Source organism: Fundulus heteroclitus, chromosome 2 (assembly GCF_011125445.2).
Source record: "Fundulus heteroclitus isolate FHET01 chromosome 2, MU-UCD_Fhet_4.1, whole genome shotgun sequence".
Lineage (NCBI taxonomy): Eukaryota > Metazoa > Chordata > Actinopteri > Cyprinodontiformes > Fundulidae > Fundulus > Fundulus heteroclitus.
The window spans coordinates 30,901,834-31,036,826 of NC_046362.1; the positions used below are offsets into that span (position 1 = coordinate 30,901,834).

The 134,993-nt window shown below is 40.4% G+C and overlaps 6 protein-coding genes across 8 annotated transcripts; 4 read left to right on the forward strand and 2 right to left on the reverse strand.

Annotated features, from left to right (window-relative positions):
* Positions 1 to 1,565: 1,565 nt before the first annotated feature.
* Positions 1,566 to 8,207, forward strand: LOC118565202 (aminopeptidase N-like). The gene is made up of 5 exons (XM_036145131.1): positions 1,566 to 1,600; positions 2,101 to 2,292; positions 2,405 to 2,545; positions 5,902 to 5,965; positions 7,229 to 8,207. The coding sequence occupies exons 1-5, from the start codon at positions 1,566 to 1,568 to the stop codon at positions 7,379 to 7,381; spliced, it is 585 nt and encodes a 194-aa protein (XP_036001024.1). The 3' UTR covers positions 7,382 to 8,207.
* A 2,673-nt stretch (positions 8,208 to 10,880) lies between these two features.
* On the reverse strand, positions 10,881 to 15,524 carry LOC118556195 (arpin-like). The gene is made up of 6 exons (XM_036124882.1): positions 15,370 to 15,524; positions 14,904 to 14,979; positions 13,743 to 13,875; positions 13,309 to 13,515; positions 12,165 to 12,328; positions 10,881 to 11,295 (listed from the first exon to the last, which is right to left on the reverse strand). The coding sequence occupies exons 1-6, from the start codon at positions 15,459 to 15,461 to the stop codon at positions 11,287 to 11,289; spliced, it is 681 nt and encodes a 226-aa protein (XP_035980775.1). The 5' UTR covers positions 15,462 to 15,524; the 3' UTR covers positions 10,881 to 11,286.
* Positions 15,525 to 16,552: 1,028 nt separating this feature from the next.
* Positions 16,553 to 25,345, reverse strand: fam169b (family with sequence similarity 169 member B). 3 transcript variants are annotated; one of them, XM_021318953.2, is made up of 8 exons: positions 25,098 to 25,260; positions 24,063 to 24,176; positions 21,514 to 21,616; positions 21,346 to 21,431; positions 20,424 to 20,589; positions 19,602 to 19,784; positions 17,550 to 17,695; positions 16,553 to 17,282 (listed from the first exon to the last, which is right to left on the reverse strand). In XM_021318953.2, the coding sequence occupies exons 2-8, from the start codon at positions 24,171 to 24,173 to the stop codon at positions 16,995 to 16,997; spliced, it is 1,083 nt and encodes a 360-aa protein (XP_021174628.2). In that variant the 5' UTR covers positions 24,174 to 24,176; positions 25,098 to 25,260; the 3' UTR covers positions 16,553 to 16,994. The 3 variants fall into 3 exon arrangements, with proteins under 3 accessions (XP_021174628.2, XP_012723045.2, XP_021174630.2); XM_012867591.3 differs by lacking the exon at positions 25,098 to 25,260 and adding an exon at positions 25,276 to 25,345 and having other exon boundaries at positions 16,554 to 17,282; XM_021318955.2 differs by lacking the exon at positions 25,098 to 25,260 and adding an exon at positions 25,276 to 25,345 and having other exon boundaries at positions 17,082 to 17,302.
* A 970-nt stretch (positions 25,346 to 26,315) lies between these two features.
* On the forward strand, positions 26,316 to 37,412 carry ldhd (lactate dehydrogenase D). Its single transcript, XM_012867584.3, has 11 exons — positions 26,316 to 26,481; positions 28,401 to 28,513; positions 28,639 to 28,780; positions 29,010 to 29,151; positions 30,512 to 30,671; positions 30,748 to 30,947; positions 31,100 to 31,228; positions 31,399 to 31,526; positions 32,296 to 32,386; positions 34,251 to 34,362; positions 36,778 to 37,412. Exons 1-11 carry the CDS (start codon positions 26,389 to 26,391, stop codon positions 36,956 to 36,958), a joined length of 1,491 nt encoding a protein of 496 aa, XP_012723038.2. The 5' UTR covers positions 26,316 to 26,388; the 3' UTR covers positions 36,959 to 37,412.
* Positions 37,413 to 44,118: 6,706 nt separating this feature from the next.
* znrf1 (zinc and ring finger 1) lies at positions 44,119 to 112,647 on the forward strand. Its single transcript, XM_036124921.1, has 5 exons — positions 44,119 to 45,402; positions 89,847 to 89,942; positions 108,077 to 108,182; positions 110,920 to 111,011; positions 111,909 to 112,647. The coding sequence occupies exons 1-4, from the start codon at positions 45,009 to 45,011 to the stop codon at positions 110,975 to 110,977; spliced, it is 654 nt and encodes a 217-aa protein (XP_035980814.1). The 5' UTR covers positions 44,119 to 45,008; the 3' UTR covers positions 110,978 to 111,011; positions 111,909 to 112,647.
* A 12,352-nt stretch (positions 112,648 to 124,999) lies between these two features.
* gins3 (GINS complex subunit 3) lies at positions 125,000 to 130,258 on the forward strand. Its single transcript, XM_012867494.3, has 3 exons — positions 125,000 to 125,288; positions 127,354 to 127,587; positions 129,930 to 130,258. The coding sequence occupies exons 1-3, from the start codon at positions 125,118 to 125,120 to the stop codon at positions 130,158 to 130,160; spliced, it is 636 nt and encodes a 211-aa protein (XP_012722948.2). The 5' UTR covers positions 125,000 to 125,117; the 3' UTR covers positions 130,161 to 130,258.
* Positions 130,259 to 134,993: the final 4,735 nt, after the last annotated feature.

The following is a 134,993-nucleotide window of genomic DNA, read 5'->3' on the forward strand; positions in this document are numbered from 1 at the left end:
ATTAGTCGTTAGGAAAGAGATAAAAACAATCAAAATTGGAATTTATATTGTCTTTACATTGGGGTCACCTGGAGCATCCCACTACCATGTTGGAGGGCGAACAAATTTAGCCTAGAGATGGTTTGACATGCAAGAATAGAGAAAAAAGTAAGATCAAAAGTGCGGCTGCAGCTTAAAAAACATCTGTTGTTTGATTTAAAAGTTCTCAAATTTTCTGACTGGTCAAATTTCTTGATAATTATCCAGCAAAAAAAAGAAAAATACATTTTATTGCAGTTTGGTTTTTTAACAGCAAAATTTAGCATTTGTCAATGCCAGACTTCTGCAGAACGTGTGGAAATTTTAAAGAGATAATTCATGTATTTATTTGATTCAGAACATCTGGTCCCCAGAGGATTGTAGACCTCTTTGGTTTGTTGAGTCCTCCTCCGTGGAAAACGTTTCATACAAAATTTAGCAATGTTCTGTTCTCTGAGAATTGTTTTGTGCAACTTCATTCAAATATTTCCTCATGCACTGATCAGACTAACGGGTTAGTTTCAAGCCAAACTTCTGCTTTCCTTCACGTTTTCCTCTCAAAGAAACTCTGAGGTACCAGTTTTCCTTCTAGCCACAACTTCTTTATGCTCCAGAAACTATAACAGGATGGGGCAGTTTTTAACGTTTTCTTTATGTCTGCATATACGTGTCTTGGCTCTGTACCTAGACCTCTATTGTATTCTGAAAATGTTTTTGACAGTCAGAAAATCTGTGAGATTTGCTAAATGCTGCCTCCGTTCTGCACATGCAAACACTGTAGCAACACAGACCAGAGCAGAGTTTGGATGCGTACGACTACTTTCATGAGATGCATACTTTCAGATTATGTGAACTTCTAATACATGCATCCCACTGTACTTTTATATAGAACAGGAAAATATACAACTTTAAATTACAAAAAAAACTCCAGTTTGCTTTCCTACACATTTATCACTTTTTTTTTTTTTTATTTCCTCTTGGGATAAATGAAGTATTTTTGAATTTGAATCGAATTTAAATTGAATTTGATTGCAGAATTTGATCAGCTAATAAGCCAGGCTCCCACAGGGTAGTCAGACATACTGCAAAATATTGTGGTACGAGCACAACAACTGTTGAGCAGTCATATAAACTGCTGCAGAATTTACAAAAGTGCTGTGCATGTGTCAGTGTAAGAACAAAATAATAAAAATGTGCTAATATCATGCCACACTTGTCAGACGCTCTGTTTGGGCTGAAGAAGATTTACTCACCTTCAAACGAAATATTCTTGTAGCTGAATTTGAGGACTCGCTGTGACTCTGAGCATCGGCGTTAAATAACCAGATGGTCAGTTGGTCCTTATATGTGGAAAAATTTTAAATGAGATGGTGATGTCACAGGAAACATGCAACAGGACTCCCACACTTACAGCCGTCATCCCAGTAAACAGGCTCTGTACAAAATGGAGGCGCATCAAATAGTGGTGCATGTACTTTAACGAGTTCATCAATTTAGAGCCATAGAAAACATTATATTTTTTTATATACATTGACAAATACGGCAAAATGGAGAGGAAAAAAAGCACCGTGTTTTCTGGATGGTGAGATTTTGTCACATGTCAGAAAATATATTAGTTTAAAAGAATAACTGGAATAGTGCTGTCAAGGATTTAATGGGCACTCTAAATTGTTCAAGAAATCCTGAAGTTTTTGCAGACGCAATTCCCATTTTAGACACAGACCTTGTCAGTAATTACACCGGTTGTATTGTTGCTTGTTTTAAGGTTAGTGTATTGTTATATTTATAACATTGCAGTCAAGAGTGGGCTTTTCTTAAGTTCTTCCTGTGTGGATGCTTGAAAACAGTAAAGAAATTTAAAGAAACGCAAGATTTGAACAAAATATGCCACTCTATAGTTCAATGTTACTTAATTTCTCTCGGTTGGCTCAGGGTTTAAGTGTTTGAAGGAATGGGAAAACATTCCTCCCAACAGTACCATTAGGAGAAAAGAAAACATGTCCTGGATGTCTGAATGAGTGAGGAATAGACCGAGTCGACGGTTCCCCGTGGACAATGGGCTTTTCAGTCCATGGACTGAAGCATTGTTCTGTGTTTGTCGTTTAGCATCCACCCCAACCTGCGGTCGGTAATCTACTGCCAAGCTGTGGCTGCTGGCGGGAAGAAAGAGTGGGAGTTTGCCTGGGAAAAGTTTCTGAGCTCCGCCGACACGTCCGAGAAAGAGCAGCTCAGAGAAGCTCTGTCCTGCTCCAAGAAGACCTGGCTCCTCAACAGGTGAGGTGGACGAAAGCTGCCCTCACAACAGACGCGCCCTCCATCCAGTCAGTCCCAGTCACGGCAGGTGTTGTGAAGCAAACAGTGAGTCAGGACCCGCTTTATCTTACAGATACCTGGAATACACTTTGGACCCTGACAAGATACGTCTGATGGACGTCACTTCTACCATCAACCTCGTGGCGGAAAACGCCGCGGGACAAGCGCTGGCCTGGAACTTCATGAGAGCCCACTGGGATTACGTCAGTCAGGGGTAGGTTGACGTTTGGGCCGCGAGCCTCTGCTGACTCTCAAACGTAATAGTTTCACAGAGGAAGTGATCGTTTTTTGAGTCCCGGACAACTATGCAAAACACAGGGCTGAACCTTGGCTGGTGGAAAAGGGCGAAGGAGGAGCGATGTTTTGAAACTGCATTTCATGGGGAGTGAGGATCCATTATTATTTTACTTCTAACATCAGTTGTTCCAAACCCCACACCAAAGATTCCAGCAGGTCGGTGTTGAGTAAACAAAGATGAGGCCAAAATGGAATGGGCTTTGTTTTTTGGTAAAACTAGATAATTTTAAAATATGTAAAGGCCAAAACTTTAAATGGGGGTGTGCTTTGTGTACACATCCGCCACGCAGCAACATATCAAGGAAAAACAAACTTTAGAGGTCCAGCTGTAGCTTAAAAAGGATTTATGTGTGAATAGAAACAGTTTACACGTCTATAATTTGCAAGTTGGCAAAAAATATAAAAAAAAAACTGATTTAAACGTAAAACCGTTTGGTGTAATTTCCAATATGTTCAGAACAAATTAGTGCTGGCTTGGTTGAGGATGTTAAAGGTATTCAAACATTAAGTGAACTGTATTATTATTAGTAAGGTTAAATAAGAATAATTAACAACATAAACACCAGAGAGCTCAAAGTTTGTTTTAAAGATATTGTTAGTTAATTTAATAGGTGCACAACGTGTTAGAAGATCAAGAAGAGCAAGCTAGATAAACACAGGTGTAGTCCTAAATTTCTTTCCCTAATGTAAAGATTATTATTTATTTTGTCTTTTTTTTTTCTTTAGAGATGAACGTTGCAACAAGACTAGTTAATTAGCTGTTTTTCTAACATCAGAACCTAGTCTGAAACAGGCCTGTATTTTATTTCTTATGGCTTGTTGCTGATGTGTTTTAATACAGTAATATATTTAACTAAACAAGTGATGCATGGCACGCCACTAGTATCCAAAACATGAAAAATGCCACGGAGGAGAGCAGGTCAGGAGCTTATGAGAACCTTTAAAGCGCAGACTGGTCACAATTTATTTGGCCCAGCTTGACTATATTAAGAGCAATGTACCTTCTCAGCACAGATGGTAGTTTATAGACCATGTTATTGATGCTAAATTACAAACAAATTGGGATCATAATTAAAAGAAAATACATTTTAAAAGAGAAATGCATCAAATATTTCTTTTGCTAAAGTACCAATACATGAACTTAAGCTAAATGATTGGATAACTGCCTTCTGAACACAAAGTATTAATCCTCTGAGTAATTATTGGAGTAATACGATCTGATGTCTGCAGGGAAGTTAGTCCGGCTGTCTGCTTGGGTAGCTAGCCTGCAGTCGACTATTAAGTGTTATCGTTATACAAATCATGGTTTTCAAACTGGGAATGCCAGGTTTTTTGTTTTGTTTTGTTTTTCTGAGTTGTGTGGAGTATTTTAAACGGTAAATTCATCATTCTTGTTAATAAGGGAAAAGTGCAGTCGCTTTTCATAAGCCTACTGATCATCAGTGTGCAGCAGGAGTTGAAGGAGGAGCAGCACTAAAGTCACTTTTTTCTGATAATTTCTTAAAAGGACTTTAAATGATAGGATGGAGCTATTTTGTGGTTTTAAGGCAAGGCAATTTTATTTATATAGCACCTTGTAGTAGCAAGACGATTCAAACTGCTGTATATGAACAGGAAAACATTACAGAGGAAAATATTCAATAAAAATGTTTTTACATAACGGCAATTCACAACATATATCATCTCAAGGCACTTTACAAAGTCAAATTAAATCAGATCCTCCAGACTGGTCAGAAAGTTTCTTCTCTAAGGAAACCCAGCAGGTTGCATCAAGTCTCTCCAAGCAGCATTCACTCCTCCTGAAAGAGCGTAGAGCCACAGGGACAGTCGTCTGCATTGTTGATGGCTTTGCAGCAATCCCTCATACTGAGCATGGATGAAGCGAAAGTGGAGAGGAAAACTCCCCTTTAACAGGGAGGAGAACCTCCAGCAGAACCAGAACCAGGCTCAGTGTGAAAGTCATCTACCTCGACCCACTGGGGGTTAGAGAAGACAGAGCAGAGACACAGAAATATTATTACATAGGAAAAGAAAACATTACATTAACAAAGGAATAAGCTGAGTAAATCCTTGACTAGGCTTCTTTAGTTTCACTGGAACAAGCTTCATCACTAACATTCAAAGTTTGTTTCTATTCATACATTAACAAACATACAGCACTTAGTTTTTTCTATTCATAAGAAATAAACTAAGTAAATCCTTGTCGGTTTCTGATCTACAGTAGTTTCTAAGAGCTACAACTAGAACAACTTTTTTTTTGTTTCACTGTAATAAGAATAATCTAAACGGCAACTTTAAAATCTAGAAAACAAATGGCAGAAAAAGGTGCTGTCTCTGGTACGGTTCAGGGATAGAAACCATATTAAAACCAAACTGGGAAAAGCAAGTACAGCAAAAGTACAAAATTCATCTCTAAAACCGTGTTAGTTCTCAATTCACCTCAGTTCACCAAATACTTCCACTATACTGAGGGCTATAGATGGATCCTGTATTTTGTCCGTGAATAATTGGTAATACTGCAAGAGGAATGTGGGATTTGTCAGCGGTGAGTTTGTTTTCTCAGTTTTGCTTTGATTTTCATTCTACATCTCGATATTATTAAATCACATCACATTGACCCAGAGGTGGTGTTGTGTTCAGTGTTGTGACAATGTGCTTTTGAAAAATATTAAAAAGGTGGACACTTAAACTTTGTCCTCCAGATAAAAAACACCCCATATAACTGCATATATATATATCATCTGCCGGGCGGTGGGCGTTTATCTGAGCTGCCGTAAACATAAAAGTTGGGCTTGGACCACCAACAAGCCGACCGGTCGCTCTCACAGGGTTCCTCCGCTGATGTTTACCTTGGGTCTCAGCTCCACCTCAGGTCAGGGTCTGAGCCGGGGGGAAGAGATCGGCGCCGTTACGGTTCCCTCAGCTCACCCAGCGAGGCGTTGTTTACAGAGCCTTCGTGACAACTTCATGACCCGTGTAAAAGAGGAGTCGTAAAGAAGCAGCGTTTACATACGGCGGCTTACAGTAATCTAGCTCTGAGCCATGGAGGACGAAGGTCCCGCAGTTTAATCAGTGCTTATCATTAGCTCCTCGCCATAAAGTCTCCACTGTTTATGCTGTTACCGGGAAGCCAACATGTCGGTATCAGCGTGTAAATATACACCAGATACAAGCCTTCTTTTCATAATCCAGCAATTGTTTTTATCTAAGGTAAATTAAAAAGCAAATGATTCACACTCCTTCCTCTTACATGCTGTTACTGATGTTTTACAGGAATGCAGCTGCACTGGTTGAGGGAGTGACCAGGAGGTTCTCCACAGAGTTTGAGCTGCAGGAGGTAATTTACTCGCATTTTATCCGGAAGCGATAAATAGTTTTAGGTTTTTGTGATTAATCTGAAGCAGATGAGTAACCTGAAACTCCCTGATACCTTATCAGACACGCACCTGTCCCGTCACAGCCTGTCCGCGTGACGAGGAAGAATGGCGTTCGTTTTTTTTCTCCTCACCTTTGATCCTTAATTAACTACGAGCAATTAAGTTTATTCATGTTTATCCAGATGCTTCCTCAACTTTTTCCCGATCAGCTTCATGTCTCAAAGGTCTGAGCTTTTACCACTTATCAACACTATAGGTTATATAAGCTAGCTGCCCGACTATAAAATGAGTCAACTGGTCAAAACGTGGCTGAAACTGAAAGTAGCTTTAGCTCCATGTTACATAAATCTGGTTTGACTTTCAGCTTTTTATTCTCCTCCTTTATGTCGCTCATAGTTTTTTTTAGCTAGAATCATATATTTTATATATTTTAATGTCATATAGTTGTAGCAAAGAAGTTAAATTTTCTAACGGTAGCAGGTCCCTTTAAAAAAGATACCCAGTGTTTGCTAATTTTTGGTTGACTTTTTTGTTCACTTTTTAACAGTTATATAGCACATCATGGTAAATATCCCATTCGTTTTCATTACTTATTTTTTTTAAATAAAATAGTATTTTAAAAAGAAATTAAGATACTTGCCCTTAACTCTTCTCTGTCTTTGCATTAGTTACCAATTTAGATTTTTTTTAGTCTAAAGGATTGGTCTCTATGTCCAAGGTTTAGGTGAAAATGTCTGAAGTGTATCTATAACATTAATTATTTCAACATTTACCTGCCAAGGAAATAAGATGTCTTTTTGAACTAAGTTTATATTTTAATCTTTCACCTCAGAATTTCATCTTTTAATTTTTTCCTTTGATGAGCCCATAAATCTTTGAATTTTTTTGTTTGTTTAATTATATCCTATATTGCTGATAATTGCGATTAGAATTCAGTTGACAACATCCATAAGTTGATCTAGTGACTTTTAGCTTTAAGATTTATTCATTATCTTCAACTGATACTTTAAATGCTAAACTGAGTGTGAAAAAGGGAATTTGGCCACATATCTAAGTACATATATCTGCAAATGGATTTATCTGTATTGCTCTTACACTTATCAGAAATCATTTGAAAGCTATCCCTGATGACTAGAAATGGTAGAATTGAAGATGGAGGGTGTGTATAGACGTGTGACACTGTCTCCCAGCGTTGGGTAACAATCGTCCGTCTGTGTCTCCAGCTGAGGCGCTTCAAGGAGGAAATGGGGAAGTACGGCCCCTCCAGAGCCGTAGAGCAGGCCATCGAGCAAACCGAAGTGAACATCCAGTGGGTCAAGGAGAACCGAGACGTCGTCCTGGAGTGGTTTGAAAAAGAGACGGCCCATCTAGACTAAGCAAAGCTTCAGATGTTCCATGGACGGTTTTCAGGCTACTGTAAAATCTGACGACGGATAAAAAGGAAGGATTTGACAGGCTTCAGTTAATCAGACAGCAGTGGCACGAGGCGTAGCACAGACGACAGGAGATGCGCCCCTGTTTGTGTAAATAGTAATGAACGTTATTTATAGTGTATTCAATGCAAACAGTAAAAACATGAGATTTTATTCCCTTTTCTGAATTCTGCATGTGCCGCTCGAACAAAAACCCGCAGTAAAGAAGTCTTTATATTGGATTTTGTGTCTATGTTTCTGCAGCCGATTTTTCTGAGATATAATAAATGTTTTGATTGACTGGTGGTTGGATAATCATTTTTACTGTCCTAATACAAGGCTTTCAGTAAAAAAATAAATAAATGTTTAAATTTTCCAGTCTTTTAATGCTGCTGGTTTTCAAACCCACAAACATCCGCATTACGTCTTAAAGTCTGTTTGTGCATCATAAATGTCCAAATCAAAGGCCCCCATCTCTGTTATTGTTTTCATTTGCCTGAAATTGTTGCTTTTAATTTAAAAAAGAAAAACATCAACACTGAGCCTTTTCATTTTGTCTGTGTTATTTTAGTTTTGACATGAGGGAAACGGGAAATGCCTCGTTACCCGAGTCTGAACCGAAATGGGATGTAATCAGACACAACTTGTTTTAATTGCCAGTTTGTTTTTCCTGAGGATGCTCTTACTGCACAACAAGCTCGTAACCATGTAAGATGATGTACTATTTAGGCTTTGACAAATAAAATTTACTGAATGTGCGGGGAAAAAAAAGGTGGAAATTAACTCTTCAGCATTTTTTAGCACTGATCTTTTTTAAGCCACTTAACTCTGGCCTATGAATCATTTAGGGACACAAAACAACACTGCCCAAACTCTAGAAATGACTCAGTGGTGCAAAACAACTTAGCAAAGACTTTTAAATAGGAACTTTTGACACATCACCATCCCACTTTCTCAAAGACACAAATTATTTCCACTCCGGTGGTTGAATCACTGCAGATGACCAAAATATGAGTTTAAAAGACTGAAAACCAGGAATGACACCTAGTGACATTCTTTTTTTCCCCTTGCATTTTGCTGAGGCAGTGTTTGATTGATCAGTAAATAGTGGTGAGGTGTTGCAAAGTGGAAGGAAAATGATGCATGGTTTGTTTCTTCACTAATAAAACAATCTGAGAAGTGTTTTGTACATTTGCATTTACTCACTTTTCCTCTAACATACCTAAATAAATAATAATTTAAAAAAAAAAAAACAGTGCGACCAACTGGCTTCGCAAGTCCTCTAATTAGCAAATGAAGTCCAGATGTGATTTGATCCCTGTATGAATGCAGCTGTTCAGTGGAAGCTCCGGAGGTCTCTTAATAGAACACTGGAGAACAAACCGCATCATGAAGACCAAAGAACACAGCAGGCAGGTCAGGTAGAAAGTTGCAGAGAAGTTTAAAGTACGGGCAGGTCGTGAAACAACAGCCAAAACTTTAAAGAACTCACAGAGCTCTGTTCATCATCTGGACATGGAAACAGGACGGCACAGCGGCAAACCTACCACACTGCAAAAGGGAACTAAAAGTAAGTAAAAAATTTTTTTTAATTAGTGTATTTTTCCTTGATTTGAGCAGCTAAATCAAACCATTTGCCAATGGAATAAGATTTTTGCACATAAAATAAGAACAATTCATCTCCATCATCTTATTTCAAGTGCAGGATATCTAATTATTTTATTTTAGGGGAAAAATACTCAGTCCGTTGGCGAACAGCCTTATTTAGCTGCTCAAATCAAGGAAAAATACACTAATTTCAAGAAGATTTTGCTTACCTTCAGTTCCCTTTTTGCAGTGCAGAGCTAAGAGACATATAGACACCTCAGGTGGAAGAATCTGTTGATAAGGCATCTATTATTCACGCACTCTACAAATCTGCCGTAAAGAATGGCAAACAGTAAGCCCTCGCTGATAGAAAGCAATTAGAAATCCTGTTTGCCACAAACCCTGTAGGAAACACGGCTTCCATCTGGAAGCAGGTGGTCTGGTCAGAGCCAGAAATGGATCTTTTTGGAAAATTGACCAAACACTGTGTGAAAGAAATCAACCCTGAACACACCAGCCGCACAGTAAAACATGGAGGTGGCAGCATCATGCTGAGGGGATGCTTCCCACGAGAATGGGAAGGAGGTTCATCCGCCAGCAGGAGAACAGCCCAAAACAGACGAGCAGAAACACAACTGAGCCGTTCAGGTCCCAGCGTACTCACGGGTTCGAGTGGTCCAGTCAAAGCCCGGAGCTAAACACATCGGGGAATCCCTGACATGAGTGGAAAGTGGTGTTGATAAACGCTCTCCATCTAATCTGGCTGAGACTGGCCAGTTTTTGCAGAGAGGCAGCAGATATTTCCCTCTCTGGACAAACACAGTCCAAAGGGACTTGGAGCTGTAACAGTGAGGAAAGCTGGTTCTGCAACGTACCGACTCAGAGAGGTGCTGATATCAAACGCACACCAGTTTTTATTTGGTTGAAATGTGAAAGTCAGTTTTTCTTCCATTTTATAATGATGTGTGACTTTGTGTTGGTCTGTCACATCAAGTCCCAATAAAACGCAATTAATGCTAGTATTATGAGAACGGTTAAATACTTTTCCAGAGGACCGTACAGTTGGGACGTCCCGTGGCAGTCGGTACAGACATTACTTTAAAATACTCTTTATTGTAGATACTTGCTGGCCGGAAACAAATTTGTTTCTCACCATTTGTTTTTTTAACATGATATGCAGTCATGGTTAAGAGACGTCATAGAAAATTAGCATAGAAGTAGTTAGATAACAAAGAAAAACTTGAATTCATACTCAGAAAAGGTTTCAAGCCAGACCTAAGACCTCTTTTGTCCCTTAAGAAGGGACAAAAGAGCTGAAGGTGGACCAGAAGTCAATCTGCTGCCGTAAGGTAACAGGCAACCCCAGAACGTCATCATCATCATCATCATCATCATCTTCATCCAAGGAGAGGAAGCTCATACGGCCGTTTTATCTCGTGCACGCAATGTCAGCCGTGCAGCGCCGGTTCTGTGTCCACGGCTCCGTTTGTGAAATATCACTCAACTGGGCTGGCTCGTGTCCTGATTAACAAACAGTCAGAGCCAAAATAAAAGGGGGATGTTGGTGATAGATTTCCCAGAATGTCCCCACTGTGGGACAATAAAGGAAGTTAGAATCGGAAAGGGGCGTTTGAGACATCTGCCAAGATTTCAAGAAAGTCTGGCAGCTGGAAAGGAGAATTTGAGCTTTCCCCCGATTACCAAACACGTTTGGAAAGAAAGTCTTTGTCCCATCTGCCTGACAGGTTATTTTCAGACAAGCGAGGGACAAGACAACAAGAAAAAAGCTTATAGAACTCTGTTCTTCTCGCCTCTCATCACATCAACCATAGTCCCCACCTGACCACCGCTACATCAGCGTTTTGCACATAGTAAATGTCTTGTGATGTATTCTTTATATTTTTCCGTTATTTTTGTACAGATTTCGTTGTAGCAAAACAATGAGAAATAAACATTCTTATGTCCTTATTAATGATGATGAAGTGAAACAAACTCTTTCTGCGGCACAACTTTAAAAATAAATGATCAGAAAATAAAAAACAGAAATGACTTTGTAACAGTGACTGGTGCCATTTTTCTAAATGAGGGCATTTGATCCAAGGAATAAAATAGAGGAAAATTATACATTTAATTTTTTGTTATCAGTCCAGTCCTGAACGTCAGAGGCGATCAAGGATTTTCTTCTTTAAGGCAAATAAACTGAAGCCTGTTTAGCAAGCCAGGATAACCCTGAAGACTGGATCAGGACCGAGGATGGATCCGGACGATGAGAGATGGTGTACTCAGTCATCCTGAAGAGAAACACAGATTAGATTCTGAAGAATAAATCCCTATAAGTTCAGAGCTCCCATAAAAAGAAATCTGATCCACCACTGCATCAAATTAGTACTTGAAAATGTTTTAAGTCATCTTTATGAGCTACCTTGCTAAGCTTATCGGTCCCAGAGGGGTTTATCAATCCCAGTTTTATTATTTAGCATTATTTCTAACTTTAAAAAAGTTGTTATTATTATAGAAATATGATTGATTTTTTTAAAATTTCAAATGTATTTAGCTACCAGAATTAAAAAAAATACATAACAAAAAATGTCAGTTTGATGGAATACAATAAAATGTCTAAATTTAATGAATTAGGATAATTGTTAGATGTATTATAGCTAAATAATAAAATTAAACCTGAATCATACTTAGAAACTAAAATAAAAAGTTATTATTATATTTTAATCAGTATGAATCATCTTAAAGGTGCATAGCCACGTTATTTGACTTTTTTATTTATTTATACGTCAGTAGCTCACTCTGGTTACATACAAAGTTTTTTATGAAATACTATCACACTTCTGCTAGCGTATTAGTAATTATTTTGGTGTTTTATGCGTTGTGTTTTTTCTAAATTTGTTAGTAAATAAAGCCTTTTGTGTTTATTTACAATTTTAACAGAAGTACGCACAGCTCATGTGCAGCAGGGGTTAAAACAAGGAAGGTCTGATATGAGGCCGGACACTACCATCCTGATAGTGTTTTGATGGTCCTTTTTATCATGATCAAACAGTTTTTGGTCTTTTTTTACGCATATAATGTGGCTATATACCTTTAATTATTCACCTGACCTAATAAATAAACGTAGGGAAAAGTAAATGGTGTTAGATGTGGCTCTGACCCATTCGTCCTCCTCTGCTCCCTCTCCTGCTCCTCCAGGCTTCTGGGAGCTGCTGCCGTCTGCCTTCTTGGACATTATCTTGTCCGTCCACGAGGCTCCGGCCTTTTCATCTCCAGCAAAGTTGCACTTGGTCACCGTCCCGCTGTCCACTTTGGCCAAAGAGACTGGGAGATAAGAAAGGAAGGAATGTTATGCATGCTGCTAATGACATACAGCAGAGCTCTAGGGTCCTAGAGCAACCAAACCATTTATTCTAAATCAGGATAATTGCTGCTTAGATTTTAAGATAAATATAAAACCAGTAAGGGGACCCGTAACCCCGGACTCCCAAAGGGGCGACCTGCTTTAGGGACCCCTTTGGGAGTCCGGGGTTACGGGTCCCCTGACGCCTGCCTCTGTGCTCGGGGAAGGTGGGTCTTTGGTTCTCCACAATCACTATCAAGCTATTTCTGGATAATCTTCACCTAAACTAGTGCACTTTCACATCTCCCACAGGTGCTGGGTCCCAGGTATTAAGTGTTCAATTATATACAGTAATCTTATAATTTATTTATTTATTTATTTATGTTGTGTCACTTTCTTTTTTCAAATATCACATTACACATGTCAGCTTACATAATAATATATATGATTTAGCAATGGCATCTAGGTGTTATTAGAGTGTATCTGTTGCTTTATGTCTGTTGGTTGTGCTGTTCTTTTTGTGTCTCTTTCCAGGTGATGGAGCAGACAGAGGACATTTTATCATTCTCTTCCTTTTATCTCCTCTTTCTTTCACCTCTACTCTTTTTTTTTTCTTTTCTTTCACTTTTTGTTCTTCCTTTACTCTCCCATTGTCATGTCCATATAATTTGAAATTCTCCTTGCAGGAATCATAATAAAGCTATTTACAAGCATAAATCAAGTGGAGCACTATGGCGAAAGCTGTTTGCTCCACTTGTAAAAGCAAAATCTGTCGAGCTCCATCTGGCATTGAGATATCAATTCCTATTGCCATAGTGCTAGACAGGACACTGGGGGAAAAAAAAAAAAAAAAAAAAAAAAAAAAAAACAGTAAGTTTGATGTTTTCATCCAACAGCACTGGATTTTTTTTTTTTTTGTTTATTGTGCAGATCAACAAAGTAGCAATGAATGCAAACTGACATATAAAGGGACTGTTTCCTTTGGTCTTCAGTCGGACTTCCTGTCCCGTTTCCAGCTCAGTTTTGTCCATCTCCGACTCTGGGTACCAGAAGGCCCAGGTGCCAGCAGGTCGGAGCTTGTCTGTGATTTTAACCAGCTCAGCTTTGTTGATCATCTGCGACAGCTGATCCTCAGTCAGACGGTCCGATTCTCCTTTGGCTTCCACCTCTGAGCAGACGGGGGGAAAAAAAATCCAATTTAAATCAACTGAATTTAAAAGGTGACGGAAAAGGAAACTAAAGGAGTGTTCAACAATTTGGAACAGGCACGATTTTCCTACAGAGTTAAGGTTTAGGGTTTCTGTTGGGATAAGAAGTTCCCACATCACGCAGGTTCACAGTCACCAAGAACTAAAACAAATGGGTTAACAGAGACGCTTATTGTTGTCTGCTCACTGTAGGAGGACATCAGGAAGCCGGTGTTGACTTTTTTGGTGTCGCTGAAGTTCGGCTCCACCTCCTTCCCACTGGCCTCAAACTTCCTCTGGTGGATCCGTCCGGGTTTGATGTACAGCACGTAGAAACGCACCTGTCGTTGTTGTTTTTTTTAGAAGACATGAGGAGAGAAGACTGATTGGTTTGATGTTTATCAGTATTCGGTTTGGTTTGGTCTGATGTGTTTGCTCTGGTATCTTCTAAGTTCTTCCTTTCATTCAGTGGATCAAGCTCTATATCTGTCAGAGGCACCCTCGCATGGTCCAACAGTAACTTACCACAGATCGATCTCACTTTAGCAAAGTTTGGCAAAGCAAAACCAAAATATAAAGTTTTTTAATTAAACTCATGTGTTAGCATAAAAAAAAAATACTTTGTAAGCTTCTGTTACAAATGCATACAAGTAAACTTCATGATATTGGTCATTCTTTGTTTACGGTTATTACATAGGCAATAACTCACTCCTATTGTTATTCAAGCCTTTAATTAGTTTAACAAACATTGTTCAGCGCTTAGCTTTAGTGTCATATTTATTGGTTTTATTCACAAGTGTATCTTTTTTGACAAAATAAACGCTGTGTTTCAACTAAACATTTGCTTGTTAATTAAAGTAAGCTAAATAATTTAATCAAACAGGACAAAAAATAAAGAGCTAAACAAAAATAATATATAGGAATAAAATTAAATTGAAACAGAAAAAAGCCACATAAGATAATCTATTATAAAAAAAAGAACCCCTCCCCCAAAAAACAAACAAAGTAGAATCAAGCAAAGCATAAAATAAAAAAAGAATAAAATACATTTAATTAATATGATTCAATAAAAAACAAAAACAAAGAATGAAAGAAAATGGAAAATGTATTATGAAGTAAATAGAAATTAAAAAAAACAACTCCAAAATGAACTAAAAATAATACATTCAACTACGTAATTAACCTATGAAAAAAAGGAATAAAATCAAAACAAAACATATCAAACCAAACTAGATCAAAGTAAAAAATAATACTAATTTAAATAAAACATTTAAAAAATAAAAAATAAAACAATACATAACCAATAATAAACAGAATAAAAACAAGTAAAGTGAAATAGAAAAAAACTAATAAATCAGGTCTAAGCTACCTTTTGATCGTTGGTGTCACTGATTGAATGTCTGGACATATCCAGCAGCTTCCCTTCCACAAGGACCCCAGGTCCACTGAGTGAAAGACAATGAGTGCAGTTAGTGTCAAATTCATCAGGTATTAACTTTTTTTTAATCTTAAAAATATTTGTATGCAAAATATCACATTGAAGGTTCAAGCATAGGTATTGCTGATACATTGTGGAAGTTATAAACCCTAATAAACTAAGTATTTGCTGAAGTTCCTTGTTGCTGCTGTTGTTGATGAGGAATCTCAGCATTATGTTTTTCGGTACTTTGCTGAGCAAAGCCGAATCTTTTATTCCTTGGAGATACATGTTTTAGAAGGTAAATAAATGCGATCTGCTCTATATTTGAAGAAAAATTGAAAAATTTGGATTTTTTCAATTGGGGTTTGGTGCAGCTGCGCCTCGGGGGACCTATCAGCTTGGTACAGTTTCCTACCTTTCATACGAAGAGGGACGCCACGCCCGGTCAAACCTCTCATTGTGCACCGGTTTGTTCTCTAAAGACGTGTTGTGATAAATTCTGCTCATTTTTTTCAACGTGATCTCCAACTTTCTTCCCTTCTCATAGATTTTTTCCTGTTTCCAAACTTCCTGTTCCTACATAGGGCTGTTAGAGCGAGGTGCGCTCGATTTTCACGCCCGCGGTGCCGCCAGTCACAAACAACAGAGATGAGCAACACAAATTACATTCTGGGAGCGAGAAAGATGAACAAAACATGAATAATTTCGCAAGGTAAGCTAAATAACAGACTTTTTTTTTTTTTGTCTTTACACGATGCAAACTTTTTTTCACATTTACTAGGGTAAGATTTTTACCTTTACCACATAAAAAAAAAAAAAAGAGCTACATGAGAAACGCAGAGAGATAAGATACTTGACTATTGTATGACTGCAGTGCTGAAGAAAATCTGCGAAAAGTTTCTAATTTAAAAAAAGATACCCAATCATTGCCTTTCCCTATTCATAAATCATTTAATCCCACTGTACCAGCAGTCAATACATGGTGGTGGTAGTATAACGGTCTGGAGGTGCTTTTTTTCTGTCCAGTCATCAATCTTTGACCATAAACTCCGGCACTTTTCTCTATCCTACAGCAGCCTAATCATCCAAAGCAAAGTCCTCCTCTGAATAAATATGGAAATTAAAGTTTGCAGTGGCCTAGCCAAAATTCGGACATAAATCCGATATAGATGCCGTGGCATGATCTTAAACAGGCCGGTCTTTATGAAATCTCAAGTCACTAACTGAAACAATCTCTCCTCTGAATGCAAGCAACAGTGAACAGGTACGCCTTCTGAAATTCACAGCTGATTGCCCGGTTCCGTATGAGCGACCTTTACCTGGAACATGGAGGAGACACAAAAACAGAGGCAAGAGTTCCCTTTTATGAACTGAGAGTGAAGACAGAAATTGGCAGCAGTAGTTCAAACCAAGACATGATGGGAAAGAAGAGTAGACAAAAATGCCAACTTTTCTATATCAGTGTGGAATGAAAGACTCAGATCAGAGCAACTTATTCTAACACAAATTGGAACTTTATTTTTTAAATGACGGGACAGGAATTAAAGCAATCTTTAGACGCACTTTTACAACAAAGTGACCAAAGAGCTTCAGAGGTCAAACAAACCAAACATCTGTGGACCTGAGGATTACAGATTTGGTTAATTCAGAAAGTGTTGAAGCAGAGGAGAACTTTCTTTCATCTGAAAAAGGGAAAAAGAAGAGATGGAAAGTATAATTCTACTATTTCTAAATGATTTCTCTTACTCCTGCAGATCTAAAAAGTACTAAATTCAAGTGCAAGCAGTGGGAACCCCGTTTAAGAGTGTCCTAAAAGTGTGACACTAAATGACTAAATTAAAACCTTACCTGTATAAAATCTGTATAAAGAAGCATAAAGTAACCCATGAGGAATAAAATCACCACAGGATGAACAGAAATTGGACCAGAGGAACTCCAAAGAAGCTAAAACCTTATAGCTGAATTGAGTGAAAGCGAAATGCAGAGAGCACATGAACAGCTCCTTCTGGAGTCTGATGTTGCACAACGACTTTGTGTTTTTTAGTCGTCTACAGATGTTCTCCTGGCTCTTTTGGACCTTTTTTGCATCTCTCCTGTGTTTTCTCTTCTGGGCTTCTTTGATCGAATTTTTCCCCCCACGTTTCGGGGCCTGTCGGGAAATTTAAAATCCAGAACATCGGCGTGGGCTGCAGAGCTACATCCTTTCCCGGAGGTACCGCTGCTCGGGGAGCTTCCTTCCTGGTTCATGTCACAGAGCCGAGAGGAGGCCGTCGCCAGGGGAGCGTTCGAGTTACAGGTGCTAACCGAGGCCAGGGCAGCTCCCCCCGTCTGCGGATGGACAGAGACGGCTTTAAAAAATAAAAAATAAAAACACGCCCGTTATTCATTATAATTCAATTTCCATTTTCTTGTTATCGCAAACCCCTCCCATCATTCTTCATAATCAGCTCATGTACAACACGCGTTTAGAAAGTGCTCCCAGGGTTCTTTATTCATTTGATTCCTGGAAGATCTTGTACAAAGCTAAATTAACCTCTTTGTGCCATTACTTTTACAATAATCGGGGTAAGATCAAAGTATTACTGTTTTACACACAATCCCTGGTGCCAGCTGCTCAGACGCGTAGAAACCGAGCTGAATGTTGAGCCAGATGTTTCTTCTCTGAGTCCAGCCTCCTGGCGCCTCTACCTCGTACAGACGCTCCCGATGCTCCTCGTGCTGCTGCAGAAACCTCCTGATCACTGAGCATCCACAAAAAAAGAAGGTAAAATCATGTTTAATGTTCAGCAGTAGGCTCTAAAAAATAGTCCGTTCATTTTTTTACTTGTTTTTTTCTTTTTCTCTAGAGTCGTTTTTGTGTTTCCGCTTCCCACACCTGGTAAAGAAAACGGCGTTGCTCTGGTGCGAACTCCGCAGTGAGCACGTCCAACAGAAATCTATGACCGCATTAATTGCCTCGTGACCTCCTGGCCCAGCAGAATTACACATTCATGCACGTTTGACTACAAAAATGAGGCAGGACTTTCTGGGAAGTGCTGCAAACGCATGCTGGATTAACCGGTGATGGGGTACAGCGCGGGTGTCAAGCTCCAGTCCTCGAGGTCCGGCAACTTTAAATGTGTCCCTGGTCCAACACACCTCAATCAAAAGGCTGAATTACCTTCTCGGTATGCAGTCAAGTTCTCCAGAGTCCGGCTAATGAGCTGATTATTGGACTCAGACGTGTTGAAGCAGAGACACATAAAAGTTGCAGGACACTAGCCCTCGAGGACTAGAGTTTGGCACCCCTGAATTACAGGAAGAGACGTCGGCCATTTTAAAACAACGCATGGCTGAATCCGTTTCACCGGCAGAGAGAAAGACCAACCAAGCAGAAGGTGAGCCTCTAGATCAGAAGACTGATGCCGTTGTACCTGATTGAGGTGATAAACATCCTCAAGACCTTCTACAGAAGCACCATAGAGAGCATTCTGACCAGCTGTCTCTCTGTGTGGTGTGGAGGCTGCAGTGCCTCCGACTGGAAGAATGTGAGGAGAGTGGCGAGGACAGCAGATGGGATCATCCGGGCTCCTCTTCTCTCCATCAAGGACCTTTCATCACAGCGCTGTGTGTCCCGAGCCCATAACATCATCAGGGACCCCTAACACCCCCACCATGGACTGTTCTCCCTGCTGCCTTCTGGGAAGAGGTTCCGCAGCTTCCGCTGTAGGACCACCAGGTTCTGCAAAAGCTTTTTCCCTGTGGCCATCAGACTGTTGAACTGCTAGTAATGCTGAAGCCATTTCAATTGTTTACACAAATCGCTGCTGCATCTTTATCCTGAAACTGCTGCAATGAACTGTGATTTTTTTTTCAAGCTGTATGCCAACGAAATTTGGTTCCGTACGCACTTTGTGCTAAAATGACAATAAAGTTGTCTAAGTCTAAGTGTCTGAGTCTTTAACAAAAAACTGTACTCTGGGGATGTCTCACCTGCCAGAACCCAACTGGAGGTAAAACTTGTGAACTCAGCTCCTCACATGTTCTGTGAGAGGCCTGGGCCAGTCGATATGAAGGTGCGTTCCCACTGAACGCGAACGCAGCACGCCGAGCGACAGATTTAGATGATACCTCTACGCGCAGGTGTGACTCGGGAGCAAAGTGACCCAAAGCGAGGCCACGGAGGAGTTGCTAGGGATGCAAAAGGCACGATTTTGGCAATTAAAGCGAAGCCATGTGAACGCCCCTTAATACAGAGAGACAGAGGCAAACCATAAACATGTCAGTCACAGCCTGACAACGACTGGGCATCACTTGTAAGAACATGATCAGACCAGTCATGAGAACAGGGGAGTCTCCAAAAAGTTAAAGCTCCTCTGTTTGGGTCACTGGTTTATGACATTGTTGTTACATACTGTGATGAAATCTGGGCCAGGAGTGAATGACAGACAATGGCAAATGATGCATTAATGAAGGGCAAATAAAATAATTACTTTGTATTTTTGTAGTCATACTCACATTAATAAAATACACTTGCAACTAACTTATAATCTAGTCAGTGCAACAGTAGAAGATTCAATGAAATAATACATTTTTCTGCCTAATGTGGCAAAAAAACCAACAGACTTTCTCCTCCAACAGATTAAGACCATAAATAAACCTGCCAACCTGCCGCCATGCTGGACGATAAGGGGGAGCTGACTCCGAGGAAGTCCTCTGAGGAGAACGAGGAGCAGAAGTCATGCAGGATCTGAAGGCCGAAGCCTCTCCTCCTGCAGCTTGGCCTCACCAGCACGGTGTCCAGGACGGGCAGCAGGTAGCAGCGGCTGCTCCAGCTGTCACAGAGTTTGCCTGAAACGGCAGGGGGGGAGGACGGCTTTACTCTGACCCGAACACAGGTCGTCTCATTTCAGTGGAACGTCTTTTCCAACAACAAGCTTAAATATATGCTTTAGGTCAACTCCAAAGACTTAGTTTAAATAGCAGCAAAAGTTAGCTTTACAAAGCATTGACTGATTGAGTGGGCCTGAATACAAATCCAGACCAAAGTTGTTGAAAACTGAAAACAATGACTCGTTTTCCTTCCAGTTCCCCAATTATGACCTACTTTGCACTGGTCTATCTGATAACGTAGAAATTTGATGTAACATTACAAAAGTCTAATAAGAATAGATGCATTTTTTCCCTCATTACAAGCCAGTTTGAGAGGAGCGCTTTTCAAAAGGCTCACTTTATCAGATCCACTTTAACAGATTAGACCTTCCACCTGGCTGCTTGAAAGTCTGATACTTGTGAAAAAAAAGAGGTGGTTAAAAACTTTAGCAGAGTACTGTATCTTTAAAGCTCAGATGACATATGTTCTTCCATTTTAGCATTTCAAATGTTTGTAAACTGACCAGCTGAACTCCCTGAAATGGAAATCCTCTTTTTAAGGTTGGCAGGAATAGCTTCATTAACGGTAACGGACCGGGCTTCTTCCGGCCGCCCCACCTTTGTGTTTGACGGAGTAGAAGCCGACCGCCTGTCCGTCCTCCCACAGCACTTTGCAGCTCTCTGTGCGTGGGTGCGGGGAGAACGACACCTCTCCGTGTGACTGAGGCCTCTCCACCACCCGGCTGAGCAGGAACACGATCAGACGCTCCGTAACTGACTGCACCTGTGGACGACGTGCCGACTCAACAAATCTGTTTCTCTAGTGAACCGAAGGACAATTAATACTATTTAAAAATGTATTTAAAAAAAATTATTATCAAATATGTTCAATTTGACTTTTTTTGCTAACTTTCCCAAAACCAGACTGGCCTTTAAGTGACTTTGTTATAATTTTTGCCTTGTGATAACCGGACTCCTTAATGCTTGAAATCCGCAAGTGGCTTGTTAACAGAACCAGAGTTTTCATTCCCCATTATTCATGACTCTGCCTGAATTGTATCAGAACACTTCACTCATGGAGCAGAAAGGGTATTTGTCAAAGAAAAAACTTTTCCCCAGTGGTCTGACAGCCATTCTTGCATTTCTTGCATAGTCTGTCTGTCTGTGATGTTTTTTTCTCTGATAACCGTCTTTGTCCAAACGCATCTACCTCAACCAGTTTGCAAATATGCTCACATCCATCTACTGCCAGTGTTTCCTTCTGTACAACTCTGTATGGCAAGTCCTCTGCAGAAGCCAGCATGTCCTGGAGCTTGCTGGACACCATAAAATATTCTCTTTTCCTGTAACTAAAACTCTGGTCTTGAAGTTCTTGACGATTTAGAATAACTGTCAATTATGCCACAAATCTAACACAGGGAAGGTAGAGGACACAGCCAAAAGGTGTGGAAGAAGGTGCTTTGGTCTGATGGGACCAAAGTTTACCTTTTGAATATTGTGCATCAGAGAGAAAGTTTAATATTTTTATGATTTCACTTACTGGCTGCAAGCCACTTCTGGATTTACTGGAGGTCCGTAGCACGTCGTCCAATCGCCACCACTTCTCATGCAGGTATAAAGCCAAGACTAGACGGTATCAAAACGTCAAGAGTTAGTCTCAGTCTCATATGGCAGTTTTAGTGAAAACTGTGTGTTTATACCTCCGTACCTTGTGTTGGATCATGAGGAGGATGAAGCGCCAACACAGTACAGTCGGGGTGGTCGTCCTCAAACAGGTGGAACTGGCTGACGTTGGCTGGTGTTATGGCGCTCTGAGCGAAGAACGAGATAACGACAAGGGAATTCAGGTTAAATATCACATTTTGTAACAGGAAGTAAAGGACAATTAGATGCGGCTCTGACTATAATTTGTCTTAGGAAGTTTTCGTTTTTCATTATTATTGTTATATTCCATTGCCTCTGGCTTTCCTGACAGTTTGATGTCTTTTTAGCCATTAGTCCAACATTCCTGGTGGCTCTGCTTCGTAGGATGGAGCCTGGGGATGCACCATTTAACCTTTCCACTTGAACTGAGATCCAGATTGTTTTCTAGTAATTTCATTGAGTTGAAATTGCCTTTCCTACAGAAAAGTGTCATGATTTGGGTTTGCTTATGGTTTTTGTTTGTTATTTGATCAATTACTTCACTCTGCTGCCTTAAGTTCAGTTTCTGTTTTAGGTTCTGTCTTAGTTTTTGAATAGGTTGGGTTTTATTGTGGTTTGATATTGTTTTATATTATTAGTTTATCTGGCCTGCTCCGACCATTTCTGTCACCAGTCTTAATTCAGTTCACCTGCCAGCATTCTTCCACCCTGTCACTCCCGTTCTCCAGTCACCATCGTATCAGCTTCAGTTTACCCCTAAGCACTTCCCTGTTCCTGATTAGCTCCACCCATGCCAGTAAGTAGTTTCACTCCATTCACCTGATCACTCCCTTACTTATACCTGCCTCTGCCCCCTGCAATCTGCCACATCATTGTTTGTTTTTACAATCCCTTATCGGTGAGTCTTGTCCAGCATTCCCTGTTCCACGTTTGTTTGCCTGTTTAACTGACCACTGCTTGAGTTTATTCTGCCCGCCTGTTTCCTGATCAGACCTATCTTTGGATTTTTGAGTTAGCCTGTCCTCTGTTTTGTAGATAGTTTCATCTGTGACTGCTTTTTGTTATTTTTGGTTATTGGACACATTCTTCCCCTTGTTGGCCTGATGCCGTTTTTGTTTTTGCATTTTTGTAAATAAATGTTCTTTCACCTAACCTCTGCTTGTCTGGTTGAATACTGGGTCCATCTGTCTCTGGTTCATGACAAAAAGTTGGAATCAGGCATGGACAGGCTATCTGGCATAGTGGGCAATGGGCCAACGGCCATTCACAGACCGGCCCGGGCTGTCATAATTTCATCAAAAAAGGATTTCAAAATAAATGTATTTACTGTCCCACGAGCAGGGAGGTCAGAAAAGCTACTAACAGTTTGGGAAGAAGTAGCCAAAAAGCAGGGCTAGCAGATGCAGGAGATTGAATTAAGAATCTATTATTATTATTATTATTATGAAGCTATGATCTCTCCATTTGTGTAAAGATTATTTAAACTATAAATTTACTGATCCCTGCTCTTTATTTTCTTTGTCTGCCTGTCGCTGCAGCTCTGTCGCTCTCTCTCTTTTTTTTTTTTCTCCAACATCCTCATTTTGTTTTTTCATACTTTCAGGCGCCACTTCGAGGAGCTTGTTATTCAACATGGATGTATGGTCTTACTCTTGGCCTAATTGTCTAATTTGTATAAACAACATATTTAAAAGTGGAAAGACATTACTAGCAGTGTTTTTTCTGAACTTTAGTTAAATTTTTTGAAACATAATGCGCAGCTACATCCTCTGCGTGCCTCTGCATATCGTATAACTATCAGGGTGGGCCAGCATGGCCAAAAAAATGCCGGGGTCATTCTTTGGTCCCAGTGCAGCCCTGGCTGGGAGGCACTTTGCTTGGTGTCCAGACGCATTATTCTCCCTAAAATTTACTTCGCCATCACAAACCCTACTTTTGGACTGTTGGAGAAGGACTCCACTTGTGCAATAGCATAGATAAAGGCCGCCATCTACAGCTTGACCTCATCATTAGCTGTGCAAATGTTCATGTTTTTGTTAGTTTAGCGTCTCAAGGTGTAGATCCCTTTCCCTTCAGTTGGATTGTACGAGGGCACTGACAGCGGTTCAAACCTCTTCTGACGGTTTGTCTTTAAGTTGTTCTGTGCCGTTTTCCCTGTTTTCAAAGATGCCCCATAATCCCCTTTTACAACCTGAACATTTTGTCTGTACTAGCTCTAAACTTTAGACCCGTGAACATCCTTTTTGCCACAGTCTGGGCAGTTTTTAAAGCAGTCTCCATTGTCTGTTTTGTTGCCAGGTGTCGCAGCAAGCGTTCCTGCCTAAAAGTAATGAAAATGATAAAACAATGTCATTGCCAGTCAATCTTTTTGCTTTTAAATTTAAAACTTTATAATCATCCATAGTTACATATATGTTTTCTGTTACTTTTTTGTTGATGCTGCTCTATCATTATTTATCTCGCTATATTTGAAGCTAACAGTCCCAATGTTATATAAAAGTTTGTAATTAATGTATTGTAAAGTGTGTACAGGAAAATAAAACAATTAATTAGAAGTAGAATAGATGACAATAAATTGCTATTAATGACAGGAATCAGAAGGCGTTATCCTACCTTTTCAGATGTCTCATTGCTGGGAGGCGTTGCGTTCAGGGACGCCAGGTAATTCTCAGATGCGGATGTCAGCTCAGTGTCGTCCACAGATGGCAGATCAACAGGATACATGGCCTTTACAGGGGGGAAATGTGTCAGGTGTCAAACATTCATCCTGACATTTGGGCGTTTTGGACACTTTTAAAGCTGAAATCTTTGATGAAGCTCAGACTTCAACAAGTTTTATTTGTACACTTAAGTTATATCAACACTGCAATACTAAAGGCTGATAACGTGATCTAAAAATTACATCAGAGATAGATCCTCAGAAATAATGCCAGGTTAATCATTCTCACATTTGGTTTTTAGCGTTATTTGGTTGCAGAGGTGGGTAGTAACTAGTTACATTTACTCAGTTACATTGACAGTAGTAACTTTTTGACCAAAATGTACTTTTAGGAGTAGTTTTACTGTGCTGTACTATTTACTTTTACTTGAGTCATATTATTACTCAAGTATCACTACTCTTACTTGAGTAAAATTTCTGGCTACTCTACTGACTGTGAGTAACTTCATGAATAAAGAACAGACTCATTTAAAAATGCACCAGAGACAAAAACCTAGAGTTTATGTTAAAGTGAGACTTCTTATTTGTACACAAGCTTTGTTTTTTTAATGTTATTTTCTATCTGCTGAGCTCATTGAACCATTTGGGGGTCAAATTAACTTACAGTAAACAGTAGATATTGTCAGTGGAAGTACTTTCCACTGTTCTAACATACTGCCTTTTGTCTTTAAAATACCATAATTTCCACATACCTTTATATTTTTTTCTGTCCATTACATAATTTTTAAATGTTAAATCATCAGCTGTTATGATTAGTTACTCAGTACTTGAATAGACTTCTTATTAAATACTTTTTTTTTTTTACTCTTGAGTCATTTCTTGGCTGACAACTTTTTACTTTAACGTAAAAATACGTTGTGCTATTCTTACTTGAGTCCAATGTTTGCTACTCTACCCACCTCTGCTTGGTAAGTTGTAGTGTTTCTCACATGAAGGTCGTGATTTCTAGGTGTGTTGTTGTTGTTCCCAGAAAACAGCCGTGCGTCTTAAAACAGCGATTGCAACGAAAACGACACGTCACCACGTCATGACAGATCGTCTCACCCAAAGATAGCAATAATACACATTCCATAAAAACATACTCTGACCCGAGAAGGTTTGTACTACCTGTTGGGTAAGTTGCCTAAACTTTGATCCCACCTTTGTGTCCGTATCCTTGACCTACAGCGCCATCTACAGACGAAAAACAACAGGGTTCTCAATTGATGACCGGAAGCTCAAACAGGGGTTTTCAAAATAAAATTAGATATTTTGCAGAAATCTTTTTTTTTTTTTTTTTTTTTTATCTCCTGGCTTTATTTGCCAAAAAAATAAGAAAAATTGAAAAGATAACATTTTAAATAAAATGAGCCCATACTATCCACTTGTTTTTAACCGGTTTCTATCTGAGATTTATTCCTGTTACAATGGAATATTTAGCTGCCTTTAGACCCAGACTGTTATTTACGGGACTTCTGAAGCCAAGTCCTTGCACTGAAATCTATTTCAGTATGAGGGATTGCTGCAAATCCATCAACAATGCAGACGACTGTCCACTGTGGCTCTACGCTCATTCAGGAGGAGTGAATGCTGTTTGTCAAGACTTGATGCAATCCACTGGGTTTCCTTAGATAGGAAACTTTTTGACCAATCTGTCTGTATGATTTGATTGAATTTGACTTTGTAAAGTGCCTTGAGATGACATGTGTTGTCACTAACTGAATTGAAAACACTGAATTTGGCTGTACTGTATTATAGCAAGAATATAATTGGATTGCATATTTTGATTGCTTATTTGTTCATATGACTGGTTATTTGAACTGCACCTGGATGTTTTGTAAAGTGCTTTAAGATAACATTTGTTGTTAATTGGAGTGGCACAAATACTGTTGAATCAGAACCCAATTACCAGATATTGAATAAGAAATGCAGCCAAATTCAAGAGGCAATTATTTGCATTCCATTTTAATCTTATACACAGGATCTGGCGCATTGGAAGCAGACTATAAAAACATGAATTAATAGTCTAAACGTGTGTCATCTTTAAACTTGTTGAATTTTTTAGCAGGGTTTAATGAGACAAAAATAAAAAAAAAAGTAATCAAGGTGGCGCGGAAGGTCTGACTGGTGCTTTATTTTATTTTGAAAACAGTTAGCGGAAGTGTTTCTGTGTGTTATTTATTATTTTGAACCAATCAAGCCAGGGGCCGTGCTCCACAGTTAGCACAACGCAGTTTAACGATGTTCTTCGTTATGACACCGAGCCGCAGGCTGCTGTCTCTCCGGCGGAGCCTCGTTCATTGTCGCGGCGTTAGCGTAGAAAACACCGGCAGGGTACGTTGTTACGTTTTGTTTTCCGCTCGGTTCAATGGAAGGTCGTGGGCAAAGTGAACACAGGGGGTTAGAGACACAGCTGGAGTTGGAGGCAGTATACATATCTAAACATGAAACGGAACATTAATTATTCAGCGTGGTTAATGCATTATTCTCTCCATTTGTGAACTATTTAGACAGCTTGCTCTAGTTTTGCCCCGACCTGATACTTTTAACAGCATCAATAATTTCCGGCAAGCGATCTCTCATCCTGAAAAAACATACTATTGTATCTGCTGCGCTTTTGCTCCTGCCGGCCACCGTAGGCTCAACAACGATTATGTTGGTGAGGCGCGGGTTCGAGTACCGACCATTGCACATTAGTTTTTGAAGCAGCAGAGTTACTGAAATTTTGATATCTAGACTTTATGTTTCATTTGGAAATTAAACTTATCCAGCAGCTGTAACCAGCCAATGTCAAAAAATTAAACCTGAACTAAAAGACAGTCAAGAATATAGTTTTCCCTGACTTCACTTCACTAGCGTCCATCCATCATAAAACATTGGTAACGCCATGTGCAATTCTTATTATTAAGTTAAATGTCAGGAATAGGTGCGAGGATTTGATTGAGGTAAGGATCGTAAATTACAAGGGATTATAAATGAAATGCAAAAACATTGTCATTCCATTTCTGCCAGAAGTTACTGAGCAATTCAGGAGAATTTTCTCCAAACGCAACATACCAGTAAATTTCAAACCTAATAACACTCTTAGACAAAAATTGGTTCATCCCAAAGACAGAACAGCCAAACCACAGCTGAGCGCCGTTGTGTCTGCGATCCAATGCACCAAGAACTGCTCAGACTCCTACATTAGAGAAACTAAACAACAGCTAAATAGATTCATGGAGCAGCACAGGAAGGCCAGCAGCTCGGGGCAGGATTCAGCAGTTCACCTGCACCTCAAGAACAAAGGACACTATTTTTACGACAATGATGTCCAGATTTTGGACAGGGAGAATAATAGGTTTGAATAGGGAGAAAAATGGTTTGAAATATGGTAAATGGCTTGTACGTATAGCGCTTTACATTACAGCCAGTCATTCTCACACACACATTCACTGACAGAAGCGACTGACAGAAGCGAGGCTGCCATACCTTAGTGAAAAGAGAAAAGCCATCACTAAACAGAGAGAGAGGATTGCGTTTCCAACTCCCCAGAGTGTACAACTCGGTCTTAAAATTCATTCCAAAGAGATTACTTCAGCAGTCTCATCATGATTCAGGTGACCAAGTACTCCACTCACACCAAGCAATCACTTCTAACGACCCAGGATAGTGATGGTGGGTCATTGATTTGCATCTGACTTAGAATGAGCCTAGGAGGATGGGCCTCCATGTCCTTAAAAACAGCAGCGCTACAACAGCAGGTTGCTCAAGTTCGAGACACCAGATCTGACAAATTACCTACTTGAGGAGTTTCAGCCAGGCTTCAGAGCTCATCATAACACTGAAACAGCTCTGGTGAAGGCCACTAATGATATTCTCATGGCCTCAGATAATTAACTTGTGTCTGTACTTGTCCTGTTAGATCTCAGTGTTGTATTTGATACAGTTGATCACAATATTCTCCTACAAAGACTTGAGCATACTGTAGGGACTAAGGGGAAAGCATTAGGCAGATTTAAATCTTATCTATTGGACAGATTTCAGTTTTTTCTTCAAACTTTAGGGTCACTTGTGGAGTACCACAGGATTCAGTCCTTGGACCAGTTCTCTTTATTATATATATATATATATATATATATATATATATATATATATATATATATATATATATATATAGAGAGAGAGAGAGATAGATATATATATATAGATATAATATCTTTTAAACACAGATATGAGATATGAAGATGTACTGTGTGTGTGTGTTTGTACAGAAGGCTGCTGTGGACAGGGTTCTCTCTGCATTCAGGTCTATCTGTGGTGAGGATGGCGTCTCTCTGGGTGAAGCCATCAGAGAGCAACATGGCAAAGATGAATCGGTACACAGGTGAGACGTTCTCTATTTACTAAACCAAATCGAATGTTACACGCAGCGGCTTAACAAAAATCACGTGTTCAATTCAGTGAAGGTTTGTGATCGGGTGATAAGAAACTTACGTCGCTTCTCTCTAGATGTCGGCCCCCAGACGTGGTGGTGTTCCCACACTGTGTGGAGGAGGTCAGCGCCCTAGCCAAAGTCTGCCATGACAACAACCTTCCCATCATCCCTTTTGGCACCGGGACCGGTTTGGAAGGAGGGGTCGGTGCTGTGAAGGTGAGAGAATGTCAGTCGATACTTGCACCATGAAGGAAAACCCTAAAAAAATTAAAAATAACAGCGGACAAGAAATTAAAGTTTCTGTTTTCAAGGGAACCTTCAGTTGTGTTTTGGTTTTAATAATTAAATGTACAACTACGTCTGAAAAAAACAAGCCAGAAAAATAAATCGAAACTGTACAATTTTAAGGCAAAAATGACCTTATCTGTGTAATTCCTTTCTTTAGGGTGGCGTCTGCTTCAGTTTGAGGAACATGGAACAGATCCTGGACCTTCACCCAGAGGACTTTGATGTGACCGTTGAGCCTGGTGTGACCCGGAAAGCCCTTAATTCCCACCTGCGAGACACAGGCCTCTGGTTCCCTGTAGGTCAGTCACACATTTTCCCAGTTTATACTGTTTTTCTTAAAAAGATGAGCCACATTTGAATAGTAGCCTGGTAATTACATTCTAACTTCTGCTTGGCTCTATGCTGTTATTGATGTTGGTAAAGCTCTTAGCAAGATTAAAGTTATCTTGAGCGTGTTGTTAAGGGCTGCACGTTGGTAGCACTGTTGTAAGAAGGTCCTGGCTTGGAATACCGTTCTGGGTTTTTTTCTGCATGGAGTTTGCACGTTCTCCCTGTGAATGAGTGGGTCCTGTCCGGTTCTCCGGCTTCTTCCACAGTCCAAAAACATGACTCTTTGGTTAATTTGTCTCTCCAAATTGCCCTTAGCTATGACTCTGTGTGTGCACAGTTGTTTGTCCCGTGCGTCTCTATGTTGCCCTGTAACATAGAGACCATCCGAACATCACAGCAGAAATCGAGACTTATCAGACCAGGCAACATTTTTCCAATCTTCTGTTGTTCAGTTTTGGTGAGCCTGTACGAATTGTAGCCTCCAGTTTGCTGTTCTTAGATGACCAGGTGTGGTCATCTGCTGCTGTAGCCCATCCGCTTTAAGGGTTGACGTGTTGTGCGTTGAGAGATGCATACCTGCATACCTTGGTTGTGACCAGTGGCTATTTGAGTTACTGTTGCCTTTCTATCAGCTTGAACCTGGCCATTCTTCTCTGACCTCTGACACCAATGAGGCATTTGTGCCCACAGAACTGCCGCTCACTGGATATTCTCTCTTTTTTGGACCATTCTCTGTAAACTCTAGAGATGGTTGTGTGTGATGGTTTCTTCCCCATTCTGAAGCTCCGTTTGAACAGCAGCAGATCGTCTGCAGGCCTGAATGCATTAAGTTGCTGCCATGTGATTGGCTGATTAGAAATTTGTGTTAACGAGCAGTTGTACAGGGGTATCTAATAAAGTGGCTGGTGAGTGTACGCAAAAGCCACTATGAGACTGATGTCACTGCAGAAATAACACACCCCGCCCTGACACAGTTAAACTCTGTGAATTCCACACCCTTCATCCCAATACGTATGCACAGTTCATGTCAGTCCATCAATAGCAACACATTTTAGGAAAAGTTTGACAGTGCATACCCATCAAGATGACAAAAAGTGTAACAGCAGCTTCAGGTTTTTGTTGCGTACTTAGATTTTGTCTGTTTAATTTTGGCTTGATCTTTGTTTGAATAATAACAACATGGTGGAATCTGTAATGTTTGGTATGCCTGCGGTTGGATTTAAACATTTTCAGAAGCTGGTAAATGCCCGATGAAATGCACGCGGAGGTCTAAATAATAAGCTGGTCACTGGCAGCCTAGCAGTCTTGCTCTTTGGTTCCTTGTTTCAGATCCTGGAGCCGACGCGTCCCTGTGTGGTATGGCCGCCACCAGTGCGTCAGGGACCAACGCCGTGCGTTACGGGACCATGAGAGAAAACGTCATGAACCTCGAGGTGGTTTTGTCCGATGGAACCGTCATACATACAGCCGGGAAAGGCAGGCGCCCCAGGTACGGCGTCAGGTGTCAGACACACGCCGGAGCTGTCGCTTGTTGTGCTCGCATTGTCTTAATATTTTGTTTTCAGGAAAACGTCTGCAGGGTACAACTTAACAAACCTGTTTGTGGGCTCAGAGGGCACGTTGGGGATTATTACCAAGACGACGTTACGGCTGTACGGCATCCCAGAGGCCATGGTGTCGGCCGTCTGCTCTTTTCCCTCAGTCCAGGCTGCCGTAGACAGCACTGTGCAGATCCTACAGGCTGGAATCCCCATCGCTCGTATCGGTGAGGACAGAACAAGGAAACCGCAAACTGTTTAAAAGTAATGTTTCATGGAAGTGTGAAACGTTGGTTCGTAACGTCGGCCAGTTAAAAGTCTACATCTACAACATATGGAACTGCTCAAATTATTGTGAGATGTGTTTATGTGCTTTCAGAGTTTCTGGATGATGTGATGATTGATGCGTGCAACAAGTTCAGCTCCCTGTCCTACCCCGTTGCCCCGACTCTGTTCCTGGAGTTCCACGGCTCAGAACGCAGCCTGGAAGAACAAGTCACCATGGCTGGTGTGTGAACGTAGTAAACGAGAACGTCTTCTCTGACATTTGCTGTTAGTGTCTAGGTTCTCACTGCTTCAAATGTCCCGTCTGTAGTGACTGAAAACTGGGGCTGCCCATGTGATGTGATTTAAACGATTAAAACAAAACACTAACGGCCTGCGTGTGTGTTTCTGCAGAGGAGATCACGCAGAGTAACGGAGGGTCAGACTTCCAGTGGGCCCGAGATACTGAAACTAGGAACCGGCTGTGGAAAGCGCGCCATGACGCCTGGTACGCCGCGCAGGCACTCAGGCCGGGCAGCAAGGTAAAACTAAAAGCGGGTTTGGTTTCGTGAAAAAGAAAATGTGATCATGGAAACTGAGCTACTTCAGCAGAATCTCCCCTTGAAAAACAGTTTTGTCTCCATCCCCCCGCCTGCATAGACATGGGTGGGTTCATTCGGAGAAAAGATGGACTCCCAGGGACACAAACCTTCCTAAAGTGTTTAAAAATTACTGGAACTTTTTTTATGACATCAATTAAATTAATTAAACAGGATGGATCCGCACTCCAACAAACAATTGGGTCTGCAGAGAGCATCACTGGAGCGGACCTTCCCTCCATCCAGGACGTGTACAGGTCCAGGGTCAGGAAAGGGGCTGCTAACATCTCTGCAGACCCCTCACATCCTGCGCACAAATTGTTCAGACGTTTACCTTCATGTCGACGCCACAGAGTGCTGTTTACTAAAAGCAGCCGCCACAGAGACGGTTTCTACCCCAGCGTGTCCATCTGATGAACAGTCAGAGTTCCCAGATCAGTACCATGCATGTTTGCACCAATCCAACCATGACTTCCTCTTTTTTTGAAAATGTTTATATTCATAACGACAAGAAAAGTATTTCCATTTGCTTTTGTTTTTATGTTTTTGGTGGCACTAGGGACCAAAGCTGCGGCAAACTGTTACCCCTTCGGGGAGCTTATGTGTCTCCCTTTATTCGTGGTTTGACTTTTTAAAATCACAACAGACAGCTGCTTCAAGCCAATCCAATACTGTGACCTTATCTTTCTTTTGTGTGTGTGTGTTTTTTAAGGCTTACTCCACAGATGTGTGTGTCCCTCTGTCACGACTTCCTCAGATTATCGTGGAGACGAAGAAGGACCTGCTGGAGAGCCGGCTGACTGGTGAGTGAGGGACATGGGGAAGAACCACTGGTGTTTTAGTGATTTTGGCAAAGCAAAGTGATGTTTATTCATATTTAGTTGTATTACTTACTCTATTCTATTTCACAATTGTCTATTGTTTCGACAACAAACTTTGATAGATTTTGTGTTAGACCAAAAAAAAAAGTTTCACATAGTGGGAGAAAGTGCTTTTCAAACTTTTTTCATTTTTACAACTGATTAGGGCTGGTTGATAATTTATTAAAACAATATATATCTCTCGATAGACGTATATCGATGATAGGAAAAAAGGGTCAATAAAAACTTCAATAGAATATCAATTTTCCTTCCTTTTGCATTCTATCCATGTAGGGTAATAATACAGTCAATACATCCTCCCAACCAATCACAAACGCAGACCCAGGATCATGCCGTCACCAAGCTCCGCCCCCTTCAAAGAGTTCAGAGAGAACGCGTCCTTTTTTCTTTTTTAAAAACTTGCAGATTTGGTAAAAAGTTGGTTGACTAAAAGGTTTAGTTTGTGTGTTCTGTATCTAAAAATAGATCGCTAAACCACAGCATAAAATGGTCAGGGCTGCACTTAAAATGCATGTTGTTAATTTGTTGATAATTATTGATATTGTTCAATATGATTTCTATTTTAACTATATGCTTTTTTGTCTATATCGTCCAGCCCTACAACTGATCTATGAAATATGTGGCATACATATGTTTTCAGCTTCTCTTTACCAATATGAAAACGTTTTGAAAATGTTTCTCGACTAAAAATCTTTAAAAGTGTGACATCAAAATGTAATAATCCTTGGAAATGGAAATAGTGAGGTATCCCTCTTATCAATAAACTGCTGGCAGCGCACAGCAACAGGCGGTGGAAGGGTGCTGCTTATTTATTTATTCTTCAAACAGTCAATGAAAACTCTGTTCACTCCAGCACTTCCTTGGGAAACTCATTAAAAAGTCTTATAACCATGAAAAAAGATCTAAAACAAAATGTTTTTCACATTTTTGAAGCCACAACTGTTTCTAAAATCTTGTTATACCTTGATACATGTAACAGGCCCACGAATAGTGGCGGCAGTATCATTTGGAGATCAGCAATCCTGGAAAAAAACCCGTTAGTCTGCAAAAAGCCTTTCAACAGCACAACATATGTTGAGATCAAAGCATATGCATGACTTTGAATGGTCTAGTCAAAGTCCAGGTCTAAATCTAACTGGAACAATGACGTTCACAGAAGCTTTGCATCCAGACGGACAGAGCTTGAGCTATTTTCCAAAGAATGGGCACTAAATGTCAGTCTTTCTGCAAATTTGTAAAAAATAAAATAAAAATAAACAAAAGATTAAAATCTTAACATTTCACATGTATTCAACTAATTATGTTAGACAAAAGAATCCCAAGAATCATTGAAGGTGACAATATGTGAAAAAGTGCACATGGTGTGAATACTTAAATACTTAAAGTAACCATACACTTTCATGGCTTATTAAGTTTTAGATTTCAGGCTTGGAAAATTCTTAATTGAACCAGTAAATTAAATCATAACAGTTTAACAGACCTTATCCCACCTTACCTCCCATTATATGCTAAAAGTTTGTTTCCAAAGAACCCCGGTTAAACTGTTTTATTCATCCTCTGATTAGATATCAAAGCTGCTGATAGGATTTATTATTCATTGAAAGCCTTTGGTGTGATTTTATCCCGAATTAATCACATTGTATTTTTTGTGCGTGTTAAACATGTCTCAGATAAATGACCATGATGAAATCAACAATAGCAAATCCATCTTACATAAATTGTGTCCAAAATAATAAATCCATCGTGCCTTTTTTCGCTTCGTGGAAATAAACATGCTCTGTTTCAGGTCCTATTGCAGGTCATGTCGGTGACGGCAACTTCCACTGTCTGATGGTTGTGGATCCAGACGATTTGGACGAGCAGCACCGGGTCCACCTGTTCGCAGAGAGGCTGGCCAGGTAATCTTTCTCTGAGGGCTCAACCAAACCCGCAGGCACGCCTACAAACACAGGTGGTCGGAAGTTTGAATTTATTGCAGATTTAACGTACAGATTCCCAAAAAATGATGTAAGCTCGACAAATTTAGATCTACGCAAGATGAAAATAAAGAAAACTGGTTGGTATCTGCAGAACCAACGGAGGAACCAAGCTTTAAGTCTGTGATGATCTAGAAGAAAATTGATCACGTTTGCCACAGTGAGCCCAGTTTTACGTCACCACGGACTGAGAGAAGCCCCTGCTCCAAGCTTCTTTGAGATTTGGACTGGCCAAACGCCTTATAGAGAAAAGTTTTACGGTCAGACATGACAAAATATTCAGGTGTTTCGCCATTATGACAAGAGTTATGTTGAAGAAGTCAAGTCAACCTAAGAACACTGACGGTGAAGCATGGTAGTGGCAAAATCAACCTGTGGGTCTGTTTTGCCACCAGTGGTGCTGTTGCATTGCAGAGTTTATGGACTAATCCATATAATCCATAAGGAGACCTACCTGCAAATTCTTCTGCTTAACCTCAAATGGCAAGGTAATCCCAAATTCATGACAGACTGGTTTTTGAAGTTGTTGAAGCAGGCTAACATCACGCTTCTTGAATGTCCTTCGCCCGATTTTAACCTCGACCCTTTTAAATATTTGTGAATCATGATTGAAAGCCGGATTTGTGTCAGAAAACCCTGGAAACTAATTCAATAAACTACAAATTGTACCAAGAGGAGTGGCCGAACATTTCATGTATTCAAAGGGTTAACCAATAGCAACTGACTCAAACTTAATTGAAATATAAACGCAGAATTATGCTAGCAGCTTGGTAGGGAACCACAATCTGAATATTAGCGCAGATGTCTGCATATATTTGAGTCTATGTGGACTAAAGACAATCCACAATAAACTTCAAGGTACTTGTGTACCAAATTCTTGTTTTTAAATGTCTTTGCTGTTGCACGTCGTTCAGTCATTCCTTGGTAAAAGAATTTTAAAATAAATCACGAGTCATTTTTGTAATGCTGTCCATAAACTTCTGACTGGACCGACATTTTATAATCAGAATCTGTTTATAAAATAATTCATTGTTCTTTATAACAAATAATTCATTGTTCTTTATAACAGTTCTTTAATCAAGATCCATATAAAGTGCATGTATCTGATGGCTAAATGCCAACACAATTAATGAGACTAATAAGAAGGCTTTGGGACTCAAATGACAGTGAGAGCCATTATCCACCAATGGAGACAGACAAATCTAACAGTAGTGAAGCTTCCCAGGAGTGGCTGGTCTACCAAAATTACTCCAACTCATCAAGGTGGTCACAATAGAGCCCAGAACAACCTACCCTGTGTCAGGTGCATCTGACGGGGCAAACATGGCGTCCCTGGAAGAGATCCTAGGTGAAAACCACTGCTGACCATAAAGAACACACAAAGCTCTCGCATTCTCCTCACATCTTGATGATCCAAAAGATGTTTGGAACATAAAAGTCGGGACCTTTTGGAAGGTGCTGCATCTAATAAAAACCAAGCGGAGCATTTCAGAAAGAGAGACTTATACCCCCAATCAAACATACCAATGGTAGAGTGATGGTCTTGAGCTTTCTTGTTTAGCTTTAAGACCTGGAGAACTTGCTTTTTATTTGATAGAACCGTGAATTCTGCTGTCTAACAGAATCTGCTGAAGGAGAATCTCCAACCACCATTTTATGACCTAAAATTGGGTTGTGGAGCTCGACTAACCTGGCCAACCAGACTGATGATGTGTAGCTCTCTACGTTCTGCACATTATCAGGCTGGGACTGCTCCCATTGAATCTGTTCAGTGAAAGAAGAGACATTCAGCAGAACTCTCCGAGCTGACTAGTGCCCGCCTACCAAAGGTTGGTTTTAGCAAATCACGGTATTGAATGAAGATGTCGTAAGCAGGAGGCTGCCGTGTTTATTTTGGTTCGGCTGTGGGCTCTGCAGCTGCGATGTGATTGGCCCGAACCGCTTGAGGCGGGAGCGGGACAAGATGGGATTCTCGTGTGTTTGTGAACCCTGCGAGAATTCAGCTTGCAGGCAAGATTATAGCAGGACAATGATTCAAAGGACACTAGAAAGTCCACCTAAAAATGGCTAAAAAGGGTTTTTATGAGCGGCCTAGTCAAAGTCTGGACTTGAATCTAATCGTGATGCTGCGGCATGAGCTGAAACAAAATTTTCATGCTAGAAACCCCTCCAATAGGGTTAAATTAAACCGTTTCATGAAAGAAGAGTGGGACTAAGCTTATAAGATGGACCATCTTGAAAAATAAAATATAAAAAGTGAATCTATGTTTCTTGTTTATATTATTGATAAGGCCTTAATATGTGTAAGTCTCTGAGTTTCTCTTTGTTGTTCCGCAGGCGGGCGCTGGCCCTGGACGGTACTTGTACAGGAGAGCATGGAGTCGGGTTAGGAAAGAGAGCGCTGCTTTGCGAAGAGGTGGGACCTCTGGCCATCCAGGTCATGCAGGGGCTCAAGGACAGCCTCGATCCAAAGAACCTGATGAATCCTGGGAAAATCCTCCTAAACGGAGGGTTCTAAACTGAACTCTTTTTACAGGGATTAGAGCTCGACACGAGATTGGAGTGAAAATCTAGTAGGTTGTGAGCGTAGCTGTGCATCAGAAATGCAATTAAAGGAATAAAACGCTATGATTTAGTGCCGCCATACTTTCTGTTTGATGCCATGGCGTCTGGAAGGACAAAAAGTATTGAAGCTATTTTTTTTTAACTTTGAATGCTTTAAATTATGGAAATGTGATGCAAAATTGTGTTTGAATTGATTGTATTAATGTTGCTGAGGACATCCAGGAAAAGCCTTACCAACGTTTGTAGTATGTTAGTACCTTTGTGAATTGTTCAGTTCACTTCTGAAACGGTTTTTAAAAATGTCACACCGGCTTCATATTTTGGTCCTGCTCACTGATGCTTGAAGTTTTCACAAAGTTTTGTTTCATTTGCCAAATAGATTAATTAAACACAGTGATGTTCTTCAAGCTGTTTTTTTCTGTTAATTTTGATGATTTTGTCTTGTAGCTGATGAAACCCCAGAAAATGTGAATATTAGACCAATAAAACAGATATTTAACACAACAACGTCTGCCTTCTCAAATATATTTCCATGTACTGTGTAGCATAAACTGTCAGGACTTGGGACTCTTTCTGCATGAGTTATTGCATCAATGCAGCATGGCATGGAGTTCATCTGTACCTCAGCTGTAGTGTTCAGGATGCAGAGGTTGCTTTAATAGAGGCCTTCAGGTCATCTCCGTTGTTTGCTCTGATATCTCTCATCTTCCTCTTGACAGTGACCCATAGACCATCACTGGACAATCAAGCACAGTTATAGGATCCTTTATTGAGATATTCCTACTTTTGGCAATTTCTGCAAGTCCCTGCTGAAGAATCAAATGGGCAAGTGGTGGTGGTCCAGCTCAGGATCGTCCATGCCTTCTGGAAGTCTGAATCCAAACCCAAGAGTGGAGTTTGCCTGCGCTGCAGTACTCTGCTCCACCACATGGTGTCAGCATCGCCTCCTGTGGGACAAATTCCGTCAGCCATGTGTCTCCCATCAGAAGATGCACATAATAAAATCTTATTCCTGCAGCACTGCTTCCTTGGATGTTGGTACGGCAGCTAAATGGACATTAGTAATGAGACAGTTGTTCTAAAAAACAAAACCAGTTTAAGGGCTTTTATATAATCTTTGTGGAATATTGAATTTGTCTCTCAGTTTATAGATAGTTTGTTTTTACGACTGATATTGATTTATAAACGCTCCCAGCAGCCGTGCATACAGACAGACATAGATCACTGAATGGACTATCTTGATGAAGTCCTAGGGTACAAATGTCTCCCTAAGAGACATAAAACGTCCTAAATTGAGCATTAAGTGGTACAAATGGACCCAAGAGGAATAAATCAGAATCAGCCACATAGATCAACTATAGACACATTAATGTCTCAAGCGACTTGTAAACTCAGAGATTAAATTGAATATTTGATTGGAATATGGACAATAGGGTTCCAAGAAGAAAGGAAAGTGGGAATTAAGCTGGCCAATATATATATATATATATATATATATATATATATATATATATATATATATATATATATATATATATATATATATAAAGGACCTTAAAGTTTTTAAAGATGCCATAATAGAAAAAGTTTGAAAAAGATCCACCGTTATCTACTGCAATCACAAAATCAAACCGAAAGATCAGAGACAGACAAAAAACAAGTTTTTTATTTTTATTTTCTATTCTTCCAATCAACCCTTTTCCCGAAACCAGATCCAATCAGTTCTGATATGTTTAAGCAACAGAGAAAATGCAGCAAAGTTCTGACAACTGACCTGAAAGATGCATCCTCCTTCAGCAACAGTATAGTTACAAAATGCAAAGTTTTTTCGTTCTGTAACTGAAGATCTACAGCAGGGGTGTCCAAAGTGCGGCATGAGGGCCATTCTTGTCCCCTGGAATTATTTTGTGTGGCCCCGAACCGCAGTTTAAGAGGTTTTAAAGATTCCTCCGCAGCCTCACTTACTGAGGACGAGGTAATCATGTTTAGGAGGATGCCAATGATTTTATTTTTAATAGAATCCATTTTATTTATGAAGAATCCCATAAAGTCATTACTGCTAAGAGCTAAGGGAATGGATGGATCAAGAACTTAAACAAATTGGGGCCTTGGTACAGGCTTCTGGTAACAAAGTGCCTAAAGACAAAGAGTTCAACATTTGAAGTTTGGAACCTTCTTAATTAAGTCTTAATAATTATTATGTCAGAATGAGGTGGTTTAAACAAGCAAGAAAACTTAACTCTGAAATGATCAGGGACTGGAAGAAAAACTTTCAGTAACCTCCACAAAGCCTAAAAAACCCAGATGTACTTTAAAAAAGATACATGAAAGTAACCGAAGGATGATTTCTGCACAACAAAGCAGGATAAATCTATGTTTTTTTTTTTTTTCTCTGTCTTGCTCTTAAATTTATATGACACCCTGCTTGAGCGGATTGTGTTTGGTTTATTTGAGTCTGTGAGTGTGATTACATGCCTGAGCAGCAGAGAGTGGACCATTTATAGGCCTGCTGTTGTTACGGCAGGACAGGACAGATTAACAACTTCTGTGTGACAGCAAGGACTTCACAAAAGCTTACCTTATTGGGTAGGAAACGAAGACAACTGCATGAGCCTTAAATGTCGGGAAACGCTCCGCCCGACGCGTAGAAACCAGAAGATGAGACCAAGAAATTTCAAACCTAACATATCAGAAAATCAAGTCATGTTGAGGGGAAATTTTATATTTAGGTTAGTGGGGGTGGGGGGTATTATTCCGGTAACCGATCAATAATCACAGAGAGAAAGAGAGCAGAGAGTTATTCACATTTTTCATGTTACAACCACAAACAGTGACAGAGTTGGCAGCACTGTTCCCTTGCAGCAAAAAAGGGTCCTGGGTGTGAATCCCAGCCTGGGGTCTTGTGGTTCTGTGGATGTGTTGGTTCCCTTTGGGTTTCCTCCCACAGTCCAAAACCATGACCATCAGGTTAATGGGTCTCTCTTAATTGCGCTTAGGTGTTGGTGTGTGAGCAGTGAAGAAGTCCGTGGTCACTCTGGAGCTGCAGAACCTCATACCTCAGGTATGGAGAACCTGGCAACAAATATGGAATTTAGAAGGTGCTTAGAAGTCCAGTTTACAGCGTGTCACAAGCCGTGCAGAGGATGAAGCCAAAATTTGGAAGAGTGTGATGTGGTCAGATGAGACCAAAATTGATCTTTTTGAGCTTAATGCAAAATGATACATCTGGAACAAAAGCTAATGCTGTTTGTCATCCTGGACACGCCTTCACTGTAATGAAACTTGGTGGTAGCATCATGATTCTGTGGGAAGGTTTTTGTCATCAGGAACAAGGAAGCTGGTCAGAGATGATGGGAAGGTGGGTGGGGGGGGGGGGGGGGGGGGGGGGGGGCTAAACACAGGTCCATTCTGGGGGAAAACCCTTCAAGGGCAGCTTCCAGCAGGACATCAACCTAAACACACAGCCAGAGTGACAGCTGAAGGGTTCAGGTCAAAGTATTTTCAGCATTCAAACGACCCTGTTAACGTCGACACCTAAATCCATTCAGGAATCTGAGGTAAGCCTTGAAAATTTATCTTCTTCATTGGCGCTCTCCATCATCTTTGAGCTGCTTTAAAAAGAAGAACATTTTAATGTTTAGATGTGCAAAGCTGACAGACCTAAAGACTTCTAAAGATTGTTCTACAAAGGAAAGCAAATACACATCAGACTTAAAAAAAACATAGGCTCCATCTGAATACCTTTAAGTATAGCTTCTAGCTCCTTTACCTTAGCCTTTCATGGGGTCAACAGTAAGAAATTTATCGTGGGTAGGAAACATTTGGACTGCTGGAGGTTTTCCTCCCTGTTAAAGGGGAGTTTTCCTCTCCACTGTCGCTTCATGCATGCTCAGTATGAGGGATTGCTGCAAAGCCATCAACAATGCAGACGACTGTCCACTGTGGCTCTACGCTCTTTCAGGAGGAGTGAACGCTGCTTGACAATGACCCCATGCTATCTGATTGGTTTCCTTAGATGGAAAACTTTTTGACCAATCTGCCTGGAGGATTTGACTGAATTTGATTTTGTAACGTGCCTTGAGATGACGTGTGGTCAGTTGTCATAAAATGAATAAAATTTAATTGAAAATTTTAAAATAATTGAACTGCACTGCTGTGCCGATTTCGGACAGCATTTAACTCCATTACGTGAGAGAAACGCCCATGGATGATGAAAGTCCAATCCGGGCCTGCTGCCTTCCAAAAAACATGAATTACAAAGTGCGCTCTCTTCTCTACGGCCATCTGTGTTAATTTCCGTGGGGTGGGCTGAGCTTATACATCATGTCATGCAAAGGATTGTGGAGTTCCTTATAGCTCCTCAGCGCCAGTAAGGGACATCACGAGGTTCCTATACTAAATTAGCATACAGGCTCCTTTTCCTACCTCCTTCTTCACTGACTGCTCTATTCGGACAGGACTTATCATGGCGACCGCTGACACACTTCTTTGGCTAAAGAGCCAAAAAACGTTTTTGGATGGAGCCCTAGTTTTCCTTCTAAAATCATACTTTTAAAATCAGGCACTACTCGTTCTTTTATATCATGTAAAATTCAGATAAAACACAATAAAATTGTAATTGTAATTTGAAATGATGTGAAAATATATTCTTGTGTGAATACTTTTACAAACCCCTATGATAAATAACGTAAGGATTTGAGCTTCATAAATGAGATCATTGGTTGTTTCTCTTGTCTGATTGAGTTTTTTTTTCTCAGACAGGCTTTTCCTTTAACCTCAGGGCTTAAAAATTCTAAACAAAATCTAATAGTTTTATTTGTTTACTGTTTTTACCAGAAATCTACAGTCTGTTAGGCATCAATAAGTCAATCTGTTTGTTGTTGCATCAACAAACATTGTTGAGTGTTGATGAGACTGAATAATTGTTCGGTAGCTGAAGTACTTGTTAAATGCAGCCCTGTGGACAGTAATTACTCAAGGACCAGAATGGATATCAAATTAATTATTGATGATGATGATTATATTTATCTCAAAAGGGAAAATGCACATTACAGAACATGCCAGAATTAGCCATGAAGGCTAGTTTCCATGCAGTCCCTCAGGTACAAAATAGTTCCATCACAAAATTAGCAACATTTTAAAGTAAAAATAAATGCATAAAAATATATATAAAAAAAACAGATAGCATACATTAAAAAGGCTAAAAAAAATCCATGAAACACAATAACACCAAATAAATACAGTACGGAAAAATACATGAAAATACAAAACAGATACAAGAATCCGATAACTGATTGTCCAGGAGCCGTGATTTTAAGCTTGTGGAGAATTATTTCATATTTTCTTTTGTTTTCTCGTATTTTATTTCAGTCATGAGAGGCTTTCACTGAACCGAACCGAACCGAACGTACTTCGTCTAAAAGTTGCAGCAAGGTCTCCTCTAACAGCAGCTGTGGTCTAAGAAGCACTTATCAACGACGACCTGACAGGAAGGAGGTTTAAAACTGTCCAAGACTTTAAAGACCAGACAGAAATGTGCAAACATGGCAACAGAGGATATTAAAAATATCGCAGCAATGATATCTGCTATTTTATCTAAGGTATTTATTGTCTGTCTGTACAGTATCTCTACAGGCTTCAGGGTCGATGAGTTGGCCTTCCCCCTTAGCTTCTAAAACTGCATGTTATGTGAGAAAAAAAATCTACGTATTCATGAATATCTTTGCAACAGCGTGAATGTCTTGTAAACCTAAATTTTGCAAAGTCAGACTTAAGTGTGTATGTTTTCTTCTTAACATGAGGTTTGACTCATAAATTTGTATGTAGATGTTTACACTGACCAATGTGATCATCACTGAAACTAAACATATCCGGGCCAGGGATTTTAAAATAAAACTTCACACAAATGTCGAGAAAAGAGTATGGGAGGTCAAACCTATAGGATTTGCTGATATTGTGGACCTTCATACCTTACAGGCTTTTGTGTTTTAACACCACAATATACCCTGCATTATAGTAATTATAGTAACTTATACATAATGGCAGCATGACAAAAAAAATAACCGTACATAACAACAAATGCAACAAAATAGATCCAATTAAGGTCAGTAAAACTCAAAACAAACACAGCTAGAATATCAGGCTTCATTGCCACATATTCTCTGTTAGACACATGTCTCAGCCATTCTATCACATGAAACTTTGATCCAAATCCTTCCATTAAAGCTCTGGTTGTATGTTTGGACCAGTTGTTGTGCTGGAATCTGGAACCTCTGATCCAGGTTCAAGCCTTTTGCAGCTTTTAAAAGGTTTTCTTTCCTGACCGGCCTGTATTTAGCATGCCACCACTATGTTTTCACTCCATCTGAGGTGCTTTGGCATGACTTTAAATAGCCCATTCATGCTGGAAAACACTCCGACGTGGCCAAATGAAAACAGTTCTGCAGAGACCGGAGGGCCAAAGTTCAATTGCACCAAAGTAAAAGACCAATGCCAATTCTTGGTGCCAAGGGTGGAACAACCGTAAGATTGAAAATACTTTTATCCATTGGGCCAGATTTGTTCAGATAGCTTTTCCCCTTTAACCAATGAAATCGCAAATTGAAAAAGGCTTTTTTTCTTTAGCATTTTTCCCCCCAAATACTAAAGTTTGCTTCATGGTCTGAAACACAAGTGTTAAAAAAAAGTAAAAAAGAAAAAAAGGTCCTGAAATGACATTAGGGATGAAGTTAGGGATTTTGTGGCTGAGGAAGCACCCCGGGGTTCTAATGGGCCCCATCTGGCCACCCCATTGAGAACTTGGAGGCCCCGTCTGATTTAGCCCTAATACCTTTGAACTTGTTGACTTAACAGGAAGCAGATTAAATTGGAGAAGTAATAAAGGCTTTACTTGGAGGACCAAGCCAATTGCGCATCTTATCACTTTCTTCTGTCAAAGACTGATGCACAAGAACGGGACCCACTCACCTTCAGCTACCTGCCGGCCTCACCACACCTGTCACAGGTTATCCTGAAACGCCCCCTGTCTGATCCACAAGATCACCCCCCCCCCTCCCCTCCCCTCCCCTACCTCCTTCCCACCCCACACGCAGAGAAATCCAGGCCAATCCCATGCTGAGGAATTAAAACAAAGTGTCGCTGCACAGTCTGTCTGTGTTTATGATCCGAGCTTGCGCACTGAGCGCGTCCATTGTCTAGCCAGGAGCAGCAGCAGCAGCAGCGGCGGCGGCGGCGAGGAGCGGAGAGGAGCGCCCGATCTGAGCGCAGGGGAGCGGCTTCACTGTGACCCCGATCTCCGGGGAGGGGGGGTAGGAGGAGGAGGAGGAAAAAAAAAAAAAAAAGTGTCCTCTGGTTGGAGCTTACCGGACCGGACCAGCGCTCGGTGACGACGTCATTTCTTTCCAAGACAGACCCGTCTTTTATTTATTATTTTTTTACCCCCCTTTCTTCTTTCTGGCGATCAGACAGACAGCAACAGTTGTCACGATGTCTGAGATCAGATGAGTGGAGAGCGGCGGAGCAACCACTGCGGCGCTCCTGCGATCCGGACCGGCCGGAGCGATTCAGCCGTGTGAGGCAGCCGGGACGTGCCGCTGGGGAGCGGCGCGCATCTGTTTAACCTTGCGCGGGCTGGGTTCGGCTCGGCGCGGCGCGGCGCGGCTCGGCTCGGCTCGGCTCGGCGGCCACCTACCTACCTCCGCTTGTGTCGAGCTCATTGATTTTGACCGCGTCCTGAGCGTTTGTCTGCGGCTGAGGTGAATCCAGGCGTCAGGGCTGGCTCATGCTCCGCGCGGCGGGGGAACGGACTGTTGCGTCTGCAGAGAGTCAGAGCTGACGAGCCTGCCGAGACACACGGACAGACAGGCGGGGAGACAGGCAGGCAGGCAGGCCGAGAGACAGACAGGAGCGAGGGGAGGGAAGGGGGGGCGCAGCCTGTTTGGGCTCTCTCGACCCTTTGCGGATCGAGCCACCCAGAACCCCCACCCATTTCTCTCCCGCTTTGGATGGGGGGAAAGCAGAGCACGGCAGGGCGGCCCCGGGGTGCTTTTCCCGGCGTCTCGTCGGATGACAGCGCGGTGCCACCCTCGGCCCACTTTGGCCACTACCGGCCGAGCGGCACCATGGGCCTGCGGAGCCGCTCGGTGAGCTCCGTGGCCGGGATGGGCATCGACCACAGCTCCGCCGTGCCCTTCGGCTTCTACACCCCCAGAGGAACGGACTCGGACCGAGCCGGAGGGGGTTCCGGGGGCACTACGGCGGCCCCCCACGGAACCGGCTACCAGGACACTGGGGGCGGCGGACATCACACGGACGGGGTGCTCTATTTGGGGTCCCGGGGGTCGCTGGCTGACACCTTACCCCTGCACATTGCACCCCGCTGGTTCAGCGCGCACAGCGGTAAGATCTGCCGCACAGACACGCATCGATTCACACAGAGACGCGCACCTACCCGGCCCACTTGATCACAAGGGTGGACATATAGAAAGTTTTTACGGGTGGCACACAGAAAAAAATAATTAATGCCACAAGAGAATGTTTAGACAGTTGGCATACATTTATATAAATAGAAAGTTAAGCAATTACAAACAGAAAACAAACAAAACTACTTTATTGGATAGGAATGGGCATTCTGAAATAGCCCACACAGTAAAGGACAAAAAACAACACAGTATTAGACTGAAAGTTTAAACTAAAACTCCTCTTAAACTCACATTTCATAAAAATACGCATAGACCATCAAAACATTGGGGAATGGCTGGGGATACAAGCTATAAAGTGTTTAAAGGGGTGACTAAAAGTGGGCCACTTAAGAAATGTTGGAGTGGCTCATCAAACTGGAAAGGTATGTTGAATAGTTGAGTTTTATTGTACGGTCATCCTTAGATACATGAAGTAAAAAAGAATAATAAAATAAATAACTATACTTTCATGGTTATGCAGGATGGGCACTGCTATGATGTACAAAAAAAAAAAAAAAAACAACAGGCGAAGTGAAGCAGTTGTAAATGTCCTCCCCTCGCTTTTACCTGCTGCTCAGAAACATCAATGCTTTGCTATTAAATTTCCCTCAGTTAAAAAAAAATAAAAATTGGTTTTTACTCAGAAATCTGCTTCCTTTCCCACCATCAGCAGGACACACATTTGGATAAACATAATCTTATCCCCTCTGCAGTTTTTTTTGTCTTAAAGTGAAACCACTGAAATACCCAGATGAATGCTCTGTTCACAAGTCATATCGGCGTCTAGCCGGAAAAAAAGGGTGTGCTCCATCTTGACTGTCACCGCTGCACCATCTGCATAGGTCATTCCTTGTTGTGTGAAATGACACTAATAAGCCTCTTGCCAAATCTGGCTGAGTCAATTAGCCGTGCGATTAGAGTGGAAGGAGGGCGGAGAGGGATGGATGAAGGCGAGGCTGGAGAACCGAGGGCTGAGAGCGTTGTTCCCGCTCACTAATCTTCAGCTCACTTATCGCCACAATATGTCTCTGTTTTTGACCGAACACACCTGTGCAGACTCGAATATAGGCCTACACCTGCACAGGGTAGCCCTAATCTTACCTTACAGGTAGATGGACAGCGGCTGATCCTTAAATATAAAGTTCATTCAGAGGTATTTATAGCCGTTGACTATTTTTCTCAATTTGCTCAGTCACAACCACACAGTTCAATGCATTTTGATGGTGTTTTGTGTGGTAGATCAATGGTAAGGAGTGCAAAGTGGAAGGAAAATTATATGTTTTTTTTTTTTTTAAAAAAAGGGTGTACAAAAAATAAATAACAATGGGCTGTGCATACTTCATTTAACCTGACACCCATAAATAAAAACCCAGTGCAGACTATTTTCTTTTGTAGTCACGTAAAATAGAATCCATCTTTGTGTAATTTCTTCCCGGTCCATATGCAGCTGTTCTGTGAAGGCCTCTGGGTTCGTCCGCGAACATTAATGAACAAACAGCATCAGGATGAAGACGGCAGGCCGCTCAGGGATAAATATGTAGAGAAGTTCGAAGCATAACAAGGTTATGAAACAATATCCTAAGCCTTGAACATTTCACAGAGCACTGTTCGATCCATCATCGAACGCAGAGCATTAATCAGAGAGCAGGCCAAGAGGGCCATAGTAGCTCTGGAGAAGGTCAGGAGGAGTGGCAAGACAGCCACGGTTAAAAAAAAGCCATAAGAAGGAAAAGATGCTGTGTTAAGATGAGATATGAGATTGTTTTTCACACATAAAGACTATTTATGGCAGAAAACCAACACTGCACATTACCCTATATGCAGCACCATTATAGTGAAACGATAACTTTTCTCTGCACGGACAGACAAGCTGGTTGAAGTTGATATTAGGACGGGTGGAGCTAAGAACAGGTCAGCCCTGAACAAAAACCTATTAGACACGGCATAATACTTAAAATTGAATCAGAGGTTCGCCTTTCAGCAAAACAGCAACAACCTAAACCTCAAGCCTGAGCTGTAAGGTTCAGATCGGAGCATACGCGGGTGTTAGAGGGGTCCAGTCAAAGCGCAGGCCTAAACCCAGTTGAAAATATGATGCAAGACCTGAAAAGTGATGTTCATATAATCTCACTGAGCACTGAGCTATTTTACAAACATAAATGGGCCAAAATGCATTTCTCAAGTTGGCAGAGAAGCAGCTGTTGCTCTAATTAAGGCAAAAGGTGGATCTACGAAGGACAGAAATGCATCCCACACTATTCAGATTTTTATTTGCATGTGTGATTTTCCTTCCATTTCACAATTATGTGCTGTTTTTGGTTGGCCCGCCTCTTTAAATGCCATTAAATTACATTGAGGTTTGTGGTGAACACTGTGGCAAAAGTTCAAGGCGAATCAATCTTGGATCAAATAACTTTCTGCACATTTTTTGTCTTAGTTATGTAATGTATGAAAAATAGAGAAAAAACATCAAATAAAATCTGCTCTCCAAATTAGCATCTGCAGGTACATAAGACCTATAAGAAAACCATAAATCGGTCTGATCAGTGTAACTTTACCTACTGGTATCTGGGCTATTGCTGATCCTTTATGAAATATTTATGTGATATTAAATAGCTTGATTTGGTGCAAAACATCCGACGCTGTATGAGAAGTTTGTTAAAAGCTAGATGAGTTCAGCGTGAACTGAAGTAATCGGCCCAGATGTAGAAGTTAAGGTCACATGATGCAGAATCTGGCTTCCATCAGTGGTGCAAATTTTCCACCAAATTTGCATGTAATCAAGTTAGTTAGATCCACATGACTCTAGTTAAACACTTGACTTTTTTTTTTTATCCCTGAAAAATCTGGCCGTGCTGCAGCTGGCTCCACTGCAATCAAATATCCTGAAACGCCCAGAATAAAGTAACCGAGCAACATTATGAACGCTCTCTCTCTCTCTCTCTCTCTCTCTCTCTCTCTCTCTCTCTCTCTCTCGCTCTCTCTCTCTCTCTCATGCACACAGCAGGTCGGGCCAGGTCCCCAGGCTCTCATTACCAAAGCCCTGACCGGCTCACAGCAGGTTGATAGCAAGGCAGACGTCAACATCTCAGCTGTTTTTGCCCGTCTTACATTGCCTAGCAACTCTGATGTGCTTTCATATCTGTGGAGCCAGATAACAAATCTAGAGCAGGGGACGGAGTCCGTGGAAAAAAAAAAACGGGCAAAATCGAGAAAGGTGCGCGTGTTCGATCGCTAAGCTGAGCGCAGAGGCCTCGAGCAAATAAATAAACCGCAGTAAGACAGCAGGGTGTTAATGGCTAAATCGCTGCTTTGATTTACAGTTGGACTGCGGCCGAGTTGAGGGCATTTGTGGATGGGGGCCGGTGCCTTGGAGAGTTCACCAGGTTAAATCTAAGACGTCTTAAGATCTTTTAATCCCGCATAAAAAGCAAAAATAATACCCCTTTTCTCCATCTCAGAGCACAAAGGATGCAAAGATTACTGACAGGCTTGATGGACTGAGGAGCTCAAGGTTTTCTTAGCCCCTTCAGAAACAACAAAACACAGACGCTAAATGGAAACACACTGATACAAAAGTAATCCAAAGAGCCAAAAAAACCAAAAACAACAGAAGCAAATAGATGCAGAGGGATCCAAAGGAAGTCCAAAAAGAGATAGAAGGCTTATAGATTAAAACCATGAAGCAATACAGGATACATGTCCAGAAATAAACATACTTCAGGGAATTAAGAAATGGAAAACAGGCTCCAAATGAAATGCAGTGATCTAAAAATGTTGCACTGGGATACAAACTGACCAGTAGGAGTGAAAAAATAACCCAGAAATTCGAAGAATGGACCCTTAAAAGCTGGAGACTCGCATGATCTACACAGAGATGTGAAAAACAACAAATAATGAGAGTGATGATTCAAAGTGATGGAAAACTGCTGAAAGATCCCTTCAATCAGACACAGGGTAAAACAAATAAAGTTCTAAAACAGTTTCAGAGAGATGGATCGCATGGTGCTAATTTTGTCGTACTTATGGTTCTGTTTTTAATGTCTACTATAACTGTATCTCTGACAGCTACTTGTGATTTTATATCCTTTGCAGCACTATAGTCGGCTAATGTTGTTTCAAATGTGCTACAGAACTAAACTTTGACTCAAATATATTTAGAAAAAAACTCCAAATTGTCATAGAAGACAAAACAGCTACGAAATTGAGCGGTAGTCACAATTATTTGATATACATCTTATTTATTTTTTTTAAAAATATGCGAAACCATTTATCAAAAAACACACAAAGATAAGTAAAACATAAGAATTGCTTAAAAAAAATGTTAATAAAACAACTGGAAATAGAAATAACTAAAATCAGTGTCAATAGATTTTAGATCCAAGCGTGCTGATGCTTGTAGAACGGCGCCAGTCAAAGTCCAGGTCTAAAGCCTGTTGAGAATCTATGGACAGACTTGAAAACTGATGATTAACAACAATCTCCAAATAACTCAGACTTAGCTTGAGACTTGGCTTGACGTTTCGGTCACTGAATGTCCAAAACACCTAGCAGAAGTCTTGCTGTAACTGCAGCAGAAGTTAGTACATGAGCTGCTGCCCCTGCGGCCCGGTACCGGTCGACCACGACAAGTACGTTTGATCCAGGTGTTTGTTTTGGAAGTGGACAACCAGCGGAGGAGAAGGTGTGCAGGACTGACATTAGTCAGCAAAACCTGAGAATTAGTTGAAGCTTCAGTCTTTTATCTGCCTGTGTTGTTCACCAGATGCTATCTCAAGTGTCACCAAAATGTCACAACAATAAAACTGCCACAAATGATTTGCTGCTTCTCTGACAAGTTTCGCCGCTTTTAGTCCATCAAAACCTGAGCTTGCAATGCTGGCGTGACCTTTTATTTCATTTGTGTCTGGTCCTGACTGTTTTCTGGGACGTTGGCTGCTATTTGTGGTTTGGGCTACAGACGCAGGCTCCTCGTTGATTTCGCTCAGGCTGTAGATGTACGAAGCTCCAGAGCAAACACCTCCTGTAGTCTGTCATGCAGAACGGAGCCTTACGTTCTCACTTCAAGGAAGTTAACGTGACTTCATGGGCTGAAACACATCTATAATGAGGCTTTTATTTGTAATTTTGCTGGTTCAATTTGGAATGTTGCCTTCTGGCATCTTATTTCCCATGACATGAGTTTTTTTTAAATCTCTTTATATATACGTAATTAATTTTACATAAGAAAAAAGGCTACAGGCATCATTCCATGTACTGTGTTGAAAAGGTTTTTGGTTTGTGTTTTGTTGCAATGGTATTAATTGCATAGTGAAATTATTCTTCTTTTGATGGATTTAGTTTGGAATTCTGTCATTAAATATTTTTACTAGGCTATGCAATGAAATGGTTACACAGGAGTTTTTTTTTTTTTTATTTATAAATAGGCATACAACCTTTTATTTTTTTGCACTGTTTGACATTAAATAATACTGAACCTTTCCTGTTTTAGGTCTTTTAGGATTACTTACTTTTATAGATTAATGCCAGAATAATGGGATAATTTGTTTTGATAACTTCAGATAAGTCAGAAGTTTACATACTCCTGTCTTTTGGTCCTTCTTGAGCCCTTGGTAGTGGAATATTTGTGTATAATCAGCTACAGTACACAAGTGTTAGTACTGCACATAAAGTTTGTTGCATTGCTCTCTGTTTTGTTTTTCACATTTGACATGTGGATCACATTCCTCTTCATACACACTTGGAATTTTAACACCCCAAAGTTTTTTAGGCTCAGATTTATATGGATTTATGGTAGTTTTTATATACCTTTGGGAGTCTGAGTTAAAACCGTTTAGCTTATATTCCAAAAAATCATGAAACAACACAATGCTGTAGTTGACGTCTGATTCTATGGTCCACCATCTGGACTAACTTAAATTAGATCTATTATAAATTTTGAGCCTTAACATAGACAAATCTTCATTATGCTTCACAAAATAACAGGTTTTCTCAAGTGCAAGCTACAAAATGTTATATTATCTTGTTGAATATAAAAATTCTGTTATCTGCAAAATGTCCTTTTACTTAATGTGTCTATATTTATCAGTGGGTTTGATTTGGGACTCAAAAAACAAAACAATATACAAAAATGTACAAAACCTTTTATTTGTGATGCAGCAAATCAAAGGTAAAGAACGGCAAACTAAATATTAATCAGTGTAGCACGTTTTTAATAATATAGTGAATCTGATTTGTATTTTTTTTTAGCTGATAGCATAAGTGATGAATTTTAGAAACTGACAGTTTTCCATGCTCAAATTTTTTTTAAGACCTGGTAAACTATAGTAGATTTAGATTTTTTCCCCCAAATGTCAGAGTATACCTTCTCTGAGTTTCTCTCCCACTTTTCTGAAACGGACCTGTCAGGTTGACTTGGCACTCGAAAATGCCTTCAGTGGTGACGTCCATCGCTGCGTGCGTCTTTTTGGACTAGTGACCTTTTCAGTTCTTACCTGGTTTGTCTCCCATTGTAGATGGGCACCAGCGTTCTGTGTTTGTTTATTTTCGCATTCCAATGAAATATAACAGCTGAAACATTTTTCTGCGCCTAGCTCTAAAGAAGAACTTGCACTATGTTGCACATAATAAGCCTCATTTTCCTCTCGACAGACAAAGAGAATAAGAAACGCGTAGACTTTGACCTTCACATGTATTCACTTAGTGGTTGTTGGCGATTATAGAGAGGTCCTGTGGTTGACATAGTTACGGTTATAATTATTTGCTCACCCGAAACAAAAAGCACAGTTCAGCCCACATCCTGTTTCCCACACTTGCTGTCTGTGTGGATGATTGCTTTCTGAAAATACAATGATCCTTGGGCTAAAATCACAAGTATTTTCTGTGCATCTAAATCGGATTGTACAAGCAAGTAAAAACAAACAGACAAATATCCAGAATATTTAAAAGTTATTGATTATACTTTTATCTGCAACTGTTCACATGTCATATATATATATATATATATATATATATATATATATATATATATATATATATATATATATATAGATAGATAGATAGATAGATAGATAGATAGATAGATAGATAGATAGAGTGTACGTTGGTGGGCATGTTTTGCATTGCTAAGCTCTGCAGCTTGTTGTTTCCAGTAGCTCCGCTCAGCAAGAAAACAAAGATGTGTTTTCATCTAAGGAATCTGAGATCATGTGCTGTTTCACAGGCAGTATTATTCTGCTCCCGAATAAACTCCCGTAACGTTTTAAGACTTGTAACTGATACTGGAAACTTCAAACCACCGTGGGAGATCACCAAGCAACGTGTGATTGATTTATGGGGGCACTAATGATTAAGAGCAGTCAGAATACTAAATTATGAGACGGACCTCGTTCATTTCGAAGTTTGTCGGCTGGTGCATGAGTCGGTTCAAATAGGGGTTTCTTATATGAAGGGAAAATAGCCGTCCAAACAATCCTGGCCCTGTGGACAAATATTATGGCCCGTGATGGTGCAATTTTTTTGCTCTTTTCCCGAAATGATGTGCTATCTTTCTAAAGATGGTCTCCAGATGTTTTTGAAAAATGCAAAAGATGGACGTCTGCGTTGGGAGTTGTAGCCTAGTGGTTAGAACAGAGCGGTTGCGTTCTGAGAAGGCTTCAAGGACCCGGTTTGAATCCCGCAGACTGCCACTATGGGTCTCTGAGCAAGACCCGTAACACCCAGATTGATGCCCCAGGCACAGGAAGCTGCCCACCGCTCCCTAAGGGTGATGGGTTAAATGCAGAAGACAAATTTCATTAAAATGTACAATTGCAATGACAAATAAAGACTTGTTTCTTTCTTTTTATTCTGAAGGCATTTCCACCTTGTCAATCTCCCATGGAGGCCGTTTTGCTCAGTCTCTTTCTTATGAACACTGACCTTAACTCAGACAAACAAGGCCTGCAGGACTTTAGCTTTTGTTCCGGGTTTAATTCCGACCTTCTGGATGAGTTGTTGATGCTCTTTTGGAATGATTTTGGTAGGCTGCTGCTCATGGGAATGTTCACCACTGTTTTGTGTTTTCTCCTTGTGAATAATGGCTCTCATTGTGGTTTGCTGGAATCCAGCATCCTTCGAAATGGCGTAGTAACCCTTTAAACAGTCATAGAGTGCACACAATGTCCTATTGTTGAATTTGTTTAGATCAGGGTATGACGGGTTTCTTTTTGAGAGCTTTTAGCCCCACCTCACATTGTTAGTGACCTGATGCATCTCAATAATCCAGGTAGAGAAAAAAAAAAAAAAAAAGAAAAGAAGTTGGTCGTCTGGGCAGGTTCTTCTATGTTGAAACATTTTTTCTCTTCTCCAAGAGACTTCTTTAGTTAGAGTTAAAGATAAACTCTTATAAGCAGTACCTTCACATTGCGGATCAACAAGTTTAACGGTCACAATCAAAACTGGCTGCTCATATGCTAAAGAGGACCATCCGCCTATGGATGCACTGGAATTATCAGCAGTTTTTACAAGCTTTTATAAACTTTCACCTTGTTGCTGGATCAGATTTTTAGTGAAAAAAGTTAACTTTAGAGGTTTTGGGTGCAAAAAGAGGTTTACCTTTTTCTTTTACATTTTGGACCCGTTGTAGATGTACTGTAGTTGTGTAATTGAATAAATCAGTAGATTAAATGTCAGCTTTTAGTCTTAAATGTCTAAAATGTCTTAAATGTCTAAATAAATGTGACTTATAGTCCAATACATACGGTAGGTCAAAGTTCAACACTGTTTGTGTGGATTTTATTCTAACTTTGCAAAGCATTTTAAATTGCCTTTATTAATATAAAATTTTTTTACTTTGATTTTGCTAAATTCTTCTCTTTGCTTGGAACTTTGATCAAATACCATAGCAGCCTTTAAGTAAAATGTGGAAGAAATGATTTGACATTTTAGGCACTAAAATACTATATATTTGATCATTTAATACTCATCCAATATAGCCTTGACAATTTTTTACACAACATTAGCTCCAGTTATTAATACTAATAGAACTTTTCCACATTTTGCCAGGCTACAGTCAATAACTTTAATGCATTTCATTGGGGGGGGGGGGGGGGGGGGGGGGGGTTATATAACAGATCCACACAGAGTATTGCAAAATTGCAAAGTGGAAGAAATTGATACATGTTTTTTATCTTTTGGTGTGTTATGCAAATAAAAATCTGAGGGGAAAAGAAGCCCTGCTTGCAGTTTACTAAAAGCCATGTAGAGTTGACAGAAAGCATGTGAAAGAGGATGCTCTGGTTAGACGGAAGCAAAATTGAACTTTCTTGGTTTACATACAGGGAAACACACAGCCAGTGCCACAGTAGAACGGTTTACATCAAAGTATATTGATGTGTTACACTGGCCCAGTCAGTTCAGGCCTAGATCCAACTGAAGTATGTTTTAAGACTTGAAAATGAATGTTCAGCAAACACGTAGAAGAATGCTCTAAGTCCAGCCTGAATAAGCTTGAGCTACAACACATTTTTGTCAATAGATGTGCAGAGCTGGTTGGGGGTATGCACCAAAAGCCTGGCAGATTTAAATGCAGTGAAGATTATTTGAGCTGAATACTTCTGTGTGTCACACTTTACAAGTTTCTAGTTTAAAAATATATGAATCAAGAAACAGAAAACCTGGGCATCATCTCAACTATGAACAGCTTTATGTTGATCTGCCATATGAAATGCCAATAGAAAATATTGGAGTTTCTGGTTGTCAATAAATACTTTTGTAAGGTGCTGTGTAATGTAAGAAGAGAAGCGGTCCCTCAGCACCAATTTTTTCTAAAGTGTCTGCTCATATAAAATTCAGTATTAGTACAGGAGCCACATAAACCAATCAGCTCGCACACAGAAATACTTGTTTTATTCTGCGGTGTGGTCTCCGGAGAGCCTTATCTTTCCTGTGTGCTTTTTTTTTTTTTTTAAATAAAATGGCTGTTAATCAGGCCGACCACAGGTGTCTCCTCTCTGCTCGCTCTAAGACTGTTGGCGTGTCTGTGAACGAAGACAAAAAGGGGAAGGACGGGCGTGAGTAAGAGCTCCAAATGATCATCACGAGGGAGAACGGATTCTCTCTTTAAAATTCAAGACAAGGGCCAGCGGTGCTGCAGAAGGCCCTGCGTGTTCGCGTGTGACTGCCCAGCCCCCTTTTCAGATGTTAAAAGATGCGGACTGATGTTAATCACGACTCCAACCACCGAGAGCAACGCAGCTGCATCCGTAATGCAGTTACCTGCCTCGTCTTGAGATTTCTTCCTCTGCCACACGAGCATGCAGAAAGCAGCAGCAGTAAAAAGAAAAAAAAATCACCTCCTGTTTATCTTTGGACCGGCTCTGGTGGAGGTCAAACGCGCCACGATGGGACACATTAAACGGCTGCAGCTAAATGCTGGAACATAAGCAGATTTGAGGCTTTTTACAACGTTCATTCATGTTTCTACAGCGTGTTTCTCGCTTACCTCTGCTGACACAACATATGGCTGCTTGGACCGCAGAGCGAGAATTTTGCAGTCTGCGGATGACATCAGTTAAACGATCCTAATATAGCTGCATTAACAAAAGAGTGCCAAGTAGTTTTCCTTTCTGCCTGAAAGCTACAGTGCTTATTTTTCCTCTGTCATTTATCAGCGACAGCCGAAAAAAAACGAAGGGGTTTTCTTTTTTAGGCGATCGACATGAAATATTCAGACTTTCAATTCAGCTTTGTACGGAGTCATATTTTGGTCATTTGTAGCTGCAGTTTGGTTTTTGAAGCTAACGTTAACGATTCTTTGAAAAAAAAGGATTCACGCTTTGTTATGCTAATATTGCAACCTTCAATTTTTTGATGAGGCTTTATTTAAAAGGCGAATTCAAAGGATAGAACAATACACTGCAAAAAGAGAACTAAAAGTAAGTCAAATTTTCTTGAAATGTAGTTTTTTTGTGTATTTTTCCTTGATCTGCCAACGGAATAAGATTTTTGCATTCTAAATAAGAACTAATCATCTCCATCATCTTATTTCAAGTGCAGGATATCTAGTTATCGTATTTTATGTGTAAAAATACTCATTCCATTGGCAAATAGTCTTATTTAGCTGCACAAATCAAGGAAAAATACACTCATTTCAAGAAAATTATGCTTACTTTTAGTTCCCTTTTTGCAGTGTAGCACATAATTGTGAAGTAGGACGAAAGGAACCTGTGGTTTTGAATATTTCTACAGCGATGATCTGAAAAGTGCAGTTGTGCTGGGTGGGTAGATCTTCTGGTGCCTTTACATCTGCCAGCCTCATGGTTTATGTCGCCGCCATCTTTGCATATTAAGATTCTCAATGTTTCCATCTATTGTTCTTTAAAATATAGACCAAGCTTATTTAGACTGCATTGAGAGCCTCAGTGAACATCAGTTTGCAAATCTTGCCACAGGTTGTCAGTTGAATTTCAGTCTGGACTTCAATGTGCCAGTCTAAGGCATGAATATCCTTTTTTTGTTGTTGAATGTCTGGCTGTATGTTTAGTTTTGTTGTCCTACTTTAAGGTGAACAACCATCCCAGTCTCATCTCTTCCAGCCTCTATAGGTTTTCCTTCCAGGATAGCGCTGCATTTAGCTCCATCCATCTTCCCATCCACTCTGTCTAGCCCCCCCCCCCTTCTGCTCCTTTTTGGGCAGCAACTGCTTCGCAATTTTCTGGTAAATGTTCATCTTAACTTGCTGGGAGACATTGGCCGTAGAGCTGGTCAGATATTGTGGAGTTTTATTTAAATGTGACGGATTTGCATTTATGGAAGCTCCACTCTGAGAACGCTGGGCACTGATTAATCATAATTCCTTTGATTATATCCGATGCTCCACATCTGGTGCCGGTGAGAAGCATGAAAGGCTCGACCTGTTTGAAGGGGACCTACAATTGGAAACCTGGCTGAAATTGCGAGCGACTAAAATGTCCAAAAAAAACACACAAATGAGAGCAACTGGGCTGAAAGGTGTAAGAGTGAACAAATTATTGAGTGAAATAATCAGAGAAAGGATGAATTTAGCTCATTTTTTTTGTAGCGTGACATAACTGAATGACAAGGCTCTAACTCAGCTCATAGGAAGCTTTTTATCCTGAACTGTCAGACGCAAACATCCAAACACAAACAGATAATTGACTTTACCGTCTTACCGAGTACTTTAACAATCTTTAGCGTATATCTATCAGTCGGCCACAGTCATTCCTCAGAGCAAGAGGCTTCCCTCAACCCTCCCGACTCTTTATTGACACATTTTGTCAATACAGCATCAGTGCTTAATCGATACAGCATTTGCACTCTTTTCCTGACCAACGCCTTTAATCCCCGCCGACCTTGGCTGCAGATTCCCCCAGCGGCGGCCTCGAAACAGGGGAGACATTCTTGACGCTTAATTACATTGATATTTGTGCAGAACAGGGCCTAAAACAATAACAAGACACACTCGATGCTGCTGGAGGGCCCTTTTTCTCACTCATATCTCAGCAGCCACAGCTGGTCCTGTCAATGCTTTCATTTGTCACTTTGATTAGGTCACTTTAGGAATTTGGTTTTTCAGCTGAACAATATGTTTTTTTTTTAAAGAAGCTAAGCTGAAGTGTTCCTTTGTTGGGAATGAGTCAGATTTTTTAGGCTCTTTTGTTAAATTTCAGCTGAAAAATAAGACGCACTCAGGACAAAGAGAAATTCCTAGTCTTACTTTGAATTCTTATCTGTCTGATTTTTGTCCTGTTAAGTCATCATTTCAGAACATTTCCTCCTTTAACTTCATTGATACTGGGCAATTCAACTGAAAAACAAGCTAATGGTGAAAATATTTTAGAACGTAATAAAACGTGTGCACAAACGTGATTAGTTATCTTTGTGTTCTTTTTGGGTCATATTCTTCAATCAGTTTCTCTTTTTTCTATTACCTGTTTTGAACATTTATGTCACAGTATTTGCTGTGGAACTGATAAACAAGGTCCTGGACTTCCATCTTATCAATTTAGCAAATCTGGCATTGATTTTGTAGTCGAAGTTGAAGGATGTCGAAGCTACGAGTGGAGAAGTCAGAATGTTCGGTTGTTCGTCACAACGTCCCCCAGCATACTACAACAATGGCTGCTCAGGTTGGAGTGGAAGGCTCTGCAACCTGGAGGGGAGCGGGATGCAAAGTCTTTCCTTTAGATTTAAAGAGACAGCACCAAAACTAGTCGCTCTCAGATAAACCTTAGGGGGTGGTGGGGGGATTCAGACCAAAGAGTTGCAGTTCCACTTTATGTAGACCACAAGTCAATGATTTCAATGTGAAAAGGAAGAACTGGAAATAACGAAATTTTCCCTTTAAGGACTTCATCCACCTTGATAAAAGGTTGAGTTGGCGCTAAAGAAAAGTCACCGTAGATCAAGATGCTGCCACCACCATGTATGGCGTTTTAGCAATGTTCAGTGTTGTTAACAGGCCTAGTATAGCTTTTAGAATTGTGATTAAAATTTCAGGTTTGGTTTCCTCATAACTACAACACATTCTTCCACAAGATTTTAGGAGAATTTAGCTAGGCCTGGATGTTGTTTGTGGAGGGAAAGCCTTCTGGCTTACAATAGTACTCCTTAGTCCATGACAGTATGTGCCTTCTGTCAGTCCAACATGTCCTGTGTAGTCCATGAATTAAGAAATAATAAATAAGACAATTACGACTGCACTTCTGCATGTTTTCCAACAGTAAGTAGCTGAGTGTCTGAGACAAATGAGCAACATATTGTATATTAATGTTGTAACTTTCCATTCATCCACCAAATGGTGGATGCTAATACCACTAACATTTCATGCATGACATCATCCTTTTTCAGTAAATTTTCTTTGCGTCCTCGGCTGGTTTGTACTCCGTTTCTCGGAAGTCACTCAGTTCAGACACAGAAATTGATACAATTATTTCAAGATACAAGCACTATACAACTAAAAAATAACGGCTTAAATGGATTAACATCAGTTAGTGACATTATACATCTGATCTGACATAAGGTTCTCATTTAAAATAGGGTGTTTCATTATCTCAATTAATCAGCTTGTTACGTGATGTTCAAAACTGTATAACTGCATTTGAACCCGTGAGCTTGGTTTGAATCAGTTTTTATGAACTTTTTACTTATACAGTTTTAAGTAAATATATATCTACATTTATTTATTGTATATATTAACACAGAATATTTTTTATTGTTCATTGATAACCTTTCAAACAACATTTAGCTTTTTACATATAGAGCGGAAATAAGGAACTTCCAAAGTAATATGTCAAAAGTCACTAATACGTTCTGCAATAGGAAGGAAAAAAAGCTTTCCAGTTAAAATAAATATATAGGAAGGTAATTTTAGGTCAGGCAAGCATACAGTGATTGAGGAGAAATCTTTTACATCTCTATGACACAAAAAGATACATCGGGATAAAAATACTTTATTGAGGAAAATAGACCTCATGTCTGCTATTCTGTCTCTAATCTGATTAAAACTGATTCATGAATTTGAAAGCAGCAATTATCATCAAACTATGTTGAGCTGGCAGCAGTTTTCTTAGCAGGAATAGAGCTTTAGTTTGTTTTCTTTCCAAACTCCTGGGAATACATATGAACAACATAGAAAATGAAGTATTTATTGATCATACTTAAAATTATGCCAAGTTACATTGGCTAATATGTTTTCTTCAGTTTATATATGTAAAACAAAACCTTTTTCCCCATGATTAGGTTACTTTTCATAAGCGAAGACATTGTTAAACAAAACTCTTTCTTCACAGTCAGTCACCTTTTCCCCGATACAAAGCAATTACTCAGAATCCCTGTCACTTCCTGCCGCCACCCCGCCCTCCCCTCCGTGTCATGAGTGGGAGTCTGCGTGCTATTGTTCTCAGATCCCAGACACGCAAGCAAATCCTTCACTCCCCCCCCCCCCCCCCCCCCACACACACACACACACACAGGTGCTTTTTCATCTAAATGTAAATAGTCAAGTAGCGTTCCACCCATTTAGAAGAATTCCTCTTGGTCTGGAAGATTAGTCCGGCACATTATTCATCATTAATAGAGAGCGAGAACAACCTCAGGTTGGTTTTCAGCTCCCAAACAAACAAACAAACAAACATTAACAGCTGCAAGTTTGTGTTTTTCTACACAGAGGTCACTATTGTTCTTTGTTCTTTGTCATTTTTTATTGAAAATGCTGACATTTGTTTTAGTATTAAGGAAAACAGGATGAAAAAAGTATATATATTAGCCCCTTAAATACTCACTGAAACCCCCAAATAAAGTCAAATTGCCTTCAATAGTGGCCTGATTATCGAGCAGAATCTGTGTGATATTTAATCTCAGTATAAATGCAATTGTGGTGGGAAGGTGTCTGAGGATTGTTAGACAGCATTAGAAAAAGAGACCAAGGAACACAGCATGGACAAAGATTTGTAGAAGTTTAAAGAAAGATATGGTTAGAAAAAACATTCCAGCCTTTGAAAATCTCACAGAAAACTTTTTATTCCATCATCTGAAAACGGTATAGCACAACTGCAAACTTACTGAGACTTGATCTACTGCCTAAACGGGCACGACTGACCTTAAGGCCTGCGTGGGACGCATCAAAACATCCGGAAGAAGGTGCTCTGGTCAGACGAAACCAACATTTAACTTTTTGGCCTTCATGCAAAATGCTGCATCTGGCATCAAACGTACACTGCGTGTCACCCAGAACACACCTTGGCTACGGTGAAACTTTCTGGCAGCATCATAGTTTGCCTACATGCCAAAGCTCTGTGTCAGATCAACCTAAATAACAGCTAGGGTTAGGCCTAGGCTTACAACTGAACCTACACGTGTCTTTGAACACATCATGTGAAACATGGCGGTGGAAGCATGATGCGGTGGGGATACTTTTCTTCAGGGTGAGACAGACCCACACAAGACTGTAGATGGTTCTACAAAATACTGGCTCAGAAGTCAATCAGTAGAAGTAGTTTTAAAGCCATGTTTCATTCTCCTTCCATTTCACAATCACACACTACTTTGTTGTCTAAAATCTAAAGTAATACTTTAAAATCAGAGGTTGTAACATGACAAAATGTGCAAATGGTAAAGCCGTTTGACATTGATATTTAAACCTAACGTAAACTTGACAGAATGCTAAAAATCTGCTTCACTGATGAAACTTTCTATCACACAATTTAATGTAATTTTCCATTTTGCACTCACAGAAGACAAAGACATAAGAGACCAAGGCTGCAGCTTGACTCAAGAAAGATTAAACATATAAAGCCTGAAATAGGTCTTCCTCAATGATGCTTGCATCGTCAGGTTTAGGATTTGGAGGGATAAATAGAGCCACCCTGCCACCCAGATTATTGACGGGAGCGTAATGGCGTCCATACTCTGATAGAAAAGTGGAGATTAAATAAGTCAGGTGCTGCTTTAAGCACCGAAATCACAGCAAATCCTCCCACACTTCCTGTCAGCGGTGCATACAAACAAAACCTCCTGATGGGCAGCGGCCGTGGGATATACACGGGAGCTCAGAACGAGGCTGCCATCCGTGCAGTCAGATGTCGCGGTTTGGATATTACAGCCAAGGAACGCAGGGATGGAGGAACATCTGTGCTGCTGAAGTGTGTGGTAGCGAGAATGTAGGTCAGCGTCGCCACGTATTTCTGTTTCCTCTCCGTCGCACACTCCCCACATCTCTCCCCGTCTCTTTTCTCACCGTTAACTCAGCGTGCCGCGCGCTCAGGAGGCCTGCAAGGACACAGACAGATAAACACACCACGGAGGAGCGGAACGAGATGACGGGGAGGGAAGGAGAGGCTGCAAGGAGGCGTTCGGAGAAGGGTTCTTTGTTGCTCTGACAACCATTTAGCTGCTTATTGCTGGTGGATTTCCAGAAAGGAACACACAAACATACCTCTGCTCACCTTTGCAAATGTCACCTAATCCTTACTATTACATCCTTGAATGATTTCTGCATCGTGCACGCACTAACAGGTAAATGCTGTTTAGCATGGAGTTATTGACGAGCACCAACAGACAGCGAGAGCCGCACGTCTATCACAAAATTATTATGAACATAAGTGCGCAGGCAATTATATTACAGCTTGATAAAAGTCACAGACGACATGAAAATTTTAAAAGAAGGAAAGCAATACAAAATAACTAACATAAAAACTGGAAAATGCAAAAACAGTAAAGGAAAGTACAAAATAGACACATTTTTTAAAAGTAACAAAAATGACAAGGCACAAAGAGAAAATAACAGCTAAAAGATTGTGATGTTCCTAAAAAAATACAGAAAAGAAAAGAACAAAGTGACCTTAAAAAACCTAAATAATAATAAGAAAGCATGTACAACGAGGCAGAAAGTAACATTACAGCTTAAAAAAATGCCATGAAATGATCTGGCAGTTTTAAAGATGTAAACAATAACATAAATCAGCACAAAAATAAGAGTAACTATAAATGTAAAAAACAAGTGCTAAAAATCAAGAAAAAATAAATAAACCTACATAATAGGTTTAATGATCCATTATTGTTACTTATTCATGTTTCTGTAGTAGAGCAGGAATGATATGAAGTGAGACAACAAATGAAAGATGCTGCATATCAGAAACATTTACATCTAGTGACACACGTTGGCTGGTTATCAGCTTCGGCTGCCTTGGCGACTGTTTCTATGGACAACGCCCTTATGTCATCACACCGCAGAGCAAAGGCGCTTTCTAAAGATAAACCTGTGACTTGGTCAGTGAGTGGAGTCTAAGGGAACTAAGCATTCATACAGGTGTCCTTTTGGGCTTTTTTACATATGGTCTATTTAATCCTGACTCACATCCCCATTATTCTTAAGGAGAGGTTTTTTTCAAAGTAGGGTTCTGTGTTGTAGTTCAGAAGAGACAGCAGTTTGTCAGCAGCAGACAACGGTCAAAGCAATCCTAGTCTGGCGAATCTGGGAGATATCATTAAATGAGTCAAGTTAACAGTGACTAAGACTAGATGCACAAAAGCAGAAGTAATTCAGGATAAAAACGTCATGAAGCATGTTTGATGCTAATTATCTTAAGGCTGTTGATTTAATTGATTATATATAAAACAATGTTTTCTCAGACCTTATTAAGTTTATTGATGCACATCTATTGTAGAAGGTCTGCAACACTTAAAAAGGTCAGGGCAGTTTCTTCCACAAAAAGAGGACAATGGGACATTCTTCCTGTTGCATAATTGGCTTTATTGAGGAAACGAAAGAAAAGAGAAATGAAATAAAAAACAAACAAACAGAGACAGACAGACAGACCAGGCCCTGAACCTTGTCCACATCCACAAAACTCATGGCTCTTACTATCAAACTCCCATGCTCCCCTCAGAGATTTCACAAAGATCTGGTTCACTGTTCTACAGCAAGGAACATCCCCTCTGCTCCACCTGAATCAGCGGTTTGACAATTTGTTCAACACAAAACACCGCAGAGTAAACTTTTTCAGGGAAGCTTAGAAGTTTTGATCCAATGATAATTGGAAAACACTCTCTGGTCCCTTTTCATTATAAAATTGGTCTACCAGATCCAGACGAAGTACGCCTACGTTTGTGGTCTGCCATTTATCAAGATGACTTAAACCAGTTCCAACCCTGGGAACAATTTACAATGGGACACTCCACCAGGAGCCAAAACCACAAACAGCAGACACTAGGAAAAATAAGTATTGAAAACATAAAGTTTTTCTCAGTTTTAATATTATATTTCTAATGGCACCAAAAACATGATATTCACACCAGATGTAAGGCACAATCCGTGGATTTCAGGCGTCCAAATAAATCAAAGCAAATTATTCCACAAATGAAATTATGAGTAACAAAAATGTCCTTATATGGGTAATATGCATTAAACATATGAAGAGAAACATATGCAAAATGGGATAAAAAGCCAGTAAAACGGCTGAAATCTGTCAGTAGTTAGGAAGCATTCCCAAAGCAATGTACAAATCAGTATCAGCTGATAGAGTAAAAGCAATCCGACCTTTAAAATGGTCTTACTGTTGCAAAACATTTCAATGGTTAATGTTCATTTCTAAACCTCCGAAGGTTCCTGTGAGTGCTGTTAGAGCCATAAACTGGAAGTTGGAAAAGCAAAAACACTTTTTTCCAATGAACACAATCGGTAATGAAATCAATCACAGCATCTTCACTGCGCAAGACTCCACTGCTGAAGAAATAGCTTTTTGAAGCTTGTTAAAGTTTTAGTGCACAATATCTGGACGACCCAGTAAAGTACAGAGAGAATGTAAACAGATAAACTCTTTGGATGCCATTGCACCCTCCATGTTTGGATGTTCTGTGCCTCCCCAGGAAAGCATCACGCCAAAACAAGAAGCTTGCCGGCGAGAACATGATGGTGCAGCCTGTCTTACAGCACATTGTTTGTCAGACTGCCAATAACTGAACGAGGGAGGAAAGTGCCAAGACATTCTTGATAAGAATCTGAAGAGTAAACGGTTTTGGATCTCAAAGCAAGATAATTGTCCTAAACACAGCCATAGAAAACTCTTAAAAGGTTTCAGAGAAAGAAAGTAAAACTGCTGAACCATCAAACTTGTATTCAGCTGGGGATCTATGGATAGAACTGAAGATCAGAGTGTAAGCATTCGACTAGTTTCTCCTCAGAGGAGATGTCTTTGAGTTTGTATTGCCAAAAAAAAAAGGCTTTTTCCAAAAAGTATTTAATATTTTTCCCCCCATAAATGGGTTCAATACTTATTCCCTGGGTCATTCCAATTCATTATCCATAACTTCGTTTGTGGAGTAATTTGCTTTGGATTCTTTGTATGCGCAGATTACTTGGGTTGTTGCCGACATCTGGCATGAATTTTATGTCACTGGTCCCGTTAGAAATATTTCAACTGTGAGAAATATTGATGTGCTCAAAACCCTCCGTTGTAGCTCCCAGGATCAAAGCGGTACTCAAAGCACGTTAAGGTGGGGATTCTTCAGAGGGAACCTAATCTAAGAATAAATTTAACTTCAACAGATTCACATTTTTTCATTCTCTCCCAAATTTGTAAATGTAAATTTGAGGCGTTACAAGAAAATGTACTTTAAATTGTCTTGGGTATCTAATATAGTACATTTATTTCTTATTATGAGATCTATTATACTCGTAAAGTGATAATATTTCCAAAATATTCCACCTTAGAACAAGTTAAGTGTTAAACAATGGTTGTTAAATTACAGGTTTGAAAGAGCAGAATCGTTTCACAAGGTTGTTTTTCGCTGCTTGTTTGAACGCCATGTGCGCCTCAATCTCTTCATTAAATAATGTTTCCAAGCTTTCAGGCCTTTCTTGTCAAGAGGGCAATTGTTAAGAAGGTTAAACTAGATCATTACAGAGTGTGCTTGTCAGGGTTGTTTGCTTTCAGCTCAAGCTGGGAAACAGGTTTAAAACCTCAGAGAGACAAACCAACATCAGCCACCTTGAAGCATCCCTGAGGATCGGTGTTTGCGTGATTATTGAAAAGAATATTCATATTTGAGTTCACTGAGCTCTCAAAACACTTTTTTTTTATTATCCGAAGGACATTTTCTCATTTGTTTTTTTTTTATGGCTTAAAGGAGACATGTATCCAGTGACACCTTGAGATGCATTGAGGAAGGCATTTCTCTGACGTAGTGCTCATATAACAGCTGCCGTTGAGGGGCGAGGGAAGCTGCGCAGTGACTGGCGTGGCTTCTGTACGCAGGGTTGTTTACTGATCCCTGTCTGGCCCCACATGGTCTCAGAGGACAAAGACTCCTAGGGGTTGATGGAGCATTCAGGGACTCTCTTCAGAGTAAACATCCTTATTTAACCTCTGCTGATGCTGGATCTGCCACATCCAAAGCACGAACTGCTCTGTATAAATATGTTTTCTCTTTCCTCTCCCCGCATCTAAGGTTGAATTATTTTCCCTCGTGACAAATGAAAAAAAAAAATAGGTTTATTTTTTATTTTAGTTTTGCTTTTCTTTGTTTCTCGACACCCCCAGTATCCGTCCTCTACCATGTCTCTCCATCCCTCTCTTTTTCTTGTTCTGTCTTGTTCCCATGGAAACTGCCGGTCTTTCCGGTAAGGTACGGAGAGTTTGCTGGCGCGAGTGACATTAGTTGTAAGTTGTGATGTAATCAAGCCTCCAGTTTCCAGAGTTGTCGTTAATGGTCATGACAATGGTGGTTTGCTGATGGTCGGCTTCCTTTCTGTCTGACTGCGTGGCGTCAGGGAAAGCATGCTGCAGTTAATACAAGTTGCATCTTTATTATATACAACTTTAAATGCATCATCATTAAATGCATAAATTTAGGGTGCAAGGGGGCTTTAAAATCAATCACATATTCCACTGATTCCAGTTTTTTTTTTTCATCTCAAGGCATCTTGCAAGACAAATAAGTCCAGTTCATATTCAGTGTCATGCATAATTTACTTTGGTCCAGATTAAATTAAAATCAAGTTTATTCCAAAATATTACAATCATAATGTATATTCAGTTAAGAATATATTCAGATCCAGAGATTAAGATCTGGTTATATAAAGTCCAATTCATGAAATTATAATACTACACGGTCAAATTCAGTCGACCATTTAAGGCCAATACATGGAAAATATCTAAGGAAGCCCATCTAATGGCTGCAAGTCATTGCTATTGCAGCAATCCCCCTTCCTGAGCCAGCTTGTGGCGATAGTAAAAAAGACCTGAAATTATTCCCGTTAAACAAGAGCAAACTTCTAGCTGGACAAGACTCCGTATAGGCAAAGCTTATTAGATTTTTTTTGTATAGCACATTTCAGTAACAAGACAATTTCAAAGTGCTGGACATGAACAGAACATAAGAAAAGAAAACATACAGAGGAGAGCACATTGCAGTGGAATAGTAGGAGTAGCTCGAGATAAGTTGGTCTACAAACTATCCATCCATCCATTTTCTGACCCGCTTAATCCCTCATGGGGTTGCGGGGAGCTGGTGCCTATCTCCAGCGTTCACCGGGCGAGAGGTGGGGTACACCCTGGACAGGTTGCCAGTCTGTCACAGGGCAACACAGAGACAAACAGGACAAACAACCATGCACACACTCACACAATTTAGAGAAGCCAATTAACCTAACAGTCATGTTTTTGGACTGTGGGAGTAAGCCGGAGTACCTGGAGGGAACCCACGCATGCACAGGGAGAACATGCAAACTCCATGCATGGATTTGAACCCAGAACCTTCTTGCTGCAAGGCAACAGTGCTACTTAATGCACCACTGTGCAGCCCCTAAAAACAGGCATCTCTATACAAGTACGTTTTTTAACCTTGATTTAAAGGAACTCAGGTCTTCAGCACTTTTACAGTTTTCTGGAAGTTTGTTCCAGATATATGGAGCATAGGAACTAAATGCTGCTCCTCCATGTTTGGTTCTGGTTCTGGGTATACAGAGTAGACTGGAGCCAGAAGACCTTAGTGGTCTGGAGGCTTGATTATAAGTCTGTGATGTATTTAGGTGCTAAGCCATTCAGGGATTTATACACTAACAGAAGTATTTTAAAGTCTATTCTCTGATATACAGGGAGCCAGCGTAAGGACTTCAGAACTGGGGTGATGTGCTCTACTTTCTTAGTCTTGGTGAGGATGCAGGCAGCAGCGTTTTGGATCAGCTGCAGCTGTCTGATCCACTTTTTAGGAGGACCTGTGAAGACACTGTTGCAGCTCTTTCTATAGGTTAGAAACAAAAACAGAAAACAAGCAATTAATGGCAATATAAGCTCCATCAGTATCTTCATCCAAAGGAAGGACACAGCATAACACTGAAGCATGGGGCAAGGAGCACCTTCAATGGTGAAAAACAAAGAAAGCACAGTGTTGCTTGCAGCAAAAGCTCCACCAATAGCTCTGTTAAGGGGACTTAGCTAAATGTAAAGGAAGTACTTTCTATGTGGAAAAAAATAAGGAGATTACATATTGTCGATGGCAGTATTAGTTCTATCAATGGCTTCAACAGTAGGAGAACAGTTAAACACATAGTCCTGGGACATAAATACTTTCTATAAGAAAAGCAAAAACAAAAGGAGTACACACAGATGTTTGCAGTATGGCTCCATCAATAGCTCCAGGCCTAGAAAGAGACGTCACGATCAAAGCGTAACCCAAGGTCTTTCAATAAAAAGAAATAGAAAGGAAAGAACGGCGGAGCACATTTTTCCAGCTGAAAGCTTGACGTTGTACTCAGTAACTCTAGCTAGTATTTACAGAAACAATGGCTAGTAATGGTCTCTAACTTGAGGTGACACCTGGGGAGCGTTTGTCATTTCATCTTTGGAGAAACGGTTCATAAACAGTCATAAACTGCTGTGGCTCCATGCCAGCTGGGCACTCTCAATCTCGATTAGATTTGGAAACCTTTTTCTGGGCACATTTTTGTTTTATGAAAGACGTGTCGTTGTCCTCTCCTCCATCCTCTCAGCTGGTCGGCTCTGCGAGCGTGACAAGCAGTGTGACTAGAGTTTCTCTCACGCTTTCCATCTGTAGTATTAATGGTGTCTTCTCTCTCCTCCACTGTGATCTGTCTGGCTGACATTGCCTGCCTGAAGTGCCTCTGTGTGTTAAATCTCTGCCTTCGGTCTGCAACGCCACTAAGCTAAACCCCCAGAGTGGTTTTCTTGTGCTTCTGCAGGAGAATCTCAGCCTTCAGCTCGTCTGCCAGAGCGAATTCTCAGAATGACTCTGCGTTCGTGTGTGTTTGTGCATCTGCAGTCGAATCAGTTACCAAATTTCCTGCTGCTTGTGTCCTCGCTACCTGAATTACAGCTGAAATTGACGAAAGCATCTTGAACTAATCGTGTTCTAAAGTTACAGAACGCCTTGACCTGGCTGACCTAAAACTGTTTTTTTTTTTTTTTTTTTTTTACATGTAAAACATTTAGGTATTCTGTTTCTAGATGTGTTAGGGAGTTAATCCTTGACTTTTGTAGGACTGGTGATTTTCAGAGTTGCACTGATTGCAGTATTGTGACCAATTTCCAACTTGGTAATGCTTAATCCTATTTTTTGTCTCTATCCATCCATCCATCCATCCATCCATCCATCCATCCATGTGTTTAAAGGACATGTTGAATCTTCATTCTAATGGCTCAGAAAGAGATTACACATGCTGTTAAAACATACCTAGTTATTGTTGAATCACCCTGCTGCTCAAGTCATGGGTAGCAAAATCAAATCTGTCACATGGTCACTTGGGAACTTTACTGCAGCTTTATGAAACATAAAAAACTCAAAGAGCATTCTGGAGCTATAACAATCTGTCTCCTTCTGAATGTAATCAGTCTAATTGTCTTTTGCTTTTTTTGCCCCACTTCAACATGCCCTTTTCGCCTCCTTCACATTTCCCTTTCTCCATTTTACCCCACTGCTCCGTTTGTTGTCGCCTCTCAGTCATATGTCAGCCTCACTTCCTGCATTTAGTTTCAGTATTTTTACTCCTCTTCTCTCTGTTTGCCCCTCTGAGCAATCTCTTTATCATCATTTCCCCTTTGACTTTTCTGTCTCGCCTCTCTCTATGCTCTGCTCCGCTGTCCCCTCTTCTTCTTCGCACTCTTTCGTTCCTCCTCCTCCTCACTTCTGCACCATGAAGTAGATGCCTGGATGATTCATCTCTGCCCCCGGACTGTTGTGATCCTCATTTTATTGCACAGTTAAATAGGACTCCCCATTCTGCAACGCTGTCTGTCCTATTGACAGTTATCAAGCTGAGTGCCGAGCATCAAAGGACAGGAAACAATAACGAGTAATTATTGCTTTAGAGATGTGTTTTGATAGGACTAAATACAGTCAGAATTTAATTGCGGTATTGATTGGATCTGAGAAGCTGTTTGTGCAGCCATTATAGTGTGAGGCACCAGTTTGATTTAGTCTGGCTCCTCTTTATGGCTCTAGCCATCTACAGTCCAGTCTTCTGGTCATCACTCATCATTACGAGATGGTTGTACATGTTTTAATCTAGCCGCAGCTAGGCTCTGTATCACTACAATCCATTGCTTATTAGTGTGTTGATCAGTTTTGAGTTGATATGGTGTTTCATACAACTGATAGTAATTAATTAATCATTGCTGAAAAGGAACGAGGACTGCAAATGTATTATTGATTACTGGACATGGGGAAAACACTTGAATACACTTGTACTGTAAAAACCACAAACTGGCTGGATGTAGTTTTTCAGTTAAAGTAAAAATGAAATCAAATAAGGTCACAAGCTTGAACCACGGGGGCTGAAAAACATCACAAATCAAGTTTAGTAATTAATTTATTCTTTAGCTGTGACGTCATCCAGGGATGACAGATCACCCGCTATTACCATATAACATAGAAAGGACTCCTGGATCAATGTGAGCTTCTGTGCTTTCTGTGTCTCTGCTCTGTCTTCTCTAAGCCCCAGTGGGTCGAGGCAGATGAGCGTTCACACTGAGTCTGGTTCTGGTTCTGCTGGAGGTTCTCCTCCCTGTTAAGGGAGAGTTTTCCTCTCCACTGTCGCTTCATGCATGCTCAGTATGAGGGATTGCTGCAAAGCCATCAACAATGCAGACGACTGTCCACTGTGGCTTTAAGCTCTTTCAAGCAGGGTGAATGCTGCTTGAAGAGACTTGATGCAACCTGCTGGGTTTCCTTAGAGAGGAAACTTTCTGAGCAACCTGGAGGATTTGATTTAATTGAATTTGACTTTGTAAAGAGCCTTGAGATGACGTGTATCATGAATTGGCGCTATACAAATTAAACTGAATTGAATTGAATTATGATTCCTTCCTAAGATCACATGCAAACATCTTTTATAAGACAATTGTGTAATATTTTCTTTGTTGCACACTGACTGACAAGAGCTAAACAACAAGCAGTAATTGTCCAATTTAGACATAATTTCATACAAATGCAAACCAGCCTTGGGTAGGTAAATGTTTGTGATTCACAAAGAGCTTGCGGAAATTTGGAAAGCAAAAGGAAAGTGTCCATGTATGATAAAAAAAAAAAAAAGAAAGTACAGCCATTTTTAATCCTAAGGTTTTACATTTAAATGCACTAAAAGTAGATCGGGTTTTTATCAGGCGATAAAAAGATTCAAATATTTAAAAAAACTACACAACAGGTTCCAACATTTATTATTCATTTAAAAAAGATGATTGAACTGGAAACTCTTTGTGTGAAAAAAAAAACAAAAACAATTAGAGCCCTGCTGCTTCCATAGGGTGAAGAGGTAAAGTAGCAACCAGGTGCTGCTCATCAGATGCACTTGGGTAATTGACTGGCTCTAACGAGCTGGACTTTTAGCCGTTTAGCTGTGCGTTAACACAATGGCCAGGCAGAAAGACATTAGCAGTGACCTTACAGAAGCAGTTGTTGTTTTCCATTTTTCTAAGGAAGGTTATAAGGCCATTTCCTAACAATTAGAAGTCCCTTATTCTATGGAGAGAAAACTTATTAACAAGTGGACTCTTTTAAACAGCTGCCAATCTTTCAAGGAGCGGGGTTTCAGGAAAATTCACACCAAGGTGATATGCTTTTACAAATGAAAGAAAACACAAGGAGCTCCATCTCTGACTCCACAGACCTCAGTCTGTATATTAAATATTAAAGTTCATGACAGGATAAGACTAAAATGACTAAAAGAACAAAGCAGCAGGGTTTTGTTTTGAAAAGTTGCGTCTGTATAAACCGCAAGGCTTCTGGAACAATGTCCTTTGGATTTTGTTTGGACAAGCTTAAAGAAAACCAAACAGCAGATAAACACAAAAACCTCATACCAACCATGAAGCGTGGTGGCAGAGGGGTGATGATCTGAGCCTGTTTCCTGGCCACTGGACCTGAACACCTTACAGTACTCCAAAGTATTCTATAGTCAGACGGCTGAAATATGGACCTAACTGGGCCATTAAAAGGTTTATGATCCCGAACACAACAGCAAATCTATCACAGAAGGGCTGAAAAAGAAGAAAAAGGTGTTGAAATGTTAGAGAACAAAGCCCAGACGTTAACCTGATTAAGATGCTCCCGTTGCACCTTATGGGGGATGTCCAGAAATGAATTTCTGCAAACCTCAGTGAACTAAAAAAGTGTTGCTAGAGAGAGGGGGACAAAATACATCCAGCTCTATTAGGTTATTGCTAATAATGCTGGTTCTAGGTGCTACTGAAACACAGTCCATACTTCCTTTTTTCCCATGAGAGTAAAGGATTTGATTTGCGAGGAGCTGGCATGTCTAGAAGCGCATCGGTGGGATCGGTAATGGCTCTCTGGTGACTGTCAGGATTTTAGAAGAGCCACAGAAGCCTTTGAGGATTGTTTTGGTATAATTTCAAATTGTTATGACTCTGAACTGTAGCCCAAGTAAATGCTAATATTGATACCTTTAAAGTGATTTTCTCATGGCGATAAGCCACTAACGGCCTAAACGTGTGCCGGAACATTTGATTCCTGGTTAGTTTCGGAGCGTTCGCTGCTGGCCAATGGGTGTTTGGGTGCTCCATCAGGATCTCAGACTGTTCAGGGATGATGAAATATGCATCGGCTCGAGATTGGGTGACCTCGTATGTGCAGGGGTTTGACAAGAGCAAGCCACCGTGGGTTCATTTAGAAGCATATTGGCTCACACTGTAACAGCTTTATTTGCCTTCTGTCAACCTGACTTGGAAAGATGGGTGGGTGTTTGTTGTTTGGATGTTTACAGATTATACATCCACAGGCCGGCAGAGAGGGGAACAGATCTCCTAAAATCTTTAATTGGAAATTAATAACTGTCTCTGTTCCTTCTACCAAAGTGTGTTATATTTCAATTCCATTCAAATAATTGAACTCCCAGTGTGATTAAAAGGAAAATCACCTGGAATTTGATTCCTTAAGGCGGAAAAATGCTTTTAATTTGAAGGGATTGACACACACTTAACCTACTATCCTATCTAAAATACATTTCAGCCTGTATGTGTAAATTTGTCCCTGTGTAGAATATCGCTAAATTCAAACTTCAACATCTAGAAGTAATAATGACAGGTCAGTTTCCACTTTCCCATGTTTTATTTTATTTAAATCTCTCTACATTTTATTCCAACTTGCTTTTATTCTGTTTTTATTTTCCTATGTTTTAATCATGTAAAGCACTTTGCGTTGTCCTTGAACTGAAATGCGCTATACAAGTAAATTTGCCTTGCCTTGCCTTACAGGAGTGCATAAATAAGGAGGATACGTTCACCTCATCTCCTTCAAGTAAATTTTGAATCCTGAAACGCATGAACAGTTCTCCATCTAAAGGCCCTGAGAGCTACTGTCCTGCAACTTTTAAATGTATTCCTTCTCCAACACTGAATCAAATGGCTGAATTACCTCCTCAGCAAGTTTTGCAGATACTTGGTAAGGACACATTATCTGATTGAAGTGTTACGGCATGGATGCATTAAAAAAGTTGCATCAGACTAGCTCTCAAGGACTGAAATTGAACATACCTGGATTAAGAATTTATGTCTAATTAGATCATTTTAGATATAATGTTTATTGTAGGTCTGTTTTTTGAGTGTTCTATTTGGTTTCTATTTGGTTTTCTATTAGAAACACTTGCTGCAGAACCAGAATCTTTCTAAGCAGGCACATTTGTGATACTTAGGATTAGTCTGGTGGCAGATGGCATTTGCAATCCTAATTTATTTTTGAAAAGGTGATTTGTTTAGATAAGTTGGAAGGGGGGTCGGAGAAACCCTACACAGGACTGAAGTGCAGATCTCTGATTTTTTTACTTTGTCCCACAAGGTATAGAGCTACATGTGGAGGGAGCTAAGCTTCCTTTGCTGTAGCAGCTGTGTTTACATGTTTGATTTGGGCTTGATCATGTGCTGGTTGACCATTCTGATTGCCTAAACCCGTACCGTCAGAACTTGACTGAAATTGATTCTTCTACAAGATTGATCTTGATTGATTAATATTTAATTATGTCATTATCTAGACAAAATGAGCACAAGGACTGGAAATGGCTCAAAGCTCATAAGATGGAAATTTCTTCCCTAGAACCAGTTTTTGTCTGTCATCTCTCATCATGGTCCCAAAACTCCAGTACAGCTGCTATGGGTAGTGCTTGGGTTCCCTTTAGTGGTGGTGGTATTAATATTTTGCTAACTAAATATGAGGAGGGCAGTTGTTAGCACTGTTGCCTTGCAGCCTGAAAAGGTCCTGGAAGGTAGCGTGTTCTGCACAAAGTTCAGTATCCTACAAACGGATACTCTAATGTGCCCACCTTAAACAACCACTGCTGCTCTAAAGAACAAGCTGTGTTCATGGACCATTCAAAACAAAACTGTCCAAAACAGTTTATCTCTGATCGGCAGCAGCAGCTGGAGAATGGAAATCAAACACAATGGCTACAGCAGTATTTATTAACCCCAATTTGTGATATTAAAACTGAATTGGAAATGGTGTTAATTCTGTGAATAATTCAGCTGTTGTGCATTGACTTACTTAAACTCAGTGATAGGTAATAATAGATTTAACTGCAGGCAGATCTGAGACAGCGAGCTATGGTGTTATTCTGATGCCAGCATTTTATTGTTGTTTGGTTACCTTTAATTAGACAGATTCAAAACTACAATATCTGATATCAAAAATGGCAATTGGTTGCCGTTCTCCTTGAGCTTGCCCCTTGTTTCTGAAGAAAGTATTTTTTTCAGATTTGGTTCTTTAATACAACCATTTTATTAGTGCAAGACACAGAGCACGCAGTGGTGGAAATACAATGTTTATGATTGCTGGTGCTTGCTTTGCACCAGTTTAGCAGTGGAGCAGGTTTCGGTGGAAAATGTGCTCTTGTTGCCCCATGTTAGACTTATGGTTCTTATCCAGGATGTGCCTAAAGAAGGTTGTATATTACTGTGTGTGAGAAGGATTTAATGGGCTTTGCAATGCCCTAACAAATGTCACAAATATTTATAAATTATGCAAATCAACCATATTGGATTTTGTGGTCATTTAAAGGAACATGGTGCAAGTTCCAAAGTTTTTGCAGAAGTCTGGCCCCCTAAGGCAACAAGTTTCCTCCATTCCATTTTATTTTAGAAAAAAAGAGAGTCTCCTTTCATTCCTGGGGCAGATGTGAAGTCCCTCCATTTGTTGAAAGCTGCCCCAATATTTACTATCGTCTTATTCCGTCGCCGATCAGACTCCAATTTGGCCCTTTTCATCGCACTACACAAAAGCTTTCTTTTCTCACTCTTGTGTGTAGTCTGTGACGGGGTTTGAGGTGCACTTGTGGCTGGTGTTCTATGATCCTTCTTTTAAAGCAGTCCCCCGTGTTGTTATGATATATTTTTCTGGGATGAACCCGGACACAGCACGCACACACAGAGTCAGTTCTTATGAGTGAGTTTTATTGAATAGTTTGGAAGATGGAGGATGAGACCAGAGTCTTTCAACGGACGGAGGTGAAGGGTGTAGAAGCTGGCTGGCACGAGGAGTGTGGAGAGACTGACCGGGAGGAACTCTGGAGCCGAGCACTGGAGAGCAGGACATTTGAGCAGAGCCGTGGAGCGCAGAGCATCAGAGCCGAGCAGAGCAGTGGCGAGCAGAACGTCAGAGCCGAGCAGAGCATCGGAGCCGAGCATCAGAGCCGAGCAGAGGCGAGCAGAACGTCAGAGTCGAGCAGTGGCGAGCAGATCATCAGAGCCGAGCAGAGGCGAGCAGAGCATCGGAGCCGAGCAGAGCATCAGAGCCGAGCAGAGCCGAGCAGATCATCAGAGCCGAGTAGAGGCGAGCAGAACGTCAGAGCCGAGCAGTGGCGAGCAGAGCATCAGAGCTGAGCAGAGGCGAGCAGAACCTCAGAGCCGAGTAGTGGAGCACAGGACGTCCGAGCCGTGCAGTGGAGGGCTGAACGTCCGAGCCGAGCGGTGGAGGTCTGAACGTCTGAGCCGAGCGGTGGAGGTCTGAACGTCTGAGCCGAGCGGTGGAGGTCTGAACGTCTGAGCTGAATACTGGAGGAAACAAAACTGTCGGAAAGTCTATGGGCTGACTGTAACATGACCAGGTGAACGGAGTCTTCAGGATGACGGGTACGAACGGAGCTGACAAGAAAAACTGGCAGGGACTGAGCGGGAGTGAACGCTATGGACCGGCGACGGGAACAGAAAGAGGTGAGTCTGATAAAGCGGTGGGAACAGGTGGAAGCAGTTGTGGGTTAATTGCAGCCTGCCAGGTGAAACTGATCAGGCTGCGCAGGAACAAGAGAGAGGGAGAGAGGCTCAGCATGCAGCCAATAAGCTGCATCCTGACAGTACCCCCCCCCCAAGGCCGGACACCGGACGGCCCAGAATCCCCACGCCGGGCGGGTGGAGGGGGCCCAGGAAGGCGGGCAAGAGTCGAAACCGAACACTGAGGGACCAAAGAGCCTGCAAACACAAAAGGGGCCAGAGAATACGGGGAACCAAGGAGCAAGAGAACACTGATGTGCCAAAGCACAATCAGGGGGCGGCACATCAGGGAAAGGCACGAACGCTTGACTGCGCCGGGAGAAAAAGCGAGTGCTTGACAGCGCCAAAGGGAAGGAACGGGCGCAACACAGCGCCAAAAGGGAAGGAACGGGCGCAACATAGCGCCAAAGGGAAGGAACGGGCGCAACACAGCGCCAAAGGGAAGGAACGGGCGCAACACAGCGCCAAAGGGAAGGAACGGGCGCAACACAGCGCCAAAAGGGAAAGAACGGGCGTACACAACGCCAAAAGGGAAGGATCGGGCGTATGGAAACGCCCAAAAGGGAAGGATCGGGCGTATGGAAACGCCAAAAGGGAAGGAACGGGCGTATGGAAACGCCAAAAGGGAAGGAATGGGCGTATGGAAACGCCAAGGGGAAGGAACGGGTGTATGGAAACGCCAAGGGCAAGGAACGGGCGTGTGGAAACGCCAAGGAGAAACAACGCCGAAGCGTAAGAGGAGCGCTGGGGCCCAAGGGGCGAGATCGCCGGGGCGTGAGGGAAACGCCGAGGCGAAACGGACGCATGACAGCGTCAAGGGGAAAATATAGGCGTACGAAAACGCCAAGAGGGAAGAACGGACGTACTTAACGCCAAAGGAAAAGAACGGGCGTACAAAACGCCAAGGGGAAAGAACGGGCGTACTTAACGCCAAAAGGAAGGAACGGGCGTGCTTAACGCCAAAGGGAAGGAACAAGCGTACTTAACGCCAAAGGGAAGGAACAAGCGTACTCAACGCCAAAGGGAAGGAACGGGCGTACTTAACGCCAAAGGGAAGGAACGGGCGTACTTAACGCCAAAGGGAAGGAACGGGCGTACTTAACGCCAAAGGGAAGGAACGGGCGTACTTAACGCCAAGGGGAAAGAACGGGCGTACTTAACGCCTAAGGGAAGGAACGGGCGTACTTAACGCCTAAGGGAAGGAACGGGCGTACTTAACGCCAAAGGGAAGGAACGGGCGTACTTAACGCCAAAGGGAAGGAACGGGCGTACTTAACGCCAAAGGGAAGGAACGGGCGTACTTAACGCCAAAAAAGGGAAGGAAACGGGCGTACTTAACGCCAAAGGGAAGGAACGGGCGTACTTAACGCCAAAGGGAAGGAACGGGCGTACTTAACGCCAAGGGGAAAGAACGGGCGTACTTAACGCCTAAGGGAAGGAACGGGCGTACTTAACGCCTAAGGGAAGGAACGGGCGTACTTAACGCCTAAGGGAAGGAACGGGCGTACTTAACGCCAAAGGGAAGGAACGGGCGTACTTAACGCCAAGGGGAAGGAACGGGCGTACTAAACGCCAAAGGGAAGGAACGGGCGTACTTAACGCCAAAGGGAAGGAACAGGCGTACTTAACGCCAAAGGGAAGGATAAGCGTACGACAACGCCAGAGGGAAGAACAAGCGTACGACAACGCCAGAGGGAAGAACAAGCGTACGACAACGCCAGAGGGAAGAACAAGCGTACGACAACGCCAGAGGGAAGAACAAGCGTACGACAACGCCAGAGGGAAGGATAAGCGTACGACAACGCCAGAGGGAAGAACAGGCGAACGAAAACACCAAGGCTCAACAACTCTTGCTGGAACACGACTGGTGTACAGAAACGCCAGGGGAAAACCCGCCGGGGCGTGAGGGAAACACCGGGGCTTGGGGAAGAGAACGCCGGGGCGTGGGGAGAACGCCGGGGCGCCAGGAAGAAGAATGCCGGGGCGCACAGGGAACGCCGGGGCACAAGGGAAACAGGAATATCTAAAACACCAGGGAACAAGAACGGAGGGCGTACTAACACGCCGAGGAACCCAGAAAAGAAGGCGTCCTAACATGCCGGGGAACCACGAATCAGAGGGCGTCCTAACACGCCGGGAAACCGAGAATCAGAGGGCGTCCTAACACGCTGGGGAACCGAGAATCAGAGGGCGTCCTAACACGCCGGGGAACACTAAATCTAAACGCCAGGAAAACAAGACCTAAACACCAGGGAACTAGAGGGTGAGCTAGGCAGCAACAGGCCAAGCGCACCAGAGGGCACAGACAGCGACTTAAGCACTGGAGGGCTCTGGCGGCGACCTGCGTGCGCTGGGCAGCGACAGGTTGGCGCACCAGAGGGCTCAGCCGGCGACATAGGGGCGCCGGAGGGCTCTGGCAGCGCCCTAACAAGGGAATAACAACAAGAGGGTGAGCTAGGCAGCAACAGGCCAGGCGCGCCAGAGGGCACAGACAGCGACTTAAGCACCGGAGGGCTCTGGCGGCGACCTGCGTGCACTGGGTAGCGACAGGCTGGCGCACCAGAGGGCTCAGCCGGCGACATAGGAGCGCCGGAGGGCTCTGGCGGCAACCTGCATACGCCTAAACAGGGGAACAACACAGATACACTAGGACAAGACAGAACAAAACAACTACTGAAGGGAACTAAACTAACCCAAACCGAGCAAAACAAACAAAGATAACAGAAAGGTGTAGGGACCTTAGAGAGCGCAGGGACCTTTAAGAGCGCTGGACTCCATCCAACGCAGGAACCCATACAGCGCAGGAACCCAGACACCTAAATACTAAAGGGGGGGAAAAATAAAGACAAACAAAACTAAAATAAAGAAAAAACAAATACAGAACAAGACTAGAACTACAGGGCTAGGACAGAAACTACAGAGGCTAGACTGGAATTACAGGGGCTAGACTGAAACTACAGGGGCTAGACAGGGACTACAGGGTCAAGACAGGGACTACAGAGCTAACGAAACTACAGGGCTGACGAAACTACAGGGTCTCAAACTGAAAAATCAAAACAAGACTGGTAAACTAGGAAAGGAACCAAAAGCTAAAGCAAAACTATGAAACGAAACAGAACAGGGAGATGAGGGCAAGTACGACTAAACTAATGAAAAACTAGATAACTAGAGCTAGAAATCTGTACAGAAGCAAGCAAGATGTCTAAAATAAAAAACTGGAACTCAAAAACAAAACTCAGAAGACTAAGGCGAACCTAGAACACTAAATCAGGGCTATGGCTAAAACAAGAAGACGGAGAACAAAACCCGAACTAGCTGACTAAGAAAACCAAAAACTAGACTACTAAAGAAAAACCCGAACGACTAGAATAAACCTGGGACACAAAAACCCGGACAAAAACAACAAAATAAAACACAATACTCAAAAGCAACATAAATCTCAAAAAATCCTAAGTAAAGCAAAAACTAAGGTTGAGCCAAAACAAAGAACAGAAGGCGGAAATAATTCTTCTAAAACAATAAAAAATATACAAAAAGACTAGAAACTAAAGCAGATCTAGAACACAACACCAAAAACAAAAATAACTCCAAACAAAAACCAGAAGGCGCTGGGCAGCAAAGTCTGAATCTGCTGGGCAGCAGCAAAAGTTAGCGCTGGGCAGCGACGGCGAGGAGCGCCGTCCTTAGTGCTGAGCAGCGGGGAAGGCGGACCAGGAAAACAGAGTCAGAGGCGGGGCGTCGCAACTCTGCGACCCAGGCGAGACGAAACAGAAACGTGGCGTCGCAACTTTGCGACCCAGGCGAGACGAGACGGAAACGGGGAGTCGCAACTCAGCGACCCAGGCAAGATGAATCCAGCAGCGTGGCGTCGCAACTTTGCGACCCAGGCGAGACGAACCGGAGGCGAGGCAGATCCTACCAGCTTCTACACCAGGCTCTGTGCGTGCTCGGGTTCATCCCTAGGCCGGTCCATAATGTTATGATATATTTTTCTGGGATGAACCCGGACACAGCACGCACACACAGAGTCAGTTCTTATGAGTGAGTTTTATTGAATAGTTTGGAAGATGGAGGATGAGACCAGAGTCTTTCAACGGACGGAGGTGAAGGGTGTAGAAGCTGGCTGGCACGAGGAGTGTGGAGAGACTGACCGGGAGGAACTCTGGAGCCGAGCACTGGAGAGCAGGACATTTGAGCAGAGCCGTGGAGCGCAGAGCATCAGAGCCGAGCAGAGCAGTGGCGAGCAGAACGTCAGAGCCGAGCAGAGCATCGGAGCCGAGCATCAGAGCCGAGCAGAGGCGAGCAGAACGTCAGAGTCGAGCAGTGGCGAGCAGATCATCAGAGCCGAGCAGAGGCGAGCAGAGCATCGGAGCCGAGCAGAGCATCAGAGCCGAGCAGAGCCGAGCAGATCATCAGAGCCGAGTAGAGGCGAGCAGAACGTCAGAGCCGAGCAGTGGCGAGCAGAGCATCAGAGCTGAGCAGAGGCGAGCAGAACCTCAGAGCCGAGTAGTGGAGCACAGGACGTCCGAGCCGTGCAGTGGAGGGCTGAACGTCCGAGCCGAGCGGTGGAGGTCTGAACGTCTGAGCCGAGCGGTGGAGGTCTGAACGTCTGAGCCGAGCGGTGGAGGTCTGAACGTCTGAGCTGAATACTGGAGGAAACAAAACTGTCGGAAAGTCTATGGGCTGACTGTAACATGACCAGGTGAACGGAGTCTTCAGGATGACGGGTACGAACGGAGCTGACAAGAAAAACTGGCAGGGACTGAGCGGGAGTGAACGCTATGGACCGGCGACGGGAACAGAAAGAGGTGAGTCTGATAAAGCGGTGGGAACAGGTGGAAGCAGTTGTGGGTTAATTGCAGCCTGCCAGGTGAAACTGATCAGGCTGCGCAGGAACAAGAGAGAGGGAGAGAGGCTCAGCATGCAGCCAATAAGCTGCATCCTGACACGTGTTATCTTGCTAATGTGTGAATCGGACCGAAGCGCAGACAAGAGCTCGGGAGTCACATGTTGAATAGTTGAAGATTTATGAAAATCATGGAGACGATGGCTTACAAGATGCAGGGATACAGTAACCAGGAAGACGACAAAGATGTGACTCAACTAGCGAACTATAAAGGCGAGGAGACGGAAGGAGCAGCAGGTGGAGTAAATTACACAGGTGAGAGGAGTAGGCAATCAGGCAGAAGGAGAGGAAGGGCAATGAACTGGCAGGGGCTGAAGGAGAACTGAATCTAACAGGGAAACATGAGAATGGCCAAGCATGAGGGAACAACTAAACTAAGGATGGGCAGGCAGAAAATAATGATCTAACTGAACTACTAAAGTCATAATGAACAGAAGCTGACTGAAACAGACACAGACACAAGAATAAACTAACATAAATACAGAACAGAAGGGTCTAAAGATAAACAATACCAAAGGGTCGCAAACACAAAGAGACTGCAGGATCCCCAGGGAACTACAACAACCAAACAAACTATGGGGATCCCGGCAGGGAGTGTGCTGCGCGTCACTCCCATGCGCACGCCTGGAACATACGACCCGAATCACTCTCTCATGAACTGACTAATGGAACCCATAGAGGCGACTGCTGTAAACAGAAGAAAACTAATTTTAGACGTTGGGCAATTGCAAGGGCACGTATGGGATAGAAAAAGAAACATAACCTTTAAACTTGTGCAATGCTCTTTTCAAATCAGTTCTCTGATTTTCCTATTTGAAATTCCGACTGTTTTGCCCTTTGTGTTAGTTTTTCATACTTTAATCTAGGAAATGTCAATTTCTGAATAAGGTTTTGAATTACACTTGTACTCCTTTCCTTCAACTGATCATTCAGTGACAATGATCTTTTTCATCTGACCACACTTGGGTACAGAAATTCAAGTCCTGCTGGTCTAAACTGTTTTAAAATGTCTGACAAGCTGGTAGTACTGTTTAGAAAACTCTGTATTTATGAAAGTGCCATTTGCTACAAAACCTTTAAGAACCACTACTCATGGCGTCTGAATAGTTAAAAGGCAGAAAGTCTTCAAAAATTTCCATGTTAATTATTTTTTGTTTCAGTTAAAGTTGTTCTGATGTGAAATTAGTTTAAGATCGTTGTTCAGCAGCTTGCATTTACTTCATTATCTGAATTTAATAACCACAAATGTATTATGTTGTCAGGACAGCACTGATTTCATTATTGCGCTACAAGGTTAAATGTTTTTGGTAATTAAATGAACGTAATTCAGTTTTAATTACTTCACCAATTATCTGTTATTTCCGTGTACGACTGGTGGGGATCAATGTGCTTCGGTTTATTCCCAATTGTCCCATTTTTCCTCATGAAGGCTGCATGCCTCTCCGTTGATTATAGATTTATTTTTGCTTCTACTGGAGGCAACACAGATTTAAGAGAGAATCAGTGCAAGGTGTTTCTGGTGTTGAAATAAATACAGAAAAGGAATAAAGATACTAAGAAGATTTACGTATATAGGTAGTTGTGGTCGCATTAACTAACTAACTACTATTATAGTAAAGGTTTATGCACTAAAGTGTTCATATTCTTCATCACATTTCTACAGTAAGGACATGCAGATCCAAACTGATTTTCTAATTCGGTCTTCACACTTGATGCACATTAAAGATCTTCTGTGACAGTGTATAAAGAGTCACCTTGAATTTAAATTGACCAATCAGGCATGGCTGCTGCAATCATGATTCAGTAAGACGCTGCCATGCCTGCAAAGAGCCAGCTGTTGGGAAATCCAATCTGGAAGTCCAACAGCAGATTTTACACAAGAGTCATTATGAAGCTTTGATCCTCGCTCCTCACTGAATGTTAATTAATATCACAGCAAAGCGCTGCTTTTTCCCTGCAACTTTGATTCGCCGTTTTTCATCACTAAAACATGGCACACCTGAGCGAAAACACGATAACACAACAATCAGCTTAGTTCCGGGGCTTACTCTGAATTCATGAATGGAGATTTATACAGCAGCTGCAGTCAGGAGCTGCTGTTCTTTCTCTTTTTTTTCCTTTTAAAAACAATAACATTTTACTGTTTAAATCTAAATACAACAGTTACAGCTGCAATTCTAATTTCTTGAGTCTAAAGAAATTACAATTTTGGTGTAAAGAGTATAGAACATTTCTTGTGGGATCACAGTAAACAATGGTTTGGTTAAAAACAAAGAAATAATTGGGTAGAAAACCAAAGTGTTCAGTTTCCAACCCAATTATAAAGACTCTAAATTAGCTGCAACAGCAAATATATTTTTGATTTGCTGTCTTACAGACTTAACATCTCTGCAGCTCTTCAAGCAATACAAATGTGAATCTTCTGTACTGTCAGGAACCAAACATCACAACTACAACTGCACTACAGGTGGTTTAGCCATATTGGATTAGCTGATGCTAATGCTGCCCTTTAATTTTTCTTTGAATCATGAACAAACGTGAGCTTCACTTTTACCCCTGATGTTTTAGGAGTATCTCACAGTGCAAAAAAGAAGGTCTTTCTTTGCCTTGTGGCGCCCCCAAGCATTGTGGCACCCCCTGAACTATGCTGCCCTGGACAGAAGGCCCTAATGCCCACATCAACGACAGATATTTCTGCATACATCCATATTTGTACAGAAATAATAATACAAAAATCTCCATTTAATTCTAAAATTTCTTTCCTCGACTGCAGCACAGTGAAAAAGCTGTCCAAGACATTTTAAATGTTGCTTATTGTCTTAATTGTGCACATCTACTTGGCGCTCTTTGAAACTCAAATCATGAATCCCTGTAAAGCTGCAGATTATAGACATGCCTAAGGCGGCTTGCTTTTGGGTCAGCAATTTCTAGTAAAACTGCCGTAGTTTACCACACTGCTAATTTCTTTGAATTTCAGATTTAATCCCAACTATGTTGGACTCTTTTGAATTAAATAAAACATCCATAGGTGTAAAGTGTTATTTTGGTCAGGGATTTCATTACCCGTAGAAAATGTCTGGGTTTTTATGTTGCCATTTATGAGAAGCTAGTCTTAAGAGCGCTGTGTTGTATTAGGAGGGAATAGCTGCAATCCACAGCAGGGTTATATTTAAGAAAGATATCTCTTTTTGACCTAAACCAAATCCTCAGAGCATATAGTAGAATTACTGGCCAAACACAGGCCTGTGCACACTTCCACGGGCACATACTCACACAGGCACCAGTATAATTAATTTATGATCCAGTTCTGCGATTTATTTTTGTCCCCATCTGACCTTATGTGCTGCTTGAATGTGAAACGTCCTCGAGGATTTGTGGGGCTCTGTTCAGCTAAAGGCTCACCATGGATTGCACTGCTTGGCTCCTTCTGGACCGTGTATCATAACCCTTCATTTCTCTTCAAAACAGCTCAGCTCCTTCACCTTCATTTTCTACCTCTTTTTCTCTCATTTCCTCCATTTTTTTTCCTCTGCTCGTCCCTTTGGATCATCTGAAAATAGCAGCCAAGGGAAAAGTGGGTCAGCTGCCATAGAATAGTGCATATAATGACTTCATTTCTGGGTAACTTCACAATTTGTCAAACTACTGTACCTCGGACGTTTTTCTATACCCAAGCAGTTTTCTTTGCAAACAATGCTACGGTTTCTAAAACACAATGCCTTAAATAAAACTGCCTGCACAAACATTTTTTTTACTATAAAATAACTTTTTTTAAAACTTTTTTAAGTGAAGGCCACATGCATGAGATAAAATGTTCAAGGGCACTACGCATCATTAATGAATTTCCTAGAACATTGTAAAAAACCCTGAATTTGGTTTACATTTCAAGTTTTTTCAAAGATTGTTTGAAGGAAAAACTTAAGAAAACACTGGCTCCTGAAGGTAAAACTAAAAGCGCATTCTGAATCCTCAGTTGTGTATCCACAGCACCGTGGAAATAAAGTCTGTGTTATCGATTTTTTGTTTTTGCTTTTTTTTGTGACACATTTTATTTTTCAGATCATCGAAGATAAAACAAAGTAAATACAAAACGCAGCAAATCCACCTGGAGATGGTTTAGGAAAAAATAATATGAATGTTTTTGGAAACGACGTTTCGGAACTGCAAACTTGAACTCAATTGAGAAGCTGTTGCATGATGCTTAGCATCACACAACAACTTAAAACACAAGTTATTATGCTAGTGAGTTAATTTTTCACATATGCTTGGTAGGTTAAGATGGGATAGTTTTTCTCTTAATAGGTGAAATCATCATTTGACAACTGTATCATCAGGATATCTTTGACATTGAAGTTTGTTTGATGATCTGAAACACAAAAATGTGCCAAAAACAGAAGAAATCCAGTAAAAACGGAAAATACTTTTTCACAGCATTGTAAAGAAGGCATAGGAGAGTGATTCACTTGTTACCATTCATCTATTACGTGAATAGCACCGAACATACAGTAGTTGTCTTATGTAAGGAACTTAGATCAAGAAATAGGAAGAAAAAAAAAAGGCAATAAAAACAGTAATCAAGAGCTTTTCCTAAAACATACAGTAGTCCTACTATGAGAAACCAAACAAAAATAAAATCTATAGAAAGACTGATAACAGACCAAGTAAAAATCAAGAGGGCTCTTCTTTTTCAGAGAACTTGTTTGTTTTAAGCTGTAAGCAAACTCGGCTCATGTGGCCCAGTGGATGATCTAATTATCTGTTATGTGTTTAACTAATGCCATTAGGCCAAATGGGTCCCATCTAAACAGCACAGGAGGAGTCTGCTGAGACAGCTCCAGAAAAATAATCAGGACAGGGAGATTGTGGGAAAACGTGGAAGAGGAACAAACTGGGCAAATATGCACAGATGAGTGCTTATTTTTTTTAAATCGTTCATTGTGAAAGTGAATAAATAATGAAAGACTGTGCTGTTGGCTTAATGTGATTTAAATAGGCTTAGGCCGATATGAAACATCGATGGTATAATAAGCTTGAGCAATATTGGCATAGTTTTACTCTATTAAAACAAAAACAAAAAAATGCTGGAATTGTTTTCAATTAAAAAAATGCAACTATAATTACAAATAAGATGGAAACAATATGACATTGTTATGATACATTTAAATGTTGAAGTATGTTTAAAGCAAACTGTTGCCTTTTACTGCAAGAACGTAATGGGTTAAAATCCGGGCCTGGTGTCCATGTGCACGGAGTTTGTATCTTTTCCCTGTGAATGTGTTTGGGTAAATAATCCATTAGTGAATGAGTGTTTGCTTGTATGGTGGGGAGCACCCTGCTGGAGATGGGCATAATAGACGATGAATCAATCAATCAACTTTATTTACAAAGTGCTTTACACACCAAAGTGCTGTACAGGTCAATAAAACGAAAGAAATAAAATCGGAAAATAAGCAATATAATACAATATTTACAGTAAAACTAATAAAACAAGAGCAGTTAAAGCAATAAATAAATGTATTTAATAAACTGGACTGATTTTTACTGCTCAGCTGGAGTTAAAAGCCAAGTTAAAAAAAATCATTCACGTTATTGGCCATGGTTACAGTGAGTGGAAAACCATTCCACAGTTTGGTCTCCTCTGCTCACAGGACGAGTCCTAAGAACATCTAAAAGCAGCCGGTTGATTTCTTCTGAAAAAGCTAAAACGTACAGGCAGACAATCTGGGAATAATACGCTCACGTTGCTTATTACCTGTCAGCAGACGGGCAGCAGCGTTTGGACGAGGTGCAGACAACAATAGAAGACAGGTGTCCGTCCCAGTATAGAAAGAGTTGCAGTAGTGCTGTTTAGACGTAACAAAAGAGTCAATCGCCCTTTCAACAGCACTATGAGGTAGCTAGGGTTTGATTTTGCCACATGGATGGCACATAAATACACCGCATTTCCTGACAGTAGAACAACTGAGATAATTTAAAGGAACAGTTGCAATGCTACAGTTAGTTAACAAGTCTGTTTAAAAAAATCACCTCTGTTCTATTTCTATTTAGGTATAGGAAGTTAAGCTCCATCCACGTTATATTGTCCTTTAAACATGTTAGCAGGTTTCCTAGGGTATAACAACAAAGATAAATTGTACTTTTTGAAAATAGCCTCCAGCGAAGCAGATAAGGGGAGAACAGAAGGGGTCCTAGGATGGAGCCTTGAGGAACGCCACAATTCAGAGGAGCCTAGAGGCAGAAAACTGACCCAAGCTTCTGCCAGACAAGTAGAAGCAAAGCCAGTTTAGGGTCTGGCCCTTCACACCAACTAACTGGTCTGGTGTAGGTACCAGATTGACTCGGGCTGCCAGATTGACTCGGGTCCTGCGCCTTCTGATGACGTCACTATACATAGTTGGTTTAACGTTTGCTCAATTGCGCAAAATATTGAAATTGGTCTGGACAACTTACTAAAGTAATTATAGCGGGGTGTAGGTTTTATTCGAGAGCGGGATTGCGTTTGTAAATGGACAATTTTACGAAGAAATTCGCCATTGTCCATGCGCCTCCCGATGACGTCACCAGATTCTCCGTGGGCCTTGCGCCTCCCGATGACGTCACCTTATGGCAACGCCAGTCAAACAAACTACATTGAGCCCGCGGTCTGCATTTGTAACAATCAATTTTGTTAAGTTAATTTAGCGGTTTCTTTTTTCTCAAAAGCTTGAACAATGTACCAAATACCACAATAAAAAAAATAATCAAATTCATCACAATCTCATCTGGAATAATAAAAAAAACGTGATCAGAAAGAACAACATCAGTACAAAAAGGAGGAATGAACGTTTTGATTTTAAAGTGATGAATGCCGTGATAAAATTTAATTTGGCTGCTGACTTTTATTAAAAATGAAATGAGTTTATGGTTTAGTTTCCCTTCACAACTTAAAAAAAATTGGAGGAATGAAATCTCTCTAAGGTTGTAACTTTGATCCTGCAAAATTGCATTGCAAAATGATGTTAAAAGTTTGCATGCCTTGACTAATTTACGGGAAAATAAATAACTATAAATTAACAAAATAAAATTGATTTGTAAATGGAGACTGCGGGCGCAATGTAGTGTGTTTGAGATGAGTTGCCATATGTTGACGTCTTCGAGAAGCGCAGACCCCGCCCCGAGTCAATCTGGCAGCCCGAGACGATCTGGTACCTACACCGGACATGATACTAAAATATTATGGGGTACCGTGTCAAAAGCATCAGTTAAATCAAGTAAAATTAAAACAGCATTCCCCCCAGTCTGCAGTTACTTTAAAAGCAGATCATTGGAAACAATAAGAACTGGTGTGACACAATTTAAAACCAGAGTGAAAATTCTCAGTAGTTTGGATTACGGTTCATTTGGCTGCTGATGAAACAATAAAGCTCTTCCAGGGCTATGTTAGCAGTAGTGTACATACAGCCAAGAGCTAAAGCTGTTTTCATGTCCATAGCCTATAGTTTGTTGGAAACATTAATAACCTCAACATTAGCTTGTTTTTAAAATGTGCTTTATCTGATAGGTCTAAAACAAACAAGCATACCTTTGATTTATTTTTATTTATTTTACCTTTACACACACACACACACACACACACACACACACACACACACACACACACACACACACATATATATACATATATATATATATATATATATATATATATATATATATATATATATATATATATATATATATATATAATGCTATTAAATAAAGCAAGCTTTCTCAAAGCATGAAGAAAATCAAATAAAAAAATGTAACAGAAAAACCAAAATGAGAACAGTTTGAGGTTTTCATGCGGTTTGTACAATTGTATGACGGAAAATTGAAACTGTATGTAAACATATACATCCATAATTTAATCAATTAAGCTGGTATGAGTTACAGCCTTTATAATAAGAACATCACTGGGTTTTCTGTGAGAGAGCTGCATCATCTCCTAATTTGTCAAAGTTTGGCATTTGAGGGGATTCAGGAGCCCTGAGCAGCAGAGTTAAATGGTCTGCTGAAGGGTAATTCATCATTGGGGCTCCTAAACTTTAGATTATCTCACAAGAAGAAGATGAATGTGCATCATTTTAAAACCTTAAACACACCTTTTGGTAAACATAAAGTCATTTAAAAAATGCATTTTAAAACTTTAACTTGGATGTTGGTGATATGTCACAAGTCTTGATGACGCTGGGGCCTGTTTTTGAACATCTCCGTTTGTCTTTGTAGGATTCAAGTGTCCTGTCTGCTCCAAGTCCGTGGCATCCAATGAGATGGAGGTCCACTTCATCATGTGTCTCAGCAAACCTCGCCTCTCTTACAATGGTACGAAACGTCTAAATCGCCTTTTGTTTTTTGTATTTCCTTATGTGGTATTTTGAGGACAAAGCAAAGCTCTCCGGTGTCCCAGGATATACGGAGAAAAAAAGTGTGGTTTGCAATACTTTTCATATTTATTGATTGATTTCTTGCCTCTTGTTGCTGTACAGATACATTTTCATAAAAAGGTGGGTGGGTCTACAAAGAGGCTTATGATATTGAGTTAGTGCTTCCAAAATGTCTTAAATATGAAAAGGATGTAATGAAAAAATGGTAATTCATAATGAATTCATGGAAGGATTTAATGCAGCTCAAGATGTTCAGTTAAGAAACCCACAAACTTACGAACCCACCTGAGCCAACAGAGCTCCTTCGTGGCTGTAACACAGTTTCTTGTGTTTCACAGCGTGTTTCTGCTGCGATCTGACCTTCACTGTGTCTGTTTTAGTCTTTAGCTCTGGGTGTTTTTCTACTGGAGCAGTTGTAGTGCTGCAAGAAGTGTACATCAAAGTTTAAAATAAACTAAAGCATTTAAATAATGCTGAATCAGACCTTCATTATGTGGAAATTCTGTTTCAACTGAGTCATCAACTCTTTAAAAAAACTGAACCCATGCAGTGCGTTGCAAAAGTATCACTTTGGTGTGCTTTATAAAGGTTTTATTTTACAGACCGACACAGTGGTGCACAACTGAGAAGTGGAAGGAAAATGTTGTTTCTGTAATAAAGATCAGAAAAACTTGGCGTGCATTTGCATTCAGCCCCCTTTACTCTGTTACCATGAAATAAAAACAAGTGCAAACAGTTGCCTCCCGAAATCCTTTACCTACTGAATGGAGACCAGCTGTGAGTAAATTCATCTCAGTATAAATCCAGCTGTTTTGTGAAGGCATCAGAGGTTTGTTAGAGAAGAATAGTCAACAAACTATGCTGTGAAGACCAAGGAACACTGGGATATAGCATTGTAGAGGAAAACTGAACCAGACAGACTGAGAAGCTTCTGCCAGACAAGTAGAAGTAAAGCCAGTTTAGGGTCTGGTCCTTCACACCACCTAACTGGTCCAGACGTGATACTAAAATATCATGGGGTACCGTGTCAAAAGCATCAATTAAATCAAGTAAAATTATAACAGCATTCCCCCCAGTCTGCAGTTACTTTAAAAGCAGATCATTGGGAACTATAAGAACATTTCAAGCAGGGTTAGGTTTTAAAACAACACCCCAAGTTCACAAAGATCTCTTCAATCCATCATCTGAACGTGGAAAGAGGACACTTCTCTGCACAACTGCAGACCTACCAAGACATGGCTGTCCATCTAAGCCTACAAGCAGGGCCAATGCAGCATTAGAGAGAGCCAGCAAGGGGCTCAATTGTAACTTTGGAGGAGCTGCAGAGATCCACAGCTCAGGTATCAGAATATATTAACAGGACAACTTTCAGGCCCTGTGCACATGACAACGATTGGTTAAAAACAGGACTGTTTATCTACAGTACGTGACAACATTTTAAATATGATATCTGTGCACAACACACTAGTAGGAACTCTAAAAAACTGTAATACCCATGCCATGCCACTAGTAGGCAGTATGTTCTTTGAAACTCAGCAACATATGCGCTCTGTATGTGCATTCACATCTAGGCAAAGACCGGGATGTTTTCAGAAAAATCAAGGACGGTGTTGGTCTACAAGAACAGTGGAAATGCAACAAAATGTTTCCATTTTAACCTTAGTTGTGTATTCCACAAATCTGGCATTTATAGAAACATTAGCTTATTGAAATTTCTGGTTTAAAAGTCCAGCCTAAATCCAACAGAGAATCTGTGGCAAGAACACGTTGCTGACGCTCTCCACCCGATCTGAAGCAACATTTCAGTTTCTGGATCGGAGTGACATACCCCGAAAGACTTGAAGCTATAATCACAGCAAAATGTGGTTTCAGTTAAGTTTTGTGGTCTACTAAATTCTTACTTAGCAGGGCCAAGCACATATGCATGCCTCACTTTTCACATTTTATTTTTTTGATTTTATTGCATATCCTTTTCCTTCCTCTTCATGGTTGAAAAGGGTCTAAGGAAAGTGAGCAGGCAGTGGACATGATAACTTGGGATAGGTTGATTGTTCTGATTGTGCTGCGAAACAAAGGGACAGCAGTTATTTTCAGCGGGTTTAAAGGTCATCAATTTAAGTCTTGTGAGAAGCAAAATATTGTCCTGTTGCTAGGACAACTAATTGTACTGTTATTTTTCTGCTTCTGCATGTCACTAGTGGTAATTCCCTGTTTTCTGGTTTGTACCAGTCATGTGTTGAAATACTGGAAAACATCTGCAAAACAGTGAGGAAAAAAAAACTACCCTCCCTTATATTAATACACGATAGTAACACAAAAGCTCAATTTCTGACATGCACAATATTGCATAACATATTGGTTCACCTCTCCAAATCATTGAACTCAGGTGTTCCAGTAGCTTCCATGTCTACAGGTATGTAAAGTCCAGCAGCAAGGCATGCAGACAACTTCTGCCAACATTTTTGAAAAATTGAGTCACTCTCAGAATCTTAGTAAATTCTAGTGTGGCATCGTGCTAAGAACCACATGTACAACAGGTCCAATCATGACATTTTCTCCACTCCACATTCAACTGCTGGTATTATAACAAAGTGGAAGAGATTGGGAATGACGTTAGCTCAGCCACATAAAGTCACAGAGTTGAGTCATTGGATGCATGATGTGTAAAGGCTGGCAACTTTCCACAGAGTCAACAGTTACACTGTGTGCACAATTATTAAGCTAGTGAGTATTTTGACCATATTATAATTCCTAGGTATATTTTGTAATTCCCAGCTGGATAAACTTGAATGCTCAATTGATTTAAGCATAGCAGGTGATATGTACAGTATCTGTGTATTGACGGTGTGGCCTGAGGAGGTCAAGCACTTATGTCAAGGTGGGCATAATTATTAGGCAGCTTATTTTTTTGGGGTAAATTGGCCAAAAAAGAGACTTAACTGGCTCGGAAGTCAAAAATTACCAGATGTCTGTCAGAGGGATGCAGCACCCTTGACAATGAGTCATTAAATGTTTTGCTGCAAATAGTCAACAGGCTCGTAAGAATTGTGTTGAGAAAAAAAGATGCAGATTACCTGCCATTTGTTAGAAAAGAATGAAGCACGAAGCTACCAGGAAAACATAATCTTCCAGTTCTGTCATATTCCATGACGGCAACCTACCTGGAGTATCGACAAAATGTTCAGGGCTCAGAGACATGGCCAAGGTAAGGGAGGCTGAAACCCGACCACAACTGAACAAGATACACAACACTGGGCCAAGAAACATCTTAAGAGAGATTTTCCAAAGATTTTATGGACTGATGAAATGAGACTCTTGACAGACCAGATGGATGGGCTCATGGCTGGATCAGCAAGGAGGCAAGACTCAGTTGAATACACTGGAAAGTTGGTAGCTGTTTTAGGTTCTTTGACATTTTGGATTAATCGAGAACACTGTAGTTGGTAATGAATAAAAAAAAAATCCTCAAAAATAAGACTTGCCTAATAATTGTGCACAAAGTGTACAGACCTCTAACATCTTCTGACCTTGAGATTAGCTCAAGAACCATGTCTAGAGAGCTTCGCTGGATGGGTTTCCATGGCCAAACAACTGCATCTAAGCCTTGCATCCCCTAGTGCAATGCAACACGTCAGATGCAGTGGTGTAAAATATGCTGTCCCTGGATTCTAGAGCAATTAGGATATTTTCTCTGGAGTGACAAATCATGACACGGTCTGGTAATCCAATGGACAATCCGATTCAATTGACACTGCTTTTTATGGGTGCTGTCATCTTGGTATCCTCAACGACTCGAATATTGTGCTGTCACTCAAATCCCGCGAGAATATTCATAATCGTGTTGTACCAACCACACCAGGCCCCAGAATAAGAACATTATCTAGATCGGGGGAAGATTCTCAGTCATCCAGGTCATATAATGATTACTGCTGGTGAACCCGATATTCAGCCGGACACAGAGTTACGTATTTTTAAAAGGTTTATTGACAGGATGAATAACGGCAGGTGAGGCAGGAGGTTATTTCGTGGCAGGTGGCAATGATGAATGCACCAATGTCTTACACTAAGAATACGGCACGTTTTACATTAAAATGGTGGTATACTTTTGTTTAACTTTAAGAAGACGTATTATTGTAAAATCATAAATGTTGTCTACATTTTGAATTGAATTAAATTGGGGTTGTGTGGATAAAAGTCAATAATGCACACAGAGGTGTGATCTTCTTGTGTTTAGGAAACAGAACATGGCCTGGTTCTGCTCTCCAGAGTTTAATATGCATTACATTCTGGCAGCACATGGATTTTTAGTTGTTTTTTTTTGTTATTTAATTAATATATAGAAAGGTATCAAAAACATTAAAAATGAAGAGAAAGTTTTGTGTGCTGTTTCTATCAGCATTGTTAAAGAATCTGTGGGTTGTGGCTTTAAATTAGCATCTTTAAATTGCGGGTGCTTTATCATCTATAAGTTTGAAGGTTGATGTTGAGCTCTGTCTTACCGGGATTTAACACCGGAAGAGTGAGGGAGCTGACCATGTCAGGATATTTTTTATTTCTGTATTGATCTTCTGTGTGTTGCTCTGTTAGCTCATCCTTCACCGTCTCTGCGCCGCCCCGCTCGGCCCTCCCTGTCATCCAATAAGTTGACTGATTCGGTTTCATGGCCGCTAATCTGTTACACCTCATTGCGATATATTTTTTTTTATTGGACTGATACCTGATTTTATTTTGAGACAATTTGTTGGACTGATAAACAACACTATGAGTGGAAACAACAATGTTGGTGCATGACTGAATTAATTTTACCTGTCTGATGGCTGGACAGCCTGCTTTAGGTTGGAGAAGACCACCAGAAACTTGGGATTACTTACACAAAACCTGCCAGATTTATTTCAATAAATAGAATGCATTTGAAAAATTTAAGAATTTCATGTATTTAAATAAAATTTTAAATGCATATGTATATTAATTACACACAGATGGATATATTTAATAATTTTATATGTTAATTTGATTGATTGTGGCTCAAACCTAATGAAAATCCTCAAATTTAGTTTAAAACCTTTCAGAACCTTAGAATAATAACAAAAAGGGATTATTATTGACAAAATGTTAATGCCCATATACTGTTCATTGCATTCACCCAGCAGCTAGTGCGGGCTCCTTTTGCATGAATTGCTTCATCGGTGCAGAGTGGCATGGAGCCCATTTACCGGTGGCTCGTCCTTCAGCTCCTCTCATTTGTTGGCTCTGGTGTCTTCCCTCTCTACAATACTCAACATAATCTCTGACAGTATTGAAGCTGAGTGATACCATGGTCATTCAAGCAGGTATTGCTACTTTTGGCAGTATGGGTAGGTTCCAAGTCCTGCTGGAAACCAGCATCAGCATCTCCACAAGGTTTGCCAGCAGAAAGAAACATTAAGGGCTCTTAAATGTCCCGCTGGGTGGTTATGCTGACTGTGGAGTTGATAAAACACAGTGGACTAACACCTGCAGGCGGCATGGCTCCACAAAGCATTACACAAAGCATGGAAGGAGCTGGGACCCCCTTAGCTGTGTAGGCGCACCCCGTTTGCTGCTGAGGTTAGAGGGTTAGTGGGGACCACGCAGCGTTTTCCCCCATCCCACTTCGGATGAAGGGCTCGGCCCACTGCATACCAGTCCAAGTTTTGTGAACCTTCCCTCAGTGCTTAAATGGCTTTTACGTCACAATACTCTCGAAGCAGCAGTTATTCTTGTTGCTTGTGTAACTCCAGATTTTTTCCTTCCACTAAACCTTTCACAATATAGTTTTACGCAACATTGTGTAGCCTTCTGGCTTACTTTTTGCAATTTCGCTTAGAGGGGGCGTTACCTGTTGAGTCAGTCCTTCTCTTGATTGTGTAGGCCAGAACATGACATTTCTGTTTTTATTTATTATTTAATTTATTTATTTTTTTTGTCTGGGAAGTGGACTTTCAGTTTTCATTAACCAGAAGCCATAATTATCAAAAATTAACGTAAACACGGGAAACATATCACTCTGAGGGAATGGACATTTCCTCTTTCTAAACTTTTAAGTAATATTCTAGTTTATTTATTTGCATGTTTCATGTTGGGTTGCTTAGCAGTCCACTTCTCCTAGATTTAGATCCTGGTTTTTTGGTATATTTGAGGAAATAACCTACTAGTGTAAAATACAAATAAAGGGCTCGACATTCACTATCGAGATCATTGCAAATAAATAAGCGCTCAAAGCTGCTGTGGACTATTTTCCATCCTCCTGTTTATTGCAGCCAACATGGCGCCTCTGGTGGTTGCTTGGAAACGCAGGTCCCAAATGTCTGTTTATTGCCCCGCAGCAGCTCATTGATTGACACCTCTTTGACTCGCGGCTGTGGAAACGGACGTCTGCCGGGGTCACCTTGTGGAAGCCTCTGCCTCATCTTGTGTTTCTGATCCTAATGAAAACGAAATCGTGTGATGCAGTACGAGGCCGGGAGGGCAGGGAGGCGATTTTTACGGCTCCACAATTAGCTGCCGGTGTGGCCCACAAGGCCGGCGGAGTAAAATATAATTTTGGTTTGACGCCTGCAGCCAAATCTGAGCTGAAGATTGAGCGGCACGGGCAGCGAGAGGAAAGTGAAAGTGTCTTAAGTTTGATGGGATCCGGAGTGATGGAGTACTCTGATGCCCGATAAACGGACGAGAGGAGAGAGGGTGAAAGGAGAAACCCTCCCATAATTCCTCTCATTTTTTTCTGCTTCTCCTTTCCGTTCTGTCGCTCTTTATTTCCAGCCAATTACACTCTGCAATTCCTCCCTCTGCTCGGTGAGTCTGTCCGTCTGTCTGCTGCCGCCGTCCAATTTTCCTCCTAATGTCTTTGTTCCTCTTTATCTACCTTCTTCTCTGTTCTCCGTGGTTTTTGAGACGCGCCCGAATGGAACACGCTTATCTTGTTTCCCAGCATGCTCGAGGGTTTTATTGCCAATCACCTGAGCTATGATGTCTCACACTTCCACATAGTTCAAACAAACAGTTTATTGTGTCACCTGGGAGACATTTCCTCAGTTTTTACAACTTTTTGATAGAATATTTCAGTGATTTTGTTTTTTGTTCATGTTTTTGGACATCCCTTAATTTAAATCTGAGTATTTTTCTCCCAAAATTGAGACCAACAAAACCTGTCACTTATTCCAACTGGTCATAAGGTGGCATTGCCTATGGATAAATCATTTTGGTCTGTTATGCAATTTGAAAAACACTTTTAACCCTTTACAGCTAATTGCTGTTAATCATAAAAGTGATTTCGAGCATTTTAGTCATCATTCTAGTTCCAGCTACTTGGTTCTTGAAACACAGTTTCAGTAGTGGTTATGCACAATTGTGCTTATCTTAAAAGGGAATTATTTCTGAGTTTTCTTAATCCTATTGTCACTGTATATATATAGATAAAAATAGATAGATAGATAGATAGATAGATAGATAGATAGATAGATAGATAGATAGATAGATAGATAGATAGATAGATAGATAGATAGATAGATAGATAGATAGATAGATAGATAGATAGATAGATAGATAGATAGATAGATAGATAGATAGATAGATAGATAGATAGATAGATAGATAGATAGATAGATAGATAACACATGTCTGGCTACATGTGTTCTCAATATTCTGGCCATTGGTCACAGTGTTGTGCATCTAAATATAAAATACAGGTGGGCGATGCAGCAAGTCATATTAAAGTTTTTATTGTCAAAAAAAAAAGCTCAATTTTGATTTCATCACTATTGACACACTTGAAAACATGGATCTGAAAGAAAAAGTAACCAATTATTTAGACCAGAGATGTCCAAAGTCAGTCTTGGTGTTCTGCATGTTTTTTATGTGTTGAATTAATTGAAGCTGTTTGGGGCTTAATTAGCTCCTCGGCATCTTATCAAGTGGCCCGTTAGGAACGTGCTAACAATCCATTGCTTTGATCCAGGTGTGCTGAGAGAGGGACAACTTTCAGGACACCAGCCCTTGGGGACTGACCTTGGACAACACTGAATTAGACTAAAGAATAGTTTATTATTAGTTTGCATAATTTTGCCCACCTGTTGCAGGCACAACTTACAACCAGTAAGTCAATACTTTAGCAATGAAGTACAACCCTGTATAACCCAACTCAGAAAATGTATTTTAACTTCAAAGGTAATCCATTACAAGAATTTGGTAAAGTGCCTTCTTGCTGCATATAAAAAATGTCACAGTATAGAAATGGTATATTATTGTTACTATTTGCAGATTTGTAACAGTTTCCAGCATAAACGTCATATTAGTAGTAGTACAAGTTGCTTTTAAACATTGATACTTGTAAATGGTACTGTTGTCTTTCCAGCTCCCTCTTGGGATTTTTAATCTCAGTGAGATTTAAACGTTTATGTATAAACACTTCCTCAAACATCAACAATATACAGTATGTTAAGTATATTAATATTACATCTTGTACCATCCAATAAAACGTATCGTCTGCATTGAAGCCATCCCTTAAGGAGCAGTTAGCAGCACTGTGCGGTGCCCAAGGAGCATTCTGCGGCTAAGGGTCTTGCTCAGAGACTCAGAGTGGCAGTCTGTGGGATTTGAACCAGGGAACTAGAAGCCTTCCCTGTGTGTAAGGGCCCTGCTTTAACCACTTGAGCAAAACTGTATTACATTATATCTGTGAGTGAATAAGAAGAGTCCCACAGATTTGGCTTTATCAAGTGTGGAGGATACCATAAGATGTTTTTAACTTTTGAAAATGTTAGTTATTTGAATTTCAGGGGAAAATCTATATGCTTTAGGCTCTTATTTTGAAGGAAGTTGTTTCAGTTTATTTGCCAACATGACACTATAAAATACATAGATTTTTTTCCCGCTCTTGTTTTTACTTTGGTTGTCGTGCCAACTATAAGGCAAGGCAAGGCAAGGCAAGGCAAATTTATTTATATAGCACAATTCAGTACAAGGACAATGCAAAGTGCTTTACATGATTAAAATATAGCAAAATAAAGCAGAATAAAAGCAAGTAGGAATAAAATGGAGATAGAAAATAGAACAAAAAAGTGGTGATTCAGTTAACTAGAACAGTTGAAGGCAATCCTAAACAAATGTGTTTTTTTTTTTTAAGAAAACCTTCAGCTAAAACGCTGATAGTCCAAGCTGGTAACGAGTTATATGGACAAACGAAGCTAACTAACGAGCCAAACTTTCATCCCTATCAAAGTTTGTTCAGGAGGAAAAGCAAACTGGGCAGAAACACAGAGCTGTAACACATAGAACATGCCCTACAGACAATCCTATGATCCGTCTGCTTTGGCAGATCAGTAACACATTCTAACCCTTCATGATCTAAAACCATCGCCACCCACTCACCCTAGACTGCGACAAGCCTGCATTTGTCACCACTCCTAATCAGAAAGTGACACATGTACGATCCTCTCGCTATTTGTCGAATGCCACGACAAGAAATGAGTACATGAAAGTACCGCATTGCCGGGGTGATCTGCTGGAAGGAAAGACCACCCTGATAGTTGGGCCTCATGCAAATTGAATGCTTTCAGCCATATCTTTTTTTTTATATTGCTATAAAATGGATGAAAGCAGCAGCTGTTGAACTATGCTGAGAAGTGTTATCCTGTGCCAGGATGCGGGGAAAAGGCGAAGGTATGATGATCAAAGGCCTTGGTATTTTCACCCGAGGCAACTCTGACAAACTTAAACTTTGAACTGATCAAAGTGTCTGTGGCAGTTGTTTCCACGTTGCACGTAGTATCACAAAAGACGGGTCACCTATGCAGCTACCTGGAACTACAGTAGAGTGGCTACATCGACAACAAGAAGCTACAGTGCCTCACATAAGTATTCATACAGTATTTCTTACATCTTTTGCACTATTTGGCATTTTCCAACCCCAAACTTGAATGCTTTTATTAGGGCCTTATGTGATAAACCAACACAAAGGATGGGATGATTGCATATTTAAAGGAGGATGATGCATGGCTTTTGTAATTATGGAAAAATGAAAATCCGTGTAGCATGCATCTGCATTCAGCCCCCTGACTCAGTGCTTTGCAGAATCACTTCTCACTGCAACTATGGAGCTGCCAGTTTTTTTTTTTGCTCTGTGTCTCTCTGCTTCTGCAAACACATCTCAGACTCAGCCCAGTTCAGACGGAGATTATCTGTGAACATCAATTTTTCAAATCCTGCTAAGCGTTCTTAATTGGTCTTTGACTAGGCCACTTTGACACATGAACATGCTTTGATCTACATTTAACGAGGAAGTTCGACGTTAAGATTGGAAGTTAACGAGGGATAACTTCCAATCTGGTGTCCAGTCTCTTGCTGCTTCTAAAAGGTTTTCATCTAGCACTGCTGTCTTCAGCTCCATCCAGAGGAGAAGCTCCGTTGCATTATGTGTTATCCATCAAGGTGATCTGCCTTTTTCCATACGTTTCGTTTTACATGCAGGTTAAAAGGTTACATTTTAGTCTCCTCTGACCAGTGTTGCTGTGACCCCCAGACGACCTTTCTCAAACCACAAACGCTTCTACTTATCGCTGTATCTCAACAATGGCTTTCTTCTTCCATGCACAGCAGATTTGTGGAGCTCTTTGTATAATATGATTGAACTTGATTTTGTAAAGTGCCTTGAGATGACATGTTTCATGATTTGGCGCTACATAAATAAAATTGAATTGAATTGAATTGAATTGAATAACTAATATTTATCCTGTTGACAGATTCTCCCACCTGAGCAATTCATCTCTGTGACTCCTCCAGTGTTACCACGGCCCTCTTGGCTTGTTCCCCACACTTTCCATTTTCAGATGATTTAACTCTGCTCTGTGAGATGTGTGAACCTTAAAATATGTTTTTTTTTAACATAATTCAGCTTTAAACTTCTCCTTTCTCCCTGACCTTTCTGCCTGCCGTGTTTCTTGGTCTTCATGATGCCGCTTGTTCTTTATTGTTCTCTAAGAAACCTCAAAGACCTTAACAGAACAACTGGATTTATATCAGTTTTATTAAAGGGTGGTGGGGGGGGGGCGACTTGATATCCATATCATACTTGTCAGATTTTAAATTGTAAAAAAAAATAATAAAAAAAACTCTATATCCTTTTGCAGTGTGTCCTGTTTTTTTATTATCTTATCACTTAACATTGTAAAGACAAATTCAAAGAAATCTAAGGTTGGAATATTGACAAAGTATGAAAAAGCTCAAAAGTTATCAATGTGTTTGCAACACACCGTAGGAAACCATGCAACCAGGGCGTTTGGATGATTTTCGAAGAGACGTTTATGAAATATAGATCAAAACACACTAATGTTAAATGTATGTCTGCATTAGCTCAACAAAATACATTGTGTTTTGTCGTTATTTTTTCTGCCTATGTTTTCTGGCTATTAAACTGCAGGCGAGGTTCATAGGTAGCAGAAAATCTATGTGAGGTGACCACTGGGCCCTATCTGGGCTTCAGTTTCCAGTAATGATATTTTTAATATCTCCTGCTAAATATAGCCCCTTGAGCACTTGCATGAAGAGTGTGGAGGGGGGAGAGAGAGGCAAAGACATAGAAGTCAGGAGGGTTGGTGTGGAGCGAAAACAGAGAGAAAGCATAAAGAAGCAGGTGAAGCACATGCGGTTTGCCTCCTGCAGCTCAGGCCACTGGAGGACAAAAAAAACAGACTGTAAGAGAAGGGATTCGGTGCTGTGATTCAGGAAAGCAAAGAGCAACTCCTCTAAGTCATTATTGATGGGAAGTTGCTTGATGCCAAACGTCTGCTGGCAGGCCGGGGAGACAGCTGAAAGTCAAGAGGGAGGCAGGTGGGTGAGGAGAGAACTAATGATTTACAGACCCAGAAAGGCAGCTCTCAGATCCCGTTTCCACAGATTCTGGTCGCATGAAACAGAAGATGGGCCGAGTTAAATGTTAAGTCACGTGCATTTCCATTCACTTTGCATCTGACCTCATCTGAAATGAAAAGGCCTTACAGTACCCTGTTTTAATATCCACAACGGGATCTTAGGAAGCAAACATTTTAAGGTGTCTTTAAAAAATGAGTAACACTGTAAAAAGTGAAACGTGTATGCCTTAAACGTTCTTTACCTGCAGAAATGTGTGCCATCCATTAGGGGCCCTGGTTGTCAAAATGTCCTACCATAATGTTTGGTTTAGGAACCTCAGACTCTCATCTTTGCTTTACGCAATTGTCTTGGTTCTGTTTGCTTAATCAGAACATGTTCTCCAGTTTGCAATAGAGCGGCTCATTGGTAGTAGAAAGCAGAATGCCCCTTTCTGGTCTGTGTGAACATTTTGATGATTTCATGTTTGTTGATGAGCTCAAAGTTCTTGGGCTTGGAAGGTCTCGTTGCCATTACCCTAATCTTTAACTATCTCCACAGATGATCTGTCAGAGTTTAGCCAGGACAGGCTGGATGACTCCAATATGTTAACGTCTCTTCCAGATTTAAATAACATTGTTAAGAAAATGTAAAGTTCACTTTGAAGCTGAATCTGCCAGGTCTGGGCAGGTAAAACACCCTCTGTGGCACATTTTGTGTACCCTACTTTTAGTTATTTATTTTCCATTTATAAAAGGTTTTAAGGTGAACAGATTCCTCCTTGTAACATATTTTTTTGGAGTAACTGATGAATTCATCCTACCTTACTATCATAAAATTATCATTTCTATTAAATATGATATATTTGACTTAGTTTCTCAGATTTTTGTCAAACTAAAAGGTTTACTTTGATGGTGAATCTACTTTTCTTATTATTCATGTTTTATTTTAATTTTAAAAACAATCAGCTTCTTCAGCAGGGTCAATGATGTGGAGGAACATTTGTGATTTATTGCTCCTTTTCCAGTTAATTTTGGATTTTGCTTAAAGAAATGGCCAAGATTTTATTATTTTTCCCCTACTGAATCAATACAATCAAATCATTTGTTGATTTTCAGCATGAGATTATTTAGAGGATTAACAGAAATTTACCAAATGCAGAGGATGCTATATTTTATTTATTAAACCTTGACTTTACTGTCTTTATTGCATGTATTTTTCATGATGTTGCACATATATGATTCTATAATTCCTACTTTTGTACCTTAATTGAAAGGTGTATTGATCCTCACTCGAAACAGCGGTGGAGTTTTTCCTGGGCTCGGTTAAACAGGATTGAGGGCAACTGTTTTGATGTAGCATTTTGTTTTAAAGCAACTGCAGAATTTCATTTATGAAGTTTATTCAATAAAATTTCACACTCCACGAGCACTTTATGAGTCTCAGCATACCTTTACTGAGTCCCCCACGGTCTAAGCTCAAACAGCCTCACCTTTTAATGAGAAGTTAGAAAACATCCTACGAGGCTCTGCGCTACATGACTGGATTGTGTTATTTTGCAGCTTTGCCAACTACAGGTTGATATTAGGAATCCTCTGGTCTGCTTACTACTAAGGTTTTCATCTGGTTATGTGCACGATAACTGTGTAAACTCCAAAAGTGCGGAAACAGCCAAATCCCACAGAAATGTTTTTTTAAAGACCCACAGAAGACTTTAAGTGCTATAGATTACCAGGATGAAGATTCCCTTTAATTTCCAGGGGGGAGAGGACAACAAAAGAACACTGAAATGTAATGTAGAAAGTTTTAATATTAACATATTAGAATATTCACATTTTAATAGTTTTAGGTTTTAATATTCACTGGTTTCACACTTTACACTTTCACTTGGTACAGATGGAAGTATATCATCATCATCAACAACAACTTTGTATTTATGCATTTAATAATCATTAAATGCATTGGCACTATATAAATAAAATTGAACTGGTGAAGTCTGGTTCTGCCTTTGTGCCTTTTCATCTGTCACTCAACCATTTCGATAAACCTTTTAAAACTTAACTCTGTTGTTTGGCTAAATATTGGGTTCTCAGAGCAATCATTACAAAAAAAGAAGGCCCTGTCTCCTCAAAGCCTCCGCTTTGAGCTGAGAGACCGATTAGGGTGTAGTGGAGGAGAAACTCTACCAAGTAGGGTGGAGACAAGTGATTTAAGACTTTAAAGATGAACAGAAGGATTTTTTTTGTCCTGTCCGGCTGTGTAGCATTAAGAATTGTTGTCTTGATGCCAAAAAGAGCCCAACAGATTTTACTTTCACAAGTGGAGACTTACTGCTTTCGCCGTAGTGCTACTTCTAGATTTGATTTATATATGCAAGAAACTTTTTTCGATTTTATGCTGGGACTATTTCACGTTCAATGGACACAGAAGCGGGCGGGTAGAAGAAGAGAAACAGAAAAGACAAAATGCTAAAAGGGAGGAAAGGGAGAGAGCAATGTAACATCATCAGAGTCTGCTTCTACACCTGCAAAGAGGGATATAAAAAAAACAGCAAAACAAACCGATAAAGCATTACAGGTGCAAACAACCAACGCCTTGATACCGTCACTGAAGACTATACAGTATTATTTAATACGAAATGTAAAAAGTGACAGCTAAAGATAATAATAGGGGTTTTCTGTATAGAAGTGAATTTGTAATCTGGGAACCAATGAAGAGAAGCCAGGAGAGGAGTAATAATCTCCCGTTTACGTGTTCCTGTTAAGAACATTCTTATCAGACACAAATAAACTTCAATTGGGCAACTCGACAAACTGGACATCACTAGAGGGTAATTATTATCATCTGAATGAGAAATGAGAAATACCTGCCACTGATTCCCACCTAGTTCCAGTGTCAAGAGCAAACCCTCTCCGACCGTGTGATTGCTTAGATCGGATTGTCTTAAATTAATGATTTATGTCAGTGAACCTCCTGAATCTGGTTGATTCAGGAACAGAGGCTCAGTCATTGCACGCTAGCTGTTCTCACCTTTTTGAATTCCCCACATGTGAGTATCTCGATGGGAACTGCACAGTGTCACGGTTGCTAGCACCGTTGCCTTGCAGCAAGAAGAGTTCAAATCCCAACCAGAGCCTTTCTCCATAGAGTTCTCATGGATCTCTACGGAACCTCCGGCTTCCTCCCAAATTCCAAAAAATATGCATGTTAGGGTAATGGGGCACTTTAATTTGCCCTTTGGTCAGAGTGTGTGTGGGAGTGGTTGCCCTGTGTGTTGGACTGACGCCCTGTCAACGCTGTACCCTGCCTGGGCGCTGGAGCAAGGCACCAGTCCTCCTCTGACCCTGCAAAGATGAAGTGGGTATGGAAAATGATCCCGATTTAAAGTGACTAAAACTTTCCTCTGATTCTCTACTCAGCATCACTACCAGCTGAGACTTACAAACAAACGATCCACTGAGTATCTGGTGTGGGTGTGAAAGCTAGCTGTATTGTAATTGCTTTGTTATACAATGAGAGATTTTCTTTTCTGCATGTTTAGGTTGCAGCACAGCTTACTTCTACCAGAAGCTAGTTTGAAAACATCTTTCTTTTACTTTTTCTACAAGCCTTAAAAAAATAGAACTGAGATGCCTTTTCTCAATATGAGTAGGAACCAAAGTGGGACTGACAAAATCCTCCAACTCCAATACGACTGCTGTGTGTTGATATCTCGTAATAAAAACAGAATTACACCGTGCATTTGTACTTCTGGCAGTTTGAATGTAATAGGTTCACTGTTGCCTGGTTCAATTTTTATTCAGAGGGGTTCTTGAAACTTGATCCACCTCACTTGCCCTGCAGTAGTATCAGTTTGAAGATCGGTGTGCTTAAAAATTCATCTTTCCTATTTTTTATTGTACATTATTGCTCATTTCACATTTATCTGGAAGACAGGTCAAATTTCTCTTTCTGTCCTCAGAAAAATGTCCCCTTCTTACCACAAATGACAACCAAAGTGCCGCCGGCTGTATTTGTACCACAGTTTAAGAGCTCCATGATAGCTGGCTAGTGACGCTGGAGTTAACACGCCATTTGCAGCGTCTCATTCATACTTCAAGCTTTAAAACTGTCATGGCTGCTGTTAAAGGAGGACCAAAGTGCAGAGTGCGATGATTATGATGTTTATTGATAAATAGACTTGCAGATAGACGTAGCACATGAACTGAATAATGTGGGTACGGAAAAACAGAGTGGCAGGAGGGAAAAATCCACAGCGGATAGCAGAACAAAACCAGCAGAGAGTGAAGAGTCCAGGGGGTTTAAATACAGAGGAAGGTGGGGAGAAAAGTGAGGCAGAGCAGAGGTGAAAGCGATGATGAGAAATTAGCAACAGGTGAGAACAATGAGGGCAGAGGGAGTAGAGTTGAATGGTTGAGAGGGCCAGACAGGGACGAAACACAAGAAGAAATCTACCCATAACCTGACATCAGGATCGTGACAAAAACACTGGCTTGAGTTAAACTAGAGTTGAAATGTTTTTCCGATGCTGACAGCGGCTTTTAAACTTATGCAACGGTAAAAAGTGGATGATTTCTATGCTCTCTTGGATTATCTTTTTGTGATAAAGAAGAAATAGGCCTAGAGCCGGGAAAAAGGTGTTGGATTATAAACAAAGTGAAACTAACGAAATTAGAGTCTAAGCAATCACAACAGATTGGGAAACCAAATCACTGAGAGCTACAACTAACTGAAAGCAAAGGCTCCAGAACAATGGAGCAAGAAGGGGAAACTCATTCATCAATTTTTAAACAAACCTTAGATTCTGAGACAGAAATATCTGTATAATAATAATAATAATAATAATAATAATAATAATAATAATAATAATAATAATAATAATAATAATAATGATTCTCCACATGGTAGTTAACATAAAAAGCACTCATATAAATGACAAAAAGCACAAGGTCATGAAAATGATACCATAACCCTCCTAAATGAATGGCCTAAGTAATTTTTTCCCAGGTTTTTGTTAGATGCGGCAATAAGTTAACAAGTTGAGACTTAGGCCATTATTTTAGGAAGGTGGCAATATGAAAGATTTCATATAAAACTACTCGGTTGCTCTTGCTACTCTATATCCCCCACCAGAGGGGAGCTTGACAAATTTCCTAAATAGGGTGACTGGTGTTACCCAAAATTTGTCGGTCCTTTTATTTGTATTGCTCACTGTATATTTTTTAAAAGTGATAAATAACAGTAAGAAACTGTTGCTATAGTATATTTTAGGCCCGCCCTCTTAAACCTCTGGAAATGGACAGATAATTAATCTTTGGATGCCACAAGCAAACTGCAAAAGACTTCCAGTTGTCTTTTCCTGTTTTTAAATCTCTTTTAAAAACGCACTTTTATTTCCTGGCTTTTAATACACAGTGATCATGTCATGCGTGGCATTTTAAAATACTCTTGCCATGAACCTGTTTTTTTAGCTTTTGATGCTGTGTGTGTGTTTTGTATGTTTTTAACTTTTATTTTTTTTTTACCTTTTCTTATTTTAATGTCCAGCACTCTGGTGACCCATGCAGGTTTTTAAAATGTGCTCTAGAAATAAAAATGTTTGATTCCAGTTGTATTGGTTGTCATTCTACAACATGCATGCCACACTTTTCAGATTTACCTTCGTAAACCTTTTTGCATAATCATGCATTATCCTCCTTTACCTTCACATTTATGTTCTACTTTTTTTTTGGTACATTGTAGTTAGCGATTGTGACAAAAATATGAAAATGCTCCAGGAGAAAAAAATACTTACTTTTTGCCAAGCCCTATAGATGTCTATGTCGTTATAGGCAAATTGCACCACAAGCAAAAGCCTTCTGTATAGATCATTCAAGCCTCTGTACATGCTGGTCCTCATTTAGTAGAGTAGAGGGGGCTAAAATATTCTGAAATAAATCTCAGCAAGTGATAGCAACAGAAACTGGCTCAGAGCTCACCATGATTGGCCTCTTTGTTCTGTTTTTTTTTTTTTTTTTTTTTTTTATGGCTGGAAGCAGAAAATGCCAACTGTATCATCTGTGTGATGCACCGAGCTGCTTTCCCGGCTGCTCTCTGCTCGGTTTGATATGATGGCTGACATTATCAGTGTTTGTGGTAGAATGCTAATTCTTCTTCCGCTCTCTCTCTCTCTCTGTGTGTGTGTGTGTGTGTGTGTGTCTGCCACCTCAGATGATGTGTTGGCGAGGGATGCCGGCGAGTGTGTGATCTGTCTAGAGGAGCTGCAGCAAGGGGACACCATAGCCAGACTGCCGTGCCTCTGCATCTACCACAAAAGGTGACTGACAAACAAACACACACGCTCGCAAACACTCAACTAGATATGAATCACTGCCTCATATATACATTTGCACTTGTTCTAGTTAAACCCTTTTGCAGCGCTTTGTAAAGGTTCAGGTCTGATGGACTCAGACCTGAACCTTCAAAAGCATCTAAAGACAGTTACAAGGTCGGCTTTCTATCACTTGAAGAACATTTCTAGGATTAAAGGACTGATGTCTCAGCAGGATCTAGAAAAACTAATCCATGCGTTTATTTTTAGTCGAATTGATTACTGCAACGGTGTTTTTACAGGTCTGCCTAAAAAGTGGATCAGACAGCTGCAGCTGATCCAGAACGCTGCTGCCCGCGTCCTCACTAAGACTAAGAAAGTAGAGCACATCACCCCAGTTCTAAAGTCCTTACACTGGCTCCCTATATCTCAGAGAATAGACTTTAAAATACTTCTGTTAGTCTATAAATCCTTAAATGGCTTAGCTCCTAAATACATCACAGACTTGTTATCAGCGTATAAACCATCCAGACCATTAAGGTCTTCTGGCTCCAGCCTACTCTGCATACCTAGAACCAGAACTAAACACGGAGAAGCAGCATTTAGTTCCTATGCTCCAATTATCTGGAACAAACTTCCAGAAAACTGTAAAAGTGCGGAAAGCCTGAGTTCTTTTAAATCAAGATTAAAAACACATTTGTTTAAAATTGCCTTCAACTGTCCTAGTTAACTGAATCACCACTTTTTTGTTCTATTTTCTTTCTATATTTTATTCCTACTTGCTCTTATTTTGCTATATTTTAATCATGTAAAGCACTTTGCATTGTCTTTGTACTGAATTGTGCTATATAAATAAATTTGCCTTGCCTTGCCTTTAAAGATTCATTCATTCTCGCTTTGATGCAAAAGTTACTTAATCATATTTTTAAATAAATGGGGTCCACGTAGCTGTTCCACCCACTATTAGATAAGATGAAAAGTTTTAGATGATTAAGAAAGTTAAATAAAGAGCAGAACTGGTGTCAAACCTTAAAGTGCCATGATTGAGAGGAAGAAATAAGCTGCTCAGTAAAAACGTATGTATGTGATCATTTAAATAAAATTGGAATTACTTTATTGCATAAATACATTCTAGTCATTTAAATGTTTTCATATTTTATGAAAAACAAATCAATCAAATGTGAAAATCGTTAATTGAAATTCTATTCATTAAATGTTAAAGTTGATGTAATTTTCATTATTTTAAGTTATTTTGTTCAGCCTTACCCATCAAAGTGAGCGGTAAGGCAGGATTGGTCTGTTGTAACAAATGTTGGAGTCTACTTGATGAACCTGAGTCACCACTTAAATTATTTCATGATGAACTTTTTCATCATGAAATATTTTAATAATTTGTGAGATCATCATGCAAGATTTTAACATAAAATTAATTGACGTTTGAATTCATTATTTAAACCTTTAATTATCTAATTATGAATAACACTTTCCGCAGGCTTTAGGAGTGTGTTTGTGGGAAGTTAAGGGAAGCACATTTGTGAGGTCAGACACTGATGTTGGATGAGACTGCGTGGCTCGTGGTCTCTCATCTCATTCATCCCAAAGCTTCTCAGGACTATGTAGAGTTCTTCCACACTAATCTCTCCCAACTATGTCTTTAAACACCTTGCTTTCTGACCCAAAATCGGGAGCAGTACAATGTACAAAACATCCTGGTTTTCTGAAGCGTTCAGAGTCCAAATCCTGCTAAAAAAAAAAAAACATCCACCGTGGAGCCGCTCCGCACCAAACTTTACACAATGCAGTCATGCAGGTGCCGTCCACCTTGCAGCTTCCAAACCCGACTTATCCAGAGGATGAATGGAAAGAGAGAACATTCTAGTGAAGATGTCTCCATCGATCTGGAGTCCAGTGGCAGCAGGTGTCACGCTGTTGCATCTGAAGCTGCTCGGCCATGGAAGCCCATTCCAAGAAGCTCGCTACGCACTCTGCTTCATCTAATCTGAAGACAACATGACTGTGCAGAAAGTTACCAACACTTTCTTCCTCAGCACCCACTGAACCCACTCTGTGGTTCTACATGGCTTGCCACTTTGTGCTGTGGTTCCCAAACGCCTCCACGTCGTTATAATAACATTAAAATGTGACTTTGTAGTGTTCAGTGGTGAAGACATTTCAGCACCTGATTCATAGCACAGGGTGCATCCTATCGCACTGACATTTTTTCTTTTTAGGCTCCATTTGTTTATGCTCCATATTTAAAGCTCAAACAGTTTAGAAATATCTCTCATAAACGAACTTTTGCACATAAACTTATACAAATGGCTGAAAAGGAATTAAATGTCTGGATTAGTAGGGAATTCAGCATGAAAACACAGCAACGTCGTTCTTGTGGAATATTTTATAATATCACAGGCAGAAGAATGTTTAGAAAATCAAAATAAGCCAGAAGATTGCTCCTCCTGTGATTTCCTTGAGGTTAATTTGTACGTTGCATGTTGTTGTGTGCTTCCTGTGTGGGAGTATTTGGAGGTTTTCCAACATGCCTACAAGATACTTCAGCAACAGCTCTCTGTAACCCTGAGTTAAAGGCGTATTGCAAAATATACTTCAACTTTTTTTTATTTATTTTTTATTCAGATGTGTAAATCCATCATCGGCTGCATGAAGAAGGCGGGTGTGTTTTTTTTTTACTGCCATATCTGATCCAACACCGTCATGCCTGTGTGTCTTTGTGCTCCTGCAGCTGTATAGACTCGTGGTTTGAGATCAACCGGTCCTGCCCTGAACACCCCTCTGACTGACTGACCACCCGGCCCACTCTGACTACTCTTCAAGGTGAGACTCACAGCTCGATCCACTCTGAAGAAATATGAGCATAAACTCTCATACGTGGCACAAGTTTCATTTTATTCTATTTTTAACATTAAAGTCAGCGATAGCTTTGGTAGTGGGCCTGAAGTTGACAGTTTATTTCAGTCTAATTGCAGTTATTGTTTTTGCTGTTCAAGTAGTTTTTAGGTTTAGGAGGCAATTACTCTTTCACATAGGGCCAGATGGGTTTTGATAGTTGTTTTTTCTCTTAATAAATTAAATCTCCACCTGAAAATGACATTTTGTGTTTAGTCAGGTAACTAAAGATACTGATTTTAAAACTTGCAAGATTCAAGTGTCAGAAGAAAGCGAAATGGACTAAATCTACGATGGAGCAAGTACTTTTTTACCCCAGTGTGTGGGTTCTGCTGCTTGGACAAAAAAACAAGCAAAAAAACAACAACCAAGGAATAAAATTAGAATTGCCCTAGAAAAGTCTGATCTGTGCATCTCTAATTTCTTTGAAATGTTTAACCCCTTACAGCCTGATACAGATAATTGTGAGGAAACATGACATTTTTAAAAAAGTAAATCTTTTTGGGCTGCTTTGGTTCAAATCTTCTTTGTATCGTAATTGATACGTTAAACCAAAAAATCAAATTTCCTCATGTTTTCTGCATTATGTAGGAGATGTAAAATATAATTTGTATGTTGTAAATTGTATGTACAGAAAAATACTGACTTTGTTCAAGAAGTAGAGATCGCAGAGATATTTGCAGCAAAAATGATCCATTTGGAGTTATAGGGTTAAGGTTTATAGCTTTTGACCATCTATGATAATGTGACATCAGTGTCCAGTTGCTGAAAATGTCAGTAATAAATGTGCAAACCATGTTATGTCCCTCTGCTCTCTGTCTCCAGGACATACTAGGTTGCTGCCATGGACATCTGGACAGAGACGCTACCAAATCTGATGAAACAATCAAAGTGATCACCACATACTCGCCGTGATGGAATCCATAGTCCTATCAGACAACTGTTCCTTGTAAACTGAACCAAAAAGAATAGTGTGACTGTCCAACCATCACGCATTAAAGGGCCTCTGTTAAGCTTTTCATTTTTAAAACCTGACGACGATACTGCATACAAGGCAGACCCTCTCCTGCCTCCTCTCCAAAGCAAGCATGGCCGCCCCCCCGGAGATGCTCAGGTCTTAACGGGCCTCCCATCTCGTCTCTGGGTCCAGGCCCGTCTGTAACTTGTGTCCAGTCCTTCCATGGCCTTAACTGGGTGGGGGAGAGGAAGCAGAGCAGGGTGGGCGGGAGGAGGAGGAAACGGGAACCACAAGAGGATGAAGGTGAGGAAGAGGCAGAAATCTGCAAACAGACTTGTACATTATTCAGTGGGCTTCTCCTCTCACACAAGCAGGACTCCAGCCTGGTGATCTCTCATAAAAGACTGCCTCACAGTGCTCCTCTTTCATAGTCCCCGCCTCAGTTCTGCGTACCTTCCTCGCCAGAATAATTACATCCGAAGGTTACATAAAATGCTTTTCAGATCCGGTCTGTGCACACCTGAGCAGAAAGAGAGGAACTGGCATGTCAGCTTGTCCCGTGTGTTCGCTTTGCTTGGTCTGAATTTAGACTGGGTGTGTGTGGGGGGGGGGGGGGGGGGGGGGGGTGGAGAGGGGCGGTCTGAGCATGCTCAGTCCGGACAGGGAGGGAGGAAGGAGCAGGAAGCGGTGTAGTTTACGCCCTTAAAGTGTGTGTTTGGGATGCTCCAGTGTCAGGTGTGTGATAAGTGTGTGTGTGTGTGTGTGTGGATTGGTGACAGGTTGCTGAAGCTTTGTGTGTGTGTGTGTGTGTGTGTGTGTATGCGTGCGTGTGTGTGAAGGCTCGTTGTAGAGGGCTGACTGGGACAGTGCTGTGTGTGTGTGTCTCTGTATTGAAATGTTTACAGTCTAGATGTTCCCTGTGTGTGTGTGTGACTGGCAGTCCTCCCTTTACTTTGCTAATGTTTACAGCTGCAGAAAAGCAACATGACATATTGTAAATTTCACTTGTAACCTCTCTCGGTTTTTCTCTATCAGATCTGCCAGATTTTTCATGTAAAAATTAGTCATTTCTTAAAGAGGGACTCTGGAGTGAGAGCGAGTGCGAGACTGTGTCCTTTCATATGACTGTTTGCGTGGAAGGATTGCTGAGTGGAACCAGCCAGGTACAGGAGCAGAAGACCCATAGAGTCACAGAGGCTGTAAGAAGTTTCTCATTTGGACCCACTCGCATTTCAGACAATTCGGTTGATTTATTAGTTGGATTCATCACTATATTTCAGTTGTTCCATTTATTTTTGATAATTATTGCTTACAGCTGATTAAAAAGAATCATACAATCAGTATACTTGAAAATCCCCATATTAAACCAAACCAATAAAAATAAAGCTTTTTTTATATATGAAAATGTTATGTTTTGGCACACGACACAAACAAAGACTCTTGGCTTCAGAGTTGTCCAACAGGCTGTGATTAACTTCTCCAAGAGTTAGGCATAGAGGGACATTGTTAAAGAAGGTTATTGCAAAACAGCTGTTCAAGGCTACATCCAAGCATATCATTGGAAAGTTTAGTGGAAGGAAAAGTGTTGTAAAAATGTTCACAAGCAACAGGGAATCCTGCAGCTTTTTCATTGGTGTAAATAGTTTAGTCCTTTCCAAACCTAATAATTTAGTTTTTTAGGTAGGTAATATTGTTATTGCCTAAGGAACTAACTTATTATTTTTTTTCATTAGCATTGGGTCATAACGTCCAAGTAAGCAACAAACAAATGATTTAAATATAACTTTCTCCAATAAATCAGTTTTTCATAGTATGTATCATACATGACTTTTACTCTACCAGTCAAAAGTTTGGACTCACCTTCTCATTCAATGGTTTGTCTTTATTTTTATCACTACCTCTGGGAACGTCTTCTTGACAGTCGGAAAACCATTTCAGTCAAAACATACAAGATGTTTTGAGTTATTTCACAATTTTGCATTTGATGTAAAATTCTAGATATTTTTGAGTCATAGCTTTGATGTCTTCACTGTGTATCTGCAATGTAGAAAAGTCAAAAATAAGGAAAAGCCACTGAACGACAAAGGTGAGTCCAAACTTTTGACTGTTAGAGTACATTTTAAACTTATTTGCTGAAATAAATCTATTATCCATTAAAAAGAATCAACAATGATATATATGCGTATATTTATAATATATACAAATGACACATTGTCAACATGTCCTTTGAAAAAAAATTTATCTCCCTTGGGGTCCCTTGATCCTACAGGGGAGGCCATAGGCAGTTGCATAGTCTGCCTGTACCTCAGGCCATCTAACCAAACAACTTCACATTTTAAATTCAAACTAACAGCTAAAGGTAGCCAAAGTGCTTTACAGTCATATAAAAATGAACAACAGTGCAGCAACGAAGTTGGATGAAATTGAATAGTGAGACAATGAAACATATAACGAAAATAAAAACAAAAACAAAATAAATAATATGATAAGTGACAGTAAACAGGAAAAGAAAAACATAATAATGTACAACTAATCTAGGAAGGTTTCACCCTCCGTACAGTCAAGGTAAAAAGAAAGTACACCCTGTGTCAATTCTAAAAAGGGTCACTGTGGTGTAAAGAATTCGATTGCTAACATTATTATTAATAGTAGTACTATTAAAGCATCACCACTGAAGGCTGTGTCTAAACTCAGGACAGATTAGGAGTTAATTATGGATTTCATTGAAAAGGTCCGGGTTTTTCTGAAACCCTGACGTTCCTAACAGCGTCTTGGAGCACAACACTTGAGGGCCATAATGACACTGCTGTCATGGATTTATTCAAGCTGTTTGGAGGAGACACCTGTGTGTGAAAGGTCAAATCTGAGTGCCCATGGTCACCGCATCCAATTGGTGTCAGCTCGTGATTTAGTCCCCATTAAACCTGACCCTGTGTTGTTTCTATATCTGAGAATGTACTAGTTTTGCTTGAATGACCTGAAAGCGGATACAAAAGGTTGTTTGGTTGGAACAAAAAGTCCCATGACAATGGCTTCTTTTTGTACCCTAAAAGGTTGGGTGCCGAATATCCAAATCTGAAAAAGAATGAAACGGCAAATGGACAAAATGACCTGTACCGTACTCTGACCAACAGAGGGTGAAAATAGAACATAAAAGCCCACTAGAGAACCACAGCAGCACTCAGCGTGAATAAAAAACAGCTGGGAAAAAAAGATTCAAATATTTACAAAAGTTTAAAAAGGATAAACAAAAACCAGGAGACACAAAGAAACTACATTTGGATTAAATGTGACAAAACAAATCCATAATTAATCATATAGTTCTTCCAGCAAATAAATTTTTCTTAAAAAACTTGCAAAATTAGGGGGCAAAAAAATCAAAATTTTCGTGACTCTTTCGGTCTTCTTCTCCTTCCTCAGTTCACGAGTTGGTCTGATGGCTCGTAATCCTTCCACAACTGTTTGTGCATGTGTGTTTGCAAATCAAAAGGGGCCTCTTAGTCTCTGCTACAGTCAGTCCCCCCCTCCCCACTTTGAGTTTCTGCTGGAAACAGATCTATCTGTCTGCGACTGGAGACACGAGGCACTCGGACCCTCAAAAAGGACTCTTGTTGTTCCACTGTGGAGCCGCTGAACGGGGCTTATTTATTCATTTGTTCATATTTAACAATATTTGTTTAATGTTCCAATCATGTGAGGTGTTGCTCACTCTTCAGAATGCCAAGAGCTGATGTGTGAAGACTACTACGAATTAACGTACAAACAAACTGCATTTACAAAGCTACTGTAAACAAATGGTGGAATAAATTGTGCTAGATGACAAGAGTGATTTCAGTTTTTTCCCCCTCTGGTTTCAAATGCAAGATGAATGCATGCGTGTTTGAGGAAAATTAACCGTTTTAAGTCAACAAAAGAAACTCACACAGTGGAGTCAGCGCCTTTCAGGAGATTTTTTATGTTTGGTAAAAACTTTGTTTCAGTCATCCACTACATTTCCCAGAATTCCCACCGACTTTTAGAAAAGTACATTAAATGAGCTATAAGTAATACTGACACCTTGTGGCCCAAATCAGTACAACAGCTTGCCAATCACAACAATCTGATATGACGTTTTAAAATGTTAGGTTGCTGTTGTGAATTTTTTTCTTCCACAGGACAAGTATATGATGTTGTATTCTGTTCTATTTCTGGTCCGCTTCTCTTCCTGGCTTCCATGTTAGCAGGATGCTGCTCCTTTGCCAAGATAAAATACCAAATTCCTCGCTCTGTGTTGGGAACTCTCATATGATTGGCTCAGGAACCAGGAAGTAAACACAGGCTACACTCTGAACCAAAGTCGTTCCGGACCATACTTCAGGTTTGAAAGGAGAAAAACTTAACTAAGACATTGTTGAGGGAGACAACCGCTTGTTTAAGGGGAATGTTACTTTCATCCCAGGTGACAAATTAGAATGATTTAGGCTGATTTTTTAGTGAATATCATACTTATAGCTCCTTTAATATGCTGCATTACATTTGCAGTTGGAACTCAGAAATTCCAGCTTCTCATTGGCAAACATCAACTAACGGCCACAATATTTGGACTTTTCCAAATATAGTGTCAGAGAAAATTTTTAAGGCTGATTATCTGATCCAAAATAGTAGCTCCTCGCATCAACGACAGTAAGCTGTGATAAAATATGTTTATTTTACAACAAACAGTTGTAAGAGTGCATCTAAAATCATTGTTACATGTAGCGGTTGCAACTGTGACACAAGCAAATTAAAAATGGTGTTTGGACGTGGAAAGTACAGCTTCAATGGACGTTTACGAGATGTACTACGAACAAAACAACAGTTTTCCTGGCCTTCGCCATATTGGAATATATATTCCAACTCTATTAACTTGAACGCTTCTTACTCGGGTCTACTCCTTTCTCAGCTCCTATTTCCGATTTCCTTGGCAGATGGAATGCAAAAATTGTACTTTTGCTTAGAGCAACTCTGCACGGTTTTTAGAAAGCACAATAGTTTAAATGATCAGTCACAAAAAAGTGATACAGAGAGTGCATCTTCAAAGTGTTCAGACCTTTTGTCCAACAGAAAGAGATGATAAGAATAACTACCTCTGGAGTTTGGCTGAGATGTCAGCATCATTTTTTGTGAATACAATAAATGGCTGTCTCAAATTTTATTAACAAAATGTAAAAAGTAACATTGAAAACTAGGTAATTGCAGCCTTTTTGCTTTCTTGAAATATGCCTTAATGCTTCAAATCAACATCCGTGGAGAAAACATCACATGCAGCTCTACATGTAGATCTAGCACTCTGAGACCACTTCCCTGCTTTCCTTCACGAGGCGTGATTCCTGCTGGTTGATACGGGAGGAGTGTCATATCATAAAAGCTTAAGGCATGGTTTCAGTTTCATGTCCTGGTCAGGAGCCACTTCATGGTGTAATTTTACAGCATCTGATGCAGCTTTAATGGATTTTGAAAGTGTTTTCAACTCGCTACAAACCTCTCTGTCCCAATGGAGCTTTCATTCTGTATTATTCTCCATTTAATATTAAAGCAGTTGTAGTCATAATGCTGTTACAGCACACTCCTACAAGCACCCCTGTGGTGATGATCAAAAAGATTTTATAGCAGCAATATAATCCTACACTGAAAAATATAAAAACATTTCAACCTTTGGTTTGAGTGTATTTATTTAATGAGTAAAAAAAAATCACTGAATTAAGACTTTGCATTTATTATCTACTTTTCTATGTTTTGCAGACAATCTTTGAGCTTTTACTCAGCAATATCTGATGACTTTAACTTGCAGTCTGAAGGACACGTCTAAGAGTCAACAATGTCAAAATAAGAGAAATGACTGACCTGTTTTTCCTCTCGTCAAGATTTGCGAACCGATTTTACCCTGACAGAGGGGAAAATACAAGATTACAGTTTGGACTTGCTGTCATTCTTCATTTATCAGCTGATGAATATCATCAGAAGTGACAGAGAGAAGGTGAGGCCACTGAGACAAGCGCTGCATATTAATATGATGGAAATTCAAGGTTGAATTTACTGTCCAAGTTTTATCTACTTGTTGTGCCTCCTTTTTATGCTACTAATAAAATTACTTTTACCATATTGCTTACAGCTTAACGCAGTTACAAGGTCACCCTTTTTTTTATGGTGATAGTCTGGCCTCCAATGGTCAACAATATAATTGCACATGATTTTAAATAGGCAGAAAGGCCTAATGTATTATATTTATCAAATAACTGATAAAATCTGCTATGATCTTATAAACAGTGTTTTATTTGTCTTCAGCTAAAAACAATGCATTCTATTCCCATAAATGTCGAAACAGGAAATATTTATACCTTGCTAGCATCACAGTTGTCAGAACGCTTTGACATTATACTCCTGCTCACACTTCAGTCCAGGCAATCCATCCCAAAGGATAACGATAAGTTGACTTTCTTAATTCTTAGTCAAATGGTAAGAGTTGTCCTAAATTTTCTTAATTATGTTGCGAACTTTTCAATCATTTGATTATAACTGATTCTTTAAAAATGTTCCTTCTATATGTTCCTAAGGAACCTGTTCAGGTCATCAGTCTTCTTAGGAAGAAAACATTTCAATTTGCCCTGCCAAACATAAGATTTTTTCTTTTTACAATATAGTCTATTGTTCACATTTGAATATAATCTTTAATATTAAAAGCTTTCTGTGGAGAAAAAGGTTTTAACTTGTTTTAACTTGTGTTTAAACTATAACATAGAGCCTATACCTGGACCTCTCTTGAACGCTCGTCTTTTGTCTTGTTATAAGTACTAATATTACAGTTATCAATAATTGGATACATAAAATAGCAAGTATTTTTGAACTAGAAGTAAACTGTATACTTGTTGTTTAATGAGTAGTTTATATAATATTATGTGTATATATATATATATATATATATATATATATATATATATATATATATATATATATATATGCCTCTTTGATTTGTCCCTTTTTTGCTTCTTTCAACTTTACATCCACAGTAGTCTACATCAGCGAACTCCAGGTGGAAAAAGCAGTTGGTACCAAGTTTAGGTGGGTTAGTTTAACATCCATCTATTTTCTAACACGCTTATCCCTCATGGGGTCGTAAGGGGTGCTGGTGCCTATCTCCAGCATTCAATGGGTGAGAGGCGGGGTACATCCTGGGTAGTTTTCCAATCTATTACAGGGCAACACAGAGACAAACAGGACAAACAACCATTCTCGTACACACTCACACCTACGGAGAATTTAGAGAGGCCAATTAACATAACATGTTTTTGGACTGTGGGAGTCAGAGTACCCAGAAAGAATCTAATTAATACATTTTCCAGAACAAACATCATTTTCCATCACATGTGAACTCCATGCAGAAAGACCCATGGTAGGACTCAAACCAAGGACCTTAGTGCTGCAAGGCAACAGTGCTACCCACTGCATCACTGTACAGACCTGGGTTACTTTAAGAGATTATTCAAAATGCTATTATTTAGATAGAAAATGAAATTTTAGAATAAAAATCAAGAAGTCATTCATAAAAATAAGAATATCTGTGTAAATTGAAATGATTTTTTTTTCTTGTATCTTGTATCTTGTATCTACTCTGTTGTTTTACTTTTCTACATTGTTTGGATATGTTACTGAGGACCCCCATGAAAATTAGATGTTTCATCTCATGGGGCTGATCCTCTAATAAATGTTTATAAATAAACACATAAATAAATAAATACATAAATATTACTTTGATGGGCATGATGATCCACTTTTGTCGGGGGGGGGGGGGGCATAAGGGGGTATGACTGTTACTTTGTTGTGGATATGAGCAGACATAATGAAGAAATTAAATGAAATAGTAAATAGGAAAACAAAGGATGGGTCAAAAATATGTTTTGACACGATGGCAACTTAGGTAAAACAGAATTTAGAGGCATTACTAAGAGAGACTGCAGGAAAGGTTGCATATGTCAGGTAGATGTTTCTGTTGTGGACAAAAAAAATCGGTGGAAGATGTGTTACGTTGCTAGCAGTATGAGGAAGAAAGAAAACACTTAACTGAACATCTCAGCAAGGTGAAATTTAAATTATGGTCAACATTTGTATGATATGGTCAACATTTTACAAAAGAATTCAGAAAATTGATGCTATCAATATTTATTGCAATAATTTGTAACAGCAGGTCTAACTGGAAGAATATAGTTTTTTTATAACATGCTTCAAGGAGATCATCGTCGACTTCAGGAAAAACCGGCCTCACCATGCTCCACTGCTCATCAACAACTCAGCGGTGGAGGTGGTCAGCAGCACCAAGTTCCTGGGGGTGCACATCACGGACAACCTCACCTGGACTGTGAACACCACGTCACTGGTGAAGAGGGCACAGAAGCGACTGTACTTTCTGCGGAGGATGAGGAGAGCCCGCCTGCCCCCGCCCATCCTCACGACCTTCTACAGAAGCACCATAGAGAGTATTCTGACTAGCTGTCTCTCTGTGTGGTGTGGAGGCTGCAGTGCCTCCGACTGGAAGAACGTGAGGAGAGTGGTGAGGACAGCAGAAGGGATCATCGGGGCTCCTCTTCCCTCCATTAAAGACATTTTATCGCAGCGCTGTGTGTCTCGAGCCCGTAACATCATCAGGGACCCCTCACACCCCCACCATAGACTATTCTCCCTGCTGCCCTCTGAAAAGAGGTTCCGCAGCATCCGCTGCAGGTCCACCAGGTTCTGCAAAAGCTTTTTCCCTGCTGCCATCAGACTGTTGAACTGCTAAACTGCTGAAGTATAAAAACGGACTGTGTACCATACTCGACTCGCTGATTTGCACATTTGCACATTTGCATCGTATCCTGCAAAATTGCTGCCGCACCTTACCCAGAAACGTACTGCAAAACTGTTTACAATGCAAGTGTCTACTTTTAAATCACTGCAGCTCCTTACTGCATATTTGTTTACATTTGTTTTACATTGTTTCGATTTTCATCTGCCTACTGTTCACTGCTGCACTTTATCCGGAAGTCATTTGAAACTATCCTGTAAGTGACTGCGATTTATCACTGCACTTTATCCTGTACTGTAATTCACTGTCAGGTATCCTGTAGAGTTACTGCAATCTTTCTGAGCTGTGTGAAAACGAAATTTCGTTCTGTATGCACTCTGTGTATACAAAATGACAATAAAGAAAGTCTCTAAAGGCCCGTTTACACTACACTTTTTTAACCGAGCCGAGACCAGTCCGAGCTCGGTAACCGAGATAACTCTTGTGTGTAAATGGTCAGCAGACTGAACCAGACCGCGCTAACGATAACCGGACCGCGCTAACTGCAGACCAGTTCATCACCAGGTCTCGGACTGGTTTTTTTTAGCCCGGTTCCCTGATAACGAGGAGCGCATGAGCAGACCGCGTCATGCCCTTACAGTCAGCTGACTGTCAGCGGGTTTTCCGGCGTGTCTGGCTGCACGTCCCGATTCACGCTCCATTCAGACAAATTTCAGACATTCATAATAATACTAGCTTCCTTACCGTGCCACACGGTTTCCAGTGATGACTCTGCTTATGAACCTCAGCGTCTGTTGTTGTTTCCCGCGTCTGTAAATCCTTATTAGACGTTCATTTGTCTTATCCACGTCCCAAAAGCCGAATCTGTCTAAGGGCCTTTCAGACAGGAAGCGATTTGCGCTGCGCTTGCCGCGGGGTTCACCGCAGCGCATTTGCGGTTTCTATGGCAACGCGTACATTCGTCACGGCGCGGCGCGCGAAGCGGTGCGCTGCGCTGTGCTTGCGCTTTGCTCGACGCAGCGATAAACCGCCCTGGCGCGGCGCAAGCCATTGAAAAGAATGGGTTTCACAGCGCAGCAGTGCGGTCGTCGCAGCCTGTCTGAAAGGCCCATAACAATAACATCCTGAATGTGACGGGTGCCGCCATTTTGATTTGCTCGGTCCCGCCTTCAATCCCAGAGAGCGGTAGTAACGCAGATCGCCACTAGGAGGCGAGGAGCAACCAAGGAACCATAACCGAGATAACTCCTGTGTGTGTAAACGGCTGCATTTATCTCAGTTAACTGGACCAAGCTAGGACCGGTCTCGGCATGGCTCGGTTTTTAGGTGTAGTGTAAACGGGCCTAAAGTCTCTTCTTCTTCTTCTTCTTCTTCTTTTTGTTTTATGGCGGTTGGCAAACAACTTTCAGGTGCATTACCGCCACCTTCTGGACTGGAGTATGAACCAGATGTCTAATCCCTATAATCTCCCTATTAGACCTGTTTTCCTAAGAAACCTAAACACAGATTTAAAAACCACATCTCCAGAAGATTTTTGTAGCAGATCTCTAATATTTAATTTAACTTTATTCCTATTTAACTCTTCTACTAATTCCTCTCTTTCTAGATTATATTTATTACATTCCATAAAAATATGTATAACTGTTTCCAACTTTCCACAAAAATTACATAACCCCGTACTATGTTTATTTATTATTTTCAAAGTACTATTCAACCCTACATGTCCAAATCTTAATCTAGATATAATATCTTCCTCTTGTTTATTCCTATTTTCTTTTCTACACTCCCCCACTTTTTTTGAATATTATAATAAAACCTTGCCTTCTTTTCACCCTCCCATTTTTCCTGCCACTTCTTTTTGTAATATATTTTACTTATACTCCTTATCTCATTTTTACTATATTTACCTTCCAGTTCGACTTCATTTCTCTTACTCGCTCTCTTTGCAAATGTATCTGCTAATTCATTTCCAACTATTCCGGTATGAGCCGGAATCCAAATAAATTTAACAGTAGATCCATTTTTTCCCATTTTACGTATTGATTTATTTATATCTATCAGAATGTCTTGTCTTGCTTCCGACTCTTGTTCCATAATACTTATTAATGCACTACTTGAATCAGAACAAATTAACACTTTCTTTTCGCTTAATTCTTCACTCCATTTTAACGCCATTGAAATAGCCAGTAACTCTCCTGTGTATACATTCAAACTATCCATTAATCTTTTATTTTCCATAATGTTTAAATCTGGAATTATAAATGCTATCCCTACTCATTTACCATCTTTGATGCATCTGTATATATTTGTAAGTATTCTCCATATACCCTTCTTATGTATCTTTCCACCTCTCCTTCTACCGTTTGTCTTCCTTCTTCCAACAATGTTAAATCAACTTTTATCTCTTTTTGTATCCAAGGCGGATTACATGAAAAATCCACGACCGGGCTAATTAAACATTGATTTAATCCTATTTCCTTTATTTCTTTATTTATTATCCATCCAAAACTATTTATTTTTACATTCTTAACACTTTCTTGGCATGGTTGTAATATATTATTTATAGGATAACTTTTTTTATGCCCTTTTACTTTTGCCCAAAACCCTACTCCTAATTGTTTCCTTCTTAACTCCAATGGCATTTCCCCCATTTCTACCTGTAGTGCTGACACTGGTGTCGTCTTCATTGCCCCACAGCAAATTCTTAACGCTTGATACTGTATTTTATCTATTTCTTTTAATAAGTTATTTGAGGCAGAATTATATACCACACATCCATAATCTATAACCGATCTAATAAGTCCAATATATAATATTTTCAAAGTTTTCCTACCTGCTCCCCATTCTTTGCCTCTTAAACACCTCATGATATTTAATATTTTTTTACTTCTCTCTATTATTTTACTAATATGTATTTTCCATGTAAGCGTTTTATCGAACCATAAACCTAAATATTTGAATTTATCTACCCTTTCTACTTCCTTATCATACATTTTTAATTTTATATTAGCACCTACCTTCCTCTTAGTGAAGTTAACAAATTTAGATTTTGAACTTGAAATTCGAAATCCCCACTCTAATGCCCAATCTTCTACTTTACCTAACGCTTCTTGCATTTTATAATTTATAAATTTTATATTTCTTCCCCGTTTCCAAATAAGACCATCATCCGCATATAAAGTCATTCCAAACTTACCTTCGATTTTACTAAAAATATCATTAATCATTATTATAAATAACATTGGACTTATAATACTACCTTGAGGAGTGCCATTTTCAGTTAAATATTTTGAACTTACCTCATTTCCTATTTTAACTCTTATACTTCTATCAGTTAAAAAATCTTTAATCCAATTATAAATTTTACCTCTTAACCCTACTTGTCTAATTTTAATCAATAAACCTTCCTTCCATAACATGTCATATGCCTTCTCAATATCCAAGAACACTGCCATTAAAACTTCTTTATTCACCTGTGCTTTTCTGATTTCATGTTCAAGCTGTACCATAGGATCTGTTGTACTTCTTCCTTTCCTGAAGCCATATTGATATGATTTTATTTTTCCTCTCGATTCTAAGAAATACATTAATCTATTATTCACCATCCTCTCCATTACTTTTCCAACACAAGATGTTAAAGCTATTGGCCTGTAACTTTCAGTTAACTGAGGATCCTTACCTGGTTTACAGATAGGAATAATAATTGATTCTTTCCACTTATCTGGCAAAGTTCCTTCTTCCCATATTTTATTATATAATTTTAGTAAAACTAATTTACTCCTTTCACTCAAGTTTTTAAGCATAACATAATTTATTTGGTCCTCCCCTGGTGTTGAATTTTTTGTATTCTTTAATGCTTTATTTAACTCTGTCATTGAAAACTTCATATTTATATTATCAATATCAACCATTTCCTCATTTATCCTTTCATTATATTTCCTCATCGTTAATTCTCTTCCTTCTTTCTCTTCTTTACTAAGATTTTCATTACTTTGCACTTTAGCTAAAACTTTTACTAATAATTCTACCTTATCTTTATCTTCTCTAAGTCTCTAAGTCTAAGTCTCAATAAATTGCCATTCCGATCTATACTCCTCAACACTTGGCGGCGGTAATGCGCACCAATAAAACTCAAGAAGAAGAGGAAAAACAAGCTCTGATTGGCTCTTCTGTCCTGGCGCCAATAACAAGGAAGTGTAATGGCAGCGCTGTGAGAGCGGAGAGAGGTTCACTGGTATTATTCCATTAACTGTTTGTGTTTGGTGTCACGTTTAAAGACATGGACACACAGTCGTATTTCCCCGTAACTCCTGGCGTGGGGATGGAGGAGAATTTTCTGTCTCTCGACGACATTTTGCTCTCGCAGGAGAGGCTACCTGTCCGGACGGAGTGCGTCTTCCCACGGCTTGGATTCCTGGAGAAGTCGAGTGACTCACAGGACATTGCGGAGGTCAGTGCGCTTCCCTGCATTAAAAACTACAATAATTCCTCACAGAGCACGTATCTCTATATCACTGCCTGTCAGATCTTTTTCCCTAAAAGTTAATGAGGTTTATATGGACCTTCTAGTGGAATGCAACTAAACGTCTCGCCAATCTCTAGTCAGCATTTTAGTGTTTAACAGTTTTTAGTCGATTTTAACTAAATATTGGTTGTCTGGTAAATGCATTTTGGGTGTTTAAGATTAAATACGACTCATTTGTATATTCGGCGCACATTTGGTATGATTTTACGTTATATTTATTATCAAAACACAGCTTATTTGGACAGCGAAATAAAATTTGGGCTATCTAGATATTGAAAAAGTAAGTATAACATTGAAAACAAATGAAGTGAAAAAATTAAACTAGGTATATGTTATATATTACGGTCGTGGTACTTAAACGTTTTAATTTTTATTAAAGATGCACCGAGATAAACCGATCTTTAAAATATTATTTGAGATCATCAGTCAGTTCTTATCTTGGCAACTTTTTTTTAAACGACTAAAGTACATAAATAGAAGTTGTTGCATGTTATTTGATCAAAATAGGTTTTGCATCCAAAGCAAAGGAATTACAACTATTTATTTAGAAAAATATATTTTATTTGTTTACCATAGTGCTATGTTGGTTTGAATAGTTTGTTCTCACCTTTAATTTTCAAATTTGCATATTATATTTATCCAGGTTATCTTTGACACAAAGTTTGTTTGATTTGAAACATGTAAAGGTGACAAAATATGATAAAATAGCTATATAGCAAAATACCATTTGACAACAAAAGCTGTTGATGGTTAAAGTACTGATAAAAAGTAGAAGTAAGAATGATAATCTTTGTTTTACTGATTTTTTTTTATTTTATTTTTTGCAAAATTGACAAGTTTATAGAAGAGGTAAATATGAAGCTTTAAATAAAACATTCATCCATCCAGTTTCTCACATGTCTATCCCTTGTGGGGTCGCGATGGGCGCTGGTGCCTATCGCCAGCTGTCAATGTGCGAGAGGCAGGGTTAATTAAAACATCAAAAAATTAAATCTTAAAGTTAAATGTCTACAGACGTTTAACTTTAAGCCTTCAAATTCCAGATCCTTACTGTTTTGTCTTTTTGAGTGTTTCTTAAATCTAACGTGCCTCCATGACAGTGGATCAAATATTTAGCACTGTAGCTTAGTAGATAGAAGGTCAAAGGTTAAAATTTTGTCTAGGGGAGCATTTGCCTGCTTTTTCTGTGTATGTCTGAGTCTTTCTTCCTGACACTCCAACCATCCAAAACATACAAATTAAGATAATTGGGGACCGAGTTGGCTTTGGTTATCAGTTCTGTGTATCTGTTTGATGGACTCAAGGTGTACCCTGCTTCTTGCCCATGACAACAAAGGTTTTGGGGGTATAATGTGGTCTGTTTTGTGCTGATGAAGCTGTGAATGTAAATAACAACGGACCTGCTCAGGGGCGGTCAGCTTTGTTGCTTTGCTCCAAAACGACCAGAACAGAAAACAGGTTGTCTTTCTACGTAGGTTATTTTCCAAATATGGTTGTAGCCAATCAGGGTGAAGTCGACTTGGTAAGGCAAGGCAAGGCAAATTTATTTATTTAGCAAAATTCAGTACAGAGACAATACAAAGTGCTTTTATGTTATATTTATTTTTGGTAGAGCTGCATATCATTACCCCTCCCAACCCTTTTACTGAGGAGGGACATTTGGCCTGACAAAACAACAAATCGATGTCATTTTTTTTAAATTAAATTCTTTGGACAATTGATATATGCAGCAATATCAACTACATGTAATGGTTTATACAGTGATGTCATGGCACCTTTAACTGCAGTGAAAGACTTCAACCTCCCTTTAATCCAGCTCAGAAATAAGCCAGTGTTGAAAATGAATAGTCTGACATCTTTAATGGTTAGAAAACTTCTAAAGGTTTTTGCATTTGACTTGTTTTCCCACACAAACACATCAGCGTAAACTAGGGAACGAGGCACACCAATACAACCCCACCCAATCTAAGGGCTCTTTCTTTCCTTTCAGGGTACAAAGATGGAGTTTCCTCTGTGGCTCTCCAAGGGTCTGTATGAGAAGAAGAGGAAGGTGCTGTCTGTAGAGCTTCCCAAAGTGTACAAAGAGGGCTGGAGGACCGTGTTCACAGCTGACCCAAACGTGGTGGACCTGCATAAGATGGGGCCCTACTACTACGGCCTGGGATCCCAGATGCTCCACTTTGACAACCCAGAAAACCCTGACATCGCAAAGACTCTGTTGCAGGTAAAGGAAGATAGGAGGACCCTGCAGCTGTTGCTGGGGCGGATCGGTTTATGAAAGTAACCCACACTGGTCAACAATAAACACGTTTAATTAGACACGTGTCCTTGGTGCACAGATTAGACGTTTCCAGGGTTCCTTTTCATCTAAAACAAGGCGGCACGTCTCTGCAGATTAATGGCAACATTGTGCCTGATGTTTAGGTGCAAAGACAAACCTGTTCACCTCTCATGAAAGCAGAAACTAATACGTTTCTTCATTAAATGAGCATTTAACAAGAGTACACAGGGGCGAGCTTTATTAGCTGCCAACAACAGCTGGCATCTTAATTTTTCAGTCTGAGTGCAGGCAGTGTATGAACAATTTGTGTTCAATTTAACCCGCAATTAGACATTTGGGTCAGATTTTAAAAGGTGGGATACTAAACACAGTGTTTTATGAAATAAGTGGTTTGTCCTCAAAAAGCTTATAAAGGATAATGATTATATGAGAGTAGTAGCTCAGATGTTTGCTGTTTTTCTAAACTATAAACATCAGAAGGCAGCGTTACTGACCGTTGCCGCCACTAGAGGGCGCAGCGATCTCAAACAAAAGCATGCTGCACTGCTGCTTGTATCACTGTTACACACCTGTCATAATTTGTATTACTTTCTACATTATACATACATAATGAAGACATCAAACTGATTACTCAAACGTGTGTAGAATTATGTAGCAAACGAAACATTGTGAAAAACATCTTTTATTTTTTTTAGATTCTTCAAAGTAACCCCTCTTTGCTTTGATTACTGCTCTTCGAAGAGTTGCAAGAGGTAGTTATGAATATTAAGAGAAACCGGTGAATGAGAAGATGTCCAAACTTTTCAGGTGTTCTTCCTTCTGTGATAGGATGCTGCCTGTCGATAGATGTCCTCGCGCCTAAATATTTCCCAGTCAGCTGTCAGTGGTATCATAACAGCGGGAAAAGGTTGGGAACGAGAGCAGCTCAGCCGTGACACGGTCGGCCATGTAGCCTGACAGAGGCGCATAGTGTGCAGACACAACTGGACTTTTTACCAGAGTTTGAAGATGTTTCGCTTCCCATCCAGAAAGCTTTCTCAATTCAAAATGTCTGGAGTAGTGTTGAGTTCCAAGCTTTATAGTACTGCCCAACAAAGGCCTTGTAATGGCTTAGATAACATGCAAATTAAACCGAAACAGGTCCACTCCCTTAGTAATGGGGAGTCGTTAAGGTCATTGTTGGCCTGCAAGTAGTGTGCAGAGGTCTCCATCTTTCTGCAGAGTCAATCGCTACAAGACCTCCAAACTTCTGAAAAAAATCTTTTTATTATGAAAATTCATTTTAAAGCATATGTGGAACTATAAACAGTGAAAAAAAAAATCAACAACCAAGTCCTCCTGTTTACATGAAGGAAATAAATCAACATCAATCGAAGACGTGCTCACTTCTCTTGAAGTTCGTCAACACCCTGGTGGAAATTATTTATTTCTCTCCAGTAAAGTCCAGCTTCTCAATGTCCCAGAAAGTTCTTAAGTGATTCAAAGTAATTATTATACTTACAAAGTATAAAAATTACCAATTAATTCCTCTACATTCAGACACATACTTCATGGTGGTTCCATGGCTGAGCAGCTGCATCCCAGCCGTACGTCACCAGGTGCAAAGCCTCGGGTGTAGTGGTGTAAAGCCCGCTGCCACAGGACTCTGGAGCAGTGGAGGCGCCTTCTCTGGAGTGATCCATCGCACTTCTCCATCTGGAAATCTGATGGACGAGTCTGGGTTTGGCGTTTGCCACGAGAACCGTACTTGTCTGAGTGCATCTTGCCAAGTGTAAAGTTTGGTGGACGGGGTTCTGGTGTGGGGTCGTTCTCAGGAGCTGGGCTTGGCCCCTTGCTTCCATGAAAGGGACTCTGAATGTTACAGCAGGCGAAGGCGTTTCGGTAAATGTAATGTTCCCAACATCGTGGGAACAGTTTGGAGATGACCCCCCCCCCCCCCCCCCCCCTCCTCCTCTTCCAACATGACTAAGCACCAAGACATGGACGAGAGAGAGTGGTGAGGTTGACTTTGACTGACCTGCACAGCCTTGGCCTCAATTTTTCATTATACCAACCATGATTTAATAAATTTGATTTTACTTTGAGGTACCATCGCCACCTTCCACACTGTCGAGTTTTAAGCTTTTGACAGCATTGACTGAAGGTGAGAAATTTTACAGTTCACCGCCGGTTCACCTGCTGTCAAAAAAAAACATGGCCAAACGTTGGATTAAAAATCCGTAACTGCAACCCTCTGACCTTTTTTCTGCGTCCATCTTTCCCCGTTTACACTGTCCTCCCTCCAGACGTTCATCGGCCGCTTCAGACGGACAATGGACTCCTCCCAAAACGCCTACAACGAGGACACATCTGTGCTGGTGGGACGGCTGGACTGCTTGGAGAAGGTTCTGTTCAGGTCCGGTCAGAACGGCCTGAACGGCTTCCAGAGCTGGGAGAAGGGTCAGGCCTCGCAGCTCACCGCCTCTGGCCTGGTCCTCAACTACCGCAAGAGGAAGCTTGTCGACGTTCAGCCGTGACCGTCGCCCGGTCGTATCAGAGCAACAGACTCTATTGTGTATAAATCTTGTTTTTATGTGTGATTATAAATAAAAGGTTCACTGTTTCCTTTTTTCCATTTGATCAAAACGTTGTAGTTTGTCCTAAAAAGATTCCAGCTTGGGCAAAACTTCCTCAGCGACTAAAACGGTGGATGATAAAGCCGAGCCTTCCTTCTTCAACCAGCCTCTGCTGCATCTGTCGCCTCACGGTTGTGACAGACTAATGATGTCAGTCCAGATGTTTGCCGCTGCAGTGGTTCCCATCAGAAGCTGTTCAAAAGTAAACATTTGGTGTCTGTCCTAATGGTTCCCAGTTAGATGTGATGGAGAAGCCACAAAACACGATTTTTCTTATATTTTTCAGCTTAGAGCAATGGTGAAATATTCAGCCCACGTAAGCTGCAGGACAACACGGCTGAGCCTGAGCTGTGCATCTAATTAGCAGGCTGGTAGCTGTAAAAGAGAGTTTGAAATCCTTGTCTACCGTTGGCAATGATTACCTAGAAAAAATATTCAGGCCTCATCGCCCTGCAGAGTTCAGCATCTGTTGGGACGGTTGACGTTGAAAGGTTGCTCTGAATCCGAGTAATTTCTTGCAGGTTTTGGTAATTGGATTTTCTAAAAAAAAAAAAATGGTTAAGAGGGTTTCGGTTGGGTTATAAAAGGCCTTGTTTTAAGTGTTTTGTTTTTTATCTATTCTGAAAAACTAAAAGCCCCATGATGCACGGGACCGACGAGCTTGGACAAAAATAATTTATTCCTGAACATTTAGCCGTTCGTGTAAACCAGGGTTTTGCAGTTGACTTTATACTTAAAATCTGATTTTGGCTCCAAATGATTGCAAAAACAGCGATCAATAAAAACGGATCCTTAAAGGAGCTATGCTGACTGCACAGATTCGAACCCTGACTGAGGAGACGTTTACTTTGAACTGTAAGCCCCTCCCCCAACTGTAGTTCTCCAATGAGAAGCCCTGGTTCTCCTTGGTTTCCTCCCAGTCGACATGCACAAGACTCCAAAAAAGTCCATATAGGTGCAATACTGAGCATCAACATGGGTTTCATGAAGCAGAAAAACTGATGTCTGGTTGCCTATAAGTATTGGTGCAAAAAGTCAAACTTTAGATAACCTTTTATTTATTGTTAAAATGTAAATGAACATCCAAGCGCAGCTACATGAACTGATGAGGGCAACAGACAATAAATACCCTTGTATGGCATTCTGTATACAGCAGAGAGTGTTGTCAAAATGAAGGATTAATCCTAACAGTTACTCAAAAAAAAAGGTAAAGGTAAACAACAAATAGTCCTAAAAATGCAATTTTTAATTTTTTCTTGGGGGGGAGTTGGCAAACAACTTGGTGCAGTACTGCCTCTAACCATAATCAGAATCGCCTTATTGGTGTAGCGCTATTTATCTAAATATTCATTTTTTTATTTTTTTTTATTAACAAGGCAGAATGAAAACAAGCTGAAATAAAATAGAAGTAATGAGACTATTTTCAAAATGTAAAATGTGGGCTAAAAAAATAATTTCTCCACTAAAGTATACATAACCAAAATGTCTACTTAAGCAAGGTAAATAAGTATTTGTACGGCTCCACGCCTCATGCCATTGGCAGAAATAAGTCGTCCGGGGTTGTCCCCAGTTCGCTGCTCCTTTCCCCTAAATTTTTGTTTATTTTCAAAACAAAAATAAACTTTTTCATGATTACCTTCTTTTCCAATTTGCAAAGCCTGCACTCACTCACTGTTTTGCCGCCCGTGCAGAGCTTCTTCAGCTCTGGCAGCTAAGTGTCTGTAAATATATGCTATGCACAACGAGCTGAAGACTTTTGGACAGTGTCCTTATAAGACTATAACAAATCCCGCGCTGTGTGTATAATCTCCAGTGTTTACATTAGATCAGAGCAAATTGACTTTGACAGTGCTTGATGACGTAATGAAGTCAGATTGCTCTGACAGTTCGTCTCTGACCTCGCCGCAGCGACTTTGTCCTCCATGTAAGCGGTAATCTCCTCCCACACAGTTCCTCCCAGGTGATCCAACTCTAAAGAATGCACTCCGAGACACCCTGATGTGTCTGTGTGTAGGGTTGATTCTCGTCCTAGGTAGTGATCTTCCTCCTGTTTCTCTGCCATGAATGTGGGTACGGGGGCACAATGTCCTTCACGAGAAACTTCCAATAATCCAGGCACAATTTGGTGAGGCTCTGAAGGACTGTGACACATTGTCACACACAAACAGACACTTCTTGAAATGTACCAGTTCTTTCCTTCACCAGGCAAATGTTGGGTCTAATGCGTTGTGCTAGGTCTTAACTTTAGAATCGGTTTAAAGAAGTATGGATGGTTTCATCATGCATCTGATTTTAAACTGTATGAAAGAACTATGTGAATGTACATGTTCTTGCATTTTTGTGATTATTACCCAGGAAGCAGCTCCGTGTAATGAACTCAGTAGAGTCTGTTCACAGTGTGCAGATTGAGGTCCCTTCTCAATCACCAACTGTTGTGGGGAGTCAGCAGTGACCACCTGCCAGGCACCAAATGCTGCTAAAATGTGTCACTGGGTTACACACAAACACAGCACAATGTCCGAGTTATTGAGAAAATATTTCATTCTGAATTCATTTACAGATAATCGCCAACAAAACTGCAAGGATTGAGGCTTCTTTGGGGTCAAACAGGCCAACATTTGCTCTTGGTTATGAGCCTCATGGTACATTTCTTTTTCCTTTTATATTCTCAGCCCCCAAAAACAAGCTTTCCTCCAGAGCTTAAATTAGAAATGAAAATATGGGTATGGTATTTTTTGTGACAGAGTATTCACAAGACAATGGGTTTACATAGAAAAACTCTACGACTCAATTTACTATTATTTACTTTTAAAAGAAGAGTAAAAACTCTTAAGAAAATTTAACACAATTCCTCAATATTGTAATTTTCTTCAAAAATATAATTTTCAAAAGAAAAACACTGTGATGGAAAAACATTTTTGGTTTTCTGTGAAGAAGGCCCTTTAAAACTTTAAGTTTGAAATTATTTTAATTTGTCTTTTGGACTATTTTAAGTAATCAGGAAAACAATAAAACACTCAATTCCACTTAACTGTGCCTAATTATTAATTGTCCAAAGTTCTAATACAAATAATTTAGTAGAACACAAGAATAAATAAAATATGTAGTTATTTTCAGCTTTCCAAAGAACTCCAGGCTGCCTTGCATTACTGTTTATACTGGGGTCACTATGAGTAAAAAATGTTGGCCAGCTATAGTAATATTCAACAAGCTAAAAACAAGCTGTATTACAAAACACATAAATAATGTGTTTCTTTAAAATGTTATCCTAAGAAAGGTGCACTTGATGTAAAATTACATAAAACAAGATCATCATAAAATATATATCATAAAACAAGAGGCAATACACAATGAACACAATAATATTTTGTAAAGGACTTTTTTTTTAAAATAGATCACAGAGTAACATGATATCGAACGCAGCGATAGATACTTTCAGGTTCTGGGAGAAACGATGACAAAAGCTGTGTTTCTTCAGTCCTTAGACTACTATATACACAATCAGCCCTAATTACAGGACTTCAGGGACCTGCCAGAGACGTAGAGATGTAAAAGCCGTACAATTTTTACAGACTCCCGAAGTTTGCAGATGACACCACAGTCACTGGTCGGATCCAGGATGATGATGAGTCTGCATACAGACAGGAGGTCCATTGATACGGTCTGAACCTCCTGGTGCTTTACCTGACGTTGGACTTCTGGAGAACGTCCCCCACACTGCCTCCCCTCCCCATCCTCAACAACACCGTCTTCTGTAAATCACTTCAGTTTCCTCGTAGCAACCCTTTCCCGGGACCTAAGCTGGTCCTCACACATAGACGTTGTTCAGAAGAAGGCCTAGGAGAGACTATCAAGAAGTACCAGTATCCACAACTATCGACAGGAGCCGCTGGTCATCTTCTACCCTGCCATCTATCATCTGTCCTGTGTTCATCCGTCACTATGTGGTTTGGCTCATCCACAAACTAGGACCGGTCCAGACTGCAATGAACAATCGGGTCTGCAGAGAGGATTATCGGTGCTGACTTTCCCTCCATCCAGGACTTGTACAGAGCTAGGATCAGGAAAAGGGTAGCTAACGTCTCCGGTCAGCGCTATTAACAAAGACCGGGCCCACAGAGACAGCTTCTTCCCCCAAAGGCTGTCAGTCTGATGAACACCTAGCAGCCAGAGTACCCAGATCAATACCGTGCTTATTTCCATCAATCTAACCATTTCCTCTTATGTAAAACCACTATGGTATATATACATATTTACGATTTTTTCTTATGCTTAAAATGTCTTTATCATGAGCAAAAGTGGAACTGAAGTCAAATTCCTTGTTTGTGTGCACAAACTTGGCAGCTACAGCTGATTCTGATTCTAACAACCCTCTTCCAGTTGAGCCAGTGGGCCAGCGATGCACAATAACACGGTCTGGAACCTGTTTCTGAACAGATTCTGTGTCCTCAAGACAAAATCTGGTTTTTAACATGCATAATAAAGGTCTTTAAAAGAGGAAATGCACAAATTATAGAGACATGGGTTATAGAAATGAATTAATGATCTGTATTTACATGCTTCCTCCCACATCTACTGTACATAATTAAAAGAATACAGTTAATTGAGCTGGAGTTAGAGTTACTCTAATTTAATTTGAACTGGACCTGTTCCTAACTAGGATTATGCATAATTTTATTGTTTTTACATACTTGTCTCAAAGACTCATGTTAGGGTTAATGCATGGTGCTGTTA

Coding starts and splice junctions, on each gene's coding strand:
- LOC118565202 (XM_036145131.1), top strand. CDS start 1,566: ATGGAGAGGAAAAAAAGCACCGTGTTTTCTGGATG. Junction 1,601..2,100: donor AGCACCGTGTTTTCTGGATG/GTGAGATTTTGT, acceptor CATGGACTGAAG/CATTGTTCTGTGTTTGTCGT. Junction 5,966..7,228: donor CAGAGTTTGAGCTGCAGGAG/GTAATTTACTCG, acceptor CTGTGTCTCCAG/CTGAGGCGCTTCAAGGAGGA.
- LOC118556195 (XM_036124882.1), bottom strand. CDS start 15,461: ATGAGCAGAATTTATCACAACACGTCTTTAGAGAACAAACCGGTGCAC. Junction 13,876..14,903: donor GTGACACCAACGATCAAAAG/GTAGCTTAGACC, acceptor CAACAACGACAG/GTGCGTTTCTACGTGCTGTA. Junction 13,516..13,742: donor CTTCCTGATGTCCTCCTACA/GTGAGCAGACAA, acceptor CCGTCTGCTCAG/AGGTGGAAGCCAAAGGAGAA.
- fam169b (XM_021318953.2), bottom strand. CDS start 24,173: ATGTATCCTGTTGATCTGCCATCTGTGGACGACACTGAGCTGACATCC. Junction 21,432..21,513: donor TCCTCATGATCCAACACAAG/GTACGGAGGTAT, acceptor GATACCGTCTAG/TCTTGGCTTTATACCTGCAT. Junction 17,696..19,601: donor ATCGTCCAGCATGGCGGCAG/GTTGGCAGGTTT, acceptor GTGGATGCTCAG/TGATCAGGAGGTTTCTGCAG.
- ldhd (XM_012867584.3), top strand. CDS start 26,389: ATGTTCTTCGTTATGACACCGAGCCGCAGGCTGCTGTCTCTCCGGCGG. Junction 28,781..29,009: donor GAGGGGTCGGTGCTGTGAAG/GTGAGAGAATGT, acceptor TCCTTTCTTTAG/GGTGGCGTCTGCTTCAGTTT. Junction 30,948..31,099: donor AATCCCCATCGCTCGTATCG/GTGAGGACAGAA, acceptor ATGTGCTTTCAG/AGTTTCTGGATGATGTGATG.
- znrf1 (XM_036124921.1), top strand. CDS start 45,009: ATGGGGGGAAAGCAGAGCACGGCAGGGCGGCCCCGGGGTGCTTTTCCC. Junction 89,943..108,076: donor ACCTCGCCTCTCTTACAATG/GTACGAAACGTC, acceptor CTGCCACCTCAG/ATGATGTGTTGGCGAGGGAT. Junction 108,183..110,919: donor CTCTGCATCTACCACAAAAG/GTGACTGACAAA, acceptor GTGCTCCTGCAG/CTGTATAGACTCGTGGTTTG.
- gins3 (XM_012867494.3), top strand. CDS start 125,118: ATGGACACACAGTCGTATTTCCCCGTAACTCCTGGCGTGGGGATGGAG. Junction 125,289..127,353: donor ACTCACAGGACATTGCGGAG/GTCAGTGCGCTT, acceptor CTTTCCTTTCAG/GGTACAAAGATGGAGTTTCC. Junction 127,588..129,929: donor TCGCAAAGACTCTGTTGCAG/GTAAAGGAAGAT, acceptor TCCTCCCTCCAG/ACGTTCATCGGCCGCTTCAG.